The 144,179-nt window shown below is 37.0% G+C and overlaps 3 protein-coding genes and 1 pseudogene across 7 annotated transcripts; 2 read left to right on the top strand and 2 right to left on the bottom strand.

Annotated features, from left to right (window-relative positions):
• Positions 1 to 56,014: 56,014 nt before the first annotated feature.
• PUS7L (pseudouridine synthase 7 like) lies at positions 56,015 to 83,873 on the bottom strand (the record flags this gene model as incomplete). Its single annotated transcript, XM_084255714.1, has 8 exons — positions 82,955 to 83,873; positions 77,271 to 77,430; positions 74,976 to 75,168; positions 70,994 to 71,092; positions 69,132 to 69,213; positions 60,362 to 60,642; positions 57,817 to 57,870; positions 56,015 to 56,341 (listed from the first exon to the last, which is right to left on the bottom strand). The coding sequence occupies exons 1-8, from the start codon at positions 83,865 to 83,867 to the stop codon at positions 56,015 to 56,017; spliced, it is 2,109 nt and encodes a 702-aa protein (XP_084111840.1). The 5' UTR covers positions 83,868 to 83,873.
• Positions 83,874 to 92,332: 8,459 nt separating this feature from the next.
• On the top strand, positions 92,333 to 114,190 carry IRAK4 (interleukin 1 receptor associated kinase 4; the record flags this gene model as incomplete). Of its 2 annotated transcripts, XM_084254565.1 has the most annotated exons (11): positions 92,333 to 92,530; positions 94,627 to 94,772; positions 95,571 to 95,750; positions 97,249 to 97,409; positions 98,278 to 98,342; positions 104,453 to 104,567; positions 104,985 to 105,094; positions 109,257 to 109,440; positions 110,709 to 110,771; positions 113,697 to 113,855; positions 114,009 to 114,190. In XM_084254565.1, 11 exons carry the CDS (start codon positions 92,370 to 92,372, stop codon positions 114,042 to 114,044), a joined length of 1,380 nt encoding a protein of 459 aa, XP_084110691.1. In that variant the 3' UTR covers positions 114,045 to 114,190. The 2 variants fall into 2 exon arrangements, with proteins under 2 accessions (XP_084110691.1, XP_084110692.1); XM_084254566.1 differs by lacking the exons at positions 92,333 to 92,530; positions 94,627 to 94,772; positions 95,571 to 95,750 and having other exon boundaries at positions 97,282 to 97,323.
• A 1,005-nt stretch (positions 114,191 to 115,195) lies between these two features.
• On the top strand, positions 115,196 to 116,134 carry LOC311185367 (protein archease-like; annotated as a pseudogene). The gene is made up of 2 exons: positions 115,196 to 115,294; positions 115,586 to 116,134. The product of its transcript is annotated as a protein archease-like (transcript).
• An 8,242-nt stretch (positions 116,135 to 124,376) lies between these two features.
• On the bottom strand, positions 124,377 to 135,662 carry TWF1 (twinfilin actin binding protein 1; the record flags this gene model as incomplete). 3 transcript variants are annotated; one of them, XM_084254667.1, is made up of 10 exons in its annotated part: positions 124,377 to 124,547; positions 125,838 to 125,959; positions 126,110 to 126,260; positions 126,646 to 126,771; positions 127,555 to 127,575; positions 128,463 to 128,567; positions 129,760 to 129,855; positions 131,555 to 131,733; positions 133,715 to 133,792; positions 135,555 to 135,644. In XM_084254667.1, the coding sequence occupies 10 exons, from the start codon at positions 135,577 to 135,579 to the stop codon at positions 124,377 to 124,379; spliced, it is 1,074 nt and encodes a 357-aa protein (XP_084110793.1). The 3 variants fall into 3 exon arrangements, with proteins under 3 accessions (XP_084110793.1, XP_084110794.1, XP_084110792.1); XM_084254668.1 differs by lacking the exon at positions 127,555 to 127,575 and having other exon boundaries at positions 135,555 to 135,662; XM_084254666.1 differs by lacking the exons at positions 127,555 to 127,575; positions 133,715 to 133,792 and having other exon boundaries at positions 135,555 to 135,579.
• Between the last annotated feature and the right edge of the window lie 8,517 nt (positions 135,663 to 144,179).

Below are 144,179 nucleotides of genomic sequence, written 5' to 3'. Positions count from 1 at the left end.
TCCGTGTGCGCTTGAGAAAAATGTGTACTCCATTTTTTTGGGGTTTAGTGTTCTATAGATGTCTGTTAAGCCCAATTGCTCTAGGTCTTTATTTAGAGCTTTGGTTTCTTTACTTATTTTTTGTCTTGTTGATCTATCCATTGTTGATAGTGGTGTGTTGAAGTCTCCCACTACGTATGTGTTTTCTCTGATGTCTGTTTTCAGAGAGGACAACAGTTGTCTGATATATTTTGGTGCTCCTTCGTTTGGTGAGTATATGTTAATGAGTGTTATTTCTTCTTGAAGTATTGTCCCCTTGATCATAATGTAGTGACCATTGGGGTCTCTTTTTATCTTTTTGAGTTTGAAATCTGTTTTATCTGATATAAGTATAGCTGTTCCTGCTTTCTTTTTTGGTCCATTTGCTTGTAGGATTGTTTTCCATCCTTTAACTTTGAGCCTATTTTTATCTTTTGTAGCTAAATGTGTTTCCTGGAGACAGCAAAAGGTTGGGTTTTGTTTCTTAATCCAGGCTGCAACTCTGTGTCTTTTTATTGAAGAGTTTAGTCCATTTACATTTAGAGTTAATATTGATATGTTAACATCTGTATTTGCCATTGTGTTTGTCTTTCCTTTGATTTTATTTATTTGTTCTTTTAATAACTTTTTTTTTTTTTGGCCTTCTTTCATTGTTATTCGTCGCTCTGAGGTTCTGGCTTTAGGACTCCTTGTAGTATTTTTTGGAGTGGGGGTTTAGTTGCAATGAAATTCCGGAGTTTCTGTTTGTCTGGGAAGGTCCATATTCTATGAAGCCAACATTACACTAATACCAAAACCGAACAAGGACAACACAAAAAAGGAAAACTACAGGCCAATCTCCCTAATGAACACTGATGCAAAAATCCTCAATAAAATTTTAGCTATCAGAATCCAACAATGTATCCATAAGATAATTCACCACGACCAAGTTGGATTCATTCCAGGGGCACAAGGATGGTTTAACATCCGAAAATCAATCAATGTTATCCAACACATCAACAAAAAGAAATATAAAAACCATATGATAATATCAATAGATGCTGAGAAAGCTTTCGACAAAGTGCAACACCCATTCATGATAAAAGCCCTTGAAATTCTTGGGATACAAGGAACATACCTCAACATCATAAAGGCCATCTATGACAAGCCAACAGCCAGTATCATTCTCAATGGTGAAAAGCTGAAAGCAATTCCATTAAGATCTGGAACAAGACAAGGATGTCCACTCTCACCATTGCTTTTCAATATAATACTGGAAGTCCTAGCCAGGGCAATAAGACAAGAGAAAGACATCCAAGGAATCCAAATAGGAAAAGAAGAAGTCAAACTATCACTATTTGCAGACGATATGATATTATACATAGAGAACCCCAAAAACTCCACAGAAAAGCTAATTCAACTCATCAATCAGTTCAGTAAAGTGGCAGGATACAAAATCAACACGCAAAAGTCAGTAGCCTTCCTATACACAAACAATAAATCTGAAGAAGAAGAAATCAAAAAGACCATCCCTTTTGTTATTGAAACAAAAAAAATCAAATATTTGGGAATAAATCTAACAAAAGAGGTAAAGGACCTATACAAAGAAAACTATAAAACACTGTTAAAAGAAATAGAAGAAGACACAAAGAAATGGAGAGACATCCCCTGCTCATGGATTGGAAGAATAAACATTATTAAAATGGCCATCCTTCCAAAAGCAATATACAGATTCAATGCTATTCCAATCAAAATTTCAATGTCATTCTTCAAAGAAATAGAACAATTATTGATGAAATTCATATGGAATCACAAAAAACCCCGAATAGCCAAAGCTCTCCTGAAAAAAAAAGAAGGGAATGGAGGCATCAGACTCCCAGACTTCAAACTATACTACAAAGCCATAATCATCAAAACCGCATGGTATTGGAACAAGAACAGACATACAGACCAATGGAATCGAATAGAAAATCCAGAAATAAACCCACAGGTTTATGGTCAACTAATCTTTGACAAAGGAGCAAAGACTATGCATTGGAGCAAAGAAAGTTTGTTCAATAAATGGTGCTGGGAAAACTGGGTCGCTACATGCAAAAGAATGAAGCTTGACCACCACCTCACACCATACACAAAAATCAACTCAAAATGGATTAAAGAACTAGACATAAGACCTGAAACCATAAAATATATAGAAGGAAATATAGGCGAAACACTACGTGATTTGCACATCAAAGACATCTTTACAGACACATCACCCAAAGCTGTGATAGTGAAGGCAAAGATAAACAGCTGGGACTATATCAAATTAAAGAGCTTTTGCACAGCAAAAGAGACAATAACAAAAACAAAGAGAAACCCCACCAACTGGGAGAACATTTTTGCACCCAACACTAATGATAAAGGACTGATCACAAAAATCTGCAAAGAGCTGATGAGTCTCAACAACAACAAAGAAAATAATCCAGTCAAAAAATGGGCAGAAGAGCTTAAAAGAAACTTCTCTGAAGAGGAAATGCAAATGGCCAACAGGCATATGAAAAAATGTTCAACATCACTTGTCATCAGGGAAATGCAAATCAAAACTACCATGAGATACCATCTTACACCAGTGAGAATGGCACATATTAAAAAAACTAGCAACAACAAATGTTGGCGAGGGTGTGGAGAAAAAGGAACTCTTCTGCACTGTTGGTGGGAGTGCAAACTGGTCCAACCACTGTGGAAAACTGTGTGGAGATTTCTGGACCTACTAAACATAGAGCTTCCATATGACCCAGCAATTCCACTCCTAGGTATTTACCCAAAGGACACAGAAACATCAATTCCAAAGAACACCTGCACCCCTATGTTTATAGCAGCACTGTTTACAATAGCTAAGCTTTGGAAACAACCCAAATGCCCAAAAATAGATGACTGGATCAAGAAGATGTGGTACATATATACCATGGAATATTACTCAGCATTCAAAAAAGATAAACACATGCAATTTGCTGCAACATGGATGGCGCTGGAAGGGATCATGCTCAGCGAGATAAGCCAAAAAGAAAAAGAAAAATACCGGATGGTCTCACTCATAGCAGGAATCTAGAAAACTTAAATAAGGGACCAGGAAAATGAATAACTATAAGAAAGTGAAAATCAAAATCAACAAAAAACTATGAACCAGAGACACTTTTAGGGGGGCGGGGGCGGGAGGGGAGGGATTGGGGTCAGAATGGGGGGCTGCAATTGTATGGGGAATATAACAATAAAATTTATAAAAAAAAAAAATAAAAAAAAAAAAATAAAAAAAAAAAAATAAAAAATTAAAAAAAAAAAAAAAACTAGCATTAATATATATGAACATTTGACAAAGTTAAATTTCAAAAGAATAAAAATCTAAAAGAAAAAAAAAAAAAAAATAAGTGAATGAAACTATGAAACTAACACCTATGAAACTAACACCTACGAAACTATGAAAGTACCTATGAACAATGAAACACCTCTATTCACTTCCTTGGGACTCAGCATGCTGTCTACAGTAAGGCAGTCACTCATAATTAATAACTCAGGTCGAGGAGTGTTAGCTTAGCCATACAGGAGGTGCCATTTGTCATGTGTGTTACACGAGTGCTTCCTCTTGGACATGTTGAGTGTGGTGGTCTTACACTGCTTCTAATTAGAGGGCATTTAGGCAATCAGCATGCTTAATTCAGAGCAAGAAGAGGTTTATAATGAGACTATTAATTCATCTGTAAATCAGATTCTATTTAAAATACAAATGGTTAGATGTTTTACTGTGGTTTAAGAAACTGAGTGGATTCAAAGATCGATCAGATAATGACTCTGGGTAATTATGAAGGAAGTATAATTAATGTCCAACTAATTATAAAGCAAAGAACTAGCTATAAAGACTGATTCACCATGCTATTTTTTGTTTCTTATGACAATGTAATACAATCATAACCCTTTGCTGATTTTTCAGCACAAATAGTTAATTAAGAACAAAATGGAGTTAGAATTCCAGCTCTGTGGCTAAAGGTCTTATGACCTTGACCATGTTTCACATCATCTCAGTACCTAAATTCCCTCATATATAAGTTGTAAGTAATAATAGTACTTCCCTCTCAGGGATGTTAGCAGCTCAAATAGGTTAGCACTAGAAATTTTAGCACAAGTTCTGGCATGTGTAAGCGCTAAAACAAGTGTCTATTAAGTCACTATTGTGGTACTTAGAAATAACTTCAAACATCTTTTTTTTTTTAACTCTGATTTATTGTGCTAAGCATGTCTCAAACATTCAGAAGACTTTAATTAATTTATGTTGTTTGTATTCATCGGAGAATAGCATGAAGAAATAACAGAGGAAAAGAAATATTTTTTTTTATTTATATCCTTACTTTTCCTCACTGTCAGCAGAATGAAGATTTCCTCAGGATGTAGTTTCTGGCTCCAGGGAAACTGGAAAACACACAGGCATTATTTCACTTCACAGAGAGAGTGACATACAAGTTGTCAAGAGTTCATAAAACTCTTAACAAACAGATAAGGAAAACAAAGCCATGTTTAAGGTCCAGGTAGCAAGAAGCTTAAATAATAATCCAAATTCACTTTGTTTCAAATGAATTAGATGATTTAAGAGAAAAATGGAAATTTAGGAGCTCACAAAGAACAACAATTCAGGGTTTTAAGGTACCTCGTAATTACATTCTGCAGCCCAAACTGATTGACGGAATGAATCAAAATTCTAATGTACAGTGACATTTAGCTACCCTGCTTAGATAGGTGCAGATATTTTTAGAAACTTGCCTAAAGTCTCATAGGAAAAGGCATAAGAACTAAAGAGAAACTTCTATATTTGTTTCATCGTCCTCATATTAACTATTTAATAGGAAAAATAAGAGCCAAGATACACAGCAATTCTTTTTTCACCTCTGAAGTAAAGGAGCAATTGACCTTTAAATATTTGGTGTAGTTATATGCTGCATGCACATTATTCCATAATTATTTACTTTAGAAATAACACAGTGGCTACTCTAACTTCATTTTTTTTTAAACTTTTGCCCTATCAATTTGAGGCAGACTTTCTTATAAAAGGAATTTGGACCTTAATTATTAATTGGAAACAATCAGACTTAATCAAATTCTTCTTTCACTTTCAAGATTTGAAATCTAAAGTTAAATCTGTTACTTCTGTCTGTTACTTCTATCTATTTTGAAATGATCCTTTTGAAATGTGATCCAAATAAAACCTTCATTGATTTCACTGAAAAACTTTAGAAAATTCTCATGAACTTTCCAAAATAATTTCTCAGAAACTGAACAAAACAGAATTATCTACAATACATATTAAAATATACAAAGATAAGAAAAATGTGATTTCATGAGATTACATAAGCATGAAGTGAGTACTAAGATTTTAAAAGAATAGGATGAGGGCCTCCCCGGTGGCGCAGCGGTTGAGCGCTGGGTTGCGAAGCTGCCCGCGGCCTCTGCGGCGCCGGTTCGATCCCCGGCTGCTCCCAGGCCACGGAGGAGGGTCCCACATGGCGCGCAGACCTCTCCTGCCGCCCGCTGCTCCCCTCAGCAGTGTACTTCAGTCCTTCTGCCTGCTCTGCTCCCCACTCTGGCTCTGGTGAATTCTCTCACCCTCCCGCGCTTCTGACTGTACCCAGTGCATGTATAAACAAAACAAACAAATAAAATAAATAAATAAATAAAAACATGCCTCTATTAAAAAAAAAATAAAATAAAAATAAAAAAATAAAAGAATAGGATGATCAAAATTACTTGATTAATTTTAAAGGAGAGAAAAGAGAAACTAAAAATATAAAATATAAGAAAATAAATAAATAACTGAATTAAGGTAAATGTATTAATAACTATCTTAACATGAAAGAACTAAAGACCTCTACTAAAACCCAAAGATTATTAGAATGAGTTAAATAATGAGATAAGCAGATAAAAATTACACTACGCAAGCATTAACTATAGAAAACAAATATATACTCACAGTACTAATAATAGACATTTTATTTTACTATGGCAGTAAAGTGTCTATTCAAATTTGCATATAGAAATTCAGCCTCAAAGAATGTAAAATAAAATTTGATCAAAAAACTAAAAATGGCCTCCCCGGTGGCGCAGCGATTGAGCACTGGGTTGCAAACCTGCCCGCAGCCTCTGCAGCGCCGGTTCCATCCCCGGCTGCTCCCTGGCCACCGGAGGAGGGTCCCACATGGCGCGCAGACCTCTCCTGCCGCCCGCTGCTCCCCTCAGCAGTGTACTTCTGTCCTTCTGCCTGCTCTGCTCCCCGCTCTGGTTCTGGTGAATTCTCTCACCCTTTTGCGCTTCTGACTGTACCCAGTGCTTATATAAATAAATAAAAATAAAATCTTAAAAAAAAAAACTAAAAAGAGAAACAGATAAATATATAATCAGAATGGAAGATTTCTAACACACTCTTCTCAGCAATCACCAGAGCAGAGCAAGGACACAGAGTGAGGACACAGATAATTTGAATGACACAATTATCAAAACTGACCTAAGTTACATGAGTAGAATGCTGTACCCCCAACTTCGAATATACATTATTTTAAGTTTACATAAAATATTTACCAAAATGAACAATAAGCTAGGTAAGAAAGTAACTCTCAACAAATTTTAAAATATTGAAACCATACAGAAAATTTCTGTTACAGTAAGATTAAATCAGAAATCAATGTGAAATTATCATTACAAAAACCTCCAATACTTGAAACTTAGGAATATACTTCTAAATAACCCATAGGTTAAAGAAGATACATATAATGTAAAATATTTTGAGTTGAATTATTATGGAAATAATTTCCAATTTTGTGGGATGCATGTAGAGTTATGCTCAAATAAGAATTTATGTCTTTACATGTGTATTTTAAAAAAGAATGAAGACTGAAAACAGATTGTATAAGGAAGTTAGGGGAAAATAACAAATATATTCAAAGAAGTAGCATAAAGGAAATAATAAAGAGCAGAAATCAAAAAACATGAAGCAAAACTATAATAGAAATCAACAAATTCAAAAGTTTATTCTTATAAAAAATTAATAACATTTATAATCTCTGAAAAGATTGACCAAGACTGGTAAATCAAGAGCTAGAAGAGCTAGAAACCAAGAAAAAAATCCCATTTACAAATATGTCATAAGGAATTAGGAGTTTTCCAAAGACAGTAAATAACCTCTACAACGAAGACTATAAGACATTGTTAAAAGAAATAGAAGTTACCAAGAAATGAAAAGATATCCCCTGCTATGGATTTGGAAGAATGAGGATAATCAAAATGACCATCTTACCCAAAGTAATATGTAGATTTAATGCTATCCTTATCATCATTTCAATGGCATTCTTCAAAGAAATATAACCCACATTACTGAAATTCATATTGATCCAGAAAACCATATGGAATCCAAATAGCCAAAGCAATCTTGACCAAAAAAAAAAAAAAAAAGAGAGAATTTTTGCATCAGTGTTCATTAGGGAGATTGGCCTATAGTTTTCCTTTTTTGTGTTGTCCTTGTTTGGTTTTGGTATTAGTGTAATGTTGGCTTCATAGAACGTGTTTGGTATTGTCCCTTCCTTCTCAATTTTTTGGAAGAGTTTGTGAAGGATAGGCACTAATTCGTCTCTGAATGTTTGGTAGAATTCATTTGTAAATCCATCAGGTCCTGGGCTTTTGTTTTTGGGGAGGTTTTTGATTACCATTTCAATTTCGCTAATTGTAATTGGTCTGTTTAGGTGTTCTATTTCTTCTTTATCTAGCTTTGGGTGATTGTAGAGTTGTAGGAATTTGTCCATCTCCTCTAGATTGTTAAACTTGTTTCCATATAACTGTTCATAGTAGTTACTGATTATTCTTTTGATTTCTGCTGTGTCCGTTGTGATTTCTCCTCTTTCATTGATGATCCTGTTTATTTGTGCTTTCTCCCTTTTTTCCTTTGTGAGCCTGGCTAGGGGTTTGTCTATTTTATTGATTTTTTCAAAGAACCAGCTCTTGGTTTCATTGATCTTTTGGATTGTTTTTTTAGTTTCAATTTCATTTATTTCTGCTTTGGTTTTTATTATTTCTTTTCTTCTACTGGTTTTGGGGTTTTTTTGTTGTTCTTTTTCTAGATCTTTGAGCTTCGAGATTAGGTTGTTTCTTTGAGTTCTTTCTTGTTTCTTGATGTGAGCTTCTATTGATATATATTTTCCTCTTATTACTGCTTTTGCTGCATCCCATACATTTAGGAAATTGGTGTCCTCCTTGTCGTTCAATTCAAAAAATTTTTTAATTTCGTCTTTGATCGCCTCATTAGTCCAGTGGTCTTCCAGTAGTGTGGTTTTTAATCTCCATGAGGTAGGAAAGTTCCTTGCCTTCTTTTTATGGTTTATTTCTAGTTTGATGCCTTCATGGTCAGAAAAGATGGTTGATATGATTTCAATCTTGGTGTATCTGTTGATGTTTGTCTTGTGCCCCAGTATGTGATCGATCCTGGAGAATGATCCGTGTGCGCTTGAGAAAAATGTGTACTCCGTTTTTTGGGGGTTTAGTGTTCTATAGATGTCTGTTAAGCCCAATTGCTCTAGGTCCTTATTTAGAGCTTTGGTTTCTTTACTTATTTTTTGTCTTGTTGATCTATCCATTGTTGATAATGGTGTGTTGAAGTCTCCCACTACATATGTGTTTTCTCTGATGTCTGTTTTCAGAGAGGACAACAGTTGTCTGATATATTTTGGTGCTCCTTCGTTTGGTGAGTATATGTTAATGAGTGTTATTTCTTCTTGAAGTATTGTCGCCTTGATCATAATGTAGTGACCAAATCAAAACTACCATGAGATACTATCTTACCCCAGTGAGAATGGCAACAACAAATGTTTAAAAAAACTAGCAACAACAAATGTTGGCGAGGGTGTGGAGAAAAAGGAACTCTTCTGCACTGTTGGTGGGAGTGCAAACTGGTCCAACCACTGTGGAAAGCTGTGTGGAGATTTCTGGACCTACTAAACATAGAGCTTCCATATGATCCAGCAATTCCACTCCTAGGTATTTACCCAAAGGACACAGAAACATCAATTCCAAAGAACACCTGCACCCCTATGTTTATAGCAGCACTGTTTACAATAGCTAAGCTTTGGAAACAACCCAAATGCCCAAAAATAGATGACTGGATCAAGAAGATGTGGTACATATATACCATGGAATATTACTCAGCATTCAAAAAAGATAAACACATGCAATTTGCAGCAACATGGATGGCGCTGGAAGGGATCATGCTCAGCGAAATAAGCCAAAAAGAAAAAGAAAAATACCGGATGGTCTCACTCATAGCAGGAATCTAGAAAACTTAAATAAGGGACCAGGGAAATGAATAACTATAAGAAAGTGAAAATCAAAATCAACAAAAAACTATGAACCAGAGACACTTTTAGGGGGGCGGGGGCGGGAGGGGAGGGATTGGGGTCAGAATGGGGGGGCTGCAATTGTATGGGGAATATAACAATAAAATTTATTAAAAAAAGAATATTATTGAAAGATATTCTCTGAATAAAGCTAAATATTACATTTGGAATGTGAAAAAAAAAAGAGAGAGAAAGAATGGTGGTATACTCTCAGGTTTCAAACTATACTGCAAAGATATAATGATTGTAATGGTGTGGTACTGGAACAAAAACACATACACAGACCAATGGAAGAGAATTAAGTGTCTAGAAATAAACCCACACCTATATTGACAGTTAGTCTATGGCAAAGGATCCAAGAATATACACTAGAGAAGTAAAGCCTCTTCAGTAAGTGGTGCTGCAGAAACTGAACTGCAACAAGCAAAAGAATGAAATTAGACCACTATCTGACACCATACACAAAAATGAACTCAAAATGGATAAAACTTAGAAGTAAGACTACAACCACAAAACACATAGATGAAAATGTAAGTAAAACATTCCACAGCTGGGGCCTCCCTGGTGGCACAAGGAGTTAAACACCGCACTATGAAGCAATCTGCAGCCTCTGCAGCACAAGTTTTGACCCCTGGCTGGCCAGGGAGCAACCCACATGGTGCAGCAGACCTCTCCTGACTCACCCGCTGCTCCCCTCAGCAGTGTACTTCGGTCAATCTGCCTGTTCTGTTCCCCACTCTATCTCTGGTGAATCCTCTCACCCCCCCTGCATCTATGGTCTGTACCCCAGCTCTTATATGCATAAATAAATAAATATTAAAAAAAACATTCCACAGCAAGGTCTATAAAGATGTCTTTGTGATTCATCTCTAACAGCAAGAAAAACAAAAGAGAATATAAGCAATTAGGACTACATCTAACTGAAAGGCTTCTGTACAGTGAAAGAGACTGTTAATAAAATGAAGAGATATCCTACTCAATGGGAAAAAGTATTTGCATACCCTACATCTGACAAAGGGCTAATATCAAAGATCTACAAAGAACTCTTCCAACTCAACAAAACCAAAACAAATAACCCAATAAAAAAATGGACAGAGATGCTAAATAGGCACTTTTCCTAAGAAAAAAAAAATGTATGGCCAACAGGCTCATCATCAATTATCAACGAGGACATGTGAATTCAAACCACAATGAGATACCACCTCTATAGCTCTCCTGCTGGCCTGTGACTATGCAGGTTCTTCACCTTTCTCTCCTTTTCTTAATAAACCTGTTGTTTTAAAAAATTTTAAAAAAGGAAAGAGAGATACCACCTTATACCTGTGAGAATGGCCCACATAAGAAAGACTAGAAACAACGCGTGTTGATGAGGTTGTGAAAAGAGAATCCTCTTGTACTGTTAGTGGGAGTGGAGACTGGCCCAACCCTTATGAAAAACAGAATGGAGGCTTTTTAAAATAGTAAAAATAGATCTGCCATATGATCCAGTGACTTGGGGGACATGGAAGGAGACATGTGAAATAAAGACAGAGAGACTTGGAAGAGACATGGGTGAGAAGCTGACAATGCACCCATTACCTTGATTTTGTTTCTTTTGTCCCAAACTTGCCTGGCCCCTTATGCCCTTTTGTATGGTTCCCTGCCAGAAGATTTTAGGCCTCAATAGCATCGATTTCGGCCAATCCCGCTTGACTGGTCATTAACGTACTGGGGGATGAGTAACTTTGGGTGTTTCATTGAGAAACTACAACCCTTTCTTTTTTCTCTCTGCACACTAATCCTGTTAAAGTTCTTTCACACTAAGACTATGTTATGCCTTTATGTGGCAATGGCAGAACAACTTCAGGGCATGCAAATTTGGGGGTCCATCTGCCAACTAACAATGATTTTAGATACAACATAATAACTTGTGCTGTGATTTTAATAAAAACAATATTTAAAAGAGAAAAATACCTACAAATTTAACTTCTGTCTTGCTTTTTTGAAATTTTAACATTGCCTTTTTGTTTTCAAGATTACTAAGATTTTCAGAGTTTAGGAGGCAAGATTGACAAGATGTTTATTACTCTCTCTCAAGCCACCCATCTAATCATCACAGCTTCATCCTCACACACGACACAGTGCCTGGGAGAGATTCTTCCTAGAAGCAGCTCACAATTTCTTTTCCTTTAAGTGAAATAAGAACTCAATTGTAATCACCACCTAACAGCCAAAGCCTTTCCTCTGAGTCACTTTGACCTGAATTAAACTAAACATGAATAAGGGGCATCCCTCGTGGCACAGGGGTTAAAATCTTAGTGCTATCACCAGTCACTGCAGCCTGCATTCAATCCCCAGCCAGGAAGCTGACCCACATGGTGCAGCAGACCTCTCCTGTCTCGCCTGCTGCTCCTCTCAGCAGTGGATTTCAATAGATTTGCCTGTTCTGCTCCCCACTCTGTCTCTGGTGAATCCTCTCACCCCCGCACCTCTGGCGTGTACCCCAGTTCATCTACACAAAAATAAATCTCTAAACTAAACATGAATATTAGAAAACTACGACTTTGGCCCTCCCCTGGTGGTGCAGGCGGTTGAGTGCAGCGCTGTGAAGCAGTGCCGGTTCCATCCCAGATGGCCAGCAAGGATCCCACATGGTGTGGCAGACCTCTCCTGTCTCGCCCGCTGCTCCCCTCAGCAGTGTATTTGGTCAGTCTGCCTGTTTTGTTCCTGCTCTGTCTCTGGTGAATCCTCTTACCCTCCCGCACATCGGGCCTCTACCCCAGTTCTTGTATAAATAAATAAATAAATATTTAAAAAAGAAAGAAAGAAAGAAAATTATGACATTTTGAAGTAACTGGAAATTATTTAAGTTAACTTGCCTTTAGGTGGGGAGTGGGGGTTGAGAAGTAATTTTTGCCTTTGTCAAACACCTGTTTTAGAAAAGCCAGATCTATTTGTCTCACTGCAAAGCACTAGTACCTATTAAAGTCCACATGTGTCCTTAGATTGAGAAGCAAATGTTTTTGCAAATAACCATATATAAATTTATTTTACATGATTCTTACTTACATGGTAAAGTATATTTTGAATGCACCCAAATAAATCAATTCAGCTGTTTGTTTACTAAACACAATCTCATATGTACAGTGATTGACTCATATAATAACTTATAGCTTACTGATTATTAATCTAGTCCACCAAAAATTGAAGAAAACCAAAACTCCAAAAGTTGAGATGTAGGCAAATTTCCAAATTTTTCTAAAGATATTTTCTAACAAAAATTATATTCTATATTCTTTGGCCTTGTCCCTAGTTCTTATAGAATCTTCCAATGAAGTGAATATCCATCATTATTAGGGAATGGAATTTTTTTAAAGATTTATTTATTCATGCATACAAGAACCGGGGTATAGGCCAGATGTGCGGGAGGGTGAGAGGGTTCACCAGAGACAGAGTGGGGAACAGAACAGGCAGATGTACCAAAACACGCTGCTGAGGGGAGCAGTGGGCAAGATAGGAGAGGTCTGCTACACCATGTGGGTATCTCCCTGACCAGCCAGGAATCGAATCTGCACTGCATAGGCTGGGGACAGCTTCACAGAGTTGCACTCAACCCGGTGCACCACCAGGGAGGCCCAGGAATGGACATTTTTTAAGCAAGAAAAAACTCAGTGAACTAGGAAGAACTTGTATGGAAAGATTATTTTACTTGGAAAAATACAGCTTGGACTTTAAAAACAATTTCACATTCTAAAGGACATGAAGTTATTACATTGAAATAAACTCTGCAACTCCATTGAATTTCAGTTATAGGTATCATTTCTTCATGAAACATGAGTACATTCTTTTTTTGTTTTGTTTTGATGTTTTGATTTTTTTTTATTTTATACATTTTTTTACATCATTTTTTCATTCAAGAAGATGTGGTATATATACACAATGGGTTATTACTCTACAATCAAAAAGATAAACTCATGCAATTTGCAGCATGGATGGAGCTGGAAGGGATCATGCTCAGCGAAATAAGCCAGAAAGAAAAAGAAAAATACCGGATGGTCTCACTCATAGCAGGAATTTAGAAAACCTAAATGAGCACCATGAGTACATTGAAATTAAAGAATTTTAAAGAATTTTCTTTTCCTGCATGAAATGCCCATTTGCTGTTTGGGTCACTGTGATGCATGGGTCTTTAAAAGGCAAATGTGTATGTTGGCATGTAACTTGATCCTGAGGAGTTCATTGATTTCAAGTCAAATGAGTCTTCCTGGAAGGAAGCAAATTTTAAAATGTTGGTGGCTACTTTATAAGTCTGCATGCTTTTTTTTTTTTTTTAAGATTTATTTATTTCTGCATACAAGAGCTGGGTGTGGGTCAGAGGTGTGTGGTGGTGAGTGACTCACCAAAGACAGAGTGGGGAGCAGAACAGGCAGATTGACTGAAATACACTGCTGAGGGTAGCAGCGGGCAAGTCAGGAAAGGGCTGCTGTGCCATGTGGGTTAGCTTCCTGGCTGGGGATCAAATTTGTGCTGCTGTGGCTGCAGATAGCTTCATAGTGATGAGACTTAACCCCTTGCGCCACCAGGGAGGCCCTCTGCATGCTCTTATAGAAAGACAGAATAATGGATACCATCACTGTGCCTATAATATCTGCTTGAGGTAAATTTAAGCATTTACAAGAGGTGTTTGAACTGTCTCTTTCCCATTAATCATAGAACAAAGCACAAGAGTCAGCTGCTGCCTCCGCCTCCCCATCCACCTCAGTTCACCCCGTCAATCTTAATTGCAACAGATTGTTCTCTTACTGACACAAATAGAAATCCACCATAAAACCTTATCTTCCAACAATGATTTTCTGAAAATTTAGCAACCCCAGGATAAGATGAATGAGGCAGAAAAGAAAGGTGACTCAGAGCAACATTTGTAAACCTTAGTCTTGCCTTGCTTCCATCCCAGATTTCTTGTCTGTCTCTTAGGGCGGAAAAGCGTGGGTTAAGTCTATCTAGGTTTCTTTCATACCCTTTCAGCTCCCACACTTTTCTCTTTCCCCATCTTCCTGGACATAGCACCAAAACCCCCTTCAAGGCAAAGCACTGTTTCCTATTAAAATTGACTTTCTCAGTTCTCAACCGCCAACAACTCTAGTTGTTGTCTAATTGAAGTTACAACTATAACCAAGTAATTCATTCTAATGGGTATGGATAGAAAAGTCTCACACCCTCTTCCCTGCTCTAAAAATAAAGACATTTTAGCAATAATTTGGGAGAGTAAAAGATATTTTTCTGGCCAAGTATAAAGGGAAATATTTAGGAATTAGGAAAGACCTGATATCTTCCTCTCCCACTTCCTCCTCTTGGAACATAACATACTTTCTCTGCTTATTCCTAATATAGGCAAGCTGTCACAGGCAAAGCTAAGGTGCAGAGTTTGAGACAGTTTCTGCAACTCACTAGGTATATTTTCGAATCTCCATGAAGTCTTAGTCGTATCAATTGTAAATGGACAGTATAAAAATACCTTAATTCATGCAGTTGTTGTGTGGGTCAGATTGATTTAAATGTAAACCCTGAAAACATTATAAAAATGAAAGAAAATGTTTTTGTTATTAGTCGTTTTACAAATCCACCAGGGCCATTATCTGTCTCTAATTTACTAGTCATGGTGATATTTTTATGCTGATTTTAATTGGTAAGCAATCAGATTCTTTCCCATCGTATTTCAAAATTTATTATTTTAGTTCTATACAATTGATAATATTTTCCTAATGAATTACATGTGACACATTCTTTACAATAAATAACCAAGCAAAATAAGTAAAAGCAAGATTTATTATGTGATTAAGCTGTCATCATTGAAGCTGAGTTTGGCTTTTGTGAAGATTTCCAGAGTCACAGAGCAGAAATATATTGTCCATATGTCAGGCAGGCAGCAAAGAAATTAAAGCTTTGGTTATATAACAGCAACCTCTGGCATAACTGTGGGAAACATGGGAGAAGTGGAACCCATCAGCCAATTTCCAGGAATGTTATTACAACGGAGGACGTTAACATTTCTAAAAAAAATGGAAATGCAAAATCATAAGTAGAGACCAAACTTCTAAGACAGACATCATAACCATGACCTGTGGTTAATCCTGACAAGTAGCTATTGTTAAAATATGGCTGATCACAAATTGATGTGTACAGCAGCACTTACTGACAAAGTGTAATTGCTCATTTTATTTTAAAATCTCCAAGGATCCTTTTTCTCACTCACTATTATCTACTTTCTTTTTTAATATTTTATTTTATAGAATTCTTACATCATTTTTCATTTTTTCACAATGTATGCATTTTCATTTTGGTTATATTCCCCATACAATTGCACGCCCCTTATTTTGACTCTAATCCTTCCTCTCCCCATCCCCACCCCCACCACCGCAGTGCGTCTCCTGTCCATAGTTGCTTGTTGATTTTAATTTTTACTTTGTATTAATTAGTCTTTTTCCTGGTCCCTTATTTAGGTTTTCTAAATTCCTGCTATGAGTGAGACCATCCGGTATTTTTCTTTTCCTTTCTGACTTATTTCGCAGAGCATGATCCCTTCTAGCTCCATCCATGTTGCTGCAAACATTATCTACTTTCTTTGGAAATAGGAAAGCGCAATAGCTGACTAGCTCAAGGTCACACAGTGCTAAGAAACAGATGTCTTACAAACACTTTTTTTTAAAGATTTATTTATTTATTTTTTATGTAGAAGAATTGGGTGTAGGTCAGAGGTGGGGGGGGGGTGAGGGGGTGGAGAGGACTCACCAGAGACAAGAGTGGGGAGCAGAACAGGCAGAGCTACTGAAATCCACTGCTGAGGGAAGCAGCAAGCTAGACAGGAGAGGTCTGCTGCGCCATGTGAGTCACCTCCATAGCTGGGGATCAAACTCAGGCCATGGTGGTGATAGCTCTGAGACCTAACCCCTAAGCCTCCAAGGAACCCCACAAACACTTTTTGATGTTGCTGAAAGAGATAAAAACAACTTGATCTCTCTCAAACAACTCTTTTTGGAAAATGGTTCACAGTAATTTCAGCATCTATGATCCTGCTACACGTTGACTTCTGTCTTGAAAAATATCTATTACCAGAAAATACTATTTCCTTCATATATCTAAATGGATAAAATGTAATTTTGGAATAGGATCTCTTTCACCATTCCTTATTTCCACAATAAAATCACTTATCTTGAAAGGTCATGATCTCTTTTTATAAGAAAATAGCTCTTGAGGATTCATATCATCATCTGTCACATGTTCTCTTTCTGAAAACACTCTGTCAATGGGATAATACACTGACAACATTGCTCTGAATACAGAGAATCATTTCAACTATATTATAAGGAAATTAAGTATAGGATTAGATTTTTTTTTTTTATAAATTTTATTGTTATATTCCCCATACAATTGCAGCCCCCCCATTCTGACCCCAATCCCTCCCCTCCCGCCCCCGCCCCCCTAAAAGTGTCTCTGGTTCATAGTTTTTTGTTGATTTTGATTTTCACTTTCTTATAGTTATTCATTTTCCTGGTACCTTATTTAAGTTTTCTAGATTCCTACTATGAGTGAGACCATCCGGTATTTTTCTTTTTCTTTTTGGCTTATTTCGCTGAGCATGATCCCTTCCAGCGCCATCCATGTTGCTGCAAATTGCATGTGTTTATCTTTTTTGAATGCTGAGTAATATTCCATGGTATATATGTACCACATCTTCTTGATCCAGTCATCTGTTTTTGGGCATTTGGGTTGTTTCCAAAGCTTAGCTATTGTAAACAGTGCTGCTATAAACATAGGGGTGCAGGTGTTCTTTGGAATTGATGTTTCTGTGTCCTTTGGGTAAATACCTAGGAGTGGAATTGCTGGATCATATGGAAGCTCTATGTTTAGTAGGTCCAGAAATCTCCACACAGCTCTCCACAGTGGTTGGACCAGTTTGCACTCTCACCAACAGTGCAGAAGAGTTCCTTTTTCTCCACACCCTCGCCAGCATTTGTTGTTGCTAGTTTTTTTAATATGTGCCATTCTCACTGGTGTAAGATGGTATCTCATGGTAGTTTTGATTTGCATTTCCCTGATGGCAAGTGATGTTGAACATTTTTTCATATGCCTGTTGGCCATTTGCATTTCCTCTTCAGAGAAGTTTCTTTTTAGCTCTTCTGCCCATTTTTTGACTGGATTATTTTCTTTGTTGTTGTTGAGTCTCATCAGCTCTTTGCAGATTTTTGTGATCAGTCCTTTATCATTAGTGTTGGGTGCAAAAATGTTCTCCCAGTTGGTGGGGTTTCTCTTTGTTTTTGTTATTGTCTCTTTTGCTGTGCAGAAGCTCTTTAATTTGATGTAGTCCCAGCTGTTTATCTTTGCCTTCACTATCACTGCTTTGGGTGATGTGTCTGTAAAGATGTCTTTGATGTGCAGATCACGTAGTGTTTCGCCTATATTTCCTTCTATATATTTTATGGTTTCAGGTCTTATGTCTAGTTCTTTAATCCATTTTGAGTTGATTTTTGTGTATGGTGTGAGGTAGTGGTCAAGCTTCATTCTTTTGCATGTAGCGACCCAGTTTTCCCAGCACCATTTATTGAACAAACTTTCTTTGCTCCAATGCATATTCTTTGCTCCTTTGTCAAAGATTAGTTGACCATAAATCTGTGGGTTTATTTCTGGATTTTCTATTCGATTCCATTGGTCTGTATGTCTGTCCTTGTTCCAATACCATGCAGTTTTGATGATTATGGCTTTGTAGTATAGTTTGAAGTCTGGGAGTGTAATGCCTCCATTCCCTTCTTTTTTTTTCAGGAGAGCTTTGGCTATTCGGGGTTTTTTGTGATTCCATATGAATTTCATCAATAATTGTTCTATTTCTTTGAAGAATGACATTGAAATTTTGATTGGAATAGCATTGAATCTGTATATTGCTTTTGGAAGGATGGCCATTTTAATAATGTTTATTCTTCCAATCCACGAGCAGGGGATGTCTTTCCATTTCTTTGTGTCTTCTTCTATTTCTTTTAACAGTGTTTTATAGTTTTCTTTGTATAGGTCCTTTACCTCTTTTGTTAGATTTATTCCCAAATATTTGATTTTTTTTGTTTCAGTAATAAAAGGGATGGTTTTTTTGATTTCTTCTTCTTCAGATTTATTGTTTGTATATAGGAAGGCTACTGACTTTTGCGTGTTGATTTTGTATCCTGCCACTTTACTGAACTGATTGATGAGTTGAATTAGTTTTTCTGTGGAGTTTTTGGGGTTCTCTATGTATATTATCATATCATCTGCAAAGAGTGATAGTTTGACTTCTTCTTTTCCTATTTGGATTCCTTGGATGTCTTTCTCTTGTCTTATTGCTCTGGCTAGGACTTCCAGTATTATATTGAAAAGCAGTGGTGAGAGTGGACATCCTTGTCTTGTTCCAGATCTTAATGGAATTGCTTTCAGCTTTTCACCATTGAGAATGACTGGCTGTTGGCTTGTCATATATGGCCTTTATGATGTTGAGGTACGTTCCTTGTATCCCAAGAATTTCAAGGGCTTTTATCACGAATGGGTGTTGCACTTTGTCGAAAGCTTTCTCAGCATCTATTGATATTATCATATGGTTTTTATATTTCTTTTTGTTGATGTGTTGGATAACATTGATTGATTTTCGGATGTTAAACCATCCTTGTGTCCCTGGAATGAATCCTACTTGGTCGTGGTGAATTACCTTATGGATACACTGTTGGATTCTGATAGCTAAAATTTTATTGAGGATTTTTGCATCCGTGTTCATTAGGGAGATTGGCCTATAGTTTTCTTTTTTTGTGTTGTCCTTGTTCGGTTTTGGTATTAGTGTAATGTTGGCTTCATAGAACGTGTTAGGTATTATACCTTCCTTCTCAATTTTTTGGAAGAGTTTGTGAAGGATAGGCAGCAATTCGTCTCTGAATGTTTGGTAGAATTCATTTGTAAATCCATCAGGTCCTGGGCTTTTGTTTTTGGGGAGGTTTTTGATTACCATTTCAATTTTGCTAATTGTAATTGGTCTGTTTAGGTATTCTATTTCTTCTTTATCTAGCTTTGGGTGATTGTAGAGTTGTAGGAATTTGTCCATCTCCTCTAGATTGTTGAACTAGTTTCCATATAACTGTTCATAGTAGTTATTAATTATTCTTTTGATTTCTGCTGTGTCCGTTGTGATTTCTCCTCTTTCATTTATTATCCTATTTATTTGTGCTTTCTCCCTTTTTGCCCTTGTGAGCCTGGCTAGGGGTTTATCTATTTTATTGATTTTTTCAAAGAACCAGCTCTTGGTTTCATTGGTCTTTTGGATTGTTTTTTTTAGTTTTGATTTCATTTATTTCTGCTTTGGTTTTTATTATTTCTTTTCTTCTACTGGTTTTGGGTTTTTTTTTTTGTTGTTCTTTTTCTAGATCTTTGAGCTTCAAGATTAGGTTGTTTCTTTGAGTTCTTTGTTTCTTGATGGGAGCATCTATTGCTATATATTTTCCTCTTATTACTGCTTTTGCTGCATCCCATACATTTAGGAAATTGGTGTCCTCCTTGTCATTCAATTCAAAGAATTTTTTAATTTCTTCTTTTATCTCCTCATTAGTCCAGTGGACTTCCAGTAGTGTGGGTTTCAATCTCCACGAGGTAGGAGAGTACCTTGCCTTCTTTTTATGGTTTATTTCTAGTTTGATGCCTTCATGATCAGAAAAGATGGTTGGTATGATTTCAATCTTGGTGTATCTGTTGATGTTTGTCTTGTGCCCCAGTATGTGATCGATCCTGGAGAATGATCCATGTGCGCTTGAGAAAAATGTGTACTCCGTTTTTTTGGGGTTTAGTGTTCTATAGATGTCTGTTAAGCCCAATTGCTCTAGGTCCTTATTTAGAGCTTTGGTTTCTTTACTTATTTTTTGTCTTGTTGATCTATCCATTGTTGATAGTGGTGTGTTGAAGTCTCCCACTACGTATGTGTTTTCTCTGATGTCTGTTTTCAGAGAGGACAACAGTTGTCTGATATATTTTGGTGCTCCTTCGTTTGGTGAGTATATGTTAATGAGTGTTATTTCTTCTTGAAGTATTGTCCCCTTGATCATAATGTAGTGACCACTGGGGTCTCTTTTTATCTTTTTGAGTTTGAAATCTGTTTTATCTGATATAAGTATAGCTGTTCCTGCTTTCTTTTTTGGTCCATTTGCTTGTAGGATTGTTTTCCATCCTTTAACTTTGAGCCTATTTTTATCTTTTGTAGCTAAATGTGTTTCCTGGAGACAGCAAAAGGTTGGGTTTTGTTTCTTAATCCAGGCTGCAACTCTGTGTCTTTTTATTGAAGAGTTTAGTCCATTTACATTTAGAGTTAATATTGATATGTTAACATCTGTATTTGCCATTGTGTTTGTCTTTCCTTTGATTTTATTTATTTGTTCTTTTAATAACTTTTTTTTTTTTTGGCCTTCTTTCATTGTTATTCGTCCCTCTGAGGTTCTGGCTTTAGGACTCCTTGTAGTATTTTTTGGAGTGGGGGTTTAGTTGCAATGAAATTCCGGAGTTTCTGTTTGTCTGGGAAGGTCCATATTCTTTCTTCAAAGAGGAAGGAGAGCTTTGCGGGATAGAGTATTCTTGGTTGGCATCTGTTTTCTTGGAGTCTGTTGACTATGTCCCTCCACTCTCTCCTTGCCCGTAGTGTTTCTTCGGAGAAGTCTGATGTCAGCCTGATTGGCTTTCCTTTGAATGTTATCTGTTTCTTCCCTCTTGCCAGCTTCATTATTTTTTCCTTGTCCTGGATTCTTGGGAGCTTTACTATTATGTATCTTGCTGTATTTTTTCTTTCGTCGTGGAAGTTTGGTGTTCTTCTTGCTTCTTGTATATCAATTTTCAGCTCCTTCTTCACATTTGGGAAGTTCTCTTTAATTATCTCTTTGAATATTTTCTCTGTTCCTACTTCTCTCTCCTCTCCTTCTGGTATTCCTATAACTCTTATATTTCCTTTCCTCATGGAGTCAGATAGTTCCCGAAGTCTTTCTTCATTCTTTTTCCTTCGTACTTCTCTTTCCTTTTCTGTTTTGGTTCTTTTTATTTCTGTGTCTTCAAGAGCACTTATTCGTTCTTCCATTTCATCAATTCTGCTTTCATTGCTTTTCCCAGAATTCTTTAGTTCTTCCAGTAATTCTTTGATCTCCTGCATTTCTTTTACTTCCCTCTTTAGGGACTCAATTTCATTCTTCTGATCGTTGATTATTTTTCCCTTATCATTGTTTTCCTTTATGACTTCTGTCAGTTTTTTAATCACGGCAATTTTAAATTCTCTTTCTGGAAGGCTCAGAAGTTCTTCCAAGTTACTGTCATTGCAATCTGGGGGCTGGTTTTCTTTTTGTGGTGTGCTTTTTCTCTGGAGAGTTGCTAGGTTGCGTGTGGTTCTTCTCCTTCCTACTGTCTGTTTTCTAATTTGCCGTATGCGTTGGGACACTGTGTTGTTGGGACTGGCCGGCATCTTGGGTGGGCTTCTCTTCTCCCCTCTGGTTCCTCCAGGAGTCATCTGTCAGTTTCAAGCAGTCTTTATTGGAGAAAGGTCCCTGTCCTAAAATGTCGATGTGGGGACACACTCCCCTGTGCGCCTGGTCTGCCCCGGCGGTGGGTTCCTGCTCCCCCTCTGGGCTTGGACTGCAGGCCAGAGGGGGTCTGGCGTGGGCGAACTTCCCCCGCTCACCTCTGGCTCCTGAGGAAGCCTTCTGCAGGTAGTCTTTACTGAAGAAGTGTCCCTGTTCTAAAATGGTGATGTGGGACACACTCCCTGCGCGTCCGGTGTCAGGCACACTCTTCTGCGTGCCTGGTCTGCCCTGGCTGTGTGTGCTCGCTCTCCCTGTGGGCTCAGACTACTTGTTTGGAAGGGGCCTGGTGTGGGCTAACTCCCCAGCTGGCCACTAGCTCCTTCAGGAGCCTGTGCTGGCTACAAGTCGCTAGGTGGCGCCCAAGATCTCTCCTAGAGCCCTTGGGGAGCTGATTTTCCACCCCGTGGGACAGCGAGCAAAGCGGGGATGGTAGGGTACACCTCAACGGCTTTGGGGTGCTGTGTCTGCCTTGTGCCCCACCGTCGTGGGGAACCCACGCCCCTAATTTTGTGCCCAGGGTCTCAGTTCCAAAGCCCTCAGTTCCAGGACACGGGCTGTAGCCCAGTTCAGTGGCGCGGGAATGGCGCCTTTTGCACTGCTCCCGTGCCTGGGCGCCTGGTTCTTGCTTACTCAGGGAGGGACCTTCACCTCAGTGAGGACCTCCGCGCGTCTCCCCGCATGCCTAGGTTGTCTCCCAAGCCTAGGTCGCAGGCGCGGGGACCTGGGCAGCCGCGATCCTGGTCTGCACTTGCTTTTCAAGCGCGCGAAGCGTGCTGCTATCCGCGCAAGCTTACAGGCAGCCCGGGCTTGTGCGCGTCTCCCGGAGTCTTTGTTCTTCTCTAATGGCGCCCGGAGCCGTTCGCTCACCGCCGAGGCGAATCCTGCAGGGTTCGCCTCAGCTCCCATTCAAGGGGTGTGGTGGCTGCAATAGTTCCTTTCCACTCACAGTCCCGCTTGCTGCGTCGTTTGTTCTTGGTGGCCGTTTTGGTTTGTTGTTTCCCTCCTCTCTGCCGGTCGGAGAGTGCCGCCTCTATGGGCGGGGGAGGGGAGCAGGGTTCTGTGCTTCCCTCCCTTCTGGTCCTCTTTTATGGCAACTTTCTTCTTCGGGTAGTTTGCTGGAGTCACCCGTTTATCTTCCGTGTCCCAGTTCTCACTGGGACCTGCCGCTTTTCCTCCCTATTAACTTTTTTTAATGGGAGATCTTACTCGCAGCGTCTCCTCGCCGCCATGTTGCTCCGCCCCCTCCTAGGATTAGATTTAATGAAAACTGTGTGTGAATGAGTTTTTAAAGCCTTTTGATAAAAATGAGCTCCTTGTTTAAATAATGTAAATTTTCAATATATCTTTTTATAGTATTTATTTTTAATTGAGATAATATGTGGATACCTCCATCAACTATTAAAACCATAGTGCACCCACCACCAAATCACCCAGATTCTATCACTATAGTCCATTGTGCTTCCTTCCCTCTCTGTTCTTATCTTGTGGTGCTTCAGTTTTGTAGTTAGCTATCAAGGGTTAATTTTTTAAGTTTATCTTTATCTGACTCTTAGTTTAGTGACTTTATATTCCACACATTAGTAACAACATCCATTATTTATCTTTCTCCTTCTGATTTACTGCACTGAGCATAATCCCTTCTATCTGTGTCCATGTTGCTGCAAATGGCTTGAGTTAATCTTTTTTGATTGCTGAGTAATATTCTTCTCTGTGTGTGTGTGTGTCTTCTATATTCACTCATGTGTTTTGGGCACTTAAGTTCTTGCCATAACTTAGCTGTAGTAAATATCACTGCAATAAACATGACAGTACAAGTTTCTTTACAAATTATGTTTCTGAATTTTTGTTTTTGGTAGATCCTTGGCAGTGGAATTACTGGGTTGAATGACAGATCCATTTTTAATGTTTTGAGACACTACCATGGTGCTCTCCATAAGGGCTAGACCAGTTTGCATTTCCACCAACAGAGGAGGGTTCCTTTACCTCCACATCCTCGCCAGCAATTGGTCATGGTCTTTTTGATATGGGTCATTCTCACAGGTGTGAGATGGTGTCTCATTGTGGTCTTGATTTTCATTTTTCTAGTGCTAAGTTACTGTAAACATTTTTTCATATGCCTGTTTGCAGTCTGTATGTCTTCTTTGGAAAAGTGTGCTTAGTTTTGCTGCCCATTTTTTGATTGGGTTATTTCTTTCATTTTTGTAGAGTTTTATGATTTCTTTGTAAATCTTCAATATCACTTCGATGATGTGCACATATTTTCTCCCATTCAGTAAGGTGTATTTCTATTTTAGTTATGTTTTCTTTTGCTATGCAGAAGCTTTTTAGTTTAATGTAGTCCCAGCTGCTCAGGTTAACTTTAGTTTTCCTGGCTGTTGAGGATGAATCCCCCAAGGTATCACTAAAACTTACGCTGTGAAATGTTTTGTCTGTGTTTTTTTCTGTTTTGTGGTTTCAGGTTTTACATCCAAGTCTTTTACCATTCTGAATTGATTTTTGTGTATGGTGTGAGATAGTGGTCTATATTCGTTCTTTTGCATGCAGCTGTCTAGTTTTCCAAACACCATTATTGAGGAGAGATCCCTTTTCCAGTGTATGTTCTTGGCACTTTTGTCATAGATTAACTGTCCATATATGTGCAGGTTTATTTCTTGGCTCTTAATTCTAGTCCAGTGGTCTGTGTTTTTGTTTCATTACCATGATGTTTTTATTATTATAATGGCTTTGTAGTATAGTCCCAAGAATTTACCCAAGAAAGCATCTTTGATGAAGTGGCAAGTTTTCCTTTCCCACATGCCCTTTCATGATAACTATTTTCCCACTTATAAGCAAAGAAATAATTCTCATCTATCCTGAATCTTACTATGATATGTAGCATCAGGAAGTGCTTTAGCATGAATAATCATCCACTGATACATGAACTAATTAGGGTTAAGAGTCCTATTTCCATCTCATTAAGAGATATATTATCAGTAAAAGTTTAGGTTTTTATTTATCACTCATTTGTCAAAGCACATATCTAAATTTCGTTATCACTGTCCATTCACATTAATCATAATGATAACTTAGTCAGAAACTTTTTATACTTAAAACTTTATCACAGGACATTAAAAAACTAAATCCCACTAATATGCATATTTTTATGACATAAGTGTGAGAAGGTGTTTGTCTTAGCTTGGGTCCACAAATAAGGAGCTTGAAGTAAAAGCTAAAATTTTAAGGCAGTATTAAAACCCAGATCATCAGGAATGAAGAAAAAGGAGAGAGAGGCAGGGAAATAGGGTGAAAGACACAGGAGGGCCAGGTTTATTGTACCCAACACCCAGAGACACAAAATGGAGAAGGGAAGTTAGTCAATCCAGCAATCTTGACCTTATGGAAACAAAAGTGTATATGTATTGGCAGGGGTGTGAGTGCTCCCAGGGCCAAAAGGCCATGACCTGAGGCATTTTAGCCATTTACTTCAATTTTCTATTACTTAAAGACACAAACTCTCTGCTTTGTCTTTCCTAATGTGTTTACTATACCAAACACAAACCAAAAAAAAAAAAAATGTTAGGAAAGGAAATACAAATCTAGTTTTTGTTTCACCCTTGCAAAACCTGACTTTACATTTTGCTATTACAACCAAATTTCTCTCTCTATAAAAGAACAAGCAAAACAAATTCACAGCATTAGAGATGTTTGATCTAAAGATTTTAGAACAATGACTGTTACATTAATCCTAAACTCTCCATTCAACCATCCAAACATCTTGAATTATGAAGGTATTTTCAACAGGAAGACAAATAATTACATTACCTTTAGTCTGGGCATCTGATCCCTGAGTTTCCTGCCACATTTGAGCTGGAATTTCTGTTTAGATCACCAGTCAGATAGATATCTTATCATCTTTTTAATCAAGCTAACAACTCTTCAATCAACATTACAGTGAAGTCAAAAGAGACACAGGCATGTACATATTATAGTCAGCAAAAGTTCAGGTCATGACACCTTACAATAAACTGCTCTTCAGGAATAGGCTCATTGTCTCCTCAACAAAATTCAAAAGTAAGTGTTAAAAATCATCCTGAATTTCATTTCAGATACGTATTTCAGGCTTAAGGCAGTACAGTGACAGTCTATAATTTAATTCACAACATATATTAGATTATCAAGCTTCCTAAATACACCTGTTTTTTAAAGGATAACCCCCATATCTTTTAGTTGCATCGATTGTGTGTGTGTGTGTGTGCATAGAAGAACTGGGGTGGACACCAGAGGTGCGGGGGATGAGAGGATTCCCCAGAGACAGAGTTGGAAGCAGAGTAGGTGGATCTACTGAAATCCCTTGCTAAGGGGTGCAACGGGTGAGACAGGAGAGGTCTGCTGCTCCATATTTGTTTTGGGTCAGCTCCCTGGCCAGGGATTGAACTCAGGCTGTGGTGGTGATAGTGTGATAGTGCTGAGACTTAACTCTTAGCCCAACATGGAGATGCTGCATTGATTTTTTTATTCTACAATGCTGCATCTGGGACATTTTATGTTAAAAATCATATTACATGAGTCATATCTCTCTAGCAGTAGCTAGTTAGCTTACAACAACTCTTAGTGCTGCATAGCTAGACCATGGCGATAAGTGTAAGGGCCTTCCCTCTTGAAACCTGACATTTAAACTGTGAGGTAGAGGCAGTTAAACTGAGAAGTATTTAAACTGAGAAGTAGAGGCAGGAGTGGCATGCAGGTAGATAAGGTAGTGCTGGAGGGCTAAGCCTCTTTTTGGTTTAGAGAACCATTTAAGAAGTGTTGCAACACCCCCTGTCAAAAGATAGGCCAAAAATCTCTGTTTTCCTATCTCTGAAGCTTTAACTAATTCTTGTCAAGGGAGTTGTGGCCTACTTTTTATTGAAAGACTGTTTAAAAATACAGAAAAGTGTTTTGATTTTTTTTGTTTCCTAGATGAAACACTTAATATTTTACTTAAATAATTATTGCTATTCTCCAAGTAAAACAAACATTCAGATCATTTTTAGCTTTGAGAAGAAATGTAATTATCAAGGACAAAAGTTACTTTGTTGAAAAGGTAAATAATTTTCTACTATGCTTCCTTTTAAGTGAAAACCTCTCAAAAATGTCCAACTCTCAATAATAAAACTCAGGGGTGGGCCTATAAGCTCTGGGCACATCATTATTTTTTTGGATGATTGGTGAGTAGCAAGTCTATTATATCATCAGTTTATATCTCATAAGTACCCAGATTAACATAATGTTATGCTGCATGCTGTATGAAACAAGTTAAATAGAATAGGAAAAAATATTCCTATTTGGGGGCCTCCCTAGTGGCCTAGGGGTTAAGTCTCAGCAATGTCACCACTATGGCCTGAGTTTGAACCCCAGCCAGGGAGCTGACCCACATAGGGCACAGTAGACCACTTCTGTCTCACCCTTTGCTCCTCTCAGCAGTGGATCTCAGTAGATCCACCTGTTCTGCTCCCCACTCTGGGGAATCCTCTCACCTCCCATACCCCAATTCTATGCAAAAATAAATATAATCTAATTATATGTATATATATTCCTATTTATTAAATAGCAGCATGATGTAGTTCATGGAACACTGATTGGGGCAAGTTTTGTTAGTGAGAGCACCACTAAATGAAGCCTATCCTAACACCTTCCCTGGAAAAACAAAATTAATAACTGGAGTAATCACTTTTGTCTTCTGTCTAGGTATCTGATAATAATTAAATCTCTTCTTCACATCACTGAGAGATAACCTAGTCACCATAAAATAAATTTTAAGGAAATTAGTATTTTTACCTAGTAAAATAAGCTATTTTTAGAGCAAAATCCCCAGAGTAATAAACTTCTGCTTACCTGGAAAGAATGTAAGTGGTACTGAAAGAGCATTTTAATAGTAATATATTTGTAGTAACGCATATTAGAAGTGATTTGTATATGCTACTTAAATCTTTGCTATAAAGTTACCTTTTAAATAAATTTACTTAAATTTTTAAAAATCGTATTTTAAAAAATGTATTAAATGGCATGAGATATGACAAGAGTCGTGAAATTATGAAGATAACGAAGTTTGGGAAATATCAGTTTAGAAAATGAAATTAGAATGCTAGTAGTGAGAGACTGATGCCAAAATAGTTTGAATTTTCATATAAATTTGTTTTGTTTGAAGTCCTGATATCATGTTTTTTCATAGAATAATAATGTTAAAGTACTGTGAATAAAGAAACCATGAAATCTTCAACAAAGTCTATGATACTACTCATCAAATACTTTAAAAATCAAATGCTATGAAGACAGAAATGACTCCAATTACATTAATATAAAAACATAATGTACTGAGGAATAAATTTGACAAAGGACATACAAAACTTGTGTACTGAGAACTAGAAATACAACATTGAGGGAAATTAAAGACATAAAAATATAAAAAGATAGCCTTAGTTCATGACTGGGAAAACAATATTTTTAAGATGCATTGTTACCCAAATCACTCTACAGATGCAAAGCAATTCTTGGGAGAATTCCAGCGACTTTATTCAAAATGATTCTTTTTTTTTTTTCCCAAGCTAATTCTAACCTACATTTCCCATTTGAAAATAAGGTTTGAACATCTCTCTATAAAAAGATATATATTTACAATTAATGTTAGTGGCTACCTAGAATTCCACTATTGTTCTACCACAACATATTTCATCAATTCTTCTTTGGTAGAAATTTGTGTAGTTTAGATTTTCTTTAACAATTATTATTGTGATTTAACAATTCACCTCAGACATAAATCTTTGAACAGCTGCCCAGTTATTCCTTTTTAAAATCTTTCTGGAAAACAAATTGCCCATCAAAAGTTGAACGTTTGATACATGTTAGCAATGGCCATCTGTATTGTTTCCCCATATTGAAAACCAAAGGTGTCTTTGCCCCAGAGATAATGTTCTAAAAATGAACATATTGGAAATGGTATGGTGATATCATTTGGCCGTGGAAGAAAACAAGACAAATAAACTTGAAAGGAAGTTTATTATATTACAGGTTTCAGAGTGAAGATCACCTCGTGTAGCATATGGTCAAAGGAGAAAGCATTAGTGGCTACTGGAGGCAGGAAGGGGTGAAAGGAAATCCAGGCCAGAGCCTCTATTGGGACTTCCACGGAAACAGTAAGAAGTACACACAATTTATATTCTTAAATGTATTCTTTATGAGGATGGAAAATATTTAGATAAGTAAATCTAACTGATTTGTGATGAAAGTACTGGGTGCATTGGTTGTAAAGAGGAAGGAGATTTCATACTGTCTATGGTTTTAGGGAGCATCTTACTAAAAAGAGATGTTTAAACTGAGAGCCTTAAGAGTAGTGGTTTGAGGCAAAGATCAACAGCTGGGGCTACATCAAATTAAAGAGCTTCTGCACAGCAAAATAGACAATAACCAAAACAAAGAGAAACCCCACCGAATGGGAGAAAATTTTTGCACCCAACACCAATGATAAAGGACTGATCACAAAAATCTACAAAGAGCTGATGAGACTCAACAACAACAAAGAAAATAATTCAGTCAAAAAATGGGCAGAAGAGCTAAAAAGAAACTTCTCTGAAGAGGAAATACAAATGGCCACCCGGCATATGAAAAAATGTTCAACGTCACTTGCAATCAGGGACATGCAAATCAAAACTACAATGAGATACCATCTCATAGCAGTGAGAATGGCACATATTAAAAAAGCTAGCAACAACAAATGTTGGCGAGGATGTGGAGAGAAAGGAACTCTCCTGCACTGGTCCAACCACTATGGAAAGCTGTGTGGAGATTCCTCAACCTACTAAAGATAGAGCTTCCATATGATCCAGCAATTCCACTCTAGGTATTTACCCAAAGGACACAGAAACATTAATTCCAAAGAGCACCTGCACCCCTATGTTTATAGCAGGACTATTTACAATAGCGAAGCAATGGAAACAACCCAAATGCCCAAAAATAGATGACTGGATCAAGAAGATGTGGTACATATACACTGTGGAATATTACTCAGCATTCAAAAAAGATAAACACATGCAATTTGCAGCAACATGATGGAGCTGGAAGGTATCATGCTCAGCGAAATAAGCCAGAAAGAAAAAGAAAAATACCGGATGGTCTCATTCATAACAGGAATCTAAAAAACCTAAATAAGGAACCAGGAAAAAGAATAACTATAAGAAAGAAAAAATCAAAATCAACAAACAACTGTGAACCAGACACTCTTGGGGGTTGAAGGAGGGATTGGAGTCAAAATAGGGGTTGCAATTGTATGGGGAATATAAAAATAAAAAAAGAGTAGGCGTTTGGGGACCTCCCAGGTGGTGCAGCAGGTTGAGCACAGTGCTGTGAAGCTGTCCACAGCCTCTGTAGCATGGGTTTGATTGCCGGCCAGCCAGGGAGATACCCACATGGCATGGCAGACTCTCCTGCCTCGCCTGCTGCTCCACTCAGCAGTGTATTTCAGTCTGTCTGCCTGTTCTGCTCCCTACTCTTTCTTTGGTGAATCCTCTCACCCTCTCACGCCACTGGCTTGAACCCCAGTTCTTGTATAAATAAAAATAAATCTTTAAAAAAAAAGAGTAGGGCTTTTGCAGGAAAACTGAGTTTCAGGAAGAGTGATAACAGTATACTTGACACAGCAACAAAGCAGAATCTATCATCCTGGAGGAAATAAATGAATTTGAGTAAGGCTTCAGCATACCTGGGACAGATAAAGGACTGGCACCATTAACATGTGAAAATTCTTTTAATCCAATAAGAAAACGTCGAACATATCAGTAAAAGCTAAGAGTTCACCAAGACAAATACAAATATGCAATATTTTAAATGTTACATATCATTAATAATGAAGAGTATGATTTTTAAAAAATGAAACATTTTAAAATTGTTTTGCTGGTTATGCCAGCAATCTATAATTGGCAAGAGGCATTTTGGACAATAGCACATGGTGATTAAGACTTCTGTTAGATCCAAACTGCCTAAATACAAAACCTGCCTCTCGCACCACCTGCTTGATATTTGGTAAATTACTCTAAGCTCAGTTTCCGTGTCTGTAAACTAGAACTAATACCACCTCAAAAAGTTATTATGACGTGAGGATTAAACATGTTTCAAGTGATTAGGGCAGCACCAGGTACAAAGTGAGTGCCTATTAATTCACAAGTATGCCCAGTGATTTTATATGCACTATATCTGTATACTAAATCCTAATAGATATTTTGTATTATTTCCATTGGCTGACCTAGTCTAACAGCACCACAATGCTAGCTTACTTATCTAATGCATAGTAACATAATATATATTTTTGTTGGTCTAATGTTAATATATTAAACGATATGTTAAAAAAAGTTTTCTAGTTTTTTCTTTTAAAATACATTCCTATTTTTTGCATGATCATTTTTCTAAATGCACTTTAAAATTTCTTTTTTAATCTTCAAATTCCAAGGTAAAATGCTCTATAAACAAGGTTTGGAATTACATGTAACTATCAATGAACATGGAGAGAAATGATATCTGACAATATTGAGTCTTCCTGCCCATGCACATGCACTTTCCCTGTGTTTATTTCCCTGTGTTTTATCCTCCCACAGAAATTAATGCAAACACAATATAGAGTTTTGTAATTTTATACACATACACCATGCAAGAACAAGCTTTATTTGTGTGCTTGTGTGTATTTCTAGGTATGTATACATACATATACATACAAATATAATGTACTTATGAAACAAATTCTATTAGAAATTCCAAAGCAGTTATTTCAAAAATCTTAAATAATAAGTGTATTACTTCCAAAAAGACTCCACTGAACACTCCAAAAAGTATTTATTTAAAAATGTATATTTAAGGGACTCTCTAGTGACGCAAGGAGTTAAGACGCAAGCTTTGAAGCTGTCCGCAGCCTCTGCAGCACAAGTTTGATGCCCAGCCAGCCAGGGAGCAACCCACATGGCACAGCAGACCTCTCTTGACTCTTCCGCTGCTCCCCTCAGCAGTGTACTTTGGTCAATCTGCCTGTTCTGTTCCCCACTTGTCTCTGGTGAATCCTCTCACCCCCAATACCTCTGGCCTGTACCCCAGCTCTTGTATGCATAAAAAAATAAATCTTTTAAAAAATAAATAAAAATTTAAAAAATAATAAAATTGTATATTTATCCAAAGTTAATATCATTCAAAATTAAGCTGTATTTATTAACAATCTATAAAATACCAAGAAATTGTTTTTAAGTAAAAACATTGCTTACTAAATTGGCAAAACTATAGACATTCACACACACATACCACACCTATTTTTTCATCTCGTTTATGATATATGGATATAGACATGAGATTTTCATGACATTTGGATTTCTTATTTTCTACTTTTTTATTTGGTTATACTGCATAATCAATGCATATAAGATGAATAGACACTGTTTAACAGTGTTATTTACAAAAGAAACATTTGTCATGAATCATCCACCTTCCAGAAGATCTTGTGATGTCTTGTTAGAAAGAAAACAAATGAACACTTTCCAGGGCCCAGCACAGGGACTGCATGAGACTCTGCAGGAATAGTCTGATGCCTGGGAACAGAGCACAGCTTCTGATCTGTGATAAAACAAATCCTGTGCTTTCCCCAAAACAGTCTCGGAAGTCAAAAAGGGACACCAAATTAATGGCCAAAGCCCCACAAAGCCCATCTGAAACAACTCTGTGGATGAACCAGAGGCGAACTGACCATGAAATTGAAGACACTTCCAGAGCTTCTCACTCACACAGGTCACTGCCAAGACCCCAAAGTGTCACATGGCCATTTGTTTAAAGCTTGTAAAGCTATTCTGTATTTTTATCCTTAAAGAACTCTCTCCCCCACTCCATGTTAGGTACCACTAATCCTAAATCCATATTGCTCTTCTAAATATTCTTTTCATTTTTTGGAGATTTGTTTTCTACTCGATGTAAAGGGATGCATTCCCTCGGATTTGTCAGCACTTTGTTGCTCTTGGGTATCTGCATCCTGTTACCCTGGTAAACAAAAGTAAGAAAGACCAGAGGATGAGTAGCTTCAAACTCATTTAAGCTTCTAAGTAGAGGGCCTCCTTGCTGGTGCAAGGGGTTAAGCACCGCACTATGAAGTAATCCATAGCCTCTGTAGCATGAGTTCAGTCGCCAGCCATCACCAGGCGGCCAGAGGGAAACCCACATGGTGAAGCAGACATCTCCTGTCTCGCCTCTGCTCCCCTCAGCAGTGTATTTCAGTCCATCTGCTTGTTCTGCTCCCCGCTTTGTCTCTGGTGAATCCTCTCACCCGCCCTCCCCCACTCCCGCATCTCTGGCCTGTAACCCACTCTTGTATGCATAAATAAATAAATCTTTAAAAAAAAACTTCTAAGTAAAAATAGAAAAGAACAGTGAAGGTAGAAGCCTTATTTTATTGCACAGAATGCTAATGGTCAACAGATAATACTTGTGTTCTGCAAAATGCATACCGACATTACAAATCCCTGCCTGTGCTAGGGAGAGAGATCAAGAAAGCCCTCTTTGTATTATCATCTGCTCTTACTTTATTTATTTATTGTTTTTGCATACAAGAACTGAAGTGTAGGCCAGAGGTGTGGGGGGTGAGGGGATTCACCAGAGACAGAGTGGGGCCCTTGTTTTAAAACACAGCTGTTCCAAAGGCAAAGCAAGGAAGGGAGTGGGCAGCAGAGGCCTCAAAGATTTATTCTGTAAATGTTTACTTTTTCCTAATTCTCTTTGGTGCTAGAAAAACTAGTCTTAACTTCTAATAAATGATGCTCGTAAGAATTACTAGCTCATCTGATTTTTTTCTATCAATTGCCCTGTTGCTTCCTCCTTTTTTTTCCCCACATGTGGAAAGCATGTGAAAATGTAGGAGTATAAAATCACTGAAATACTGCTGTGCTAAAAACCTTCATTTTAAGTTCAGATAATTTTGAGCAATTCATGTCCTTTTATACTTGACATGGTTTGGAAAATAGACAATTAGAAGTTATAGCTAATGTCTTATTATTACTATTTGCTCATTTTATTCTATGCTTTATTCCCAGTATATTGAATTTGTAAAGTTGACAAAAATACATGATAGGTTATAATATGTAAAACTATTGTGATTTTTGTAGTAAAAAATTGCAATTATGATCTTGTACTATTATCCTACTTTTCTAGTTTGGTTTTATCTGACTGTTTTATTTGTCTATATCCCATATATAAGTAACACTGTATGGTGTCTTTCTCTTCCAGACTGATTTCACTCAGCATTATAATTTCTAGTTCTATCCTTGTTGCTGCAAGTGCAAATTGTAAGTTTATCATTTTTGATAGCCAAATAGCATTCCATTATATATATGTGTGTGTATATATATGTGTATATATATATATATACACACACACACACTTGCGTGTATATATCACAACTTCTAATCCATTTGTCATCTGTTTTGGAGCATTTAGGCTGTTTCCACATATTGACTTTTGTAAACAATGCTGAAATGAACATGGGAGTGCAAGTTTCCTTCAAATTAGTGTTTTTGTATTCTTTACACAAAAGAATGTTTTAATTGTTAAAACATTTAATTTTTAATGTTTTAATTGTTTTAATAAATTTGTAGTATAGTTTGAAAACACCTGTTCCTCCCCCTTTTCTTGGTCCATTTTTCCCTTCCTGTCTTTTATAATGTTGGTGAACAGCCAATTTGCACCATGGGCAGACCTGGCCAAACAAAACAGGAGGAATTTTGTTCCTGACCATATCTTCCCTACCAGCATTACACTACCCATTTTGGAATTTTACTTAAGACAAACAAATTGCTTTCTAACTAAACCATTGCTATTTGAGGTTTCTGTTACTAGCCTTTGCCCATTGCCATAACTAATACACCACAGTGTACTAGCTAACTTCCTTGGATATTAGTGTCAAATACTAAAATCCCCTATGTATGTCCTATGAAAATTTTTATAATCACTTTTTACAAGATTTTTTTATAATCACTATTTACAAGATTTTTAATGGTAATTAATCAATGTATCTGATATCAAACATTGCATACCTGAATTTACTTATACCACATACAGAAAAAGTGGCAAACATATTCTGTAGACTATGTAACAACTTCCTCAAATTTGTACTGGGAAGTTAAACTCTATACATGACATTCCAATCACATATGAGCTTTTAAAGTCACTTTGTTTTCAAATGACCAATAATTTAGCCCTGACATAACTTTGAGTAAGAAAATCATATATATATAGGAATAAATAAAATAGATCCAAAAATAATTCATGAAAAATAAATATTGGGCCTCCCCTGGTGGTGCAGCAGTTGAGCGCTGGGCTGCAAAGCTGCCTGCAGCCTCTGCAGCGCCGGTTCCATCCCCAGCTGCCGGCGAGGGTCCCACATGGCGTGCAGATCTCTCCTGCCGCACCTGCTGCTCCCCTCAGCAGTGTACTTCGGTCCTTCTGCCTGCTCTGCTCCCCGCTCTGGCTCTGGTGAATTCTCTCACCCTCTCGCACTTCTGACTGTACCCAGTGCTTGTATAAATAAATAAATAAATATTTTAATAAATAAATATTATGGTTAGTAGAACCATTCATTTATTCACTAAACATTTATTAAATGTATGTATTATTTTCCCAACTGACTTTTTCATACACATATAAATAAGACAAGTCTCTGCCAGGGCACTACATTTTCATATTTAAGGAGAAACAATTGCTTCATTATTGTACTGCCAATACTTATAGTTTCACCTTCATGACCCGTAATTAAAAATAAATCAGCTTCAGCATGTTCTGCTGATAGACTGAGATAAAGTGTAGTATAGTGATGCTGTCTTAACTACTCAGATTCAGCTACTGAATCTGATATCCCAATGTGCTGAGGCTGGTCTTCAGCTAGCACTGGCTCCCCATGCTCCTTCAGATGTGTCCTTGGACTGGAAAACTAAGAGTAGACAAACCCTAAACAACGTTTGTGTGCTGATTTCCTACCTGTCACAAGGACCAAGAACACTCAGAGGAAAGTGAAGGACACTCAGCTCCTCCCTGGATTTGCAACTGAACTTGAAAAATGCTGCAAAGTCATCTTGTTGAAACCTAGAAGCTCTCAGGACAAAGGAGGAAGAACCTCATCTAAATGGTCTCCAAGAGCAGGGCTCGTGCATGACCTTATAAGGAGAGGAGAAAAAGATTTTGTCAGATTAGAGAACGACCCTACAACATGGAGAACTGAAGGGAGCAGGCATTCCTCTGTCAGAAGCAGTTGTACCAGTACAGCTCATGCTAGAAGAGCTTCTCCTGAGGCCCGCCATGATGGAGCACCAGGTGGTCCACACAGGACAGCAGCTCTTCCAGTGCCTCAGTGTGAGAGCACCTTCTGGTATAAAGGCACATGGAGGGGGCATATGGGTTTGCACAACAGAGAGACTCTATTTTCCTGCCAGGAGTGTGGCAAGGTCTTCCTCGATGAACACAGGCTCACCAAGCACCTTAGGGTACACACAGGGGAGAGGCCTTTCCAGTGCCTAGAGTGGGGGCCCTGCTTCATCAGGATGTCTTCCTTGAAGCTCCACCAGAGGATGACGTGTCAGAATAAGCCATTCCCCCCTGGGTAATCAAGACCTTGACCCCCTCAGTCTGTAGGTCAGGCCACAGAGAGTGGGGGCAGCTAGCTCTATCAGCTCTGGCCCAGACAGGAGGAAGGATTTGCACAACACTGACTTCAGACACCATGGCCAGATGGCTAGCTGGCAGGGCGTGATAACTCCTTGACAAGGTTTCCAAAAATGGCAAAAAGTAGCCAAGGAGGCATCTCCCCTCTATTGTCCTGAAAAGCAAGGCCTGCGATCATGGAAGCAGCCCATCACCAGTACTGCTGTGTCTCCAAACATTGTTATTGCTACATCTGCTATTACTATTTCCGAGGTTTTGTCAGGGAGGTGGTAGAAGAAACACTGGATGTGTGTGAGAAATGGGTAGAAATGCCACCTCTACAACCCAAACATTGGAGGTTAGAGTGGAAGGAGCAAATCACCAATTCAAAGCATAAAAAAACCATCTTCTTCTAAATGAAACCTGGTACTGAAGGAAAAAGTACCAGCACCTGACTGCCATCTCAAAAGACTTCCTGCTCGGATGCTTCGGTGTCTCAGTCCTCCACGGATTTCATAAAGTTTTTAATGTCTGTCTCAGAACTGATATCCATCACACCCAGAAGGCATACAGCTTGACTCATACTTGCTTTGACTAAATATTGGGGCCTCTTTAGTGCATTTTGAGGCACTGTTTCTTGGCCAAATGGAAGGAGAAAAGTGCCTTCATCTTCTGGACAAGGGAGTTGCTTTCAGAAAGAAAACATTTCCTAGAAAGATTTGATGCTCTGAAACCTGAAGTTGCTTTGATTTAGGTTTTTCCTTACATCTGCTTTTTAGTGGATAAAACAAGCCGAAACATTTCACTTATGGTCCTGTACCACGGACACGGTGGAAATAGTGGAATCATTTGTCCCTGTAAACATTTAAGATTCTCCTATGGATTTTGGTGAGTGATCATTAAATTGTTTCAACTTACCAAAAACATGCTGATTTGTCTTGTGCCTTCCAAATGATCATGCTTAATCTATATTATTATTATTGGGAACTGAGATAAGATGTTTCATTTCAATTGTGAGAATATGGAATGTTGCGCTTTAGGTGCTAAGCCTGGTAGTCAAACTTTAGAAGGAAAAACCATGAACCGAAGAGACTGAGTTACTTTAGATTATAACGGCATTTTCAGTGCTTCTATAGAAAAAAATATAGAGATAGATAGTGTCTTAAACTCCTCTATCAACACACTGAGAGACTCATCTTTTACACATTCTGAGCCACCCATTGATGCCAAAATAAGCTTATTTGTCTTGATACAAGGTTATAGTCTTGATGTATTATATTGATAAAGGATTATGAACCAGAGTATTCATAAAAATTTCTCTCTTACCAAAATTTTGCCAGTGCCTGAATACCATTTAACTAAAACAAAATAAAGTCTAGTTTTTTATTTTGATTGATTGATTGATTGAGAGTTATTTTTTAAATCAAGCCATGTGGAGCTAAATTCTAGCGTGAACTCTAATGATATGTATGTAATTATTAGCAGATAAATCTCTACTCATTCTGCTGTAGCAAGCATAGAAAGCAATGAAATTTGAATAAGTGATACATAGGAAATAATACTATAAGAAAATCAATAGAGCAAAATTCCTAAAAGGAAGAAGAAAGAGACAAAGAAATCTGAAGTAAAGGGGTAAAATTACAAATGGGCTTTTGGACAAGCTGTAAGTACTCCAGGCAATGAAGGATGATTGAAAACTTGAATTAAAAACAGATTCAACCAACAAGAAACATATTTTGTAAGGGAGGACAGATGTAATGGCTTGAGGGGAAGAAAGGAAGTAAGTGATGGAGCAGTGGACATGAAAGAAGGACTCAACAACACAGTCACAAAAAGGTGAATAGGAGATGAGGATGGGAATTACAAAATGTGTAGAGACAGACTTTGCAAGCCAAGCAAGAACTTTCAAATTAATTTCTGTGTTCAGCCAGACATGATGAAACAGTAACTGATATAACCCTCTTCTGTTTTTAAAATTCTTGAGGTAATTAGAGATGTTTGTAAGAAAACAAATAGGAAGAACGTCTAGGAAATTGAAAATGGTACATGAGTAAACCAAAGTAGGAAAATATTTCAAGAAATATTTCAGAGTCATCAATTAATACCTTCAGAATGTAAAGTACTGTGTGTAGTTGATTGGCCTTGGGTTTAAGCCTTGCTCCACCTTTAACAAAATCAGTTACACATGCTCTTATTCTTTGAGTAAAAGGATCTTCATCTATAAAGTGAGGATTATGACATATTCAATAGACTATATCGGGATTAAACCCATTAAATTGTGCTGATGTGCCATATAAATGATGATTATTATTTTTGCAAAAGTAGGAACCAATGTTTAGAGTATTTTTAAGCAAAAGAGAAACTACTTAGAGAAGTTGAAGCCACAGGGAAGCAGGGATTCAGCCAAATAATCCAACTAAAGAGTATGTGGTTCTAAAATACTGGGAGATACTGCCTCAGTGTCTGATTTCAGGATCTTAGAATCTAGTTGAGGGGTAACTATGTGTAATGCTGAAGAGACAACAACAACAAATTATCCAGAGGAACCCAAGATCCATGTTAGATGAGTTTTAGAGAAAGGGAGGTTGACACTGGAAAATTCTTAGAAGACATCCTGGGTGAGAAATTACTTGGGTCAAAACAAGGCATAAGAATAGAAGAAAACACCAAAATAACAAGGTTAATGATATAAATCATAGTAATCTTCAGATTACTTAGTCCATTTATGTTAGAGAAAGAAACCAAAATTAAAATGATGTAAAAATTTTCAGTGATGTTTAATTTGAAACACTGTACTGTAGTCTGTTAAGTATGATATAGCATTATATATTTTTACAAAATGACATACCTTTGTGTAAAAACATCGCTTAAAGATGCTAACCATCATCTCAGCCTCCAGTGAGTCTTAGTTTCTTGCTGGTGGAGGATCTCACAAAAGTATTGTTGACTGCTGGTGGTTGCTAAAGTTTGGGGTGGTTGTGGCAATTTGTTAAAATAAGACAATAGGAAGTTTGCCTCATTGATCGACTCCCTTTCACAAAAGATTTCTCTGTGGCATGTGATGTTGTGTGATAGTATTTTATCCAGATTTATAAAATGCTATCAACCTTAGACTGTTATATTTGCCAGCATGTCTCAATCTATATGGGATCCCACGTCCCAGTAGGTGTAAAGGGAAAAGAGGGTCAATATTTGAAGGCTGGAAGGTCTGAAAGTGGCATGCATTCTTTTCCTGACATTTTATCAATAAGAAGCTAGCCACGTGGTCATCCCTAATGTACTGGCCAGTGTCCTCCAGAGATACAGAAACAGCAGGATATGCATAAATAGATAGAAAGAGATTTATTATGAGGGATTGGTTCACACAGTTATGGAGATTGATGTAACATCTGCAAGTTGGAGACCCAGAAAATCCAGTAGGGTTGCTCAGGTCCAAGTCCCAGGGAAGTCAAAAACCCTGTCAAACAAGAAGGGTTTTTTGTATCCTTTTACATCCTAGCTATTAACCAATCAACATGTTGGTTTATGAATTTCTTCATGTATGTGTGTGTTTAAATATTCAAAATGTTGACTTGTGTCCACAGCCGTAGTCACGCCACCATTGCTGCTTTTTTTTAAAAAAAGATTTATTTATATTGGGCCTCCTCAGTGGTGCAGCAGGTTGAGCGCAGCGCTGTGAAGCTGTCCCCAGCCTCTGCAGTGAGGGTTCAATTCCCGGCCAACCAGGGAGATACCCACATCATGCAGCAGACCTCTCCTGTCTCACCTGCTGCTCCCCTCAGCAGTGTGTTTCAGTAGATCTACCTGTTCTGCTCCCTGCTCTGTCTCTGGTGAATTCTCTCACCCTCCCACATCTCTGGCCTATACCCCAGTTCTTATATAAATATTTTTTTAAAAAGATTTATTTATACATGCATACAAGAGCTGGGGTGCAGGCCAGAGATGAGGGGATGAGAGTATTCACCAGAGACAGAGCGGGGAGCAGAACAGGCAGATCAACTGAAATACACTGTTGAGGGGAGCAGCGGGCGAGACAGAAGAGGTCTGCAGTGCCATGTTGGCCACCTCCCTGGCTGTTGATCGAACTAGTGCTGCAGTGCCTACGGACAGATTCATAGTGCTGTGTCTTAACCCCTTGCGCCACCAGGGAGTCCCTACCATTACTTTTAAAGCCAGAACGTGGTACCCTCTCTGGCTTGCTGAGCGTCAGTCAAAGGACAAGAGGGGTAAGTAAGGAGGTTTCTGTTCCTTTACTCAAGCAAAGCTGATGCAGGCAAATCAACCCCTAAATCAACTAGCAGCAAACTCTGCTGGCAAGAGTGAGCCCTCTAGGAGGGGTGAGGAAAGCAGGTAGTGTCAGTGTGGTATTGTGGTGCTCCCTGAAATTAGATAATATGAAAAGTTCGCATAATTTCTCTGATTTGTAAGCTTTCCTTCCAGCCTCTGGTGTGAGAAACTGCTAGGACTTCCAAACAGAGCTGGGCAAGTTAGGACCACTTGGTTGGCCTTTTTGGATACACCAATCTAAGCTAAAATAATAAGAATTTATTTAAAAGAATACACCATCTGGTATGTTTTCCTTGCCTTATGTAGAACAGTTATGCTAAAAGATAACTAGTGAGAACCGCATACGTGGAAAACATGCTTAAGAGCCCATTGTGATGAGAAAGATTTCATTTTCAAAAAAATTCTCTTCTTCTTGGTGTTGGTAGTTCTGGATATTAGCCATTTCTTCCCCCATGGGGTCAAAAGGTACCTAACTATATGATTGCAAGTGGAAAAATAGGGGCCAGAAATCAGCAATTGGCTGTTGTTCCATTTTAATTTGAGTGTGAATTTCTACTATAAATGCGGGACATAGAGCATTAATGTGGGTCGAAAGTTTGCAGTAAACAAGTTCCAGCAGTTCAAATTTATCTCCATTATAAATAAAACTTTAAATTTTTCTGGAGAATTCCAGCATTTGGATTTTTTTTAAACAAGTAAATGTCTTCTTGATGACAACAGCAAAAATCTTCAAAATGTTAAATCTTCAAATAGTTCAGAGATTTTGATTTTGTTCTCCTTAGCCTCTTTATTCTTTATTATTTGCACCTTTATGGTATTTTTCTCATTGTCATTTATGCTTGTTTGAGTTTCATTTCTCTGATGGTTTTTCTTGAAATCTGTGGTCTCAGGTTTCATTTTCTCAGTTCCTTCTTATGTTCTCTTTTTTTTCTTTTCTTCAAAGTTTTCTTTCATAGAAATGGTAGCTTTATAAAAAAAAAAAGTGTATCTCAAGTTTGAGCATCTTTATGTCCACCTTCGTGTAGCCTGTTGATAAATGTTGCTGCCCACATCCATGCATTCATCTTATTTTATTACTCTTTATTATAGGAGCTAAAATTCCTAGACCAGCTATTAACAGGACATTCTCAGTTAGCGGGAGAGACCAATATAATCTCTTGTGATTTGTCAAAGTATATCTGTTCTATTTTCTTTTTAATATTTATTGCACTGGGATGCAGGCTAGAGGTGCAGGAGTGAGAGGACTCACCAGAGACAGAGTGGGGAGCGGAACTCTGAATTGACTGAAACACACTGCTGAGGGGAGCAGCAGGTGAGACAGAAGAGGTCTGCTGCACCCTATGTGGGTCAACTCCCTGGCCCGAGCTTGAACTCAAGCCATGGAGGTGAGAGCACCAGACTGAACCCTCCGCCACCAGGGAGGTCCTGTGTTCTGTTTTCTGCAAATGTAGCAGCATGTCATTGTTTGAGTTGTTTGGTTAGGCCCCAAGCCAGGTTCAGTAGGACTTTTTTTTTTTTAAGATTTATTTATTTTATTTGTTTGTTTGTCTATTTATTTATTTATACGGGCACTGGGTACAGTCAGAAGCGCAGGAGGGTAAGGGAATTCACCAAAGCCAGAGCAGGGAACAGAACAGACAGACTGACAAAGTACACTGCTGAGGGGAGCAGCGGATGCAGCAGGAGAGGTCTGCGCACCATGTGGGACCCTCGCCATTGGCCGGGGATCGAACAGGTATTGCAGAGGCTACGGGCAGATTTGCAGCCCAGCGCTCAACTGCTGTGCCACCAGGAGAGGCCCTCAGCAGGACTTTTGCTACCTGCCTTGCAAACTCAATTTCTCATTCCTTTGCAAACAAGAGACATGACTTTTTCTCTTTGGGTTTGGCCCCTCAACTTTAGAAAAATATTTTTTGCTGATTTTGAGATTTGCTGTTTTGCAAACTTCTTGCCACTTTTTTCCTACTTTCTACCATGCAACTTGGTTTTTTACCCTTAATCTGTTCTTGGTAATTTGCTCTTACATCTACTATGAGTTTGCTCTATGTATTGTTCACAGTTTCTAAAAAACAATATTTTTTTTCCTTTTTGCTTTTGTGGTATTCAAGCAGGGGCGTGGGGGGCAGAATACCACTTGCCTACTGTAATCAATTCAGAAGTCACATGAGGGTATTTGGACAGAGATAAGACATTATTTTATCTACTCTCTCAGACGACAGTAAAGTCATTATTAGCAGTAACCAAGAACTTAAAATGTAAAGTTCTCCAATTTGTCTTATTAAAAGACACATGTGAACTATTTTCCAATAATTCCTGCTAAGAGAAATTCTATTCAGCTGCAATTACTAGGGCTATTCAACTGATTATCCAAATATTCTACTTGATTTGTCATATGGAAAGTAACTCCATGGTAAAATAAGCATTTCAACACCCCAGAAATAGGCAGAGAAAGTTGTAGGCTAACCCAAAGCTTTTCTAAGAGCATTAAGATAAAATACCAAAGAGGGCAAGATGAGGTAGGAGGGGGGATGAGTACATGGTTAGATTTCATTGTGAAATTAGAGTAGGCCTTGAAGTCCAAAACTGGCTCCCTGGGGGTTTTCTTTTGGGAACATAACTAACCATCAGTACAAAGGTCACAGAAGTATCTCATGAAGGCAACCGCTTATGGCTGCTTTTGGCTATGGAACTGATCAAGTCAGTTGTCAAATGCAAACTGAGAGCAAAGAGAAAAGAAAACACACGTCAGGAAATTACACGGGCAGTCCTATTTACAAACATTATATTTTCTAAATTTTTTTGTCTTTAATCTAGCCTTAAAATGCATAATGATTGAGGATAATAAAATTTTTCTCCGCATTCTTCCCATGTTCTCTCTGGCTTGTTTTAATGTCGTGTTCCCAAGCTTTTTCCCTCACATTTAAAAAATGATATTTGTTTCATACTAAAGCAGATTTAGGGGTATAAGTGAAAAAAGATACCTTTCTTTATGTAATTATAAGAAAAGCACTAAAGACAACATTGAATATTGAATTTGAGTAAAGTTTAAAAATAAAGTATTATAAACATTTCAATGAGAATTTAAGCTTGCTTTGTTCAGCATCATGTTTTAATAATGGGTTTAGTGTGTGAAATGGTTACATACCTTTCCTGGTCAAAACTAATGAGTAATAGAATAGGAGATAAATTTTTTGTGACAGTGGTTAGAAAATAGTAAATGTTCTACAAAATATAAATTGTGTGGGAAAAATTTAAATCTTGGGTTTACCATCATTCACCATTTACAATGGTTAAAATAACATTTGAAGAAACCAGCAAATCTTCCTATTCTTTGTGAAAAAAAAAAAAACAGAATTCTGAAAACAGAATTCAGCTTTCCGCTCCTGGTTGGACAGGCAGCACCTCTCCTTGTGCGGGACCAGCCCCCAAGACACCTCGTGACACCCCGTGAAGGTCATAGTGAACAGATTGGGCACCTGGCACTGGAGCTGCTTTCAACTCCAGCAAATGAGATATTGTTACTATCAATGACACCTTCGTGGACCTCAACTACATGGTCTATATGTCTCCGCCCAGGGCAAGTTCAATGCACAGTCACGGCTGAGGACAGGAAGCTTGGCATCAATGTCTAGTGCATCTCTATCTTCCAGGAGTGAGGTATGCCAACATCAAATGGGAAGATGATTCTCTTGTAGAGTCCACTGGTGTCTTCTACCCTGGAGTAGGCTGGGACTCACTTGGAGGGTGGAGCCAAAGTGGTGGTCATCATCTCTGCCCCTTCGCAGTTGCCCCCATGTTTGAGATGGGCTTGAGCCATGGGACTATGACAACCCCCTCAAGTTGGATAGAAATGCCTTCTGTATCACCAACTGCTTGGTCCCTTGGCCAAGGTCATCCATGACAACTTTAGCATCATGGAGGGACTGATGACCACAATTCAGGCCATCATTGCCACCCAGAAGTCCATTGACTATGGCCCCTCTGGGGAGTCGTGGTGATGGTCAAGGGGCTGCTTAGAACATCATCCCTGTCTATTGTCACTGCCTGGGCTGTGGACAATGTCCTCCCTGAGTTGAGCAAGAAGCTGTCCAGTGCCATGTCCCCACCCCCAACGTATCTGAACTGCCATGTGGAGAAAGTTGCTGAATACAATGACATCAAGAAAGTGTTGAAGTGGGCATCACGGGGTTCTCTCAAGGGCATCCTGGGCTACACTGAGGACCAGGTTGTGTCCTGCGATTTTAACAGTGATTCCTGGTCTTCCACCTTGAATGCTGGAGCTGTCACTGCCCTCAGTGACCAACTTGTCCAGCTCATCTCCTAGTATGATGATGAAGTTGGCTACAGCAACAGGGTGGTGGACCCCCATGGTCCACATGGCCTCCAAGGAGTAAGAGCCCCACACTACCAGCCCCAGAGAGAAAAGAAGAGGAAGAGGGGTGCCCTCAGTTGTGGGGCAGTCCTTCCCCACTCACCCATGCTGAGAATCCCTGGACCTGTCACAGTTCCATCCCAGACCCCTGGAGAAAGGGTGGGTGTAGGGAGCTGCCTTGTCATGTACCGTCAATAAAGCACACTATCCCCAGTCCCCCCCAAAAATGATTCTTATATTTAATCAAATTTTCTTTTATCAAGCATAACAAACTAACTATGAGATTCTAATTTGCAAGACATGCATTGCTAGAACAATCATCCAGCATTTAGTTCCAACACTAAAATACATATCAGCCTTAGAGGAAAATCTCATATGTGAAGAGATCTGGGTCTTCTTCCTTCTGGACCTATCCTCCTCCAGCTCTTTGCCAGCCACATGTGTGAGCACCTGGCATGTAAGCTCTTCCTGTAGATCTGTAGGTTCCTTATCCACAGGGTCAAGCCCTGCCATATCCAAATGTGGATGCCAAACAGACATCCTCATGGTAGAACAAATCCTTGGCTGTGCTCAGCAGACACACAGAGGAAAGCAGCTAGTGCGGATGTCATTCTTCACACCAGCCATCCATGGTGGCTTCAGGAGCCATCATCAGCCTTCTAGAAGCTTCTCATAAAAATGATGATTACACTGGAAGTTCTGACCACCTGGAAAGCTGGGGGGTGGGGCTCAACATCTTACTGCTCCCCTTATTCTAGCATGTGACTGAGAAATTCTGAAATAATATACTTCACCTCAGTCATCATGTTTTCAGCTAAACTAGACTCCTTAAGTCCTAAACACAATGGAATGTGTAGGAGCCACAAAGATGGCTACTTGGGTGATGTTTAGAGGAAGTTGGGGTGGTTTTAGAGACTGCAACAACTGGAGGCAGTTACTGATCAAGTTTCAAAACTAGGAGTAAAATTTGTCTAGATATTGTCATGTCACTAAATCCTAGTGATATAGTGACCAAGTGTTTTCATTTGGGGGCCTCAATGTCCTGCATATATAAATGCACACAATACATTAAGAAATATACTTTATTCTGTACCAGTGGTCCTCAAACATTTCATTTCAGTACTTCTTTTCATTCTTAAGAAGCACTGAGGAGCCCATACATCTTTTTTCATTATTGTTTGCATTATACCTGACAGTATATACTGAATTCAGGGCCTCTCTGGTGGCTTATGGATTAAGTCTCAGCACTGTCATCTTGATGGCCAGAGTTCAACCCCTGGCCAGGGAGCTGACCGACATGGCATAGCTGACCTCTCCTGTCTCACCCTCTGCTCCCCTCATCAGTGTGTTTCCCCCCAACACACACCTTTGGCCTGCACCCCAGTTCTTCTATGCAATAAATAATTAAACTGAATTTATAGTAAAAATATTTAGAAATGTTTATTATTAATTTATTTACATTGACAACAATAATGTTACTACATTTAAAAAATTACATATTTAGGAAAAATTAAAATTTCCAAACAACAAAATTTAGTGAGAAGAAAGTGGTAGCTTTCCATTTTTGTCTCTTTAATATCAGGATTAAGGGACAGTTGCTTCCCAGGTTCTCTTCTTCATTGAACCTATTATGGTGTCATACATGGTGCGGTATTTGGGAAACCCAGGGTAGGAGGGAAGCAACTTAGAATTAGTATGAAAAGTTTTGGCTTCACAGCCCCCCTGGGAAGGCCTGGGATAGGCCAGGAATCTCATGACCACAAATGGACAGTCAGTAGACAATTGGGGTGCAGGTCAGAGGTGTGGAGGATAAGAGGATTCACCAGAGACAGAGTGGGGAGCACAACAGGCAGATTGACAGAAATACACTGCTGAGGGGAGCAGCAGGTGAGACAGGAGAGGTCTGCTGCGCCCTATGTGGGTCAGCTCCCAGCCGGGCATCAGACTCAGGCCATAGAGGTGGTAGTGCTGAGACTTAACCCTTAAGCTATCAGGGAGGCCCTGGCATCAATTATTTGAGGGTTAGGCTAAGGGTCCTAATTACCACAGGTTTATATATAAAAAGTGGGTTATTAAATGTAGTTTCTGGAGGGGTCGCTTTGCTGCTCTTCTTTAAAAGAATTAAAAAGAATTGTATGGGGAATATAACCAGAAAGAAAATGCATATTGTGTAAAAATGAAAAATGATATAAGAATTATATAAAATAAAATAAAAATAAATTTTAAAAAAATGATTCAGCTAAAGCTGTTTTCTCTCGCTGGTATACAATTTAATTGCTAATGAGAAACACTTAGCTTATAGCAAACATGCAAAAAAATTGTTCTAAATAAAATCAGTTATTTCCCAGAGGCACTGGTTGATGAATTAAGTTCATAAAGGAACTCTTAGAATAAGTATTCAGTAAAATCAGATTAAAAAATCATTCTCAATTTAACACTTGCCTTATGACAATACAGTATAGCAGTATTACATGTTAGGAAACTGGAAGTTAAAAAACAATCTTATTTACAAATATTTTTTATGGGTTTCCTTATAGACTATTTCCCTACTACATTTAAAGAGCAAATTCAAAAATGTGTGTTTGGGTGCTGTGTGTGTGTGTGTATTATCCTAAACCCCAATATAGCAAAGAAAAAAATAAAATAGTTTTTATAATTGAATTATTTGTTTCAGCAGAGATGAAAGGATTATTTACCTATTTAGCAGTTTCCCCAATTAAAAGATGTTTTGTAATATCTGTTTTGCTTTAATTTTTTTGGTATAACAATATAAACTTTCATAAGATATATGGGACATTTCAACAATATTTTTAAAGCATAAACTCAGGTAACCAAACCCAGACAATAAGACAGTCTGAAAATGGAAATTTGCACTCCAAATTCATACTGAAATAGAGATACGAAAGTCTTTAACAAAATATAAGCAAATAATATGGATGATCTCAGAAACAGTATTGAGTGAAAGACAGACCAACGTAAACATGCATGATCCACATGAAGCTCAAAATATGCACACATATATTATTTAGAGATGAATAGATGGGTGGTAAAGCTATATCAAAATGCAGTGAGTGATGAGATAGTAGAGACATACACAAGAGTTATGAGAACACAGATTTCAGACAACATACACATTTTTTTTAATTCAGTGGGCTTTTCTTTTTTATTGAACTTTATTTTCTTACATTGTTTTCGTTTTCTTCTATCTTACAAATATTTTGTACAATATTTGATTTCTCTGCTCATGTGAAGTCTCTAAAAAATCTCCTACTACCACATTACCCAAGAACCATCACCACAGTCCCTTGTGTTCGTCCCTCCTCTATTTTGATCCACCCCCCTGCTAGATGCCTCAGATCTAGTTTGCTGCAAGTTTTGTCTCTTTAATTTTTTTTTAATCCTTTGTTTGGTTTCCCTATATTCCTCCTATAAGTGAGACCATCCAGTATTTTTTTCTTTTTCCTTCTGACTTATTTCACCAAGCATCATCCCTTTTAGTTCTATCCATGTTGCTGTGAATGACATGAGTTTATCTTTTTTGATTGCTGAGTAGTATTCCATTGTAGTATTAGTATCAGTATTAGTATTAGTATTAGTATCAGTATTAGTATCAGTATTAGTATTAGTATTCCATTGTAGAATTTCAAGAAGACCACATTTTCTCTATCCATTCATATGTTTGGGGACATTTAGGTTATTTCCATATTTAGCTATTTTAAATAATGTTGCGATAAACGGAGGCATGCAAGTATCCTTTCGAATTAATGGTTTTGTGTCCTTTGGGTAGATTCCTAGGAGTGGAATTACTGGATCAGTGGAGTCGCTGGATCCATTTTAGTAATTTAAGGAAACTCCACACAGCTTTCCATAGTGTTTGGTCCAGGTTGCATTCACACTAGCAGTGCAAGATGGTTCCTTTTTCTCCAAAACCTTGCCAACATTTCAGACAACACATTTAACCTTAGCAGAGAAGACATTCTGCCAACAGGAATCACAACTGGAGGAGATTTCTACTTTTAGGAAATAACTGATATGAGTATACAAAACATTAAAGAATGGAGTCAGGCACTTAGAAGATTATCACAATAATCAAAATGAGAGAGGATATGTGTATAAAACTCAGTTATGAAATGCTTCACTATGAAATTAAAGTCTTCTTTTCCAAAGCATAAATTCAATATTCTTTGAATTTAGAATATTGGATCCTAAATGTAAAAACTGTTTTATTATTTATATACTATAAAAACTTCATAGATATCCCTTAAAATGTTGCATGGAAAAATAAAGTCAATTTCCTTTCGAAAAATCATATGCAGTTTTTAAAAAAAAAAACATTTAATTATAACCTTAGGAAGTCATAAAGGTTATTTATAGTCTTCATATCCCATTTTCAGAAAAGATGACTAATCCTATATAACCAGGATGGGGTGGAAACAATAACCAGCTAAGATTAAAACCCTACTGAGGTGTAAAATTCAAAATCCTGAGTTAAGCTGGCAAAAAAAAAATGCCAGTAAATCTTGTCAGAAATGGACAACTTGGGATAGAAGCAAAAACAATTGCGTCCCTAACCCTCTCCTCTCCTCTGCTGGCCCCTCAGTTAAGGAGTGACCAGTTCTTTGATACCTTCCCTTTAAAACACACTGCTGATGGGCATATCAAATGATACAACCACTCTGGGGAAAGTTTGGCCGTTTCTTATAAAACTAACTGCTCTTCCTTTACAACCCCACAACTGTACTCCTGGGCACTTATCCCAGGGAAATGAGAACCTATGTTCACAGGAAAATATATATACACAAATGTTTATAGTAGCTTTATTTCTAATAGTCCACAAGTGGAAACCACCCAGATGCCCACGTAAATGGAGCCAACTGAGGCACATCTGTCCTACAGACTAGCTTGTTTTTCAGCAGTAAGAAGCCACAAGTGATTGATACACACAAAATCTTGGACATATCTCACAGGCATTATGCTGAGTGAAAAAGTCATTCAAACTGTGACATATTGCATGACTCCAATTTTGTAACTTTCTCAAAATGTAAAAATTATCAAGACAGAGAACATATTAATGGTTGTCTTGGGCTAGGACGGGGAGAGAAGGGATGTGTGCTGTAAAGGGGTAGTCTGAGGGAGGTCTTCATGGTGATGGAATGGAATTGTATCTTGATTGCTGTAGTGATTACTGTAGAAACCTTTCCATGTGATAAAGCAATGAATTACACATACATATCACAACAATGTCTCAGCATTCTGATTTTGATAATTTATATATCTATAGCTATTAGGGGAAGTGGCTGAGGTGTACATCGGCCCTCTATACTATGTTCGCAATTTTCTGTGTATCTATAATTATTTCAAAATAAAGTTTTAACATTTAAAAAATAAAAATAATCACCTTTCTCGTAACTCCATGATTAAATTTTTATTCATAATGGATTTTATTTTTCTATTAGAAATGAGTTTGGTATTTATTAAGGAAGCTGGTCATGGTCAGATGCAATTTAATATATTGCATATTTTATAATCTTTTTCAATGTCTAAATTTAAGTGATTTCATGGCTATCCTGACTTCTTTCCATGAGTATAATTTTTCTTTAATAAGACAGATTCTTTGCACACAGGCAGATTAATTAGTTCTTGTCATAAAGTTGATGAGAAAATGAATTGCTTAAGAAGATTAATTTTCTTTACTTAAAGGTATTCCTGATGACCCACACTAAAATTATACAAGATTAACTCCATTAACACCCATTTCCCATTCTTTAAACTAGTAGCTTTCTAGAAAGCAGCATTTAGACAGATTACTTCAAAGCATATTTTAAGAGATCTCAGCATGCTTAGAAATGCTAACAGAAGTATAATTTAAGGATTCAGGAATGGGTGCTGAAAGGTTAAACAACATATTATTGGCCATATAGTGAGTCGGAAGTGAAACAGAAAGAAACTGCTTTGTTTTCTCTTTACCACTTAGTCTACATCTATTTTGTGGATATCATTTCAAATCAAATTATATCTTAAAAGATATAACACTGTTAATCCCTCAAAGGCAGGGACATGATCTGATTTATTTTCGTCTTTCCCCTAACGCTTTCTAGAGTGCCTTTAACTTAGGAGCACTCAAATATTTATTGATTATTATGTCACATATTTGGCATTGCTTTGTTACCTACCAAAATTATGTATAGCAGAAGGGCTTGGGGAGGGGGGGAAACAGATTAAAACAGCACCATATGACATCAAGCTATCTCTAAATCAGAGTCTTTTGAATTTAAGTAAAATCTGTAGTACAGGCACTCAACTTTAAATATATGCACTGTGATCAGTACTATTAAAATGTACAATGCACAGATTTCTTTTTTGGTAGCCTGTTGGTATGAGCCACCACAACCATTCTGAACAGATAATCATAATCCACCAATCCCCTTACTTCATGTTCTCTAAACTTTAAAGTATCCTCCGAGATCTTTTAAAATAACAAAATTAATAAGCAAATGTTCTTGTTTTAAAATTCAAGTTTTTAGAAATAGAGAAAAAACCTAAAAAGTCCTATTTTCCTTCCTCCCCAGTATCTTCTTCCAAACTCTTTGCCAATACTTACATTAATGCAAGAAAACTTTATGGGGGTTTCATTTTCTTTTTTATCTCTTACTTGTAGTTTCCAGATAGATAATATTGGGGAACACTGACCTACAAAGTTCTTAAAGATCTTAATTTGAACAAACTGCTGAATTCCAAAATTTAGAAATAGTTATATCTTTTTATCAAAAAAAAAAATCTAAAAGTGTGCTGAGGTACAACTACTTTATGCTAAGAGCACATCAGAACTTAGAGGAAAGTTTTTACTCATTCTAAGGCAAAACTTTCATTAGAGAACACAGTAAAGTAATATGAACTATAATAGCGCTAATAGTTATTTATCAGGTGCTAGACACTATTATTGATGTTCATAGTATTTCCTAAATATAAATCCCTAGCAGTGAAATTTTCAGATATGGGATGTGATCTACCTCTGTTCTACCTCTGGATGAAAAGTTACTTATCCAGGAAGCACAATCAAGTTCAACCATGTATCATCTTGTTTGACCTTGATTAGGTCAGTTGATAAACCACTCAGATATTTTCTCATCTGCAAAAACAGAGAAAATTCTACCTACTTTGGGTGTATTTATAGATTAAAAGGAAAGAAACAGAAGTACCTCATGCAATAGACAATAAAAAAGTTTACTTGGATCAAAGTTACACAACTTTCATTTTACTACAATTCACAAAAAGCCTAGTGTTTTCATCATAATAAAAAAGATCTCGTTTTATGATACTGATCCTGAGGCATTGTTGCTCAGTTTCAAGGTTCAAGTGAACCCTGAAAGTTAAGACTAACTTGAAGGTTCTCCTTCTGACAGTTTGAAATATCCCAGAAAACAAATAGAAACAGAGATGACCTGGTGAGAATTTGGTCCAAAGTCAAGTCCTTAAATTGAATAAATAAATAAATAATAACATGTCAAGTATTCTTTGTTTTCAGAATAATTTTCCATATGAACAATGTCTGAATACATATTACAGTTATTTGAAATAGGTTTAGTGATTCTTTGCTCAATCAACCAACTTATTATTAAATAAATAAATAAATAAATCTAAAATTATAGTGCCATCTGCAGGCAAAGAAAATATCAACACTTTAATGCTCCATATTTTTAATTCCTAGTCAACATTTTAAAAAAATCTAGGATTTTATAATATACATATTAGAAATGTACATAAAGTTACAATGCCATATTGTTCAATAAAAATAAATATTTATAAAATTCATTTCCTGATTACATATATAGGTATAATTTATCATATAAGATACTTCTCAATTCCTTTTCCTACCCAACAGCATCATTTTATTTTCAAACATATTAAAATAATAAAGGTTATTTTTTTAAAGTCAATAGTACTACAGTCTGTAGTTTTATATCCTGAAATTTATTATTCAAATATACGACCAAAAAAAGAGAACTTTTTAGTATTAAAAAAATCCAAATGCCTTATCATCTTAAAATTTAAAAACAGCATTTTAATTTTTTTCTGTTCCCTGCCAAACTCCCATTTTCAGACACTTATTTAACAATGTATGTATTAAATCAACAAATTCTCACATTATCATCCCGATTTTATAGATGTTGCTGCTGATTTTACAGATGTTAAAACCAAAGCACACAAAGTTTAAATAGCATCTCCATGCTGCTATTAGTGGTGTAAACTGGGGGACTGTCCCCCAATATTGGTGCTTTTTCTTTTTTAATAAAGATTTATTTATTTATTTATACAAGCACTGGGTACAGTCAGAAGTGCGGAAGGGTGAGAGAATTCACCAGAGCCAGAGCAGGGAGCAGAACAGGCAGTGATGAAAATACACTGCCGAGGGGAGCAGCGGGCCCAGCAGGAGAGGTCTGCGCGCCATGTGGGACCCTCCCCGGTGGCCGGGGATCGAACCAGCACTACAGAGGCTGCGGGCAGCTTCGCAGCCCAGCGCTCAACTGCTGTGCCACCAGGGGAGGCCCTATCGGTGCTTTTTTAAATCACTTTGCTAAAGTGCCTCTCATTTGTAAAAGCTATGCTCAATTTATGTCTCTACTGCATTTACAATAAATATGTTCTGCTTTTCAGAGGCAACATGTTCTCATATACCTAACATTTCATCATCTTTTTTTAATAACTATATGTTTTGTCATCAAGTTAATAGATCTCATTTTACTTATCTAATACTGGCCAATAAAACAATTTACAGGGCCTCCTTAGTGGCGCAAGGGGTTGGAACACAGCACTCTGAAGCTTTCCGCAGCCACCGCAGCATGAGTTTGATCCTCGGCCAGGATGGTGACCCACATGGTGCAGCAGGCCTCTCTTGTCTTGCCTGCTGCTCCCCTCAACAGTATATTTCAGTCAATCTGCCTGTTTTGTTCCCCACTTTGTCTCTGGTGAATCATCTCACCCCCCCACCCCTCTGTCTGGCCTGTACCCCAGTTCTTATATGTATAAATAAATAAATCTTAAAAAAAAAACTATTTCCAATTTACTTTGTTATATATTTTGTTATATATTTCCATATAAATGCTGCAATAAGCAATTCTATATAAAGCAATAAATTTTGCTTTCCAAATTACTTTTTTCTTCTTTTGAATTTTATTTCCTTATGCTAATATACCCGAAATGGTTTCAATGACAAAGTGCCACATTGCTGATACATAATTCTCTAAATTGCTTGTTAAATTTTATCATTATATATGCTGCCAACAATGAAAGAATGCCCAGATCTTCCTCATCAATAAATACTATTCTCTCCAAATTTAACTGATAAAAAGTGGTTAAGGATGGCTTATGATATGGAATAAACAAATTAATATTTATATTTTCAAATGGAAAAAGGTTTTATTATTCCAGCAATATAAAAAGTAGAGATAATCCGATCATTCATTATTCATAAGACTGGAGCATCTTGATTCTTTAAAATGAGCCTGAACAAGATTGAATCACTTACCCCAAATCACTAATAAGAGTCAAAGCAATAGTCTGAGCTCAGAACTGTCTGACTCTAAAAGCTGTGTTTGGATAATAGGGAAAAAAAAAAAAAAAAGCCAAGGGGCCTCCTCGGTGGTGCAGCAGTTGAGCGCTGGGCTGCGAAGCTGCCCGCAGTCTCTGCAGTGCCGGTTTGATCGCCGGCAGCTGGCGAGGGTCACACATGGCACACAGACCTCCGCTGCCACGCCCACTGCTCCCCTTAGTAGTGTATTTCGTAGGTCTGTCTGTTCTGCTCCCTGCTCTGGCTCTGGTGGATTCTCTCACCCTCACACGCTTCTGACTGTACCCAGTGCTTGTATAAATAAATGAATAAATCTTTAAAAAAAAAAAAAGCCAAGAGCCACTGTATATTGAAATAAATAATTGTATGAAAGATTTTATTTCAATCTTCACAGAAGATTGTCTTATAAAGGGGAATACTATTCTGGGATAGCTATCATTTAAAAACAGTTATATTTTCCCAGTATTTTGTTCTGATCAATAATCTCAAAAATTGGAAGAATGACATAATAATAAGATTCTTCATTCATCTGTCTTTCTCTCCAACCAAATGCTTTCAGTATAACACCCTTCATCTCATTCTAAGGAAGGAGCTAGAAGATGGAAACATTACTTCAAAAATACTTTTCTTAAGTATTATCTTGCAGTTATTATTAGTCTAGAAAGACTGTAACTTTTTTTGTGTGTGTATTGAAGAACTGGGGTGTAGGCCAGAGGTGCAGAGGGTAAGAGAATTCACCAGAGACAGAGTGGGGAGCTGAATAGGCAGATCTACTGAAACCTACTGCTGAGGGGAGCAGCGGGCGAGACAGGAGAGGTCTGTGCCATGTGGTTCAGCGCCTGGCCGGGGATTGAACTCAGGCCATAGTGGTAATAGCACTGAAATTTAACCCCCTATACCACCCAAAGACTGTAACTTTTATAGCACAGATGTAAGGTAACTGAAACATTAGACAATATGAATTAACCAGCTCTATGTCTTCTGGAAGGCTAACATTGAATCTACTTCATCAGGATGTTGTATAATGAAAGAATAATAATCATAAACCTCATACCACATAGTAAACACTCAAGAAATCGTAGATCCCATTCCTTTAAAGAGTGACACATACACAACTATAACAAGAGTATTGGTTTTAAAAGTCATGTTTCATTATTTCCCTCAGACAAACTGTAGCATAACATGAAGCATCAAGGTCGAAAGAGATCAAAAGTGACAAAGTTGCTTCACTCATGGGGGGACCATCTATTTTGACATCAACAGCATGTTCTTCCGTTAGTTGGTAGGCGAGGTTATGGGGGTGTTTCAAAATCTGTCTATAGCATCCCGGAACATTCAGTTTCAGGGCCGGTATTTTGAACCTACATGTGTGTAATCCATCCCTGCCAAGTGTTTCCTGGTACCACTGGCCTACTTTATTCTTTGGGTACTGAATATTGTAGCCAAGCACTGGTAGAACCACCTATGCAAAGGAAGAGGGGAAAAAATAGATGAAACAGCCTTCAGAAAAATATGCAATCAAATGTTAAATTTACTTTTATGGCTGGAACTTGAGTCTATAAAAACAATCTCAGGATATAACACTACAATCAGCCTAGAGCAAATTATTAACTACTTTGATTATTTCTAATGCTGCCAGGCAAAGAAAAGAGGTAAGTAAAATAAAGAAGGACTCATATTAACCAAGAAGACCAACTCAAATGAGAGATTATTAGGCACACCACAGTTAGTGTAGAAGAGATTGAACAAAAAGTTTTAGCATATTTAACTAGCCAAGAAAAACTGTGCAGTCATACAATCCTAAAAGTATATTCTTTCTATAAAAAAGAATAGCCCCTACTGCCCAATCACAACTGATATTTTAGCCTATAATTTTACATTTTCCTGTTTAAAACATGAAAGCAAAACAGAAGCAGCAAATGTGTTTATCAACTGAATATGTTTATTGAACAAACAATGGATTTCTTCTAGGTTACTGATTACTTTGCTGATTACTTCTACATGTTTTTCTTGAATAGTACCTAAAGGTAGTTTTAGAAAAAGGAAACAAAACCTCAAATACATATTCGAGTAAATTTCAATTTATTATACTAACTGAAAGAAGTCAAACACAAAAAGACTATATGATTCCACTTACATGATATTCTTTCAAAGGCAAAACTATGGGAGAGTTGCCAGGGGCTGGGTTTTGACGATAAAGGAGCACAGGGAAATATTGGTGAGACATAAAACTGTTCTTTATTTTGATTTTTGTGATAGTCTTTAAGACTGCATATATTGGGCCTTCGGAAAAGTCATGATATATGTCCGGAGCCGCCTGGAGCATTCGCCGTGTTGCACATGTGCTTGATGAATTAGGTTTCGATCTACTGTTTCGCCTTCGGAGAAACCCCTGCATTCTCCTGTAAATCACGCGAGACTGAGAGGTACGATGGGAGGAGCGACCAGGGTATAAGAAGGGAACCACGAGAGAGAGAGAAGAGGACTGCGAGGAGACTGTGAGAAGGAGATACGGCGAGGGGTACTGCGAGAGGAGCAGAGAGAAGGCCAGGGAAGTAAGAAAGACAGGGAAAAGGAAAACATGTAAAAGTAGGAAAAGGATAAAGGAAAAATAAAGATGCAAACGCTAGCGTCAAGTTGTATCAAGCCCCTCATTTCAATCCTCAGCCCTTCTCTTTTCGTGCCTCCGAATCCCGCGGGTCTGGACAGATATATTTTTTCTATGCAAAAATGTGTCATGACTTTTCCAACAGCCCAATATTTACCAAAACTCACTGAAGTATAAACTGAAAAGAATAAATTTTATTGTATATAAATTATACCTGATATTAAAAAGTGATTTTAAAAGGCAGAGAGGAGGAGAATGGTTAACATTTTGTCTGCTGAAAGTAATGTTTACATTTAAACCCAAGTGATACTAATTTTTAAGATATTTACCTGATGTATTGCATATGTATTAGCTGATTCGTCTTCTTCAGTTACCAGATGAACCTATTTTTAAAAAGCATGATGAAAATATAGATTATTTGCAATGTTCCAAATTTCCTCAATTTTTCCTTACTGTTACATATAATTTGACTCCTAACTGACTATACATATACCCAAAAAAGATTTTTTCAAAATTTGTTTCTGAAGAAGCAGAACACATTAAATTAGATACTTCTTGGTTTGACCACTGCTAATTTAAGTTGGTACCCATGAAGAATGGTGGGTATTTTAATGTCCTGGGGTGATACTTTCACCTCAGTCACCACCAATCATTTTCTCAATTACAGAGTTGTTCTTTATTATGTTAAGTCAGAAAACTGTTTCTGACCAACAGGGATGTAAAAAAATGCTCATCATCACTTATCAAGAAAATGCAAATCAAAACCACAATGAGACACTCTCTCTCACCTGTGAGAATGACCCAAATAAAAGAAAGCAGAAAAGCAGAAACAAGTGCTGGCGAGTATGTGGAGAAAAAGGAACCCTCTTACTGCTTGTGGGAATGTGGACTGTCCAGCTCCTATGGAGAGAAGTGTGAAGGTTCCTCAAAAGACTAAAAATGGGATGCAATCAAAATACATGGGACTCTGATCTCTCTTGCATCATCACATCCAGCTTTTTGTTTTTCACAAATTCATCAACATACCTACAATACTGGAAGTAATTTCTAAAAATGCTGAACAAACATGGCCAAGCACTGAAAACCACATTATGTCTTTGGAAAACTCGCTCCGAGTTGAATCAATTAGTTAAGAAACATGGTTTTTGCCACGTGGCCATGCCCCAACTATGAATTCACCTCACTTTTTAATTGTGTATCTCATATTTTTCTATCTTGCTCACAAGAAAAATTATAAAAGAATTTACTAGGTAACTTGAAATAAAAATATACCCATTAGTCTAGAGATCTATCAAAAAAAAAAAAGGAACAATTAGTTTCCTATACATTTTTTTAAAAAGATTTATTTATTTATTTATACAAGCACTGGGTATAGTCAGAAGCGCAGGAGGGTAAGAGAATTCACCAGAGCCAGAGCGGGGAACAGAATAGGCAGACTGACGAAATACGCTGCTGAGGGGAGCAGCGGGCACGGCAGGAGAAGTCTGTGCACCATGTGGGACACTCGCTGGCTGCCAGGGATCAAACTGGCGCTGCAGAGGCTGTGGGCAGCTTCACAGTCCAGCGCTCAACTGCTGCGCCACCAGAGGAGGCCCAGTTTCCTATACATTTTAATTTTAGATGCACAACAATATATGTCCCATTTACCGTTTATATCCTATTGTTCTTTTTTATATCTTACATTTTCAATCTCAAGTGCTGCTTTTTACTTTCTATATTAAATAAGAAGTCAATGATTTGTCTTAAAATAAAGGTAATCTTTGCTGGTAATAAAAGAAAACTGTAAAATAGGAAGAAGAAAATGTTTCTGCTATAGCAACAAAAAGAAGATACGATTCTAATCACAAAATTGTCCTGGCAAGTATTAATTTGAACAAAGAAGCATCATAATACTCTGAAAGCAGCATTATAAATACTCTGAAAGACTCTCAAAGAAGCATTATAAATACCCTGAAATATTTCAGAGATTATTATTTCTTGTCTCTTTCATAAAACCTGAATCAGAACTTACACTAAATAATGGGTGCCAGGGTATTAGGTGAACATGTTCTGGAACCTGTAAAAAACCTAATGATTTTTTATTGTTTATCAATCACTGAGTGACATATCTCTTCCATGAGGTAAAGCAAAATCCATGATGCTACTAGATATCTTTTTACATAGTGTGAGTCTATGTGTAAGAGACCTATGCTCCTAGTGACCACTTATCCAAACATGCACTCACAAGCCATCCATTTAATGCACAGTAATGCAGACATGGGTTTTGCTGGCTTGCTCAGGTTCTACTCCTTTCCTAGCCAGTGCACCCTCATTTTCCAGGGATCTCTCCTCCCACTTCTCAAAAATGTTTTGAGAGGGATGGTTCCAGAAGGAAGTCTTTGGGAACAACAGCTTGGCCAATCATATCTTCCAGTCCACAATAACTGGTTTGGGGACAGGAGACCCAAGCTAGGCCCTCTATGCCACTGAGATTCTATTCATGGCTTTTGTTGAAACTGTTGGGGAAGGTGAGACATCTTTTCAGGAAGTTGTAAGAAATAAGCCTCTAGTTGCTAATAAAGGAAAAGGGCAGGCTGAACCTGGATCTAACACAGGTAAAAGCAGAGCTGAAAGACAAAGAAAATGAGCTGGGTGATTCAGGGCAGTCAATACATTGTGCTTCAGTTAATCACGCACTTTCAGTTATAAGGCTGAAAAAATTTCTCCATGTACTGATATTTGTTAAGCATTAGCTGACAGCACAGTAAAAGTGGGAAATGAGCAAATACAGGAAATAAGTTTAGTCTTAAACTGTTTCTAAAATAAGGGCTGCTGAAAATTAATATTCCTAGTGTGGTAACTACTCTTGGAAAACACTGATGAAATATTACTTACTTTACTATTTGTGAAATGTTCATCATCAATACTTTCATCCAAACAGACCAAATCACCTCTCACTACTCTTGTGCCATAGGTTGCAAGTCTATATGATACAGCTTCATTCCAAATTTTGCTGCTATATGCATGAACATAGAATATGCGCATAGAATGAGGAAAAGAGAACCAGGCCTGGATACAGCCCTCTTCTGTCATGCTAAAGCGATGCAGTGATTCCAGTAATGCTCTCTCTCGGACTTTGAATTCAGGCATCAGTGCTAGTGTGCCTTTAGCATCCTCTGAAATAGAGAGAAAAAGAAGTCAATCTATCAAGATATGATTGAATAGCTCCCTACTACAAACTTTCTCCAAATACAACTAAAAAATGGCAATTATAACTCACAATATACCTCACCAGCACATTGCCAGCTTTATTGGATTAACCCACAAAACTCTCCCTAAGGTGGGTACTCTGTTATTTATTGTTTTAAAGCAGGGAGAAGGGACAAAAGCCTTAGGTACAACTGTGGCCATTCCTAATGGAAGAACAGACTTGCAGAGGATAGAGGCTGTAGTGTACCCAGTATGGCACAGTGGACCTCCCCAGTGAGCAGAAAATAATATACTGCATCCTGACAGCCCTGAGGGAACAGCTCCATCTGCCACAGAAGTTGATCTGATTATAGTGTAAGCAACAGACAAGCACTATCCTCCCACCTTTTTCTTCTAAGGCCAGAAGGAAATCTGGGGCAAAACAAGGAGTTTCTTGGGCCTCCCCCGGTGGTGCAGCGGTTGAGCGCTGGGCTGTGAAGCCCCATCCCCGGCCGCCGCGAGGGTCCCACATGGTACAACAGACCTCTCCTGCCGCGCCTGCTGCTCCCCTCAGCAGTGTACTTCGTTCCTTCTGCCTGTTCTGCTCCGCGCTCTGGCTCTGGTGGATTCTCTCACCCTCCCGTGCTTCTGACTGTACCCAGTGTTTGTATAAATAAATAGATAAATGTTTAAAAAAAAAAAACAAGGAGTTTCTTGATAGTGGGATAGGGACCTGGGGAGTAGGGTCCAAGCATAGAGAGGAGCTTGGTCTGATCTCAGAGGGAGAAGCACTGTTACAGGCTCCCCAAACCTAGTGTGTACTCCCCACCCAAGACTGTGAACACTTATTCCAGCATTTGATCTCCCGCACCCATACTCCTCCCTCCCAAGGTCTTCATAAATAATGCAGGTTTTAAAATTAAAGCCACAGTACCACATATAGGGAGGAGGGACGGGGAGCTGGGGAATATAAAAGGCACAGCTTAGGCAACACAGCATGAAAAAAGACATTGGATCTGAACCCAGGCTTTATAACTCAGAATTGGTGGAGCTACCAGAACAAGAGTACAGAATAGCAATCATGAAGATGCTCTTTGAAGTTGAAGACTCTCAGTTAAACACAGAAGGTTGGGTTGAGGACATCAGAAAAGATATCCGACTCAAAAGAATACTTCACCAAAGCAATTGAAGCTAATAAAAAAAAAAAAAACAGAAATAATGTAAAAGCAGAAATAATGGATTCATGAGGAATACAATTAAAGAACTGAAAGCAGCCATAGAAAGCTTAGTAGTCTTAACCTTGTTGAGGAAAGAATCTCAGAAATATAAGATAAAAATGTACAAAAGTCAAGTGAAAGGGAGAGAAATAACATAAGGAAAAATGAAAAAACTCTACATGAAATATCAGACTATATTAAAAGTGAAAATATAAGGATAATGGCCATTGCTGCCAGTGAAGAGCAAAGGAGGCAAGACCCTATTCAAAATAATAGCTATGTACTTTCTAAATCGAAGGAAAGAATTAAACATGATGTTCGAGAAGCACACAGACTATACAAATTTCTAAATGTGAAATGACCTACACCTTAAGTATCACATTGCTTGAGTATCAAAGGTCAGTGATAAAGAAAAAATACTAAAGTCTGCTAAGGGGAAAAACATGTTATAGACAAAGGGACCTTGATCAGCAGAAACCCTACAAGTTAGAAGAAAATGGAATGATATATTCACCATACTCTATCCTGCAAAATTATCATTCAAATATAATGGATAAATAAAGACATTACCTGTCAAATAAAATAAATGAATAATAGTGTCCTATAAGAACTGCCCTACAAAAAATGATTAAAGAAATTGTATATGGAAAGCAAAAACAAAAAAAATAAAAGAACACTAGACCTTGTATAATGTGATAAACAGAAACATAGAATCAAAAATACAAACAAGAAAATGTGGGGCGATGACAAAATATTTAATAAGGATAAAGCCCAGGACAGAATTTATACAGTCAAATGATGATGACTTGATACTAACACAAAAAAAGACTATCCTAGATATAAGAGGATTAATACAATACCCCTTGTAACTGCAAAACAAACCTCTGAAGCAGACACTTAGAAAAAAAATTAAAGAACGTGAGAGAAATACCAGAGAAAGGCATCAAGATGAAAAGATAGAAACACATGAAAAAAAATAATAACAAAAGACAAAACAACCAAAAAAACAAAAAATGGCAGTAAATAAGCCTCATTTAACAATAATCGCTCTAACCATAGTCTGAAGTCACCAATTAAGAGACACAGAAGGACAAATTTGATTAAAAAACATGACCCATATATTTTCTGAATTCAAGAATCACACATTAGATCTAAAGGCAAATTTAAAGTGAAAGACTGGAACAAAGTATCTCAAGTCAACAACACAGAGAAAAGAGAAGGAAATGCTATTCTTTTTTCTGATAAATTAGACTTTCCCCCAAAAAAGGTAATCAGCATCAAAGATGGGCACTATATAAAGATTAAAGAAACAATTTATAAACACTATGAACTATCATCAATATTTACACACCTAACATAAGTGTGCCTAGTTATATAAATTAACTATTATATTAACAGGCATAAAACAACATATTAACAGTAGGAGATTTCAGCACACCACTTACATTAATGGATAAACATCCAAACAGAAAGTAAACAAGGAAATATATCCTTAAATGAAGTAATGAATCATATGGATTTAATCCACATTATGAAAGAATTGAAACTACCATTACTTGAAGATGACATGATAATATATAGAAAATCCAAAAAGATCTCACTAAAAAACTACTAGAAATAATAAATGAATACAGTAAAGAAGCAAGATACAAGAAAAATATACAAAAGTCACATGTGTTTTCATATGCAAATAGCAAAGGAGAGGAAAAATTGAGAAATAGTCCTATTTACAATCACACCAAAAAAGAGTAATTACCTGGGAGTAAATTTAACAGGAAGTGAAGGACTTGTACATTAAGAATTATAAGACTGTCAAAGGAAATAAAAGAAGACATGGAGAAATGGAAAGATATAACATGGTTATGGTTTAGAAGAAAAGTATTAGTAAAACAGTCTCATTACCTAAAACAATTTACAGATTCAACATAATACCTATTAAAATCCCAATGAGGTTTTCAAGAAAATAGTGTGAACAATTCTAAAATTTGTATGGAGTTAAAGAAGATCCCAAATATCCAGAACAATCCTCAGAGAAAAGAATAAAAATGAAGGAAGCATGCTCCCTGACTTCAAACTATATTATAAAACAATAGTAATCAAAACAGTATAGTATTGGAACAAAAATACAAAACAGAGCAGTGGAATAGTACAGTCAGCTCAGAAATAAATCCACACAATTATGGATGGTTAATCTTTGAAAAGGGAGCCATAACTGTACAATGGAGAGTGGAAACTCTCTAACAAATGGTATTGGGAAACTTAGACTGGAATACCCAAAGAAATGAAACTAGATCATTACTTAACTCTATATATACAAAAGTTAACTCACAGTGAATTAAAGACTTGGGTACAACACCCAAAACCATAAAATACACAAAAGAAAACATAGGTGATGCATTTCTGGACATCAATTGCAGAGATTTATTTGGAGACTCAACTACAAGTAGAGAAACAAAAGCAAGAATAAACAAATGATACTCATCAAACTAAAAAGCTCTGTACCATGAATGAATCCACTAGAAAACCAAAAAGAAAACCTATGAACTATTTAAAAAGATGAAAGAGTGCCTTATGGGGCAAAATGGATAGATCTTGAGGTGATTTTACTAAGGGAAATAAGCCAGTAGATAGAAGTGGTTTCTCTCACTCAGTGGAATAAAAACAAAGAAAATAAACTGGCAATGCACAGCAAAAATAACTCTTAGATTCTGAAAAATATACTGTTTACTATAAAGGATGGTGGTATGGAGGAGGGAACAGAGGAAAGAAGGCAACAGGACACTGGCACTCGAGCTCTAGTACAGGGTCAGTGAAATGTGCACATATGGCTGTATGATGTTATAGTCCCCAAATTACATAATTATGTAAACAAATGGCAAATTAGTAACATTTGGAACAAACAAATCAACAAATTAAAATCAGTTAATCATCCACTCTCACTTACAGATCAGTTATAAACACCTTTATTAAACTTTCTAAAAGGCAATACAGGCACACATCAAGAAAGAAGAAAGAGTTCAAATAATCTTATCTCTGGCTGAAGGAACTATAAAAAGATGAACAAACAAAACCAAAAGGCAGCAGTGGGAAGGAAATAATAAAAATTAGAACAAAAATAAATGAAATAGAAATCAAAAAGACATTTCAAACATTAAAGAAACCAAATCTACTCCTTTGAAAAATTAAAAAAATGAACCTCTAGGCTCACTAAAGGGAGAAAACACCAACAGGATCAGAAATGAAAGAGAAGTTACAAAGGACATATCAGATGTAACTTAGAGGATCCTAAGATCATTTCAACATTTGTATGTTAGTAAATGGAACAATGTAGAAGAGATGGGCACAGTCTTAGAAAAACACAACTACTTGAGACTGAATAGGGATGAAATAGAAAACATGAACAAACCAATTACAAGCAAGGAAATTGAAACTAATCAAAAGTCTCCCCAAAAACAAAAGTCCAGGAGCAGATGGATTTATCAAGTGATTTCTATCAAGCCTTCAAAGATGAGTTAATACCCATTCTCAAACTCCTCCCAAAAAACTGAGAAAGAGGGAATACTTCCAAAAACTTTTTATGAGGCCAACATTACCCTTATACCAAAACCCCAAAAATAATACAAAAAAGACAACTACAGACCAATTTCCCTAATGAACATAAATGCAAAAATAATCTACCAAATTCTAACAAACCAAATTCAACAATGTATTAAGGGCCTTCCCTGGTGGCACAGCAGTTGAGCGCTGGGCTGTGAAGCTGCCCACAGCCTCTGCATCGCTGATCGCCAGCCGCCGGGAGAGGGTCCCACATAGCGCGCAGACCTCTCCTGCCACCTGCTGCTCCCCTCAGCAGTGTACTTCGTCAGTCTGCCTGTTCTGCTCCCCGCTCTGGCTCTGGTGAATTCTCTCACCCTCCCATGCTTCTGACTGTACCCAGTGCTTGTATAAATAAATAAATAAATCTTTAAAAACAAAAAACCAATGTATTAAGAGGTTTATATACCATGATCAAGTTGATTTGAGGGACACATGGATGTTACAAGACCCCTATGGAATATCTGAGAATCAATCAACATATTTCAACACCTGAATAAAAGAAAAATATAAATCATATGATGGCATAAATCAAGAAAGGATTTGAAAAGATTAAACATAAAATTGGATATCCATTCCATGATGAAAACCCTCAAAAAACTGGGGATAAATGGCACATAGCTCAAAAAGCTTTTCCATTTCCATGTGGTACAAGACAAGGATGTCCCACTCTCACTGCTGCTATTCAAAATATATATTGGAAGTACTAGCTAGAGCAATTAGAAAAGAGAAGCATAGAAAAGGTATTCAGATTGGAAATGAAGAAGTAAAGCTATCATTATTTGCAGATGACATGATAATAATATACATAAAAACCCAGAAGACTCCACTAAAAAAGTAATTGAAACAATTAGTTCAGCAAAGTGGCAGGTGACAAAATCAATACACAAAAATCAGTTGCTGCCCTATAAGCAAACAATGAGCAAGAAGAGGAAGAAATGAAGAAAACAATCCTATGTACAATCACATCAAAAAGAATTAAAGACCCAGGAGCAAACTTAACAAAGGAGGGGAAGGTCCTATAAAATGAAAAGTATAAGACATTGTTAAAAGAAATAGAAGGCACAAAGAAATGGAAAGATATTCCCTGCTCATGGATTGAAAGAATCAACATTGTCAAAATGGCCAACTTACCCAAAGCAATATATAGATTCAATGTAATCCCTACTAAAGTTCCAGTGGCATTCTTGAAAGAAATAGGGCAAACATCACTGAAATTCATATGGAACCACAAGCTAATCCTAACAGAAGAAAAAAAGAGGAAGAATGGTGGTATCATGCTCCCAGACTTCAAACTATACCACAAAGTTATAATAGTCATAACAGTGTGATACTAAACAAAAATAGGCACAGACCAATAGAATAGAATTGAGAGCACAGAAATAAACCCACACCTGTATGGACAGTTGATCTAAGACAAAGGATCCAAGAATACAAACTGGAGCAAGGAAAGCTTCTTCAATAAATGGTGTTGGGAAAACTCGACAGCCACATGCAAGAAATGAACCTAGACGACTGTCTCACACCTTACCCAAAAATCAACACAAAATGGGAGGAAGCACAATGGATTATGGTAGTGGACCATGAGTGCTTAGTGGTGAGTGTGGTACAGTAACAACACCTAAAGGGGAAGAGCCTTTAACACTAGAACACAAGGAACATTGTAAACCAATGTACCTCAATTAAAAAAAAAAAAAAAGATGCTCACTAATTATAAATCTAGCTACACTAAAGAATCTGATAAGCATCAAATCACATGGTCCATTCACTTTGCTTAAAAAAAAAAAAGGGCACCATTAATAACTGACTTTAGGATAGTGATAAAAGTCAAGGGCTTTTAAAACAGTATAAATAAACCTCTGAGCCTAAAGACCTTTAAAAAGCTATTATGGGCCTCCCTGGTGGCACAAGGGGTTAAGACACAACCTATGGAGCTATCCAGAGCCACTGAAGTACAAGTTCGATCCCTGGTCAGGGAGCTACCCACATGGCACAGCAGACTTCTCCTGACTCACCCGCTGCTCCCCTCAGCAGTGTATTTCGGTCAATCTGCCTATTCTGTTCCCCACTCTGTCTCTGGTGAATCTTCTCAAACCCCCCCCAAACACCTCTGGCCTGAACCCCAGTTCTTGTATGCATAAATAAATAAATCTTTAAAAAAAAAAGCTGTATAGTTTGTACAGATCAAATGTTTGCATAAATGTGAGTTGGCATGATTATGTCATCACATGCAAAAAATGAAAGCAGACCACTTACACCATATACAAAATTAATTCAAAATGGATTAAAGAATTGGATTGGAAACCTGAAACTATAAGATACATAGAAGAGAACACAAGTGGTCTGCTCCACATCAGCCTCAGAGATGTGTTTGGGGACTGGTCTCCAAATAAAAGGGAAATAATATGCTGCCGTTTACACACGATGGACCTATAAGGTATTATGTTATTGTAGTAATTCAAATGGTGAAAGTCAAACACCATTATGATTTTATTCATGTGTGGTATATAGAGAAAACAAACAAACGATGTACTAAATAAAACAAAAATAAAATTTTACATTATAAGACCAATTAGTAGTTACCAGAAGGGGAAAAGGATGGCAAATCGGGACAAAGTAGATAATAATATGGCTTTTTAGTCATGAACTTGCTGTAGTATTCGTGTTTGTGTGTTGATTTTCAAAGACATACACTAGAAGCATATCATGTTATAACACAAAGTTAGCCAATAAAAATGTATCCTAGGTAGAAAGGTAGGTAGATAAATGGAACATGACAAAGTAATTACAATAAAATGTTAACAGGGGTGAATTTGGGCATAAGGTATAGAAGAGCTTTTTGTGCTATTTTTGAAACTCTCTAAGAATGAATTTGTTTCCAAATAAAAAGTTGAAAACGTTTTTTTAAATAAAATAAAATAGCTCTTTTTATTATTATTTAAATACAAGCAATTTTTATTCAGTATTATTGAACACCAAGCACTATTTTATATGTGCATTATATGTTATTTATATGTGCATTATATGTTATCTTATTTACATCTCATAACAGTCTTCTAGATATCATTATTAGCTTCAATTAACAGATGAGGAAACTAAAACAATGAAATCAAATGACTTGTATGAGACGATACACTTGGAAAGTATTAAAATTGAGTTATACCCTGCAGATTGACAAGAATCACTTTCATAACCACTTTACTTAGAGCTTTCCATTAAACACTTACATACTATCATTTTGAGCTCGAGTTTCAGAATCAGCAGCCAAGCCGAATCACGAGGCCCAAAACAATGCACAAATTATCAGATATAGCAAAAGTACTTTTATGTAGTTTATACTTCACCTCCTTTCACTGTAATGAATTATATTTCCAATGGAAGCAGTTTAGAACTTGGAATTCCTGTTCCCTCAGAGGATTAAGGCCAAGAAATACTAAGTAACTATTTCCTCATTTATCCCATCCCCCAGAGCAGAGTTAGAACAAACAAAATCCTCAGATCTGGCCAAAAATGGACTGCCTAGGCATATAGTAAGATGAATAAACGTACAATATTACAATCTATTTCTTATCACATTTATGTTGTAATAAATGCCCTCTTTTTTTACATAACATTTTTATTATGTATCTGTAGGCTATGTATAGGGTAAAGAAACATTCATATACCAGTTTGAAGAAAATATTTCTTTGCTCTATTTACAGGATCGTCCAAATCTTCTGGCGTAAGAAATAATTTTACAGCCTTCACCTTTAAAAATCAAGCAAGCAAATATATGTTAAATGTAAACGAAAGACTTGCAAATATATATAAATATATATAAACATATATAAATTCTCTGGCATCTTAAAATAGGCACTCTGAAATAATAGTTGATGTTGCAATATTATTCTTAAGTTTTTAAACATTAAAAAATGTTAAGTTTAGAAATAAACCTTCTGTGCAAAGCAACTTTCTACATGGGTTTAAAATGTACTCAAAGAATACAAAGATACTAATTTGAAAGGAACCTGCACTCCTATGTTTATTGCAGCACTATTTTCCATAGCTAAGATGTGGAAACAATATAAATGCCCCAAAACAGGTGATTGAATATAGAAGATGTGGTCTATACACACAATGGAATACTACTCAGTGTTCAAAAAGATAAACTCATGCCATTCACAGCAACATGGATGGAGCTGGAAAGGATGATGTTCAGTGAAATAAGTCAGAAGGAAAAAGAAAAAAATATCAGATGGTTTCACTTATATGTGAAATATAGAGAAACCAAACAAAAGGTCAAGAAAAAAAGACAAAACTTGCAAACTAGTCACAGACCTGGGGCAACAGAGGAAGGGAGAGAACAAGGCACTATGATGATGGTTCCGGGGTGTTATGGTGGTGGGAGAACTCTGGGGACTACACCTGAGGGAAGTAACTACTTACCATACAAAAATGAACAATAATATAAGAAAATGAATAAATAAAATACTATGGACTGGAAAAGGTACTCCCTCCTAACTCCCACAGCTCTACTTGTGTCATACTTTCCCTCTATCATCAAGCTATGAATGCAAGTGTGATGTAATGATGTAAGCCTCATTCTTGGCCAACACAGACATTAAAAACAGGGTAAGAGGGACCTCCTTAGTGGCCTATAGGTTAAGTCTCAGCACTATCACTGATAAGGCCTGAGTTCACTCCCCAGCCACGGAGCTAATCCACACAGGATGCAGCAGACCTCTCCCGTCTCGCTGGCTGCTCCCCTTATCAATGTATTTCAATCAATCTGCCTGTTCTGCTCGCCAAGTCTGTCTCTGGTGAATCCTGTCACTCCCTGTACCTCTGGCCATACCCTAGTTCTTCTATGTCAAAAAAAGGCAGGGAGGAAAGAAGCTGGCATAAGAAAATAGCAAGCCACTAATTTTATTTGTGTTCTCAAGTGTCACAATTGTTTGGTCTTAAAAATAAATGCCAAAATCTATTTTCAAAAATTCATCTTTATTTTTCTTTCAAACCTAAATAGATTAAAAAATGCTCCTTTTAGAAAAAAGAAATGGTATTTACTAGTTCCTGTATTTTCTCGCTATCTCTAGCACTGTAATTTATTTCTAAGTATATGTCTTTGAGTAGGAAATGATCTTAAAATGGATCTAATATATTGTCCCACTCAATCATCCTTTACAGTATTCATCCATTCAAACAAATATGAGTTAAAAACAAATACAATTAAACAAATATTAATAAGTTTCTGGTATGTCCGAGGCACTGTGTCCTCATGAGAAATCAGGAGGTTGCAAGCTCACAAGATAAGGAAAATTCAGATTTCCTTGGGGGTGGAATGAGAATTTAAATCAAAACATAAAGAATGTAAAGGTTGGGGAGCAAGTGCTTCAAACAAAAAGAAAAGAGAGTTTGCTGGCTGCAGGAGTCAGTCTGTAAGATGACGCCCATGATGTTCACCTCCTGCTGCTTGCTCCTGGTGTTACATGAGAGTTTTGTGGCTTGTGTGGTATCACTGAAAAAACAGATTTTTAAAACTACATACCATTTCACTCTTCAGCAAAGCCAATCCGATTTGGTCTGTATGAACTTTCCTTCCCAACCCAAATCTCTGTGGTCCATAGTAATTCACAAACCCTTTATTCTGTGAACATAAAAATTTAATTAATTACAAGTATACTGTTATAAACTGCAGACCTGTGTCACCCCAAAATTCATAGTAGAAATCCTAACCTCCAATGTGTTGGTATTTGGAGGTATGGTGTGGGGAGACAATTGGGTGATGAGGGGAAGCGCTCATGAACAGGAGTCGGTAACCTTATGAGAAAAGGGCCTGGATGTAAGTCACTTTCCACTGCATGAAAATTCAATAAGAAGGCCATGCTGGACCGTGAGTTCAGAATTCTAGCCCCCAGTACTACAAGTAATAAATTTCTGTTGTTTAAACGTCACTCAGTCTATTATTCTCTTGTTACTGCCCCAAACTAAGACAAATAACTACAATTCAGGATATGTAATCAAGTCTTTCTCTTCATATTTATTTTAATAAAATAATCCTATGATCAGCAATATACAGATGGGGAGCAAATGTTCTGAGAAATGCTACACAATTAAAGAATAGAAAGGAGATGAATAAGTGATTAAAGGTTAGAAAATAAAACCCAGGAAAAAACTTTAGCAATACATTAGTTTTTCACATTACTGAAGGTAATTTCTGGGGTGCAGAAGTCTCAGGTCTAAAATCAGGGAAGTTCTGGGAAAAGTGAGAAGGGTAGGTTACATATTGCAGGATTTAATCTTTGCCCTGAAGGTCTTTCTTACATTCAGACTCTTCTGCTATCTGGAGATGCTGGGAATAAGAAACAGATTTTATTTCCAAACCCAGCAAATCCTAGCTCCTTTATACACAGCAGTTCATTTTTCAGTTATCTGGGTTTCTGAAAGCCTCATACAATGAAATGGCATCCCTTCAGCTGGAAGAGAAAATGGTGATTTATTACTGTAACCATTAAAGTGGTTAAACATGTCCTCACAAAGAAAATACCAGGCCCAGATGATTTCTTGAAAGGTAAAAGAGTCATCTACACTCCATTTATGGGGGGAGTAAACACTTATTCAGTCAACAATCATTTTCGAGCACCAACTTCAAGACTATGAAATAAAAGATGCTACAATAAGACAATATTGGATCAGGACAATACAAAACCTCACGTCACTCAGAAAAACATCAACTGCAAGTAGAATAAGTAGTGCCTGTATAAAATCTCAGTTAAATATTTTTCATTATTTTAAATTTGGAAAAATGACATCAGATAATACCAGAATAACCAGAAGAACTTTAAGTACCCCTTCAAATTACTTAGTGATTATAGGGTAAAGAAAATGTCAGGCTTTTCTGCCCTCCCGCCATCAGGATAGATGATGGATCCTTGAGGTCCTGAATGCATGCCTGATGGCGGGCACCTGGAATAGGGTGTGGGCATAGGTAGAAGGGATTCACCTGGGCTAAGACTGGGCTTTTAAGGTCGGTGTCACGGGGACGCCAGCAGAAGCCAAGAAGCCGAGAAAGAAGTAAGAGAAGCCGAAAGAGAAGAAGCCCGAAGCAGAAGCAGAGAACGCCAGAGAGCCCAGATAGAGTGCCACGTACCTGCTGAACCCCAATAAAAACCTGCAAAACCACTGAGGACTCTGACTCCTCCTTTGCCCAGTCTGCTGGATGTTAGAGGGCCTGCACAGTGTCCATTCCTGACCCGACAGTGATATATCAAACAAAAGGTTTATAGCAATCAGAGCTATCATGTTCTAAAACAAAACCTCAAAGACTTCTTATTTGCAGGAGTTCTCAATTCCCTTTATTACGAGAATTAAACAAAAGTTGGCTAAAGCTGAGATTATTCCTAATGGGAATTTTATAATGCACAGCTATATTTCCATAAACACCAAATGAAAGATGGGCAAAAAATTCCATCAAAGCTCAAAGAAACTGCCTCCCTTTTTTAAAGAGATATCACTTTAATAATAATTTTTCATAGGAAAAAAAGAATTTCAAGGGGGCTTAGAAAGAAAGTAAAAAGCAACCATACAAAGAGTATCCTGAGAATGTGATACAGAGTAAAATTGTTAGATTTTAAAAATCTTGTTGAATGCTATTTTCCTTACTATAAGGCATAATGTTGATTAAAATTTTTGCTTGTTTGTTGGTTTCCCAGCAAGGGAGGTATAAAATTGTGGAAAAAAGGTCTTCTGGTCAATAGCTTAGATCAATGTTTTTCAATTGTTAGCTGTACAGTAGAATCATCTAGTGAGTTTGAAAAAAAATACTAATGTCTACATTGCATACCCAAATATTCTTATTTAATAAGTTTGGAAGGAGATACTGATTGCTAAAATTTTTAGAAGCACCCTAAGTTGAGATTTACTGTACAACATCAGAAGTTGGCACTACTAATGTCTCACAAGTCAAATCTAGCCCAACATCTTTTTGGTCAATAAAGTTTTACTGGAACACGGTTATCCTCTCTCGTGTATGTGTTGTTTATGGCTGCTTTGCACTGTGATGGAAGAGTAGTTATAACAGGGACCATATGTCTACAAAGCCAAAAATACTTATTTTCTGGAAATAATAAATTTACATGAAAAAATTGTGTTGCCTTGTAGTTTAGGTGATCAGACTGAGGCTATTATTGAGACAGCAAACAAAATAAAGGGTCAGATAAAACCAAGCCAAAAACAAACCCTAGAAATCTAACTGTAGGATAGAAATTACCAGAAGGGCAGGGAAAAAAGGAAGAGGGGGCCAGATGGACTGTGGGGGAGGACTGTGGGTGCCGTGGTGGTGGGTATGATGTAAGGGCATGCACCTGAAGTCTGTGACCCTGTACCTGTGAGTCATAAACTATGTTGTAAACCAATTTTAAAAAAAGTTAAGTAATTTCTTATTGTAAGACATAATAAAATATATATGATTTACCATTTGTACACATTTTAAAATCAAAATTCAATTGAAAATAGAAAAGGTTGTACATGATTTTGAAAAGGTAATGTAACTATTTACTTATCAGAGATTTTTTAAAAGATTCCTGAACAGGGTGGTGTGGTAACATATATTTGAAGAAGTGTGAAATTATAAACCACGGTGACTTAAATTTAAAAAAAAATACTGAACAAAGATTTCCCCTAAAATGAATCCCTCTGCCTAAAATATTATTCTATATGGCAAGTGTTAAAAAAAAAACTCCTACTTATACAATTTTTTTCCCCTATGAAATGCTACACGCTGTATTTTTTTTTTTTAAGATTTATTTATTTATCATACGAGAGCCAGGGTACAGGCCAGAGATGTGGGGGGTGAGAGGATTCACCAGAGACAGAGTGGGGAACAGAACAGGCAGACTGATTGAAATACACTGCTGAGGGGAGCAGCAGATGAAACAGGAGAGGTCTGCTGTGCCATGTGGGTTTCTCCCTGGCCGGCTGGGGATCAAAGTCATGCTGCAGAGGCTATGGATTGCTTCATAGTTCGGTGCTTAACTCCTTGTGTCACCAGGGAGGTCCTAAACGTCCATGTTTTTTTTTAAGATTTATTTATTTATTTATACAAGAACCGGGGTACAGTCCAGATGCATGGGAGGGTAAGAGGACCCACCAGAGACAGAGCAGGGAACAGAATAGGCAGACTGACGAAGTACACTGCTGAGGGGAGCAGCAGGCACAACAGGAGAGGTCTGCGGCACCATGTGGGACCCTCGCCCGCAGGCCAGGATCAAACAGGCTCTGCAGAGGCTGCGCACAGCTTCACAGCGCGGCACTCAACAAACTGTGCCACCAGGGGAGGCCCTAAACTTTCATGTTTTTAATATAAAAATGTACTAGAAAGAAAATATAAAATAAGCAAAATGGTCCTATTTATCATTTAAATTAATAATTATACATGCTTATAAAAAGAAAAGGCATAAGAAAAAAAGCTTGTTTTGAGAGAAACAAAGATTTTCTTGTAATAACTCTATTTTGAAATTGAGACTTCTTACCTTAACATTTTCTATTGCCTCCAAAATTCTCTCTCTCAAATTTGCAGAATCATTTCTGTGGGTTTTTAAATTTCGGATGACAATATCAAAGTGATTTCCCTTGAGCTGACCAAGTTTAAGGGAATCCTTTACAGACCGAATATTAAACACATTCATTCTTTTCTTTTCAATTTCTTTTTCAATATTTTTCAACCTATAAATGACAAATCATATAGATTCAGTTAAATTTTACATTTAAATTAACATAAGGTTTAAATGACAGTTTCCAGGTAAACACATATCAGAACAGCAAAACAAATTTGGGAGGGAATAGTCAAAAGTTAATGCTACTTCCACAACCATATACTCAAAATCCATTAAAACAGAATGATACTAACAAAGTCATTTTAAGAACTGACAAGTATTTATCTAGGTAGACTTTCTGACTTTTCTTTAATCCAAGTGATAGCACAATTCTTTTCTTCTTTTCCTTACACTTTGCTCCTTTCCTCCTCAGTCTCTTTTCTTAAATATTAACAAGGAAAACCTGATATCCCTAACACTCTGCTCTGCACACTTCTTTACTCTGAATTCTCCCTTGACATTTAAAGAACAGATTTCAAATATTTCAGCGTAACTTTTAAAATTTTTATTACACTGATATTTTCTGTAGGCTTTATAGGAACTATCTACTTTATTAAGCAAACTGTCTAGCTTACTGCCTCTCCAAACATATCTTCTGATTTTTTGCATCTGCTAAAATATTACTGTCATTTAAGAGTAATTAAAATAATGTATCCATCAATCAAATCAAAGTATTCTCACCTAGGAAATAATATTTTTTGTCTTTGGTAGTTAAACTCTAGCTTTTAATATCTGAATACCTTTTAACATCCAAAATCCTTCTTTCTTACCTATGCAACACTTCTTAACCATGAAGACAAAATCCTACACATTTTTTTTTTCCCCCTCATATAAGAGTCTAGAAGCACTCAGAAGCATCCACCCAGAGAGCAGATATTTACACATCTAATGACTAAGGATATTTACACAAGGACCAAGGATTAATACATCAGAAGTACATCAAATTAGGCTGAACTTCGGCCCAATGATTCAACTTTCTGAACTATATTTTCCAAAAGGAAAATATCCACAAGGCACAGATTTGAGTACATTAATATTAATCACAGCATTATTTCCACTGGAAAATTGGAATGAATTTCTATGTCCAAAACTAGGGGAATATTAAATGAATTAGTCTACATCATGGACATTATTTAGAAACATTTTCATGATATGATTTTTCATAAAACAATATATTTATTCTGTTTTCCAAGGTAAAACATAAATTGGATACACAGCATGACTTTCAAAATTACAAAAAAAAATAGTCTGTATGATATGTGTATTAAAGTATAGTCTTCAGAAAGTCTGAAAGGAAATAGCAAAATATTATTATGGTTATTTCTGACTAGTGAAATTATTAGTGACTTTTACTATCTTTTTTATACTATTTACTATTTTCTAAATCTAAAATTAATATGGGGCCTCCCCTGGTGGCGCAGGAGCTTGAGCGCTGCAATGTGAAGCTGTCCATAGCCTCTGCAGCGCTGGTTCAATCCTGGCCAGCGAGGGTCCCACATGGTGCAGCAGATCTCTCCTGTCGCACCCGCTGTCCCCTCAGCAGTGTATTTCAGTCAGTCTGCCTGTTCTGTTCCCTGCTCGGTCTCTGGTGAACCCTTTCACCCTCCCACGCATCTGGCCTGTACCCCGGTTCTTATATAAGTAAATAAATAAATCTTAAAAAAAATAAATAAATAAAAATTAATATGTATCTTACAATATGCAATATTTTAATTTGATTAAGATGGAGGATAAATTTGAATACTTTAATTCTAACATGGATTTATTATAAACACAGTGACATGTTTAAACAAGGAAACATGATGAAAATATTAAAATGTCATAGAAATTAGAAAAGTAAGTTATTTGTAAGCATTGACCTCCATATGAATGTATATTTTGAATACAGTAAACAGTGTTTAGAAACAAATTGGACCTTTTAAAATCTGCCACTTCTCTAAGCTTATATCCTAAAGCTACCTATATTTTCAATGTAAATTTAAAACATATTCTGTTAAGAAGATAATTACATTATTGATGCAGAATGTGCTACCCAATCAGCTGTTAATCAATTAATTATAAGTAGTGCTCTTAATAGACTTTTAGTATCATTTTGAGCTTTTAATCTTATATTTCTTAGTTGATTGATTAATGATGCAGTAAGTTCTCTCTTAGAAAGTAATGTCTTGTTACCTCTCTGGAGTTACTTTTCTAACAACCATTGCTTGATAGGTGATGGCTTTCTTGTCTTTAAGGCCTGCATAACTAAAATCTGAAGGAATCACACCAAGTTTGATAGCTAAAATACCAACTGCTTCAAACATTTCCAGATTTTCTTTCCGTAATGTAAAGGCTGAAACAAAAAAAATGCTAGATTACAAAAAAAGTAGTCACCATTCATCAATTACATTCTTAGCAGAGTAGCAGTTTAACATAATAAACCAAATCATTAATTAACAACTAATTAATTAATAAGGAGTATTTTTGAATATATGTTCTTTCATTTTATTTGTGATACTTGTATTCATTATTCACAATCCAACAGCAGCTGGGGTTCTCCCTCAAGTTTGTTCTAGAGTTCTAAGGCTGAATGCATCAAAAAAAAATATTTCTTTTATTGACCATCATATCTTCGGTCTAACACAAAGTATTCAATTTTTTTTAACATAATGAACAAATAAATGAATTCCATAAGAAGCTGATTACTTAATTCTTCATGTCTCCAGAAATTCTCATTATCTGCATCATTACATTTAACCTACGTACTGTAGGTTACGTATTATATCTCTTTATGTTTTTCCTCTCTATAGACTAAGAGTTATAAAAAGACAGTAATAAAATACTGTTTGCTTCATGGATCTAACAGACATCTATAGACTATTCCACCCAAAAGTACTGCATACGTTTTTCTCAAGTGCATATGGAACATTTTCAAGAAGAGACCATATGGTGGGACCTAAGTCTACTGTCAATTAAAGTACAAATTATAAATATAGGTTACAATTATAAACTATACCCAGTAATCTCTCTCACCCTAATGTCATAAAGTTAGAATTCAACTGTGAGACAAAACAGGAAAAACAATGAACGCATGGAGACTAAATAGCATGCATCAGCAAAAGCAGTCTTAAGGAGGAAGATAACTGCAATACAAGCTCATATTAGAAGCAAAAAAAATCCCAAATAGACAATCTAATCTGACACCCAAAATAACTTGAAAAGAGGAATAAAAAAGACCCAAAGTTAATAAAAAGAAGATAATAAAAATAAAAGTATAAATAAATGAAATAGAGATAAAAAGGAAAATTAGAGATACAAAAAACTAAGACATGGTTCTTTGAAAAGATAAACGAGACAAACCTTTTTTGCTACACAAAGTTTTCTAGTTTGATGTGGTCCCATTTATTTAAATTTGCTTTTGCATCCCTTGTTACTTTGTCACTGGAATTGACTCTCCAAATACATTTCTGCAGTCTATGTCCAGGAGTGTATTACCCATGTTCTAAGTATTTTATGGTTTCAGGTGTTATATCCAAATCTTTCATTAATTTTTATGTGGTGATAAGTAAAAATCTTTTTTTTTTTTTAAATGTGGCTGTCTAGTTTTCATAGTACCATTTGTTGAAGGAGCTTTCCATTTCTCCATTTTATGGTTGTGGTTGCTTTATGGAAAATGAATTCTCCATGTAGGTGATTGTTTATTCCTGGGTTCTCAATTCTATTCAATTGGTGTGTCTGTCTTTATTCCAATACTATACTATTTTGATTATCACTTTGCAGTATAATTGATATCTCCAAGGATCTTTATTTTCCCTCAAGATTGTTCTCACTATTGGGGGTATTTTGTGGTTCCATACAAATTTTAGAATTGTATGGATCTAGTTTTTATAGGGATTGCACTGAATCTGTAAATTGCCTTAAGTACCGTGGTCATTTTGACAATGTTTGTTCTTCCAACCCATGAAGACCAGAGAGATTTCTACTTCTTTGAGTCTTCTATTTCTTTAGTAATGTCTACTAGCTTTCGGTGTTAAGGTCTTACCCCTCTTTTTGTTAAGTTTACTCCAAGGTATTTTATCCTTTTTGATGTGATTGTAAATAGGATCATTTCATTATATTTCCCCACTAATTCATTGTTTGCATATAGAAATGCAACAAAATATTATATATTGACTTTATATCCTTCAACTTTACTCATTATTTCTATCAGATTTTTAGTGGAATCTTTAGGGTTTTCTATATATTATTATCATGTAGTTTGCAAGTAGCTATAGTTTCACTAATTCTTTCTCAGTTTGGATTCCTTTTATATCTTTTTTTGCCTAATTGCTCTTGGTAGGTTCCAATAGCATGTTGAAGAAGATTGGCATTCTTGTTTTTTACTGATTGTAGAGGTAAAGCTCTGGGTTTGTGATAAATAGGCTTTATTTTGTTGAGCAATATTTCTTTTATTTCCATTTTATTCCCCAGCCTCTCGGTGATTCTCTGGATTTCTTTCCCCCCTTTTTTTTTTCAAGTGCCTTTATTAATGTTTTTGTTTTATGATACCATGTCAGTTGTATCAGTTTTTTTCTGTATCCAGAATAGACATTTTTTGTGCTTGTATCATAATAGAATGATGATGGTTTTCAATCTTTTAGAATTGTGTGTATGTCATTCCAAAAGTTAAGGTTAACAAATATCCCACAAGAATATAAAAAGATGTTCATCATTTGTTATTTTTAGAGAAATGCAAATCAAAATGAAATGCAATCTCATACCTATAATAATGGCTATTATCCAAAAGACAAGAAACAAGTGCTGGAAAAAATATAGAGAAAGGAACCCTCATACACTGTTGGTGGAAATGTAAACTGGTATGGCCATTATGGAAAACAGTATGGAGATTCCTCAAAATAGTAAAAATAGAAATTCCATATGATCCATTTATCACACTTCTGGGTATTTACTAAAAAAATACAAAAGCACTAATTTAAAGAGACATATGCACCCCATGTTCACAGCTATTATTACAATAGCCAAAAATTGGAAACAAAGTGACCAGACAGATTATGGGATAAAAAATGTAGTGATACACACAATGGAATATTACTCAATTATAAAAAAGTGAAACCCTGCCATTTTAAACAACATGAATAGGACCTAAAGGGTTTACCTCCAGGTTCATCCATTCTTAGTAAAATAAGTCAGACAGAGGAAAAAAATCAAATGATTTCACTCATTTATGATAGAGAAACCAAACAAATGAACTACATAAAACAAAAATAAACTTTAAATTATAAGACCAAATTAGTGGTTATCAGGAGGGGAGGGGGAGAAGGTAAATTGCGTAATGGGGGTCAATTGTACAGTGGTGAATAGAATTGGATTCTCAGTGGTGAATACAATTGGATTTTTGTGGTGAACATAATGTAGTATATTTGCATGTGGATTTCTAATAACGTACACCTGATAGTTAGAAAATGTTATAGAACAATGTTACTTTAATAAAATGTATTTAGGGCCTCCCCTGGTGGCACAGCGGTTGAGCACTGGGCTGCGAAGCTGTCCACAGCCTCTGCAGCACCGGTTCGATCCCCAGCTGCTGGCGAGGTTCCCACATGGTGCGCAGACCTCTCCTACTGTGCCTGCTGCTCCCCTCAAGTAGTGTGTTTCATCAGTCTGCCTGCTCTGTTCCCCGCTCTGGCTCTGGTGAAACCTCCCACGCTCCCGCGCTTCTGACTGTACCCAGTGCTTGTATAAATAAATAAATACATCTTTAAAAAAAAAAAATTACTACTACAGGTTTTAAACCTTTGTTACAGCAGCAACCAGTTTTTGGTGCCAAAATTTCTATGAAGTTATCTAAAGCTGCACAATAAATCACCCCAAATCTTAGTGACATAAACCAACAATAACCACCTACTATCAATTATGAACTAAACTCTGTACCTCCCTCCAACCCCCAATCCATTGTCAAAGCACTAAACCCAGCATGGCTATATTTAAAGATGGAGCTTCTAAGGAAGTAATTAAGTTAAAGGAAATCATGAGGCAGGACCCCACTTCATTAGGATTAGTGTCATAAGTAACAACAGATGGCCTATCTAGTGGCCTAGGGGTTAAGGCTCAACACTATCACCAAAATGGCCTGAGTTTGACCCCCCACCAGGTAGCTGACCCACATGGTGCAGCAGACCTCTCCTTAATTACCTGCTGCTCCCCTCAGCAGTGGATTTCAGTCAATCTGCCTGTTCTGCTCCCCACTTTGTGTCTGGGGAATGCTCTCACCACCCCCCCAACCTCTGGCCTACACCCCAGGTCTTCTATGCCAAATAAATAAATAAATAAGAAGTTTAGCCAAAATAAAAATCTGAGAAATCGGGATTTGGAGGAATCATACCATCAATGCCTTCCTTTCACATAGCCTTCCAACTATACAGTTTTTAAAAAATTAATTCAAACTAACAAAAAAATTCTACATTTTTTGGCTCATTAACTCAAATTAATACTGTTAGAATTTTAAGCAGTATAAAATTTAGAACTGTTTAAATCATTTATCAGCAATTCCTACTGCCCCTCACATGCAAAGAGAGTTTTGCTTTCCTTTCCCAGTAGGTTTATCTGTTAACATTTATACCATGCTCATTTTCCAAATCCTATACTAGCAGTTTTCCCATGGAAAAGGCAAGTCACACAACCAGACAGAAATTTCCAGAAGAAAAAAATGCTAATATTTGAGTAGTCATTGAGCACTGAACATTTCCATTATTTCCTTTAATCCTTAGAATTATCATTGGGAATTATTATTTATGGCTACCCCAACTTGTAAGTATAACCAAAAGTTATAATTGTTAAGATTATTGCCCATGGTATTAGTCTTTTCATTTTTACATTTCAGAAACTAAGTGTTAAAGATATTATAAAGTTCATAAATCTTTTATGAACTTTTTATGAACTGAAGTTACCATGTAAAATCAAACCCAGACAGCTCCAAGGTCCAAGCTCTTTCTATTCACACCACAGAGTACAATGCTGTTTCTGTGCCATACACATCTGTGCAAATTTGGGTTGCTGCCTTTCTCTTAAATGTTTTACTGTGTAAATTTATAAAATATGACGATCTGAAATATTTCCCAATTCTCGTGCAGGGTATAGGCCAAATAAAACTGATCAATCTAACTTGTACAGTGATATTATAGAATACTATTTTATCAGTTCCATCTCTCTTCTTAGGAATCAAATACATTTCCAAGAACAATGATTCTCAAACTGTGGTGCCAGGAATCTATGAAAGTACTGTGCAAACCTTTTCAATTAGAAACTCTGAACAGGGCTCAGAAATTCGTTTTAACAAGAATTTCTGTTGATTATAATGAATGCTAAAGTTTGAGAATCTCTCTCTAAGACAAAGGAAGGAGCTCCTTGTGAATTTTCAGGTTCACTACCAGAGGTAGGAAAGCTTGTTTCAGATTTTGATGAATTTGCTTCACTTTCTCAAGTATAGCAAATATAGTCTACTTATCTCCAAGTACCTCAATTAAGATAACTTGCAATATATGAAATCAAATTGACTTCCAACAAAGTTTACTAAACACAAAATAGCTACTTCAACTTTATATATTTGTGACCATGTTAGCTGTTACTATCTCTGTTAGAATATTTGTGACCATGTTAGCTGTTACTATCTCTGTTAGCGACCCTTTTATCAATAAGGCAAATCTGTATAGTTAGTATAATTTAAAAGGCTTTATCTATCATCAAAAAACAGACACATATGTATTCTTTCTAATATCCTTCTGGATGAATAAGTCTACTTAATTCAAATTATTCAGTTATCACATACTTGAAATTTACCTAAGTTTATCCAAGAAAATGGTAATGATTAATTAAATTACCTGTATATATAACTTTCCTTTCCTGGCATTCAAGAAGAGACCTTTTCCTTTGCTTATGTGCTTTTTCCCGAAATCTCACAGTTATCACTACATTTGGATTACAACCTTCATGATTCAGTTCAGAAAAAGATTTGGTTTCCACAAGGTTTCCAAACTTTTTGTTGACAAAATGATGGACAGCTTTTCTGTGGTCTTTGTTTGTATCAGGTTTGAAGGTAAATTTGGAATTTTCTTTCTTTGCATCCAAATATTTAAAAAAGTCAAATGCTTCTTCTTCAGATACCAAGTGACAGAGTTCTTTATATTCAAGATTTGGTTTTACAAGAATTTCACTGTTTTTTCCTACAGTTATTAAAAAAGGAAATTTCTGCCTAATAGCACTATGCAAAAGAGCCCTCTGGTTTTTATCAAGGATTCTGCCTAATGAGAATTCAGGAGATGGCCTAAGTAGCTCAGTTTTTGACTCCCATTTCTTTTTTACATCACAAGCAAACTGACTCAGTAATTCATTCATTTTTTCATCTAACAAAGAGCCTAATACATTAACATTTTCTTCTTCCCCTTTGGTAGTTACATCATTGATAGTATCTTCCTTTTCAGAACCAGAATGATGATTCTGGTCAACAGCAGAATGCTCAGTCAGAGAATTGACTTCTTGGTTGTTTTTTTCTTCAACCGATAAATTTTGAAGATCAAGCTTTGCTTTTTTGACAAAATTATTTGGCTCAGATGATGATTCACTAAACTTACAAATAGGTTCATCAGTGGCTTTATAAACTAGCTCTCCTTGTTCATCAATCTCAGTCACAACAAAGTCACTTGCTGAGTTTTTTATAGTGCCATGAAATCCAACATGATCAGTAAGGAAACACAAAGAACTAAACCTGGTTCTAAAATCTGTATCCTCTTCCATTCTTAAATAACAATACCTATAAAAGACACAAAGGGGAGTTAGTTACCAGAAAGAGAAGTTGTGGCTAACAAAAATATAAAGGGCTTTATCTAATTCTCTTTCTCCCTTTCAATTCTGAGTCCCCGTAAAAACATTAATTAAATGTATTCAATTTGATTCGCCTATACTAAGGTGAATCAACAAAATTTTTCTGGCATAACTGGTGGCTTACAACTTGACTCTTCACCCACTCCGAGCTTCCATCTATAATCCAGGACTAAAATGTATCAGCTTCAAGTTCACTTTAAAAATACTATTTGTAGGGCCTCACTGGTGGTGCAAGGGGTTAAGCACCACACTTTGAAGCATCCGCAGCCTCTGCAGCACAAATTCTATCTCCGGCCTGCCAGGGAGCAACCCATATGGCACAGCAGACCTCTCCTGACTCGCCTGCTAATCCCCTCAGCAGTGTACTTCAGTCAGTCTACCTGTTCTGTTTCCTACTCTGTCTCTGGAGAATCCTCTCACCACCCACATCTCTGGCCTGTACCCCAGCTCTTGTATGCATAAATAAATCTTTAAAAAAATAAATATACCATTTGAGGCCCACAGAGAAGAGACTAGAAGAAAGGGCTGTTTACAATGACGGCCTAATATCCCCTAATCCCTAAACTTCGAAACTAAAATCTTTGTTGCTGGATTTTAATATATTAGGGGTTAGGGATAAGAGAAGGGAACTAGAGAAGACAGGAAGAAATAGTCAAAATTGATATATAAATGAATTCATTTTTTTAAGATTTATTTATTTTTGCATAGAATAACTAGCGTGTAGGACAGAAGTGCGGGAGTGAGAGGATTCACCACAGACAGAGTGGAGAGCAGAACTGGTGAATCTACTGAAATACACTGCTGATGGGAAGCAGCAGGTGAGACAGAAGAGGTCTGCTGCACCCGCTGTGGGTCAGCTCCCTGACCTGGGATCGAACTCAGGCCATAGAGGTAATAGCATGGTAGCACTGAGACTTAACCCCTAGTCCACCAAGAAGGTTCCATAAATGAATTTCTAAGTACAAACTTGCAATGAGATTGTGATTTAGGTAAGATTAAATTAGTCCTGAACCTTACACCTTCTTGAAAGTCAGACATAAACTATTACAGATACAAAGCTTCAGGTTGACCCAGAGGAACATTCCAATCAAATCACTGGCATCAGAGAGAAACCTTTACAGAGCCTTCCTAGAACTTTCAGAGCACTAAACAAGAAAGCTTCACTCACTCTTCACACAACCCATGGCTACCATACCCAATGGAACTACAAGAAAAATAAATTGCCCAGGGACAACATACTACTCAGTTCTTTGTGTTAACTACGTCTCTAGGTAATTTATTATCATCTGTACTTTCATCCCATTTCTATAATGTGAAGGAATTTAATAAGGAAAAAAGGAGTTGCTTTTGCCTATGATAATCAGTAAAGATATGATACAAGAAGTGGCCGCTAAATCCTCAAAGTGGTCCAAGAGCCAGAAATGAGGCAGACACACAGCACAAAAAATGACAACGGAAACATGCAGTGTGCAGGGGAAAAATGAACAACCCATCTCAGAACAGCAGGGGGAAAGGTTTCCTGTTGTAGTTCTGGAAAATAAAGCTGGATTAGTGCTAAAGTACTAGCACTAAGAAAGACACTGAATGCCTGATCAAGAACTTAGAATCCATTAAGTGGATTCTAATGATCACTGAAGTGTTTTGAATAGAAAAATGCCAGAATCCAAAAAGATATTTTAGTAAGATGACTAATAGCACTGAGCAGGATGCATCTAAAGAAGAGTTAGCAGTTGGGAAGAATGTGATCAAGAGCCAGGCTGTCAGATGGGCCTTGGAAAGAATAACTATCTCCTCTTTTTACAGCAAAAGGAAGAGGTTATGAAGACATGCTACGTGCAAAGGGTAGAGCAAACCTGGGAGAATATAACTAGTGGGGAATTGCAACTGAGCATCTTAGTTAAGAGTGGAAGGAAGGGGTCTCTGGTGGCACAAGGGATAGCAATTCGTAGCCTCTGAAGCACAGAGAGAAACCCACATGGCGAGGCAGAACTTTCCTGCAGTGCCCGCTGCTCCCCTCAGCAGTGTATTTCAGTCAGTCTGCCTGTTCTGCTCCCCAAGCTGTCTCTGGTGACTCCTCACACCCCCTGCATCTCTGGCCTGTACCCCAGCTCTTGTATGCATAAATAAATCAATCTTAAAAAAAAAGAAAGAAAGAAAGAAAGAGTGGAAGGAACTGAGCTGGAGAGTAGCCAAGGATAGCTTCTCGGCCTTTTGGCTAAGATCAAGTGGAGAGTAGCCAAGGAGCACATGTGGAGTTACTGTACTAACGCAGAATTCCTGAGCAACACATCTGTTAATAAGGCTGAGGGGCTAAAACTGGGCGCGATACTTGTCTGACCAGATTCTGGGGAGATCACAGAAATGGGGGGAGAGCCTTTTCCTTCTAGCTTCTCCTGCACTAATTGCCTACGTCCCGCCAAACCTCCTACTACTCTCTACATCTGCCACCAAACCTCACACCTGAAGTCTCCACGGGTTGACGTCAGGAGCGTCCAAAGGTGCCCCGGACAGCAGCTTCAATTCTCCCTCTCCCTTCCCAGCCCATCCTGTTTCGGGGCGCGATTGAAGCCCACGTTCCCCCCTCCTGGAGGCAAAGAGTGGGAGTCCCAATGCCGATCTTTCACAGTCCCATTCACAAAAACCAGATCGCACAAGAAGGTAGACAGACCAGGGCCGCGATCTACCTCACATCCAGGTGCAAGCTCTTCCTCCCACCACAGTGTGCGCATGCCCGGAAGTCTTACATTTAATTAGCCGCCGACAGAAGCACGTTTAAAGGCGCAGGCTCGCCCTTAAAGAGCCTTGCAAGACTAGGAGCCTCTCGCTCAAGGGAGGAGTAACGGGGAAGGAGGAGTCGGGGCGTGGGCGTGGCCTGAGGGCCAGTGCCCGGCCCCGCCAGCGCCGGGCGCCCGCGCAGGTAAGACCTTCCCGCCGAGCGCGCGGCATCCGCCCGGGACTGGCTGTTGAGGGGTCCCGGGCTGTTGAGGGGCGGTTTAGGAGGAAAGTCGCCTTAGCTTCAAAGTGAGAAGTGTGGGAGGAAGTGGGCTGCATGGCGGGCGCTGGCTACGGGGCAGACTGGGTGGGGCCCGGAGATCAAAAAACTAAGTGACCTGAGACGGGGTCCGAGGAGCTACCTGAGGGGTGCGGGGGTGTGGGGTCTGAGGCGGCACCTGGCGGGGATCCGAGGAGCTCCCTGAGTGGGGGGACTGAGGTGGGTCCTGGGGATGCATCTGAGGAGCTACCTGAGGGAGGGGGCTGGGCAGCGACCTGAGGTGGGGCGGGGCTGAGGAGCCACCTGAGGCGGGACCTGAGGCGGGAGAGGTGTCCCCAGCCTTGCTCTAGCGCTGCAGCCCCTGCCTCAGCTTTCTGCGCTCCAGAGCCTGTTTAGGAAATGCCGACTCTCCCTGAGAAGCAGGAAGTGCGGCTCCTCACGCTGTGAGCCGGCGCCAGATTGAGCCCCGGGCTTCCAGGAAATTAGGACGCGGAGTTGGGGTGTAGGGACCCGATAGGCGCAGCAGCCGAGGGGAGAGTGCCTGGCGGCCTTGGGGCAAGAGAGGAAGCAAAGGGGCAAAAGGCCGGCCCTGGGGGAGCGAGAACGCATTTTGACCACGTCGAACGGGAACCCATAGCTCGAGTTAACGCCTCAGAAAGTTTCTGTCCCAGCAGGCCTAAGAGCGCAGGAGATGAAACCTGCTGTGCCCTTCCTAGGGGAACCCTTGAGGAGTTTTGCAAAAAGTTCCCCTTTCATCTTCCTGTTGTCATGCTGAACATCCGTTAGAACTTGCCTTCCCTTTTGTGTGATCTTCCAGGTCAAACTCACTTCCACGGTCCTCCATCTCTGCATCAGGAAACTTGTTCAGGCGGGAAACCGTGGCGTCCCCTCGCACCTTCTACAATTTACAAACCAGCACAAGATTCTTTTTGCTCCACCTCAGAAGAGTGGTTGCCTGGGACTCTGCATCTCAGCTGACACCCTGGCCCAAGCTGCCAGCACCTCCCACTACATTCTGGGTGCGCCCCCACTTAATCATCTCTTCCTGCTTCGCTGCCCTGTCTCCAATATCTGTTATCTTAGAATCAATCAAATTTCCTCTTAAGACATGAGAGTAGAGCATGGCTCTCCTCATCTCAACACCGGAGCTGTCTTCTCATCACTCAGAGGACAAACAACACAAGGGTGTCAGGCCCTCAGAGACCTGGCCCTGACCAATCTCTTGTCCATACTGTGCCTTTCTTGCCCCTCCTCTCCAGTCTCTCTCCTTGCTATTTTGCCCTCCAATTTTTCTCACAGATATCCCAGTGTTTGGCTTCCTCATTCCTTCAGAATGTGAATCAAATGATACCTTTTATAGAGGCCTACTTTATTAAAAATGGAAACACCTCTATTTTTACCCTCCTGCTCTGGCTGGCACTCTATAATTTACTATAGAATTTGCTTATTATCTGCCTTCCTCAATTAAAGTATAAACTACAGGAGTTCAGTTACTTTTTTCCTATTTTCTTAATATTTTATCTTCAGCAATATTACATGACAAAGTAGACACTGGGTAAATGTTTGTTGAGTTAGTGGTTTTTTTCCCCAAAAAATATTTCCAAAGCCTTTTAAATTCTCATTGAGTTAAATCAATGCTTGAAAGTGATATGTTATGAATATATAGAATAGCACTATAAAATTTAGTATGCCCAGATGTTATTCATAATGATGTGTTAAATTGTTCAAAAATAAAAATTAATGACTATCCAGCATATTTTTTCTTAAGAAAGCAGGGGAGTAATGGCTTTTAAAAAGAGTATAAGTCTATTGAACAAAATACTTGATAAAACAATAGCCATCATCTGAAAAGTTTAACTATATCTTAGACTTCTTATTTTAAGTCTCTCAGTATCCCCTAACCATAATTCTGAGAGGTGAACTCAAATGCAATTGAATACATTTCTTTTTTAAACGATGATTTGAAACTAACCCTAAAATAAAATAGTAATAACTAAATAGTAATAACTACTTTTTTACTATTAAAAGTAAAATAGTAATAACTACTTTTTTGTCACCTATTATGTCTCAAGACTAGACCCTTTGCATTTGTTAACTTTACATGTTCAAGCAACTATTAGGTGCTACTATCTCTGTTTTTCATACGAAGAAACCAAGGTCCAGAGAAATTGAGGTATTGGCTCTAGTCACTGTAGGTTTGTGGACCAGTTCTGATCAGAACCCAGGACCACAAAACCTTCTCTCCACCCTTCTACACTCTCTTCCTCTGGCCAGAGTGCTAATGAAGCACAGTTTTATAAATTTTATTAATTCACTTGCAAAGAATTCCTATTTTGCATCAAAGTGATGTGTAAAAAATTCATTCAGAGTGCAACAAATTTTCACATGGCAACGTTTATTAATATAATTCCAGACTACACATTGCAGCTAACTTTTAGGAAACTATCTCATGTAAAGTATAGCTTAGTATCAACTACTTTGTGAAAACACTGTTAAAATACCCATATATTTATGTCTTGTGAAACTGAATTTTTTTCATATATGTCAGCCAACCAATACATTGTAATACATTGAATGCAGAAGCAGATAATATATGTTTCTACTAAGTTAAACATTAAAGATATATGCAAAACTGTAAAATGATGTCACTCTTCTTTTTTGGCAAATACGTTTTTTATAAACATGCTTGCTAACTGTTCATTTATTATTTTTAAAGAAATTAGTTAAGTAATTTTTTAATTTATCAGTGTCAATATGTAATATGTTAAATATTAGTAGTTATAACCATAAGTAAAATTTCTTTGGAGTCTAAAACTAAGAGGGTCTTGAGACCAAGTTTAAGAACTGCTGCCGACTCTCATTCACTCTTACTCTTCCTCCACTGCACAGCCAAACTTCTTAGAAAATTCATTCATTCACTTCTCCACTAAATCTGTTCTTAAGCCATCCATTCAGTGCCCTTCTGGTTTCCATAGCTAACACACACATCCAAATTATTTCCTCTCTCTGATATTTTTATGCCAAATCTCTGGTGTGCTACTCCTGATTTTCTTCTTGTCTTCATGACATATTGTTACTTTTTAAAGATTCTTCTTTCTCTTCACTCCTTTGAATTTTATATATTCCTAATAAGCAACCTCAGACTTACTTGTTGCTTCAAACAATGATTCACATATGAATACATGAGAATACTCATATAATGTGCATTTTCTACCTCACCCTATCTCAGACTACGTGCCTGGCTATTTAGTGCCAACCCCTCCAGATAGTGCCAGAGGTAGTGATTTCACATGACCAAAACGGTCATGTTTCCTCCACCAAGCCAAAAAACCCAGGAACCATCTTTGTTTCCCTCATGCTCCCTTCTAAGGCTGATCTTTCTTCAAAATGTTTTGTTTGGCTTCCTAAATCTTTGTATCTTTTTCTTTTCCATTCCCTACCCTATGATTCCTTCAGGCCCTCAGTTCTGCTGACCTAGATTATTTTAAATTTCAAACTGGTTTTCTTGCCTTAATGCACTTTGTTTCCATTTATTACCCAAAGAAAAACCACTAAACCAAATACAGCTCTGCATAACAGAATTTTCGTTAGAATCCTGAAATAGTTTTCCTGTAACTTTTAATAAAGTATCAGCCCTTTATCTTAACATATAAGTATGTAGATAATTTGACACTATCTAACCTCTTCTCATTACTTAATGATGTACTTCCTATGGCATTGCCATAGCAAACTCTGATTGAGCCTAAGGCTTACTCTCCCATCCTGCTCTCACCTATTCTCTACCTCACCCTCCAAGATGAAATTTTAGGCCTTCTCACTTACCCTTCCAACCTCCCACTCCACTCAAACCTGTCTTCAGACTGCCTCTGCTTGACACTCTGGGCACCTAAAACTTTCTTTATATACCTGTTAATAGCCTTTTTTCACTTCTCATAATTGTTGTAAATCTGATAAACTTGAAAAAAAAGATTTTCTCTTTTCAGTAGTCCTCATCACTTAGTACAGAGCCTGACATATATGCTTATAGGGTGTATAAAAGAATGAAATGTAACAATTGCTTTTACTAGAGAGAGAATGGCATAAGCAGTGTGTTGAGTTACAGAAGAAGGGACATATGGTGTTCTGTGATTTGCCTTAGGTCATACCATAACTCTTAGATACCAACTTTGTGGGATAGAAATGATAGATCTGTCTTAGTCACTGTAAGAATTAAGTGATATATAGAAACAGCACGGCCCTGGGCAAGAAAGTCATTTGTTCCTATCACTTAAATGCCAGTATCTTTAATGTGCTAGTCTCTACTTTTATATTAGTGGATACAATGCACATAGTTCTGAATTCTTGGATCCTATAGTCTAATGAGGGATGACACAGTTAAAAAACTAGGCACCTAAATATATGATTGTAAGTACATTGTGTAGTGATGAACTAGATTGACAGTAGATAGAAGGGCTAGATGTGAAGACCAAAGAGAAGAAGAGAACATCAATATAGAGGTCTAGGTTATAGGGAGAATTTTTTGCTTCTTACTCTTATAGCTGCTGAATTTTGTACCACATGAATGTATGTATCCAAAAATGAATAGTATTTTAAAAATAAAAATATAGAGAAGAGCAGGAGAATTCTTGACAGAAGAGTCTTTGTCTTGATTAGTTAAAAGGAAAGGTGTCCACCTGCTGAGGATGAGGGAATTGGAGATAATATAAAAACAAATCGAAGTAAAGGTATGAAATGGTCACTAAGGATGATGAATGAAGGCAAGTAAGGGATTAACAGCAGTGTTGAAGATGATGGGAAATGGGTTCCCATAAATTATATTCACACCAGTTTGCTCAGTTACCTGCTTCTCTACAGATGCATTCAGCAGTGCAGGTGTACAGGCAAAATAGTGAGATTTATTTCTGGCTGCATTTTTGCCAGGTGAAGTAGCAGAAGAAGAAGGGGATTGAGGAAATAAGAGTTCTGTTAGAGATTAAGTTAGTAAACCATGGGTTTGGCTTGGTAAGGAATGACTAGTGATTAGGCAGGTTTGCTGGACTCAGTGTGGAGGGGTTAGGAAGAGCACACTGTGGAAAGTAAGTGAATGAGTGATATCTTTTCATTGTTTCAGGACATTTTGGCTTTTTTGTGTAAATTTTCCTGGGAATATATCAGTGTCAGAAAAAAAAATCTAATTTTTATTGATATTAAGATATGGCTAAAGAAAAAACAAGCCAAGAAGACCATTAGACAAATAAATCATAATTTTAATTTCTTGTTCAGATATCAACTATTAGTTGACTTTGGAGTGTTCCTTTATTAATGTGTAATTTGTTGCCAGCATTTCATTAACGTAACAAAGTGTGATGTGTAATTTTACAGGTTTCATTGCTAAAACTACTATAAAATTTTAATGAGAATTTTCCATATTTTAGGAATAGAAGATGAACAAGCCTATAACACCTTCAACATATGTGCGCTCCCTCAATGTTGGACTAATTAGGAAGCTGTCAGATTTTATTGATCCTCAGGAAGGATGGAAGAAGTTAGCAGTAGCTATTAAAAAACCATCTGGTGATGAGAGATACAATCAGTTTCACATAAGGTAATGTGAAATAATATTTAAATTTTACATCATAATTTCAAATGATTAGTAGACGTAATTACTATCTAGTGTTGCGGTTCAGAAAGTAAACCTCTCCCTGTACAGATTATTATATTAAATAACCTCTTTTTTTCTTTCTCTAAACAATATTTTATTCATTCTCCAATCTATCAGTAGTTAGGCTAATATTGTGATCTTGCAAGTAAGTTTTTGGGTTAGCCTCAAGATTCCCACTTTTATTCTAGCTCTGCTTAGCAAGCCAAGTATAGGTCTACCTGCCTTACACTTCTCATTTCCACACTGAAATAATATAAGAATGTTACAAGCATCTCTAGTAAAATTAGAAGCCTTAACCTCTAGGTGTATGTTTTGGAAATTCTCCACAATGACATTTCAAAGTTGCTTATAATCATGTACATCCATGGACAGAATTATTAATTTTCAGCCATGATTTTTCAATACTATCTTCAGATAATTTGCATCTTTCTCTGTAAACCTATATACACCTATATAAAAATGTATCTTTGGAAGAAAGAGGAAAAGAAACTTTGTTGTGATTTTTGTCATTAACTTGGAAAACTTCAAGTCACAGCTCCCATGTTATTTCTTTGAGGAAGCGTTTCCTCATTAAGGGTGAACATCTTAATTACTCTGAGGAAGCTTAAGTTAAACCTTAAAAGTCAGTTTTTAAAGATGGCTTGTATATTACTGTTAAAAACTTTTGGGGAACACTTGAGCCAATGTGGGTGGGGAGAAAAAATAAATAAATATTGAAAAAAATGAAAGGGCTCCCCTGGTGGCCCAGCAGTTGAGCACTGATTACTCAAAAGTTATCAATTTACAGCCACCAATGAGTAGTTGATTCATTTAGGGCCATCTCTGGGTGCTGAAATCACAAAGTGAAAGTTTGCTTATGGACAAGATAAGCACAAGATTTCAAAGCATTATCCACAGATGACTTTTGAATGACAAAGGAGAAAGTTAATTTTATTAAAAAATCTCAACTGTGCCTTCCTAACCAAGTAATCAAGCTTTGTGTCAGCAATAATAGAACAAACTTGTCATATGTCTCCAGATGTGACACAGTGGAAAGGACACATCGCTGCCTCTGTAGTGTTCTTATCAAAAATTTATAACCTGAATTCAATCAGGAGGAAGTAGACAAATTTATACCATGGACATTCTGAAAGGCTCTGGCCTATATTCTACAGTGTGCAGTCAGAGTGAGGAAGGGAAAGAGCGCAAATATGGTAAAATATTATGCGCTGGTGATTTGGTAAGTCTATGTAAAGAGTAAATTGTCAGAAAATGAAAGACAATTACCTATAATTTCTTTGAGGAAACACTTCCTCAAAGAAATAACATCGGATCTGTGACTTGAAGTTTTCCAAGTTAATGACAAGAATAGCCAAAGCAAACAAACTGTCAAAGCACAGCAGAAATAACTTAGACTCTACGAAAAATGTGATGGTTTCCAGGGGTGGGGAAGGAAAAGGAAGTGAGAGGCAGGGGTAAAGAGGTCCATTTAATAGTGGTTGAACAGCACTAGAACTTTATGATCAATGTGATGAGGCAGAAAAGAACATACAGTTAAGATTTAAGGAATATTTCAACAAGTTTATGTGTATTCTGTTTCTTTCATCAGGATGGTTTATTTAAAATCATGTAGCAGAGTTAATAAGTCACCAGGGAAGTAATAAAGTTAGTAGGTTGAGAACACACCCTATGTCAACTAAGATCTGAACTTGTATATCAGTGTAGAGCCAGCTTATTACCTCTGAGGCTTTGGGTTCATTACTTCTCCACGCCTGGTTTTCTTATTAGTAAGTAGTGTGATAACCATATCTTAGAGAATCTTGAGAAATGAGTCATTTACTCAATAACCCACTAAGTACTCAGTAAGTACTCAGTACATATTTACTTATACAATCATCATTTGCATCATCTTTTTTCCTTCTCTGCAATTCTTTCCATTTCTCTTTCTGTCCTTTAATATTATGAGAGATGCTGTGGGTAAAACACAGTTGGGGGGAATATTCCTGATTTCATGTTAACTATTTACGTACTAATTTGGTTTCTTTGTTACTTGCATTAAGGAGATTTGAAGCATTGCTTCAAACTGGAAAAAGTCCCACTTGTGAATTACTGTTTGATTGGGGCACCACAAACTGCACAGTTGGTGAGCTCGTGGATCTTTTGGTTCAAAATGAGTTTTTTGCCCCTGCAAGTCTTTTGCTACCAGGTAAACCATGGGTGACTGAGGAATTACAATTAGGATGGAAACACAAGTAGCAAAATTGGGAACATTTCTCCTTTCTCTTACTTTTTTCTCATAGTAGACAAACCCTACATGTGAGACCTTTTATGTTCTTTCGACTCTCTCCAACTCTTTAACAAGCACCCCAGAAGTGGAGACCATAGTCTTGCTGCTGAGGAGATGGAGGCTTTATGATTGAATCTGATCCACCATTGAATCAAGTAGCTTTGTGCTGACTGTGTTATATATGTATATATTTAGATATCTAGTTTAGGCTGTAAGAATCAATTATTCTTTTGAGTTCTTCCCTTTTTTCACCTTCAGCCTCCACCCTGATCTATGATCATGATTTCCTAACATTGTATTGAGTGGGTTAGTGTCTGGTTACCTTCCTCATAACTTCCTCATTATTTTTTTCCCTTTGATGCCATTTACACCACTGGGTCTCATCCTTTAGTGTGCATAAGAAGTGCCTGTGATTCTTGTCAAACATGCAGCTTCCTGGACCCTATTCCAAGCCACATTATCAGAATTCTGGGATTGAGTTCAAAGTCTATGTGTTTACGGCTCATGGACCACTTTTTGAAAACACTGCCTCACTCGCTCCTCCCAAATTTATCCAGTGATAAATTCTTACTGGGTAGCTGCTTGTGTGTTCTGTGAAAATAAGGGGCTAAAATTTTGAAACTGGAATGATGTTAAATCAACTGGCTCCTAGTTTAACTGTTTCACAAACATCTTTTTCTTATGGAAGAACAACTTGTGTTTTATCTCATTTGGCAGATGCTGTTCCCAAAGTTGTTGATATACTACCTTCTAAAGAAACTGTAACCATTCAGCAGAAACAGATGCCTCTCTTTGGCAAAGACAGGACATCTGTGATACCTTTGCAGAATCCAGAACAAAAATACATGCCACCTGACTCAAGTCCAGAAAAAACAAGCTTAGATATTAGTGATACACGTAAGTAATATTTACAGTTTCTTCCACTTGTGAGCTTGTCGTTAAGACCATTACTGCTTATTAAATCTCTCCTGTGAGAGGGGCCCTTGGTGTTCAGGTTATGAGGTTGAAGCTTATGAAAAAGCTCCTGGAGGGCCTCCCTGGTGACCTAGGGGTTGAGTCTCAGAGCTATCACCTCTACGGCCTGAGTTTGGGTCTGAGTTTGATCCCTGGCCAGGGAGCTGACCCACATAGGGTGCAGCAGACCTCTCATCTCACCTGCTGCACCCCTCAGCAGTGGATTTCAGTGGATCTACCTGTTCTGCTCCCCACTCTGTCTCTGGTCAATCCTCTCACCCCTTACACCTCTGGCCTACACCCCAGTTCTTCTACCAAAATAAAAAAAGGAAAATAAAAGACCCAGGAGAGCTTTCTTGCTGCTTCCACCACATGAAAACACAGGAAAAGTCAGCTGTTTGCAGCCTGACAAAGAACTCTCACCAGAACCCAACCATGTTGGAACCCTGATCTCAGACTTCTCAGCTCCTAGAACTGTGAGCAATAAATCTGTTGCTTATAAGATAAAAAATGAAAGTTTAAAAAAAAATAAATCTCTACCATTGCTTGTGCACACTGGAAGTAGCTCTTTTCTATTTTTGCTTCTTCCTGATTTATTAAGCACCAGCTTCATTGTATTCACCACTGTGTTATCAGTGAATAGAAGCAATAGGACATACAAACACCCACAGAAATTGTGAAAAATATAATTAAATATTTACATAACTTGAAAAGGCAATTTACTTTTTTACTTTATTTATAGATTTTTGCATCATTGTTCATTTTTGTATGAGTTTGATTTCTCCTCTCTGGTGTAATCCCAATAAAATTACCACCACAAAGACACCTGTGAACCATCACCATAGTCTCTTGTGCTCATTCCTCCCCTGTTTTGGTCCCTCATCTGCTATGTACCTAAGATCTATAGTTTGCCTGCTAGTTTTGTCTTTTTTGTTGTTGTTGTTTGGTTCCCCTATATTCCTCCTATGAGTGAGACCATCCAATATTTTTCTCTTTCCTTCTGTCTTATCTCACTGAGCATAATCCCTTCTAGCTCCATCCATGTTGTTACAAATGACATGAGTTTATCTTTTTTGATCACTGAGTAGTATTCCATTGTGTATATAGACCACATCTTCTTGATTTAGTCATCTGTTTTGGGGCATTTAGGTTGGTTCCATATCTTAGCTATTGTAAACAGTACTGCAATAAACGTAGGAGGAAAAGGCAGTTTTTTTAAAAAAAGGTGATTACAGTTTTGAGTGGAGACTCATCAAACAGAAATCTCGAGATAAAGCTTAAAATTTGTATTTTCAAATGCTTTTATCCTCTCCCATCATGCCTAATCCAAAGTTGTGAATATTTATGTATTTCTGAAATATTTAAATTGAGAAAATAATGACATTATAAAAAACAATTTCTTTTTCACTGAAACACTTTCTTCGTTATTTTACTGATATAGGTTTCTACAGCTTTTCATTCTATGAATTGAAGAATGTCACAAACAACTTTGATGAACGACCCATTTCTATGGGTGGTAATAAAATGGGAGAGGGAGGATTTGGAGTTGTGTATAAAGGTTATGTGAACAACAGAACTGTAGCGGTGAAAAAGCTGGCAACGGTAAGTTATATTTTCAGGAATAAAAATAATTAAGGAAGTTTTACTTCCTAATGTGATATAGAATAAATGTTAATCCTTAGGACATATGTTATTTTAGTGGGTCTTTTCTCTAAATAAACATCATTCTAAGCTGGAAGTTCTTAACATTTAAAAATCTGTGGAAAGCTATTTATTCCCCCCAACACAAGTATGCTTATGCATACATACATACAATTATATATATAATTTAGGGAGATTCATAAACTAGAGAAACCCTGCTCTACACAGTGCATCCTGCATAATCAAGACTTAAATAGTAAGTAAAAATAACATTCTTTTTATTACTTTTCTCATTTAAAAATAAGATTTAGAAATTATACATTAAGAAAAAAGATGGAAAAATTTCTTACCTGTTTTCTTTGTTCCCATTTCTACTAGGTGTTCAGAGTTTATTCACTGGTTATATTCTAACAATATCAATAAAATGTATATTTATATAATAAACACTCTTTGTCATGTAGGATGAAATATTTGCAGGTTTTGTTTTTCTTCTTGCCTATGAATTTATTCATGTTTTCCATCACAGATTTTTTTCCAAGTTTTTCTACAGTTAAGTCGCATATCATTTAATTTTGTTGCCATAATAATTCAATGTTTATATAATTTATAAGATGCTTTCCTTCAACTAAACAACCCTGGGACCTTGAGCAAAAATCACTAATATTTTCCACTTTTCATTATTCTAGAAAGTGTCGAGAATAATACAGTACTATTTTAGAGAAGCAGAATCAGCCAGCACATCTCTTGTACTTCCTTCTAACTTCAAGCACAATGACCTTAGGTTATTGTTTTGTATTATATTATATTATATATTATTTTGCTTTTCCAGATGGTTGACATTAGTACTGAAGAACTGAAAGAACAGTTTGATCAGGAAATAAAAGTAATGGCAAAGTAAGTCAATGTGACAGTATGGTACAGCCAAAAAGAACACTGGTTTCTTGTGTGCCATGAACCACGGATACTCATATTCAAATTCATAAAATTAAAATAGAGAGTTTAGATTTAAGGAATTAAAGAACTTTTAATCTACAATTCTGTGACTACCTAAATTCATATGCCTATAGTCTTAAATAGTAGTGATATTTTATGTTAATTTTTTCCCCATCACCATCCCTTGTCCCTTACCCTCCCTCCCCCTTTAACCTTAGCACCCTCATAGTGTTTTTTGGTGTCCACTAGTTTTTGAACATGTTGATGTTGTCAAATTGTCTTCCATTTGAATGTCCAGTATTGTTTTTTATCATCCTGACTTAATTTGCTTTGAATAATTCTCTCAAATTGGCTTCATTTTGTTGAAAATGGCTGCATTTTATCCTTTTTATGACAATGTAATACTCCACGTTGTGTATATACTACATCTTCTTGATCCACTTGTGTTTGGTTTTTGTTTTTGTTTCTTGTTCTTTGCATAGAACTATGGTGTAGGCCAGAGGTGTGGGGGGTAGGATGAGTCACCAGAGACAGAGTGGGGAGAACAGGTGGATTGCCTGAAATACACTGCTGAGGGGAGCAGCGGACAAGACAGGAGAGGTCTGCTGCTCCCTATGTGGGTCAGCTTCCTGGCCAATGATGGAACTCAGGCCATAGTAGAAGTAGCATTGAGACTTAACCCTAGGCTGCCAGGGAGGCCTGATCCATTTGTTCATTGAAGGAGATTTACGCTGCTTCCATGTCTTAGCTATTGCAAATAATCTGCTGTGAATATTGTGGAACATTGTGGATTTTTGTTGATGGTTGCTGTGTGTGGTTCCATGCACAAGAATGGAATTGCTGAGTCATCATTTTTTAAAGATAAATTTAGTTTGCTTTCCAAAATGGTTTTATCAGTTTACATTTCCACCAACAGAGCAATAGGGTTGCTTTTTCTCTTTTGAAGATGTGCCGTTCTCATGGGTGTGAGATGTTCTCTCACTAGTTTAATATGCATCTCTTATATAAGTTACAATTAGCATTTTTTTTTTAATGTCGTTTGGCCTTCTGGATATCCTCTTTGGTGAATTGTCTGTTCATATCTATTGCCCATTTGCTAATTGGGTTTTTTTTAATTGTTGAAATGTATTAATTTCTTATAATCTTAGATATTAATCACCTATTATTTGTTGTATAAATGTATAAACCTGTTGTATAAGTATTATCTCCCATTCAGTAGGGTATCTATTTAATCTTTTTGCTGTGCAGAAGCTTTTTAACTTGAAGTAATCCCAATTGTTTTTCTTTTTAGTTTCCTTGCCACAGGGATCAAATTATTCAAAATATCTTTATCATTGATACCTTGGAACCTATGGCAAATGTTTTCTTCTATGTATTTTATTGTTATAGGACTGATCTAAATCTTTACTCCACTGGAATTTAGTTCTGTGAATGGCATTAACCAGTAATTTAACTTCATTCTACCAGTAATCCAACTTCATTCTCTATGTGTGGTCTTCAGTTTTACTAGCACTATTTATTAAAGAGACTGTACTTTCCCTTTTTATAGTCATTGCTGCTTTATCATAGATTAGGTGCTGGTATGCATGTGAGTTTCTTCTAGGGCTTTTGATTTATTCCATTGATCTAGCCTCTTAATAGGGAAGTTTATGCTCTGACCCAATTCAGTCTCTATCTGCTCTCCATTAATGAGCCTCAGATTCACGCTAGGACTCTCACTCTGTGCCCCCGCAATTCACCCACTATCATGATTTCTACTCATGTACCCTCTTATCCAGTGCAGTGCCAGGTCTTATGCAAGGGCTTTGCACTTCAGCTGCTTTTTCTCCTTGATAGTTGCATTGCTCCATTATTGTTCTAGTTCACATAAGTTTTCCTGCCCCTTTCAGTAGGGCTGGAGTGCTCATTGTATGTGGTGGTAGTCAGTTTTCCCTCAGGGGTTTACATTGATTTTGTTGTGTTTGGAGGAGGCAAGCCCAGTGTTTTGTCTTCACTCTGCCAACATTTTGCCCATGTCCTTGGCGTTGTTTTAAATCACAGCAAAGTCACATGGAATTTCAACTATAATTCATTATCGTGCTTTCTGCTACCAGAACCCATGGCAGGTAAATTGTAGTGGTACTTTAAAAAAAAATTATTTATAGAATAATATTCAGTAGATCCTTAGATATAAACCAATGTTATATGCATAAATTCTTAGAAGGTAATGACACAGTATGCTAGAAAATTATTGGATATCATCAAGAAGGGCAGAAGAAACAAATTAGGAAATTTATTCTAATAGTTATAGTGATTCATATTTGAGGTATCTAATATGCCATATTGAACAAAAATGCCACACAAAGCAATGCATTTTTCATGCATTTTCATTCAACCTTTACAACAACTGTTACAGTTCACCTCCAATTTTTCAAACTGAGATTTAGAAATTTTTAATAACTTGCCAAAGGCCACACAGCCAATAAATATTAGAACTGGGTTTCAGCTGAAGATCTGTCTGAGTCCAGAGCTTGAGCTCTTGATCTGAACACCAATAGAATTTATGAATTTACCTTATTTACACCCACTGCTATAAATCATAAATTCTAGTTGCTTTACCTCAAGAAAGAAATAAGAGACTGGAATTCATTCATTCAAAGTAAAAACTACTCATACTGACTGACAAAACAATTAAAACTCTTTCAGGATTTGCTCTCCTCTCCCTTACCCCCATTCTTCAACCTAAAAGTTATGGGTTCAAAGTGGATAATCAGGAAAATATTATTTAAATAGTAAAAATCTCAAATATATCGGTCAGAGAGAACAATTTATAATATTTCTATATACTTCATGATGTTTGAAGTTTTTTTCATCTCACTACAAGTAACTTTAGGACATTTTACAGTCTACAACATTCTATCAAGTGAGAATTATATTTTATTTAACCACTACTCCACTAGACTTGTTACTAATTTTCAGTATTACAAAATAAAGATCTTTTAAATTTCTCAGAACCTCCCTGGTGGCACAAGGGGTTAAGATGCAGCACTATGAAGCTATCTGCAGCCACTGCAGCACAAATTCCATCCCCAGCCAGGGAGGTGAACCACATGACTCAGAGACCTCTCCTGACTCGCCCATTGCTCCCCTCAGCAGTGTATTTCAATCAGTCTTCCTGTTCTGCTCCCCAGTCTGTCTCTGGTGAATCCTCTTACCCTGTACACCTCTGGCCTATACCCCAGTTCTTGTGTGCATAAATAAATAAATCTTAAAAAAAAAAACTCTCTGTACATAAATCTTGAAATGCATCTCTGCTTGTTCATCAGCGAGAGTCCAAGAATTACTGGTTCAAAATGTATGAACATTTAAAAAACAAACCAAGTATAAGAACAAATAGCTTTATAGAAAAGTTGTGGTAATTTATATTCCTACCAGCAATTTATTACAATTCCAAACTTCATGGCCCCCTCCCCACCATTGAATATTACCACTTTGTTTTAATAAATGTCAGTCCCTGGACCTTACTAACAGAATGACTTTAACCAAGTTTGCTAACTCTGTAGTCATTAGTTTTCTAATCTGTAAAATCACATAGTAGTTGTATCCTATTCTATATAAAATACCACCATTAAGTTATTGTATGGTTTAAATAAAACCAGGACAACTAATTTCCCACAATACCTTGTATAAAGTGTAAACTCAGCAAATGTTTTTTTAAAAAGCATTCTTTTTCTCTCTAAATTTATTTATTTATTTTCTTACATCCTTGTTCATTTTTGTACAGCAATTGGTTTCTCCCCTCTGGTTTGTTCCCTTAGTTATCCCACCACCACAGCACCCGTGATCCATCACCACAGTCCCTTGTAACCTTCCCTCCCCTGGTTTTGACCCTCTCCCCCTCCCTTGCTATATGCCTCAGGTCCATGGTCAGCTTGCAAGTTTCATGTTTTTCTTGATCTGTTGTTGATTTCTCTGCATTCTGCATATAAGTGAAACCATGTGATATTTAGCTTTTTCCTTTTGACATATTTCACTAGCATAATCCCTTCCAACTCCATCGATGTTGCTGTAAATGGAAAGATTTTTGTCTTACTGGATAGCTGAGTAGTATTCCATTGTGTATGTATACTAAACTTTTTGATCCATACATCTATTTGGGGCATTTGGGTTACTTCCATAGCTTCACTATTGTAAATAGTGCTTCAGTAAACATAGAAGTGCCGGTTTCCTTTTTTTTGTTTTTTGTTTTTTGTTTTTTTAAGATTTATTTATTTATACAAGCACTGGGTACAGTCAAAAGCGCGAGAGGGTGAGAGAATTCACCAGAGCCAGAGCGGGGAGCAGAGCAGGCAGAAGGACCGAAGTACACTGCTGAGGGGAGCAGCGGGCGGCAAGAGAGGTCTGCGTGCCATGTGGGACCCTCCTCCGGTGGCCGGGGAGCAGCCAGGATCGAACCGGCGCTGCAGTGGCTGTGCGCAGCTTCACAGCCCGGCGCTCAACCGCTGTGCCACCAGGGAGGCCCCGGTTTCCTTTTGAATTCATATTTTCATGTTTTTTGGCGGAATTCCTAGGAGTAGAATCACTGGATCATATGGTAGATCCACTTTTAGAGTTTTAAGGAACCTCCACACAGCTTTCCATTAGTGGCTGGATTAGATTGCATTCCCATCAGCAATGTAAAAGGGTTCCTTTTACTCCACATCCTTTCCAGCGTTTGTTTCCAAGTTTGTTTTTTAAAATGCGCCATTCTCACAGGTGACAGGTGTGATGTACTATCTCACTGTGGTTTTGATTTGCAATTCCCTAATAATTAGTGATGTTGAATATTTTTTCATGTCTGTTGGCCATTTGCATTTCTTCTTTGCAGAAGTATGTTATCAGTTCACTGCCCATTTTCAATTAGATTGTTGGCTTTGTTTTTATTGAGTTGTGTAGTCTTTGCAGAAATATGCTATCAGTCCCTTATCAGTTGTACAGAGGGCAAATATTTCCTTCCATTCAGTAGGCTGTCTTTGTTTTGATTACTGTCTCTTTTGCTGTAAAGAAGCTTTTAAAAGCATTTTTAAATTGTGCCAATTTGGTAGAAAATGGATCTCTTATCATTTTAATTTGCACTTCTTAAAATATAAGACTATAGAAAGTCCTAGTTAAAATAATGAAATGCCAGAATTATAGATCATTTTGAATGAACAAAATGAGTAAGCACTTGCATGGAATACCTATCACATACTAGGTATATTTCTAGGCACATATTCACTTAATTCTCATAGCAACCATCTTACATAATAGTTTTATTGTCCACATGCAGCAAGTAATTTCCTGAGGCTTGTTGAGGTTGTTCACTTGCCATAGGTCACATATCCAGGGGGTGGCAGATCTGGACTGTAAGCTTAGGACTTTCAACTCAGCCCAATTTTCTATTTACTGTACCTCAGATGCCTGCAATTTTTTTATACTTCACTTTTTAATTGTGCTACTCTTGAGTATATAAGAAAACTCAGATTAGGTTATAAGTAATCAGATATGATTAAAGATCAGAAATGTGTAGATTTTATGTTATTGAAGATCAGGTATCTATAAATCAGTGCTCTGCATATATTAGAAAATTCTTATAAGTGTTATCATAAAAGTTTCAACATATTTCTTGATATTTATGCTATCAGTGAAAATTATGCTAAACAAAAGCAACTATCAGCTTAAACTATCTTAAACTATATATATAAGATATTAAACTATAATATATAATATAAAATATAAAATATAAGATATTAAACTATCTTAAACTATATATATAGCTTAAACTATCATAGTTTTCAATGATCTGAACTGTTAAGCTCTTACTATTACATAGAAAGAGATTTTGCTTCTAATATTGATCAATATTGACTGAAAGGAGGAATATTTGCAGAAAATTACATAGCTAATAGTCAACATGAATAAGCAAACCATAATCTACATTCATTATAAATGATATGTTATATGTCATTTTCTTGTCTGTTTTTCTGCTAAAGCTCTAAATTGAATGACTTCCAACCTCCAGCTGAATATATGTATGTATCATAATAATTCTGAGTGGAAATTATTTGTCACAGGTGTCAACATGAAAACTTAGTAGAACTACTGGGTTTCTCAAGTGATGGAGATGACCTTTGCTTGGTATATGTTTACATGCCTAATGGTTCATTACTGGACAGACTGTCATGCTTGGTAAGGTGTTTGTTTATCACTTTGCTTGACTTTCTGTGTTGGAATACTAAAGTTCGCTGTATAACAGAATCATTTAAACTCCATTAGTCTTAGTATTTTTCTCTGCTCTGTGAAAATTGTACCTTTGATATGTAAATTGAGGTTTCTACTTTATTAGGTGATAATCTAGAATGTAAAAATATCAGCTAAGGGTACACTTTGCAGACCCTCTTGTGTATTTTTGTCACCAAAAAAGCAATGCTAACCCCCATTTGATCTTATTTAGAGATCTTTTTTAACAACTTTAAAGTAGTCATAAAATTCTTTGTTGTATATTATTATTTTCAGTAGTTTCTGGGAAAAATATTCTATTAGATATTTTGTATAGATTGTTTTTATCCTCCATCTTTTTACAAAATTGGTTCATTTCTTCTTAAGGATGATACTCCACCACTTCCTTGGCACGTAAGATGTAATATAGCTCAGGGTGCAGCAAATGGCATCAGTTTTTTACATGAAAACCATCACATTCATAGAGATATTAAAAGGTAAGTACTAGTTTTAAAGTTTCAGAAGACCCTAATTAAATAATAATTTGTTCTCATTCTTTTTAGCCACTATTGACATGCATGTCTTAACCTAGAACTTTCTGTGAAAGCTCATCTCACTAAGGACATCCACGGTTTCCTTTATTCAAAACCCAGTGGCCTGTATTTAGTGCTCTTCCATGTTATTGTGTTATTCTTTACAACTGTTGCCTGGTTGAAATTATTTTTATTTTATTTCTGGATTATAACTTCTGAATCACCTTCACCGTATATGGGTACTTTTCAGTTCTGTTTCTTCTTATTTATCTGTTTAATTAACAAATTTTAATTAAGTGCTGGCTATATGCTAGGTCGATAATATCATTAGCGAAAGTAGCATTTATAGAGTTTGACATCAGTCAAATAATCACAAAATAGTAATAGAATTTTAGTGTGCATCATTAGTATAAAAAGAGTTCCCTGGCACTCCCTGGTGGCAAAAGGGGTTAAGCTCAGCACTATGATGCTATCTGCAACTACTGCAGCAGGAGTTTGATCCCTGGCCAGGAAGGTGACCCACATGGCGCAGCAGACCTCTCCTGTCTCGTCCGCTGCTCCCCTCAGCAGTGTATTTCAGCTGACCACCTGTTCTGCTCCTTATCTGTCTCTGGTGAATCCTCTCACCCTCCGCACCTCTGGCCTGTACATCAGTTCTTGTATGCATAAATAAATAAATCTTAAAAAAAAAAAAAAGAGTTCCTGAGGAAGTCATATTTAAACGGAGATTCACACAACTAGCAAGAAATAAGAAGGCAGAATTTGAGAAGTGTTATGAAATTGGAGGAAAAAACACTTTGAGCAGAAGGCACCACATTTACTAGACTGGTAGTGATAAGGAACATCGTAGCATGATGCATTCCAGGAAGCGAAATAAATGCAGTGTGACTAAAATGTAGAAATAGAAAGAACTGTTGATGCAAAATAAAATTATAGAGGTAGGTAAGGAGCTGAAACTAAGACCTAGTAGACTAAGGTGAAGATTTTAGTTTCATCATAACTATAGTCTGATGTCATTGAAAATTATAAGTAGAACATGACATCATATTTAAGTTTTAGAATACCTTTGACTAAAGTATAAAGGACTATTTGTAAGAAGGGGTAGCTGGAGGGTATCATAGAAGTCTATCATGTTAGAATTTTGTAAGGATAGTTAGGAGGCTATCATAGAACATGGTAGTAGTTCATAGAAGAGAAGTGAGCAGATTTAGAAATTAAAGTGGTAGGATTTGATGATATCTTTACTGCAGAGGCATGAGGGAGAGTGGTATCAGGAATGACTCCTGGATTTATGGCTTCTAGAATTCATTTTGGATTGATTATGGCATGATTCACTTATATTAAAGGCACCACAAAAGAACCTGGCTGGGGTCAGGAGATTGGAGGGTGTGGACAATGTGACTTCTCCTTTTGTACACATTGTGTTTGAGATTATTTTAAGATATAGGAGTGGGAACAGATAGAATGACATACAGATTTGGAGCAGGAAAAATAAGCTAAAGATATAAATTTGTGTATTACTTGCATTCAGGTAATCATTGAAGCACGGTCATATGATTGTAATCGCTTAAGGAGAGATACAGACTCTGAAAAGATTCCAAATCAAGTCCTAAGGAATTTTATAATTTTTAATTTTATTGCCTTAAATATTCTATTGAAGTGCCATTACTTTACATCATCATTAGTGTTTTGGAAGTACAGGATCTCCCCCTTCAGGTGTAGCTACCATACCACACCCAGCGCCATAGCACCTCTGGTCCTTTACCCTTGTCCACTGTGCTTTCTCTCCACTTTGTTCTCTCTGGAACTTTAAGACTTATTCCTTATGTAAAAGAGAATTAATACCAAAAGGCATCTAAGAAAGTAGGCAGAGGTAAGATAAAAAAAAACAGAAGAATATAGTATCCCTGAAAAAAAAGGAAACAAAGTATCCATTTGATAAGTGCCATAAAGGTCATTAGAGACCGAGTTCCCTGTAGTAAGTAAGTGGGTCAGAAGTCAGGTGGTAGTTGAGCAGAGAAAGGGAACTGAGTATAGACAAGTCTTTTTAAGACATTTAGATAGTGAACATAATAACTGGAGATAGTTGTTATTCAGGAAACTTTTCTTTTTTCTTTTTTCTTTTTTTTTTTTAAGATGGACTCTTTTTTTTAAAGATTTATTTATTTATTTATACAAGCACTGGGTTCAGTCAGAAGCGTGGGAGGGTGAGAGAATTCACCAGAGCCAGAGCAGGGAGCAGAACAGGCAGAAGGACCGAAGTACACTGCTGAGGGGAGCAGCGGGCGGCAGGAGAGGTCTGCGCGCCATGTGGGACCCTCACCAGGCAGCCGGGGATCAAACTGGCGCTGCAGAGGCTGCGGGCAGCTTCGCAGCCCAGTGCGCAACCGCTGCGCCACCAGGGAGGCCCCAGGAAACTTTTCTTAAAGCTTTTTTATTTTTTTTTTATTTTTTATTTTTGGGTGGAAGAACTGGAGTGTAGACCGGAGGTGCAGAGGGTGAGAGGATTCCCCAGAGACAAAGTGGGGAGCAGAACAGGCACTGGGGAACAGCAGAAGAGCCACTGCTGAGGGGAGCAGCGGTGCCCTATGTAGTTCGGCAACCTGGCCTGGGATGGAACTCATTCTGTAGTGGTGATGGGGCTGAGATTTAACCCCTAAGCAACCAGGGAAGCCCCAGAAAACTTTTTTTTTTAGATTGTAGAGACTAAAGCATACTTGTATGCCTGTGGGAAGAGAAATATGGTGCTACAAGAGAGTAGTTTTTAAAGTGATTTACATGTGAGTGACTGTATCATTAGCTCCCAGTCCTCTATTTTCAGTACCTCCATACTAAAACACCTCACCTGAATGTCCCAAGCAACTCTAAAATCAAAATGTCAGAAATCAAATTTCTATCAATACCTCTCCCAACCCGAAGTCTTCCTCCTGTATTTCTTTGCTGATCAAAAGAAGTCACTATTGTCCTGTCTGCAAGCTACAGTCTTTCTCATGTCCCAAATCATACTAATTACTATTGAGTGTGCCTCAAAATTTGCACCTCATATTTTCCTCAGTTATTTACACCTCCACTGTCTCTTACTTGCTTTTTTACAAACCATCCCCCTCAACCTTCAACCATTCTGTGCTAGTTCTCATCTATTCATTGCCAGGTTGTGGTCCTAAAAGTCAAGTCTGATAACACCTGCTCCATACTATGAACACTTTAGCTGGTATCCTATTTCTCACAGGATAAAGTTCAAATTCATTCCATATTCCATTGACACCAGTTTCTTGAAATTGAGTATATGTTTTCTTTTTTTGTTTTCATCACTTTGTCCATGTTATCTGTAATTCCTTTCTTTCCTCAATTAATCATTAACTTCTTATAAACATTCAAGACTAAATACACTTTTCACTTTCTCTTTGGAATTTTCACAGTTCTTTCAGGCACATGTTTTTTCTTTCAACATTTTGTGCCTAATATCACCATTAAGGGGAGCATATTGATTTTTTTAAATTATTCATAAGACTAAATTATTCATAAGGCCTTGTCACAGACAAGATTCAAAGGTTTCCTCAATGCCCAGTACCAAGCTTAAATACTATAGCACATAGTAGTCCTCAATGATAAAATTTTTGTTGAATGGGAATATGAGGATATGAATGAATGCACATAAGAAGTGCATTAAGATTGGTTTACCACATTCTTTCTTCTTTGAAAGAGTTGAGATAGTACAGAAAAAAGAATAAAGAAATGAGTAATTAGGATACATTGGTTGGAAAATTGTTTTTAATGAACTAACTGAAAGGTGCAGAAAATAATTAGGAAGCTTTGAGGGAAGTTACCCTATAATAAATTATTTGTGAAATAATAAAAGTATCTCCCACTAATATGGACAGTTTCATTTCACTTTTATTCCCCTAAAATTTTTCTGTAAGAACAAAAAAGGAGGCAGTTATTTCTCTTTGGTACTAATCTAAATTCCAGATTCATTTATATAAATTTCAGGTTTTTATGGTGCATATTATGAAGTGGGATACTCTGTAAATGCATATGTACTTGTACTTATGTATCTACCTTAGACACAGTTTGAATTACTTGGAAAAAAGAACATTTCTTTCCTCTGAATTTTATATTTCTCCAGTGCAAATATCTTACTAGATGCAGACTTTACAGCTAAAATATCTGACTTTGGACTTGCACGGGCTTCTGAAAAGTTTGCCCAAACAGTCATGACTAGCAGAATTGTGGGAACAACGGCTTATATGGCTCCTGAAGCTTTGCGAGGAGAAATCACACCCAAATCTGACATCTACAGCTTTGGTGTGGTAAGTCTCATGTATTAATAACAATAGTCATTCTAACTAGGACTGAAATTGAATTAGATGTATTTTGAATATTTCTTTCTTGCTTGACTCTGATATATAAAGACATGAATTGTTCTCTTTCAACTGTAGTTAAATGAGAAAGTTATAAAATCTCTCAATTTATAAACCTTTTTCTTAGTTTTTCAAAATTACTGCAAAAATCCATTTTACTACATTATTCTCATGAATTAATATGATGCTTAAGTCATACATAAAATATACACTTCAGTGTCATATTTTTTTCATCTACCGCTCTATTCCTAGTAATTCTTAAGATGGAATGAGAGGCATGTGGAGAGGCATGGTTGCAGAAATTGAGTTCTTCCTTGTTTTAGTTTTTCATGTTTCATACATGGGAATTGAACTTCATAGAACTGTGAAATGAAGGCAAAAGGTTGTAGTAAGGTCTAAAGTTTAGAAAATAATATTCTGCTAAGAACAAGATAAAACTGTTCTTGTGAAGAGCCCCCTGCAAGACAGGAAAAGGACTGGGAGTTTCGTGTTGAGTAGAGCTGACTGTTCAGTAATTTGCAATAGAAGAAAACTATTTGTGCGAGTGAATGGATCCAAGAGACTGTGAAGGAAGAAGGGTGGTGAGGAGTGACCACAGCTCATGTGCTTTCCACTGTAGTGCCTGAAAGTGTAGTGCCACACATACACAGTGTGTGGAAATGACTAATCAGGTTTCACAGTCAAGAGCCATGCAGGTCTCCCGCCTTATACAAAATTAGAACATTCCTGCGAGCCCCCCTAGTGACCTAGGGGTTGAGTTTCAGCATTGTCACCGATACAGCCTGAGTCTGATCCTGGAACTGGCCCACATGCCACAGCAGACCTCTTCTGTCTTGCCCTCTGTACCCCTTAGCCGTATATTTCATTCGGTCCGCCTGTTGTGCTCCCCACTCTTGTCTCTGGTGAATCCTCTCAATCCCTGTACTTAAGGCCTACACCACAGTTCTTCTATGCAAAAATAAATTTAAAAAAGTATTATAACATTCCTATTTGGTATTATTTGGTAAGTTTTTGGGGAAATAACCTACCTGGGAATGCTTGAAAGTTTTTCCATATAAATTAATGGTAATAAACATTCCCAGACCCAGGAAATAACCTGCCAAATCATAACAAACAGGAACATTCTGCTCTTGCCCACCAGGAGCACTTGTCTTCCTATGTGTTGTCTTTAGTGTTATGTCAATGGATTTTTTTTTTTTTTTTTTTGGTCCTCATAGGTTTTACTAGAAATAATAACTGGACTTCCACCTGTAGATGAAAACCGTGAACCTCAGTTATTGGTAATTGAAAGTTCATTTTTTCATTCCCTTTCTCTTTGCTTTTATAATCTAAGTTTATATGAATAAATTTGGAATCTAGAAAAGCCATTTTCTATTCATTGGCAATTATATGTAGCAAACAAAAAGAACATCAAATATTTCTAATCTAAGTCTGCTGCAATTTTTTGTGAAGCTTAAGAAAGTCGTATATATCCTATGTTCTAGTTTGTGGGAAAAATCAGAAAGAACTCTATGATTTCTGTTTTCTTCTCCACTATGTTTTTATTTGCTACTTTCAGGGTGATTACTAACAGGTTTTTCATTCCAGAAACAAACAACATGGCTTTCCATCAAATTTATATTAGAGTAGAATTGCTAGGAAAATTATCGATCCATTCTTTTATAGAGTATTTTATTTATGAAATTATGTAAAGCTTTACTCAATTTGTAAAGTTAAACATTCACTGACAAGTACATAAATAGACTAACTGAACACTGAAACAATAGGGAAATCATGCCATATCCTTTTTTCATAGATAGTAAAATGTAAGAACTTAGTCTTTTTTATTAATTAGAGATTTACAGAAATATCTACTATCATTTATAGATTTTCTTAAAATCAAGTAATTACACCAAATTTACATTAATATGTATATTCTAATGGGGCAAAAGAGCGTGGCAAATTCAGACAATACCCATGCACCAAATTATTTCCCTAGAATGGAGATTAGAAAATCACAAGGGCCTGCCTCATGCTTTTTTTTTTTCCTTTTCTTTTTTTTTTTAATAGAGGCATGTTCTATTTATTTATTTATTTATCTATCTATCTATTTATTTATTTATTTGCTTATACATGCACTGGGTACAGTCAGAAGCGCGGGAGGGTGAGAGAATTCACCAGAGGCAGAGCGGGGAGCAGAGCAGGCAGAAGGACCGAAGTACACTGCTGAGGGGAGCAGCGGGCGGCAGGAGAGGTCTGCGCACCATGTGGGACCCTCCTCCGGTGGCTGGGGAGCAGCTGGGGATCGAACCAGCACCGCAGAGGCTTCGGGCAGCTTCGTAACCCAGCGCTCAACCGCTGCGCCACTGGGGAGGCCCATGCCTCATGCTTTTTTTTGAGAAGAGCAAAAAATATAATATTATGAGTGTCTCTTATAAAAAATGTACATTTTAAAATTTTCTGTGGTATACTGAAATGTAATAATGAAATATTACATGCTATATAATATTTCATATTAATATAATATTTTACATTAATATTTCACATTAATATAATATTTCACATTGATATATAATATTTCACATTAATATATTACATGCTATTAATATTTCACATAATATATATACTTACAGAACATAATATTATTATTTAAGGTTATTATTAAATTTTGGACTTTTTACACTCATACATAAAAAATCAAGTTTTGTCCTCATCAAAGGAATAAAATTTTCTGTCTCAGTGGTTGTTAGAGGTCAGGGAAGAAGATGCAGTTTTTGAGTCATTAGTATACAGGCATAGATAAAACTTTGGGGTGGATTGGATTATACAGAGAAAGCACGAGTTAAAAATACAGGAGGAGAGCAAAAAAGCATGGAGGCTAAAGATGAAATCCAGTGTTTTACTAACTTGCAACTTAACATTTTTTAAGAAAGTCTTACTTGTCTAATTTTCTGTCCTCTTGCCTGAGATTCTTTTTCCCTTCAGAAGATTATGAAAGCCACAAAACTATAACTCAACTAAGGATGAAATACAGAAAAACACAAAATCCATCTTAGTCACAAGTACTGTGCATCATCATGTAACAGTGAAAATCATAAAACTTATTAAGGGAAGATTCTATTCTTGCACTTAATTTTTAAGATTCAAATGTGTTGTGACTATAAATTAATAAGATTTTAATATAAGTGCAGCTTTTAAAAGTGATTTTTTTAAATACCTTTGCATCACTAGATTCTGCCATTGCACTTTCTAAATTCATCCTTGAAAACTGGAGTGCTTCCAACCAACCTCACATAGTCTTTTCCATCTGTATTAGTTTCCTAGGACTGCTGTAAAAAATTTCCCATAACCTGGGACTTAAAACAACTGAAATTTATTCTCTGCTATTTCTGGGAGCCAGAAGTCTGAAATCAAGGTGTTACAGGGTCACATTACCTCTGGGTATGGCTGTCAGGGATAATGTCCCTTGTCTTCCAGCTTCCGGTGGCTGCACCATTCCTTGATTTGTGATCACATGAGGCCAGTCTCCACTCCTTGGCCATACTGTCTTTTCCTCTAGTCTGTTTTCTTCTCTTTCTGTCTCATACCCACACTTGTCCTTGGGTTTAGAGCCCACCTGGGTAATCCAGGATGCTCTCATCTGAAAATAATTTCCATCATTACATTTGCAAAGAAATTCTTCTCCAAATAAGATTATATCCACAGGTTCTGGAAATTAGGACATGGATGTATCATGTGGGGGTCCACCCACTCTAACAACCTGCTTCTGTACCTCTCTCCTTATTCACTACTTTTTCGTCCTGGCCCTCTCCAGTGTGTTGCCCTCCATCTTTTTCTTTCAACAATTTGAGTGCCCCTAAAGAATTTTGCCTGTGCAGGAAGGCAGAATCTGGGTCCAGAAGTTGCAATTGCATTATCAGAAGCACATCAAGAAACAGACCTGTGCTGGCAGCATAGGGGAGACTACTCATTGGGGCAGGACAGCTACAAGCTCAGTCACACAAATACAAAAATTAAAAGGCAAATGGCTGATGGTATCTAGAAGGTCAGTATGCATGTATGTTTGTGTGTGTTTATAAGTAACAGACTTTCTTGGCTGTCTTCAATTCTTAATAATATTATCAAAGTAGGTAACAGTACATGTTATCATAAAGTAGGTTAAACCATTAAAATTTATACTCTTTCCCTTCCATTTGAAATTCAAAGTGTTAACATTCATTTTAAAGCTGGATATTAAAGAAGAAATTGAAGATGAAGAAAAAACTATTGATGATTATGTTGATAAGAAGATGAATGACATTGATTCCATGTCCATTGAAAATATGTACGCTGTTGCTACTCAGTGTCTGCATGAAAAAAAAAATAAGAGACCAGATATTAAGAAGGTATTAATTTTTACAATTATTTAGAAAGTAAGGATGTGGGGTTCATCATTTTTTCCCCTAAGTGCACATTGCAAACCCATTATTTAATGTAGTTCTTTTGTTTTTTATTTTGTTTTCTCTCTCTCTCTCCATTTTTTTTTTTTTAAATAAAAGGTTCAACAGCAACTGCAAGAAATGACAGCATCTTAACACTTGGCCTTTAAAGTTCTTGGCTTCCCATATACAGCTCTCCAAGACACTTTTTCATTAAATTTTTTGTAAACTTTCTTCTTGTCTTTACCAAGGAATCATGTACAGCAGCAATTGTTAAAGCTTACGTGGCACCGCCAGCATATAGAGCAAACAAAAGCAGAGCTACTGTGTTGCTGCTTAGCCCTACCTTCCCACTGCCACTCCAGATCTTAGAGCTGTCTTTAAGACATCTCCTTGGAACCGCACTGAACAGTTTGTGAACTACAGGATTAGCAAAAAAAAGTGCTGAACCACAGATTCAAAGGACCCACAACTGAGACCCGACTTGACTACTAATGGCTGTAAAACTTTAGATAATTTCCAGCGTCTTTGAATCGTGGTTTTTTACTCTTGTGACTTTGACTAATATCTGCTGTGCCTCTCTGACAGATAGTCATGAAAATAAAATGATGTAAAATATATACCAGCATTTTGTAACTTGTAAAGGTGATATAAAATGTAAAGTTCATATAGATGATTATAAAATCCTATTGCCATCATGTCTGTGGTGTCATCTTCACAGTGTGCTATATTTTAAACAATCATTCACCATAAGCCCAATATGCCCTGATGGTCTGTTGTTTTAGATGCTATTCTGTGGCAAAGTTGAAGGAATTTTGCAGATGCAATTAAGGTTCCAAATCAGCTGATTTAAAGTATCCGCAGGGCGTGGTAGATAGGCCTGCCCTAGTAAGGTGAACTCTCACAAGAAATAGAGTCTGTTGGCCTTGAGAAAGTAAATTATTGTGTTGAAAAGAGTCACATTGGCTGAGACATAGGGTGGCCTTAGAGATGAGAGCTACCTTCCAGTTATCAGCCAGGAAAACACAACCATACTGTATATGGGTTTCTGTTGAGATGAATTGACTAAATCATTTTATTTTTCTTTTCAACTAGCAAATGTTTCTGCTTACTTAGTTTATAAAGGTAATTTGAAAGGAGTGCTATCTTTCCCCCAAGAAAGCATTTAGGAATGTCTAAATAATTATAGAGGATAATCATCTTCTGCTATAGTCAGTATCATCAACTCACATAATTACCTTTTTTTTTGATATGGTAAGGATATTTAAGATCTACTCCCCTAGCAAGTTCAAACATTATAGAAAGCAATGCTATCAAATAGGTCATCATGTTATGTATTACATTACGTGTACTTGTCTAATACCTGTGTTTGTACCTTTAAACAGTTTCGTCCCATACTCTATAAGGTATGTATTATTCAATTACAGAATGGACACACACAAGTATGACTTTTAAGTCATTCAAATTCTAAAGTAATAAGTAGGGAAGCAAAAGCAATGAATTTTCAAAATGAATGCAAAATTGTATACCTCAAAGAAATGGGGGGGGGGGGCGGAAATCACCTTATGAAATACTCTCACCTAAAGCAACAACTATTAAATGAGTTCAACAAATATTCCTTGGTTTTTTTCTATGGTCCAAGTGCCTGCCTATGTGCCAGGCATTTATAAAAGCAATGGGCATATAAAAATGAACAGTATATAGATTATAATTTGACTAAAGAGCAGAGGGCGATCAAGATCAAGTATCTGCAAGTCATTTGGAAGTACAAGTATTTAGATCATATGGTGCATATCCAGGCACATGCATGGATGAAACCATTGAGTAGTATGTGATGGTCACAGATATGGGACTATGGCGCTCCTCGAAACAGTGAAAGTAGAAACCCAAGGAGATGACTCAGAATCTCTTCTGTTTCACTTTCTGCATGAATGGCTTTATAAGTTTAGTGCTGATGAATTCTCATACCCCAGAAAGTGAAAGTACTTAATATTAATCAAAGAAACTTCAAGTGATGGTCACTTGGGTGGGAAGAAGAATTCTCACTGTCTAAGCACCCTCAGCGTGCTGAAGTCAAGGCAATATTCAGCAATGCAGATCTACCATGAAGAAAAGTCAGAGGTTTTTGTGATAATTGACATTTAAGATACCAGGAAAAAAGATTCCTATGAAGAACTGCTTTTTCTCTTCCTTCTGAGAAGATACTAGAATATACATCCTACATTATCTGTTGGTATGTGGGAATTTGCAGCGCACAAATTATTAAACTTTGACTTTCAGAAAAGGAAAACCAGGATACAACCTTGACATACCTTACCCAAAAATTCAAACTTCAAAGAATTCTTCAAGTGGCAAATATGGTCCTTCATTTATTCATTCCCTGTTACAGCAGCAGACACCTCACACCTGTCCAATGTGATGCAAACCCTTTAGCCTGGTCCCAAAAGGGACCACTGATGTAAGCAGCAGCCTGGAGCACCAAAGTCTCCAATCTCTTCCCAAATCCAGTTTGAAAAAAGAATAATTTGAGAATACTTACACTCAAGATTTTACCTTTCTTTCAAATTGGTTCAGACATTTTTTCCAAATGTGCATTAAGGGAAGTTGTGCTTTAGATTGTGTGAAACAGAGATCACCATCCTGTATTCTAGTTGGTTTTCTTAGAAATAGTTCTAGCTGAATTTTTGTAAGACTTCTCTAGAAAGAACACTGAATTTCTCCTGCTCTCATTTTTAAACACTGATGTATTGACAGTTTCTCAATATAAAAGAAGACCCTAAACTCCCACCTCTGGCTGACCAGGGACCTCTCTTCAAGCAAGAAGTTAAGACTAAGACAGAATCCAGACTGCCTAGTTGAGTGTGGAAAGTATCTTGACATGCATAGGCTGTCCCTGGCAAAGACTGGGACATTTACTGCCTAAAGACATTTTTAAAACTCCTGTCTACTTAGTAGCTGATGACTAAGTTGAGTAGAGGCTTCAGTGTCCTCTAAATCTAAATAATATAGATTTTACAGAATTCGTTCATTAAGCTCATGAAATAAATAACAACTAAGATAATTAGCAACAACAACAAATCTATTGAGAGGGTAATGTCTGATTTCCAGAGTCACCAGGTTATTTTATTTAAAGTGCAAAATATTCAACAAAAATATACTAGGACATATATGCAAGAAGATACTAAAACAACAAAGTATGATCCATATCCAGTGGGAATAAAAGAGTCAATAGAAACTATACTAAGAAACAGACTGGCCTAAGAGATATTTATAGAGCCTCCCATCCCAAAATAAATGAATACACATTCTTCTCAACGGCACATCAGACATTCTCAAGGATCAATCATGCTGGGACACAAAGCACATCTCAAAAATATATGAAAATAAGGCCTCCCTTGTAGCGCAAGTTGTTAAGACACAGCCTATGAAGCTGTCTGCAGCCACTGCAGCACGAGTTTGATCCTTGGCCAGGGAGCTACCCACATGGTGCAGCAGACCTCTCCTGACTCACCTGCTGCTCCCCTCAGCAGTGTACTTCAGTCTATCTACCTGTTCTGCTCCATGCTCTGTCTCTGGTGAATCCTCTCACCCCCCACACCTCTAACCTGTACCCCAGTTCTTGTATGCATAAATAAATCTAAATATATATATGAAAATAAAAATTATGTCAAACAGCTTTTTTGACCACAATGGTAAAAAGCTGGAAAGCAACCACAAAAAAGAAATCTAGAAAATAGCTAAATGTGTGGAGACTAAGCAAAATGCATTCAAATAACTCTTGGGTTGATGAAGAAATCAAAGGAGAAATAAAAAATCTGGAGACTAATGAAAATGAAAAGACAAGCTACCAGTTCCTATGGGATGCAGCAAAAATGATAGAGGAAAATACAGAGCATTACAGGAACATATAACTGAACAAGAAATATCTCAAGTAAACTAACTGTACACCTGAAGGAACTAGAAAAGTAAAAACGAGTGAAACCAAAAATCAATAGAAAGAAATTATTAAAATTGGAGTGGAAATAAACAAATAGAAATCAGATAGATGATACAAAAGATGAACAAAACCAAGAACTTTTCTCACAATAACAGTGAAACAGCCACCCCAGGAAAGAGAGAAACCCCAAATAAAAAAGAATTGGAGGGCCTCCCCGGTGGTGCAGCGGTTGAGCGCTGGGTTGCGAAGCTGCCCGCGGCCTCTGCAGCGCCTGTTCGATCCCCGGCCACCGGGTGAGGGTCCCACATGGCGTGTAGACCTCTCCTGCCGCCCGCTGCTCCCCTCAGCAGTGTGTTTCGTCAGTCTGTCTGTTCTGCTCCCCGCTCTGGCTCTGGTGAATTCTCTCACCCTCCCGTGCTTCTGACTGTACCCAGTGCATGTATAAACAAACAAACAAACAAACAAAGAAAAACATGCCTCTATAAAAAAAAAAAGAATTGGAAATGAAAGAGGTGAAATCACAACAAAACAGCTTAAGTAAAAAGGATCATAAGACACCTACTAGGAATGTCTACATGCAAAGAAGTTACACAACCTAGAAGAAATGGACAAATTTTTGGAATCATAAGAACGTTTCAAGGGCCTCCCCTGGTGGCACAGGTGGTTGAGCATCGCACTGTGAAGCTGTCTGCAGCCTCTGCAGAGCCAGTTCAATCCCAGCCAGTGGGAGAGGGTCCCACATGGCGCCACAGACCTCTCCTGTCGAACCCGCTGCTCCCCTCAGCAGTGTATTTGGTCAGTCTGCCTGTTCTGTTCCCCACTCTGTCTCTGGTGAATCCTCTCACCCTCCTGCGCATCTGGACTTTACCCTGGTTCTTGTATAAATAAATAAATAAATAAATAAATAAATAAATAAATAAATAAATAAATAAAAGAACCTTCCAAGACTGAATCAGGATGAGGTAGACCACTTGAACAGACTACCCATAAGCAAAGAAATTGAAAGATTAATCAAAAGTTTTCCTAGGAACAAAAACCTAGGACCAGATGGTTTCACTCTACCAAACCATCAGAGGATTTAATACCTGTCATTCTCAAGCTCTTCAAAAAAATTTTTTGAAGAAGAGGGAAAGTTCCCAAACACATTTTATTAAAAGGGAGGAGCAGGGCAGGAAACTACAAGGTAATGTTTCCAATGAACTCTATGCAAAAATCCTCAATTACATCTGGGCCAAATGAATCCAGCAATATATTAAAAGAATCATCCATCATGATAAGTGGGATTCAGTCAGGGATGCAAGATTGGCTCAACATATATACATAAATCAATGTCATTCACCACATTAAAAAATCACATGATTATTTCAACAGATGCTGAAAAGCATTTGACAAGATTCAACACCCATTTATGATTTAAAAAAACTCTCAATAAAATGACAATTAAAGGAACATCTCAACATAGTAAGTCATATATGAGAAATCCACAGCCAACATCATGCTCAATTTTGAAAAACTGAAAACGTTTCTCGTAAGGACAGAAACAAGGTAAGACTGTCTTTGTCCTAGCCAAAGTAATTTGGAAAGAAACAGCCATAAAAGGAATCCAAATTGGGACAAAAGAATTGATGTTATCACTATTTGAAGATGACTTGATAATATACACAGAAAATCCAAAGGCTCTACAAAAAAAACTACTAGAAATAATAAATGAATACAGTAAAGGAGCAGGATATACAACAATACACAGAAGGCTGTTTGGTGTCTATATTCACACAAAGAATTAGAAGAAAGATAAGAAAACTCTCATTTATAATTTCACCAAAAATGATGCAATACCTGGGAGTAAACTTAACAATGGAGACGAAGCATCTGAAATCTACGAGACACAGTAAAAAGGAATTAAGTAAACACAAAGAAATGGAGAGGGGAATTTTGCAAATATGACCTACCTATGTATCCACCCTTCATTATGCTTGGAATGCCCCTATTTGATTGCCTAGCAGACTCCTATCATTTCTTTAAGAGCCATTCCACAAAGTATTTTCTGATTCTCTAGATAGAAATAGGTACATTTGTGTTCCCGTAGTACTACAATAAATAATAATGATGTTAATGTATAAGCTTGTAATTTTAAGTCACATGTTACACTTTTTGTTAAACATTTATGAGCACTAGTCAAAGTGTTCTCCCTTTATTTAATCCTCATAATCCTATGATTAGTTGGTAACATTATTTATCTACATTTTACAAATGAGGAAACTGAAGGGAAGTATCTTCCAAAGATCACGCATCTAATAAAACAGAATTGGGACTTTGAACTCAGACATCTGGCATCAGTTTGAATGTTTACCACTATACTCACTTGCGCCATCAAATTAATTCTCTCTCTCTTTTTTGCATAGAAGAACTGAGGTGCGGGCTAGAGGTGTGTGTAGGGAGGTGAGAGGATTCCCCAGAAACAGAGTGGGGAGCAGAACAGGTGGTTTGACTGAGATCCATTGTTAAGGGGAGCAGCGGGCAAGACAAGAGAGGTCTGCTGTGTACTATGTGAGTCAGCTCCCTGGCTGGGGATCAAGCTCAGGCCTTTGAGGTGATGATAGGGCTAAGATTTAACCCCTATGCCATCAGGGAGGACCAATCGTTTTAAACAACTGTTTTAAACCACTACATTTTGGGGTAGTTGGTGATGTTACCAGTGTCACAACACGTAACTCATTTATAGTATATAATCTATAAGTGACAGCATTGCATACACATATATATGCACACTTAGAAATATAACCCATGTTGTCTTATCCATACAGCTTGGTAATAGAAGACCTAGAAATAAAATTTAACCCCCATTCATGGTTTGTTTCTTTCCATTAAGCATCCAGAGTTCAGTAAGAAATTACAACATGGCTGAATCCTAGCAAGTGCCGATGGTGATGGAGCAGCACAGGCAGTTGAGTAGACTGGTCTTCATCTCTCACAGTGGATAGTCCACTGAATGAGGATCGCCACCAAAATTATTTCTATTCAGGACTGGATCTGCTGTGTCTTATGTCATGGAAACCATTTTTCACAGGGTGAAGGGCTCTATCAGTGCCTGTGAGGTTTGCTTTGGCCAGAAACATAGGCCTCTGTATTCACCTACATCTGCTAAGAGTGCTCCTTTCCACTCTGACCTAGCCACTGTTCTAGCTCTGAGCTTGTATTTTAGTAGAGGAGACAAATGTTATGCGCATAAATAATTCCTCAGTGTTATGAGGAAAAGTAAAACAGGATTCATGAGAGACCCAGAAGTACAATCAGATTGGGTTCAGGGGATGAGCTGGACCTTCCTTGTGAGGAAGCAGGACATGTAGATAATGGATTAGTGACCCAGTGTCAGGGACAGAACAGTGTTCCTCAGGCAGTGAATGCACTTGACCCCTCCCTTACAGCTGGCAGGTTAGGACAGATTAGGAACTGGAGGGGACTGGTGAAGGCAGGTGAAAGGCCTGGGTCAAGTCACGCAAAACTAGTGACTAAATGGAGGGCCAGATTTTTTTTTATGTTACCATTAAGTACCAGTACTAGCAACACGTGTGAAGTTTGTTGAACAAATGGCGTTGGTGGGGTGGGGTTTGGGATTAGTATTCAAGGCAAATTATACCTGCCATGGCACATAATATGTAGTATGTTAGTTATTTGTGGAACTAAAGGATTCTGGGCCCACATACTGTATCAAAATCCCTGAATATGAAGCCCATGTATCTTTAAAAGAAAACAAACCTCCCATTCTTGTAGTTGGCTGTAGAGCAAAGAGGACCTGTGGAAGGATACAGAACAAATCACAAGTACCCGAAACACATTATTACATTTCTCAGTAGAAATTCCTTGAGAACTTAACTTTTTTAAATACTATCTTTTATTTTATATATTTTTTTACATCATTTTTCATTTTTGCACTATGTATGCATTTTCATCTTGGTTATGTTCCCCATACAATTCCCACCCCACCCCCCCTATTTTGACCCTACTCCCTCCTCCCCTCCCTCGTACTGTGTCTTTGGTTTATAGTTGCTTGTTGATTTGGTTTTTACTTTATTATTATAATTAGCCTTTTTCCTGGCCCCTTATTTAGGTTTTTTAAATTCATGCTGAGTGAGACTATCCGGTATTTTTCTTTTTCTTTTTGGCTTATTTAAATACTATTTTTAGTATCAGCTCTTCTAAGAATTTCCCCATCATTTGGGAAACTGCTGTCAAAGACAATGTTTGTAACAAATCTCTAATAAAAAGGGCCAGTTCGATACTGAATGGCACACAGGAGAGCATTCCATATTTGTGGGATGAGTGAGTAGCAAGTCTCTTAAGACTTTCATATCAAGTTGGTTGCCCTACATTAAATTGGGGTGTTTCTCTCATGGTAGAACTATAAAACTCATGGTATTTTCATTCTTCTTACAGCAGTGGAAAACTTCTCATCTAAATTAAGGTTTCCCAGATTTTAAGTTACAGTTAAAATTCTTTTAGATTTGGCCAGGCAAATTAATAAATGGATGAATGGATTTCTAATTTACCATCAATTACTGCATTATGAAGAATTATCCAAAGATTTTTTAAAAAGATTATACTAGAAAAAGAAAATACATTTAGTACACAATTTAAAGAGAAAAGATTTTTATTGCAATATAAAATGCACTTATAAAATGTCCACAGAAGGCATGTACTTCTTCACCGCTATATAAATTTATTGGGAATATTGTATTCACCTCCTGTTGTTATGATGATGCCATCTAAAACATACTGTAAACGATGAGTTATACTCTATATAACAAATGCATCACTGATTTTCAGCAATCATTGGTTTAATAATAATTAAGACTATATAATCACATCTATATTCTGGAATGTCCATTGACTTTCATGTAGTGTAGTAGAATTTAGAGTATAATTGCACATGAATGGTACATAAAAACATTCACTACTAAATTATTTTATACCTTCAAGATGGGTTAACAGTCTTCCTGGCTGAATAACAGCTTCCACTCTGTTCTACAGCACAGTTCTGGGACTTGCAATGCAGTGATTTGTGTGTGTGCACCCATGGGACAACGTAAAGTCTACCTTTAGTAAACAAGTGCAACATTACTGTTGATTGTTTTGCATGTTTCAATATTATAGTCTAATTATTTGTAAACAAAACTCCACACAAATACTTATAATTGTAGGGGGAAAAAATCCATTATTCTGATATGCTTTGCTTGACATACAATGGATTTCTAAAAGGTGCATATACTTCCTTAGATAATAAAGTATAAAAATGAGTGTTTCATACTTTATACTATGAAATGTCCATTTCTATGATCTGTTTTATGCAGCATAAAGTTTAGGTGAAGAAATTCTGAATCATGGATCTCCACAGTTCATTTAGAAAATTCCTTAAAGTTATGGCTCCTGCAGCAGGTTAAAATATGAAGTGTTCTATTTCCCTCTATTTCAAGTATCAACCAAAAATGAGGCTCAAAATCTCTGTAGATTGTAACTGAAAATGCAAAGCTTTAGAAAACAGATGTTTTAAGATACAGTATAAACTGAAACAAGCTTCTGAAGTGTTCATTTGTGTTAGGGTGGTAAGTACCAAAGACTGTTAAAAACAACTATTAAATCTGAATATATGCTCAAAAGTGATATGGAACACAATTTGCCTTTATATATATGGGTTGGGAAAGAAGTAGCATGTTGAAAACCTGTCAACACTGTTGACTTTAGTGGTGTTGCTGGGTATTAATTCAACATTCAACCCATACATAAATATTTGGCCTTATAATACTTATAATGAAATGACTTACTTTTAAAATGGAAATTTTTAAAGCACTAAAACAGAATTTACCAACGCTGTTTCAACATTCTTTCAATGTCATCAGAAATCCTGCATTATAGAAAATATCTGGTATCCTTGAAGGTTTCAAAGTGAGCTAATCTTCTGAAATTTTAATGCCATTTAAAAAACCAAAAAGTCAAATAGAAAAGACTGCTGCATTAAAGCACTGTTCCTAAAAGCTGCAGACATGATCCCTCTATCTGAGAGTTAGCACTATTCTCAGAGTAAGCAACTTTCCACCTTTTTGTAGGCACACTAAGCTTCCAGCTTAGAAAATAATATAACCTGGCCCTTAACATAATCATTATGTGTATGAGTATTTTAGTCATTGTCTTTTCCTTAATGAAAAAATCTGATGTTTCACCAAAGAGTGTCTCTTATTTTGAGACATTAGACTTTCTGTAATTGGCCCAACTGTACAAAATTTCAGAATTATGTGAAAGTGTGAAATTATCACTCTATGAAAACAGTGTGACAAAACTAAACATTACTATGTCAAACCTTTTTCGCTTTAACTCAAAAATAGAAATCATGAGTTTCCTTATAACATTAATTTTAAAAACACACAGAAGTGAAAAGTGCTAATTTTCAAAAAGTACGTTTTCCCCTACTATATATCAATATGGAATGATTTCAGTTATCCTGTACTAAAAGCTGGAGTTTTATAAAACTAGTATTGTAATACTTAATAACAGTGATTTTAATCAGTAGTGGCTTCAGTTTCAGCTGGACCCCTGATTAGTCTTCTAATTCCTCTTTTTCCTGCAGGACCTTTTGGTTTTGCAAAACTTTGCTTATGTGCATGCTGCTTGGGGTGTACTTCTTCATAAAGGAAGTCTGCAGTCAGCTCATCCCCGTTGTCTATCTCTATCTGCAAGAGATGAAATTAGTATGTACAGTGCAGTATGACAACACACAACATTCAAAACCTAATAAAAGCAACAATCCAATTGTCAGGTATGAATACTCACAAACAGATACATAATATCCATTCCAGCAAGAGTGAATCAGGACCACACACAGATAGTTTTCATTTTTTTTTTTTGGTGGAGAGAGGAGGGATGAAAGGGATGCTAAAGAAGTTGCCTGAATATACAATTCTTTCTATTTGTTTCCATTTGGTCCTTTCTTTTCCAACTTAATGTCCAAAAGTGGAATCCACTACTGTTATTTTCAAGTTGTTTTATTTTGCTATGTTCATATATATTCATAGCCCCTTCATCTGGGTCACTTGAACTTATTCTAGAACAGGGCTTGGCAAACTATGGCTTGAAGGCCAAATCCAGTCCCAAGTTAAGACCATGATTTACATTTTTAAAGAGCTGTATAAAAGAAATGATAAAACAAAGAATGTGTGACAAAGACCATATGCGGCCTGGCAAAGCCTAAAATATTTACTCTCTGGGTCCTCTTATTGAAAAAGTTAATCAGCCCCTGCTATTAAAGGTGATTCCTAAGAACCACCTTCTTAAAAAAGTGTTTCCCCTAAAGGGAATAAAACACTGGTAGTTTGTAAGGACCTGTGTTTTAAGAGTCAACAGGTTTAAGAATAAATCTCTTTCCCTATACCTCATCTGTATTTAGCAAAATAAATTCAGAAAACTGGTAGCTTTGTAGTTCCCAAAATCTATGACCATTCCCTCCTTTGCCAACAGCTGGAAAGCTCATCAATCATCCATGATTCACAGCTGTAAGTGGAGACGACCGTTCCTTATTAAGAGTCTTGAGGTAATCACAAGTAGGTAGGTCTGGCAGGAGTGACCAACAAAACGCTCTGCAGTATGGAAACAGTACCTAAGCTCTGCACTGCCCAGTACAGTGGCCAAAAGCCACTGACTAATGTACACTTGACATGTGGCTGGTGTGATTAAAAAAATGGAATTTTATATTTACTTGTTTAATTTATATTTAAACAGTCACATGTAGTTTGTGGTTATCACCATATTAGAGAGAACATTTCTATAAAGTGGGTCACAACAGGTAATCTTCAAGCACCTGAGAGGAAAAGATCCTAAGGCTTTATGATGAGAATAAAAAATTTCATCACAACACATCATAAACTATGTGGAAAAGACATTAAAATTATAACAAAAACTGAAAAGTAAAAAGTAAAAAGCTAGATATTAGATAAATAAGACAAACTAAATAAGTAGGTAATTACCTTTCTAATCACATCCATTTGGAGCTGTCTTTCTACAATTTCCAGCAGAGGGCTTTTGCAGCTAGAATAGAGCATCCGTTCTCTTATACTGCAGGTGTAGCCAGGCATTGAATAGATAAAAACTGTAAGATAATAATGAATACATGGCACATCAATTAAAGCAACTACTAAACCTCATAAACTACAACTAAATCATGCAGGCAAGAAATAAGACTATATTAATAAGCAAAGTGAAAATATGTTAAATACAAATATACAATGTATCATATTACCTATGGATTCCAAATAGTCTCCTTCATGGGAATGTTTATACACAAAGAAATGGTAACGTGCTGAATCCTTGGGAATCCTCTTTGGCAAATCTTTTAGTTCAGTATTTGTTGTGTTGGCCAAAATTATAATTTCATTTTTTATATCTATTTCCTGTTAATAAGAAGTAAAATAAATGCATTAAAACACATACATAAAAATTAAAAATTTGATAGTGAAAAACCAGGATGACAAGGATAAACATACCAGCTTGAACAAAGAACATATATTGCTTTTGGAAAATCAAAAAACAAATGAATAGGAGAATTGTAAGGTGTATGTATGAGGGGAGAAATCAATTATTGTACAAATTAAACAATGATGTGAGAAAATTGAAAAATAAGTAAATAAATAAAATAAAGAAATAAAAATTAGGAAATGAGTAACCAGGAACTAAATTTTTTAATCTATCAAAAAAAAAAAAAAAAAAAAACTTCTATAAGCCAAAAGCCACTAAAGTGCAGCAATTTCACAAAATGTTACCAATTATGTCTCTTACCAATTGCACATAATTGAGCTGTCTGTTATTCAATTTTTCCAAAGCTTGAAAAGCTTCTCGAGAAATAGGAAACGCTACTCCTTGTAGTGTTTGATGCTTAGTGTCCACACTCACGTCTGTCTGCACCTAAGTGTGACAGATTGAATTAACCAATGAAGTTACTGAATTCGTGTCATATGGCAAAAAAGACCCAACTTCTGTCAAGTATCATTCCATCCTTGCCCATTTTAATATAATTCACACTTTTAAACCATTATGAACTTAAAAAGCAAAAACTTTTTCACATTTGTTCATGTCCTGTTAGCACTTTTTACATGCAGATTGTATGATACGTCTTTATGGAAATGTTGGAAGTGAACATAAGAGTGTGTAACGTTAGTGGTGCTCTAGGGGTCCTGTTGGCTTCTAAGTTTGGTTTGGCACAACTACAATGAGTTACTCAAGTTCTTTGAAATGTCTTCTGATTACACCTTTAATTACAAATTTTTAATTGACAAAGTTTATGAACAGGGTAATATACAAACGATATGTATATAACTTTGTTCTGTTAGACACAGAATGTAACACACACACCATGCACTGAACTGAAAGGAGCACAAACAATTTACAAAGACATGACACAGCTGAACAAGTTCTACTACTGCAGGAGTTCTAAACTGAGAGCTTTCTTTACTAAGAACACGGGTATGCGCGTATTACAAGAAGAGAAGAGTATTTCAAGAAAGCTTTCAATGCACATGTTTAAGACTCTTATACTTGGTAAATGATAGCTAGTATAGGGTCTCATTGGCAGTGCTGCAACAGAAAATCAAATAGAAATTTTACTTAAAAAAAAAAAATGAATGGAGATTCTACAGCAAAAATGATATTGGATAATGAAAACATCATAGAACATATGCAGATGCATACCCCAATACGATCCTCTGGGTTCTGATTGCAAGGAATAAAACAAACTATCAAACTTGTTAAAAAAAAAAAATCACATAAAACCCCCTACTCAAACAACCTGAATTAAAATAATAGAAAGGTAGACCCTTGCTATCAGGTTAATATTAAATAATATTCAATCACTTTGCAGACTGATTTCTATTAGTTCCTCAGATTAGTGATTATTGGTTTCTGCTCTTGTCCTTTTCCATAAAATCCCAGTAGAATTACAGTGGTTATTATTATGATTTGTAAATGGAACAGCTGCAGGAATCACATTAAAAATAACAAATTATAATATGTATGAAATTTATTGACTCTAAAATGCTAAACAAGTACTCATATAGCAATCCCCATATATATACATACATACATACATATACATATATATATATGCACATACCCAGCTAAGTAGTGTAAGCACAGAAGTTAACACACAGAGCTTTTAGGAATCTTAAATGTTGTATAGCATTTATATTTTATTCTTTTTAGTAATCACTATTCTCTGAAATCACAACAAAACAAACCTGCTTCAGGCAACCTCATTAGACACAATATTCTTTGCACTAAATGGTAACACACTTTTCCCATTTGTTTATTTAAAGTACAAAATTTAAAAAGTTATACTTCCAAAAGGAAGATTTATAACTCTTTCACGTATATCTTTATAAAGGCAGGAGACAGCCATTTATAAAACTGACATAAAGTTTAATATTTATCTTTACCTTTTTTCCCTGAAAACACTTAAAGCAAATAACCTGTCTCTGAAGTAAACAGAATAAATGTAAGCCACCTAACCAACATATACCCTAGTACGTCCACACCTAGTAATTTAAAAAAATATTTTCAAACACATAAAATCTTACAAGAGTTTCAAAATTGTTATTTACCTCATTAATTTTAATCTGTCGTAATTCCTCCTCAGCTGCAGTCAATGGGGCAGGGGAAGACTGTGACAGCAAATATTTTTTATATCCATGTAATGAAACATCTTCCTGTAAGCGCAGACATAGACTGTTATCAGTTATTCAATGGAAGTAAAACCCCAGTAACATTACTTTAGGAATAACAAAATTATCAATTCAACAGAAAATATTTTAATTCTTACTTTTTTTAAAATTCTCAAACTTTAATAAGGGTTTCGGAAAATCTGAAGGGGAATCTCCACTCTTCATTTCCGGAAGTTCTATAATTATTACATCTTTTATATGAGTATGGTGGTAGTGGTACCATACCACATACAATGAGTCTGATAGTATTTCAAGTCTACAGGGACAATTACAATTAACCTTACTGGAGAAAAGCACGCCCTATAATTATCCAACAATCAACATATTCTTATATGAATTCTAAATTATAATGACTTATATAATTTCTCCAGAATGAGTCACAAAAAATATTATAGTTTTTTAAATAAAAAACATTCCAAAGAAGCTACTTTTCATTAAAATTTTGTGGTTTGGAAGACAAAATTAAGAAACTAGATGATCTCACAAATAATAGTGAAAAAGCAAAATGCTCCCATCTAATTTTTTTATCTACTAGATTACCTTCTGCATCAGAAAAGCTCTAAACAATAAAATCTGTTCAATAAAAAATTAAGTTCTCTTAATTTTTATGTATGTGTATCTATCATAAAACTGTTATTTTACAAAGTACATTCTTAATCATAATTTAACTGATTTCTAAATTTATCAATTATCAACCAATTTACCTACTTCATTGTGTTGATTTAAAGAAAATAGTAACTACTTCTATGACATGGTATGAAAATGCAAAATACCTAAAAATTACTCTTTTGAACAGTCTCTCCTGTGTCTGAGTCTAAAATGAAAAGATGAACTAGCTTGATACATTAAATGACCTCTGAGTTACACTCTAGTTATTAAAGATTGAGCTAACCAAGAGACTCCAACATATTCTAAAAGGTAAGTATGTTTCAATGATACTGATTCCTAATGTCAAATAAGTAGGAAAAAACGAATGGATTCAAAGTTACATATTCAGGTAATGGTTAATTTAACAATTATGTATATCATGATTATGTATATCATATGAAATACAATATTTTCTCTCTTATTCTTATGTTTAGATTGTTATCAACTGCCCATTATCTAGGAATTCTTTAACCATTTTAGTTGCAACATATTTCTGTAAAAATAAAAGCTAAAAATAAAAATTTTGTACCTTTATTGTGCCAAACACTTCATCTTTAATGTGGCCACCTCCAAACTCTTTTTTCAAAGTTGCTCTTGTTGCTGCATACAACATTTTTTGACGAACCTATTATTAAGTTGAAAATGTTTCCTTAGAAGTTTATAAGTTGAAAATTATCATTGCAAAAGAATGTACTTTTTGAATCTATTAATATCTTCAAGCATATTAAAAATAAAATCAACTATGAGAAAACTACAGTCCATTGGCTATAATGTGCTCAAGTACGTGATTACAAAAACCAGCGTAAACACGACCATCTAAAATATTGATGGCAATTAAGGGAGATTTCAATTTAAAAGTCAAATCTTTCAAAAAGTGGGGGAAAAAAATCTAAATTAAAAATGATGTCTCGGGGGCCTCCCTGGTAGCACAAGGGTTTTAAGCACAGCACTGTGAAGCTATCTGAAGCCTCTGCAGCACGAGTTCAATCCCCGCCAGCCAGGGAGCTACCCACATGGTGCAGCAAACCTCTCCTGTCTCTCTCGCTGCCCTCCTCAGCAGTGTACTTCAGAAAGTCTGCCTGTTCTGTTCCCCATTCTGTCTCTGGTGAATGCTCTCAGCCCCCACACCTTTGGCCTGTACGCCAGTTACTGTATGCATAAATAAATAAATCTTAAAAAAAGTAAACAGATGTCTCTCTTCACAGTATAAAATGACTTCCAGAATTTAAAAAAACTACTTAAAACACTGCTTTAAAATATGAAGAAAACAATCACTGAAATGAAGTAACCTTGATACCGACATTTTACTCAAAGCAAATCTAGATCAGACATTACTAATTAAGTTGTTTAAGGATCAAATATTCATGGCACATCTATGGCAAATTACATTCTATGAGACACAAAGATGAAAAGAACTACTATTAAAGAGTCTACAGTAAGCTACTAAAGATAAGAGCCAACCAACAGAAACACTGTCATAATCTGCATGGTGAAATCTAGTGTTCTTTTCATCATGTTACTTGGAATTAAAGGGAAGAAGATAACTTCTGAGAAAGCTCTCTAGATAACTTTAAAAAAATTACTTTCTACAAGAAACAAGAGTATCTTTAAAATATTGTGAAATGGGGCCTTCCTGGTGGCACAGGAGTTAAAGTCTCAGCACTATCAACCTACTAACAGTCTGCTGACCCACATGGTGCAGCAGATCTTTCCGTCTTGCCCACTGCTCCCCTTAGCAATGTATTTCTGTAGATACGCCTGTTCTGCTCCCCACTCTGTCTCTGGTAAGTCCTCTTACCCCCCTGCTCCTCTGGCTTACATCCTAGTTCTTATATATATAAATAAAATAAACCTCTAAAAATAAAATAAAATACTGTGAAGTATATTTGTCTTTTGTTCTATTAAATTTGTCTTTGTTCTATCAGAGTACTAACTTTACTAAAATAATATTTGTTTATTGTGTGCATCTACCACTTAAATGGTAGCTATTAATAATACATTAATATTTAATAAAACACTCAATTAGTTCTCTGAAATATGTCATCACTACTCTCATAGCAAAATAATTTTATTTCTCAGAAGTCATTTGTAACTGCCACAGATTTTTAAATTTAAGATCAGTAATAATTCTATTGATTTCATGAAAGGCAAGACTTTTGAATCAAAGCACATTATTCTTGGTTACACATAATCCGAGGATATCCGTGATCATCCCTCTCTATGGGAAATGACTGTTGGCTCCTTCCCTTTCTCTTGATCTAAGAATATTTCAGGGAAAAAAATTCTAGCATTCAGTGTAAAGAAATTACCAAAAACTTACTTACATGAGAATGATCTGGAGACCATGCAATAAATATCCATTCATATCCCTGGGCATTCTGAGAATCCAATCTGAATAATATATAGCATGGTTGTTTGTCCTCCAACAAGGGTAAAATAAAGGAATCATAATCCTTATCCCAAGTATCTGAAGGCTGACTACAAGATCCAATCACAAGTTTCTCTACGAAGAACAATTTTTAAAAAGATACATAAATTGTTGGAAACACCAGATGGTCAACTGATGAGACTGATGAACGGAAAAGTAGTTATTTCCTAATTGCTATTTTTCACATAAAGTTGAAAAGAAAAAGGTCGTAACATAAAAAGTATAATATAATGAAATATAAAAAACATTAAGAATTTAAGACTAACACAGTTAAAATATTATGTATATGTACACACACACATATATATGTACAAAAGCAAAAGAAACATGTAAAAATGATAGCTAAGTTGAAAAATGGCTTACTGATTATATTCTATTTTCCAAAAAAATTACAGCATAAATTATCAACAAAATATTTTTAAGTAAGTGTACTATCTCTCAAAGATATAATTTCTAAAATTAACATTGAATTGTATAGTAAGATATTAAACCAATGATTGAGCTCCTATTTGTCCATAATGGGTGCTCAGTGCAAATTTAAGAACTAGCCCGGAAGCATAAATGATATAGTCATTCCGAGGCTATATTTGGCAGACTCAAGACAGACTGTGAATGTACTCTACATAGAGAACCTCTTGTACTTATATGTAAAAAGGTGTTCAATGCAGTAAAACGTAATTACAATGAGAACTGAAAGTAGCCTAAAGTAAGAGATTGGACATACAATATGTGACATAGTCATTTAAAATTGTTTGTTTTTTTAAAAATTAATGAACTCTGTATCAAAACTAATCACAAAAATGTTTACAGGAAAAGAGAAAAATGTAAAATAAGATGTCCTTTTATGTATGTTCAAAAACTCAAAACAGCACTGTATTTTTTTTAGGGATACACATAGAAAACAGACTGTACAAATATAAGAACTCCTAATATATTTGCCTCAGGGGAAGGCAACAAATTGTTGACAGAGGAGGCTCATATCACAAAAACAGCTTGCAGGAAATATGATAAAACATTAGCAGTTGTTAATTTAAGGGGAGGTAGAAGTATTTGCTGTATTATTTATCTTCTGCAATTTCCTTATTTAAGAGCTTTTCTCAAAACAAAAACAACATAAAATCAGAAAATGATGTAGAAAACAGTACAATTTTCCTTTTGTGGAGATGCCAGCTGGATAAACTTTAACTTTACCATTTTAGATAATCAGAGTCACTTAAAAGTGATGGCCTTTAAAGTTTTAGCTCAATATTTCTAAACTATGCTGCTTCAGAGTTTATTTATTCCTGCTGAGTGTGGTAATATGGATAGAACAATTACATCTTTCCAAATGACTGGTAATTTTAACGTATAAGTAGAAAATGAAAAGCAAATTAGATTGACTTTCAGTTTATGAATATTTTTTCCAAAGCAAAATATTTCAAGGTATTTAAGTAATTAGGCTAATGAGCTATTTCAACATTCACTTGTGACTAAGTCATTAAAATGTTGGTTGTTCAAATGCAAATCTATCCTAACTAAATGATACTCCCATCAAACAATTACCCTGCTTATAGAATTATTTTGAAAATATCAACTTATAGTTTATTATTCTCAGAACTTTCCCAAAACAGTAAGGACATTCCTCTCTGCAGTAAAAATGGGAATCAAGTGGAAAAAATGGGGAGAGTTTGAAATCTTTTGTTTCTATTTCAAAACTAACTTTATTGAATAACAATTTTTAAGTAACTTTTTTTTTGAATATTCACCAGTTTACTGATTTTCATTCCAGAGATAAAAAGCACTTAAATTAGACATGAATTTTGTTGCAGAAACTGAGACACAAAAAGAGGAAGATATCATATCAAAACATAACTTTCTGTTTTCCTGCTAGTCAGTCACAGAATTCAGAAGCAAAGCAGAGGCTTAGAGACAAGCCCAAAATATACAGGAGCCAAGTACCCTAAAGACAAGCTTTAAACTTGCTTTATATTAGTTCAAAACACTGACAAAGAATGACAAGTTTAAAATATGGCCCGATAAGCCAAGGACAAGTCATATTTTAAAATATTTAACTAACCATTTTCAATAGAGATCTTCAAAAGTCTGTATTTTCCATTTCTTGCTTTGGCAAAGACATCTTTAACATCTTCACTTGCTGTGGAAAAAATAAATCTATTTTTATACTTCTGTATTAATACTTTCTACTGCTACTTAAATGAGGAAAAAACACCAATACCAAAAATATAATACAAATTATGTAATAAAGAAAAATTACAATACAAGAAAAAAACGTGTAGGAAGCATTTTCTTACTATCAGTAATTTAAATGATAAAACTTACTGGTGTAACAGTAGACTCAATATATAGTCAAAAAATATAAATATTTATACATCAATATTAATATATATTGAAAGTACATATATCAAATGGAAAAATGGGAGCATTTGAAATCTTTTGTTTCTGTTCCAAAACTTTACTGAATAACAATTTGTAAACTTTTTTTTTGGATATTCACCTGTTTACTAATTTCCATTCCTGAGATGAAAAGTACTTAAATTAGAAATGGATTTTGGTGCAGAAAAATATCCATATATATCAATATTAATGCCATTCTTTTTCGCTTATTTCCATTGTCAATGTAACTAAAGTGACTACAGTACTGAATCCAATAGTGCGTGTTCGAAAAATGTTGAAAAACTGCTTTTATTTTCTTCTAGTCCAATTTTCAACCTTGTGATAGACATCTTCATCAACTCATTTCCTGTATTTTCCCACTAAAAAACAGTAAACATCAGATAACTTATGCATTATCTGATTAAAATGCATCAAATCTTATGCTTCTGGTTATATTTTTCTAATTTGTATTTCTCAAAAAACTAAAGTAGGATTAGTGTGCAAATATCTATTTAATAACCTCATGTTTGTGTTCCTCTTAAAGTTTCAATTTTGTTCTCGAGTTGCATACTGCAGCAAGAACCTCTGTATTGAAGGGGCGCTCGCTGGAAGCTTCAGGCATGAAAAGTTAATAAACACGTATTTAAATATCAAAGTCCATGGGGACATATAAACAATGCTTTGAGATTTGAGACCACTTTGCTCGTGTTTGTGGGTGCAGGGGGGAGGTGTGCGACCCTTAGGAAAAAACGCCCAAGGGTCGATCTGTATAAACGTTCTGTTGTCTACCAACAGGAAGCGCTTAGGTTTATACTAAGTTTATAACTTGTGAAATGATCTCGAGTAACCGCGGGATATAGTTTTCCTTCCGAGGTGAGCCCTTCCAGACTGCTCATTTTCAGTCCAGGAAATAACCAAGGTGGGAATTAGCGCGCTCCCCGCCCGCCCGGGACGACCCGGGGCACAGACTAGACTTTTCAGTTTTCTGGGGGTCACTCAGGAGAAAGACCCAAACGCACCCCTGACTCGGGGGTTCTCAGAACACAACCCACGTTCCCATTTTGGGAGAAAATGCGGCAGAATCTGAGAAGCTTCTTCGCTGAGAAAGACTCCAGCCGCTTTCTTTTCCACAATACAAGCCCCGTCCCCGTCTCCCCGGACCAGCCCGTCTCCTGACAGCGCACGGAAGCGCAGCCGCCCCCGGCGTTTCGTTCTCCCCTACGGGACAAAAACGGGGAAACCGGCTGACCGCAGGGGCGGCGCAGGGCACGCCCCCTCCCACGGTCGCGGGGGCACCGATTTCTTTCGCTCCGGCGAACTGCGGGTTCGTCTGCAACGTGGCGGCGGCCGGGCCAGGGCTGCGGGCGCCACAGGCCGGGAGCACCCGGGACGACCCCGCGCGGAGCGGCCCCACGGCCCGCGAGCCCGACTCCCCGCCGCCCGGCCCGGCCCGCCCGTAGCCCGCCGGGCCGCGCGGCGCCTCCCGGGAGCCCCTGCCCCACGGGCCGCCCGGCCACCGTTACCTTGGATGCCGGTCTGGTGGGACATGGCGGCTGCCGCGGGCTCCCGGCTCCGGCGCTGAGTGCGGCGAGCGGCCCAGCCGGCGGCTCCAGGAAGTGGCGGCGCCCCCGCCCGCTCTTACGTCATCCACCTGCGACGGCGGCTGCCCCGCCCCCGAGGTCCACGGCGTCCTCGTGCGCCCCCGACCCCGCCGCGGCTGCCCTGCGCTGCCGGGCCTCGGCGCCTCTGCCCGGGTCCCTGCTGGGGTCCTGACGCCCGCGGCGCCAGCTCCACCCTCGGGAACCCCGCGGAACATAGGAATGTCAGGAAGGCCGGAAGGGGGCCTTGCCCTGCGGCGTCTGCCCCCGGCCACTTTGCCTACTCCGTCGCTCTCTAGCGCAGCGAAGGATGCTCCAAACCCGGAAATGACCATTTTACTGAACAGACGTTCTCAGCTTTAAAAGAGAGGTGCCCGGTATCCTTCTTGGATTACTCTTCCTGTCATCTCTACCGTCCAGTGTAAAGGGACACCTCCGCCCCATTTATTTTCCAGCGAGATTTAATATAGAGGCGGTCGCTTATGCAATGTGCCCACCCTTGTAAATGTAGTTAATCGCAGATTTTTCTTTGTTCAGTTGAGCACATTCAAAAACCTTGTTTTCTGTTCATTCTGAAGAGACAACCCCGAGAGTGAGAACATGAAACCGACTTGAGGATTCCTCTGTGGTCCATTCTACCATTGCAAACCCTAATACTGCTCTGCTTTACATTGGTCGTTTGTTCTTTAACCAATTATTCAAGAGTCACGTGTGTCGATTTGTAAGGTAATAGCAGATTGTGTTAAAAATTCTTTACCATTTTCTGCTTTTTTAAAAAGCGTTTTTCTCTTTCTGAATTTTAGTTTAATTTTTGTACCACTTTAGTGCCATCCTAGATTATAGTTTCCTAGGTAGAAAACTGGTTTTTTGTTTGTTTGTTTCTAGGGCCTTGAACTGAGAAAGACACAAAATTACAATCTCTTTATCAACTTTATTCAGGCCAATCATGTAAATGCCAGCTAGCAAAATTACTTTTCAAATACGGTATATTTTTAATTCGTTATTAACTAGCAAGCCTCCCATTGTTTTTCTTTACAAGGATCCCAGCAAACAAGGTTCCTGTGTCCTCTTCCTTGTTATCTAAACTCATGTCTGAAACAGGTCCTGATATTCCAGAATAAGCAAAATTTAAACTGACTGTTAGGGCTTGTTTGGATTTAGGAAATGTAGGGAGGTGTTTCATTCTAACCAAATTCTTTCTGACTCAACAGTTCACCCTGATTTACTAGTTTTGATTGCATTGTTGAGCACAGAGAAAATGGCCCAGTTCATCTTGTAGTTTTTTTCCACTCATTCAGGACCTGGTGAATAGGGAAATTTCATTAAGGAAATTGGCATTGCTTAAAAGCACTGATGAGAAAAAAATGTAACTACCCCATTCATACTTAGAGAAGACCACTGTATTTTCAGCCCCGAGGAGGTGGAAATTTCAGTTAAATTGGGTGGGACCCAGGAGAAAGTGCTTTTTGTCTGTCAGTTCAGTAGTTTGACTTAGAAGCTGGAAGGGTTTGGGGGACATTGATTTTGAACAGCTACATTGCTCAAAACAGAATGTGAAAAGGGAAATATATTTGTTCAGCTATAAAGAACATAGTGAGAATGACCTTTTTTTTATTATCCATCAGCATTTCTACAGGTAAACACTTTATTCTCTTTTAGTATATTCCATGTATATGCAAAAAATGGATACTTGATGCTGTCATACAATGTTTTATTAAAAAGCTTAATATTGGTAGTACAGTTAAATCTCACTAATTTATTATGTATAATGCTTATTTCAGATTGGGTTATTAAAGTTTGGGATTATATAACTGGAAAAATGGTTTATTAAGTATATTGATTAATACATATAGTTTACCTATTTCAGAGAACAGATTATAGTAGAAATACTGCTCCTTTGGTTCATCTTGATAACAACCCCTAAAAAATTCCTGTTTGATCTGAGTCCGACTCATACCCTTTAGCATCACTGTCTTCTATACTTGACTTTGTCAACATGTTAAAAAACAAATTCATTTTGTCTTCAGCAAACTAGCCCTACTTTATGCTTCAGCATTTGTTTGATTTCATTACTTTAAAAGCAAGTCTTTCTAATCTGCCACACAGCTGTCTTCAGATCTGGCAGGACCTACTTCTTTTAACCATATCACTGGTATCAGATGTAAAAGTAATGTAGATAATAATTAAAAGGCTCAAATTTGGAACTGTATGATTCAACTCTTCCAAATTCCATTTGTATTTAGTAAATCACTCTTGCCAGTTACTTCAAAAAGTTCATTGATGAATTAAACAGGCAATTAATGTTTAATAAAATTATTTCATTTACCTAGTTAGTATTTTTCTAATCTTCTACATTCAATTCATTTTACATCTGAAAGTGAAAGCCTTGAGAGTCTCTTTGCATCTTGTTGCCCTCATCATCTTACCTTTTTTTTTTTTTTTAAGATTTATTTATTTATACAAGCACTGGGTACAGTCAGAAGCACGGGAGAGTCAGAGAATCCATCAGAGCCAGAGTGGGGAGCAGAACAGGCAGACTAATGAAGTACTGCTGAGGGGAGCAGTGGGTGCAGCAGGACAGGTCTATGCGCCATGTGGGACCCTCGCCTGCGGCCTGGGATCCAAACGGTGCTGCAGAGGCTGCGGGCAGCTTCGCAGCCCAGTGCTCAACCACTGCGCCACCAGGGAGGCCCTCGTCTTACCTTTTTTTTTTAAGATTTATTTATGCATACAAGAACTGGGGTACAGGCCAGAGGTGTGGGGGTGAGAGGATTCACCAGAGACAGAGTGGGGAACAGAACAGGCAGATTCACTGAAATACACTGCTGAGGGGAGCAGCAGGGTGAGACAGGAGAGATCTGATGCGCCATGTAGGTTGCTCCCTGGCGGGGGGATCATACTCACGCTGCAGAGGCTGTGGATTGCTTCATAGGTTGTGTCTTAACCCCTTGAGCCACCAGGGAGGCCCTCATCTTCTTACCTTCTATTATTTTCTGTATTGGTCCTACTCAGTTGTCACCCTGGATTGCTTTTCAGGCTGGGAAGTTCCATGCATTCTGACCTGCATTTCCCCCCAAATATATACCAAACATGATCTAAACACTCAGCTTGGCACCCATAACCCTCGCCAGTCTTTCCTAATATGCTCCAATCCAATGGACAGTTATTTCCCCCCAACTGCGCTATATTTTCTTTATCGTCCTGTTTATCCTCCCCACTTCCCTACTATACTTCCCTACTATACTTCCTTCTGTCTTTTTTCATGTTTAACCCATCCTTTGGAGACATATCCACTTCCATGAAGTCCTTCCTCAATCTCAGTTATATAATGTCTTGTGTTTTCAAATGCCTTTAGCATTTTGTGTATCTGTGCTAGCCACCTTTCTTGCTCTTTACTGTAATCACAGATGTATATGAGTTTATTCCAGTTCTCCTATTAGATAGTCTAGTCCTTGATATCAGGAAGTTTATCAGTTCCTTGTTGGATCTCACATGTATTTAGAACTCATTAATTCATTTCTTCTTTCATTCAGTACTTTAGGTGTTCTTAAATTGAAGGTAAAATCCTGATGATGATGTTCTGTAAACTTTTCTAGAATTTAAAAGTCTTGATTTTTGTTTGAAAATCATATGAAATGGGTCTTACTAAATTACTTATCTTCAGTAGAATTATAAAATAAGGGTGCTGAATAATTTTCCATAGTTATCCAATAGAATATTTCTTTGGTAGTAAAAACAATTATACAGTTACTACAAAACAACTGTTTGGAAACAGTTCAATTATTTTATGAAACTAAAATTAATTTTTTAAGGTTTATTTTATTTATGCATACAAGAACTGGGGTGCAGGCCAGTGGTGCGGGGGAGGGACGGTGAGAGGACTCCCCAGAGACAGAGTGGGGAGCAGAACATGCTATCTACAAAATCCACTGCTGAGGGGAGCAGCGGGTGAGACAGGAGAGGTCTTCTGTAGCCAGTTCACTGGCTGGGGATTGAACTAAGGCCACAGTGGCTGGGAATAGCTTGATAGCATTACTTTAACCCCTGTGCCACCAGGGAGGCCCAAATTAAACTAAATTTCCTTTGAAATATCTACATTGAAAGATTTTTCTTTAAAAAATCTTATTTTTTTATAATTATGTTTTTAAAGTGATTGCTCAGGTATAAAAATTGCATCTTCTTCATCCTTACCTCTTTCTAAAAAAATTCATGGTGTCACTTTATTGTTGGCCCTATCAATTTACATATTCTTCCTGTTAATGACACATATAAATCCTCTGCTCTTCACACAAATATGACCTCACTTTTCCTCTCTGTTGTGTTTGTGGTTATTAAACATTTGTCAGGGCTGTGGTAGCCACAGTAACTTACATTTGCATAACAGTGTAGTTTTCAAAGAAGAGATAGAGACTCTGAGCACCAACATAATCCCACTTGACAGACTGATGGAAATGTTATCAGGTTTTATTTTTTAACTGCCCTATGAATAAAAAACAGTTACCATAGAGGGACATTGGTTTAGGTTTGGACTTAAGATTCCTGCTTTTTATAACTTGGTGGGGCTGGTGCTTAGATCATAACTTAGAAGTCAAAAACCCAAATGCACATGGAGATCAGTGCGATACTATGAGTGAAGCTGACTCACATGGCCAGATGGAGTTTGGGCCCCGTCTAAGGGGAGCTGCCTCTACTCCAGATGACTGGGCACTGAGGCCCAGGGTTGCCAATCTTCTGATTTTCAAACAAACTCAGAAATCGGGGTTTTAGGGCCTCCCCGGTGGCGCAGCGGTTGAGCGCTGGGTTGCGAAACTGCCTGCAGCCTCTGCAGTGCCGGTTCGATCCCCGGCTGCTGCCCGGCCCCGGAGGAGGGTCCCACTAGGCGCGCAGACCTCTCCTGCTGCCCGCTGCTCCCCTCAGCAGTGTACTTCGGTCCTTCTGCCTGCTCCGCTCCCCGCTCTGGCTCTGGTGAATTCTCTCACCCTCACGCGCTTCTGACTGTACCCAGTGCTTGTATAAATAAATAAAAATAAATCTTTAAAAAAAAATAAGAAATTGGGGTTTTATATAAAATCTCCATTTATATACAATAGAGGAGAATATAATGTGCACAGCATTAGTGTGAGCAGTATACATGCTTGTGTATAATATATCTTGTATGAAACTATGAAGAGTCATTCATCCAACTTGTCTCTCTGAATTGGAAACTTTTCATAGTAGGGAATGACTTTTTCTTCACCCGGGATATAATTATCGTATGATTATAATTAATTACATTTAGCTGTACTACTTAATGCTTCTTAAAGAAGAAACTCTTGTTATAGGACAAGAAAGCCAGGACAGAAAGCCATGCTGAAGCTACATGACCATGAACAAAACTTTTAACCTCTCAGATCCTCAGTGTTTTCATATGCCAATACTGATACCTTGTGATTGTTATGGAAACCAAGTATGATGCAGCTTACTAAGCTTCCAACATATTTGATGCTCAATTTATGTGAGACTTTGTATTTGCTAGTTAGAATTAAGTCCAACACAATATAATACATATGAAACTTAGGGCATATTTCAAACTGAGTATCATCAAAACAAGGCAATTGAAAAGTTAGATTGACTTTCCAAACATCAAAAGCAACAATCCAAAGTTGGTTTCTTATTCAGGCTCATAAAAGCACAGTATCACTGTTAATTGTCGTATCTTGCGTCTACATTTCCTTACATGTATAAGGCATTGAATAAGAAAAGTAACACTTGGTCGTAAAAATGAGGATTATGCAAGCATTAAGCAATATACCTTGACTAAAATGAACTTTTTTCATATGCATGTACTTATAACCTCCAACAATCCACAATAAACACCTGCCAAGATTGCTAAAACTTTAACACAATAGAATATATAACAGAAGATTCTTTCATTCCTGTCAGCTCTGTGGTATTTGAGTGGGTCACTGAGAAAACAGGACAAAGAGCTTGGGTTAAATATCATTCAAGCAAATAATTACTCTTTATTTTCTCTGAGTGAGATCTTGACTGAAATAATCTTAATACGTGACATGCACTTTCTAATGAAGGAACCAGGGAATACTTTTAGTTCAAAGGAGTTGTTGGTAATGATAAGATGCATTTTGCAATCAAAGTGCAGGAAAGCACAAAGCAACCAGCTTTTTAATGTATTATTTATAGTGGATTTTCACCCTGGTTTGGAAAAGTGCCTTTGCAACAACATCTCAAAACTCTTTCATTATCTCTAATGTCTTCACATAGGCAGGAGGTTGAAAAGGCTAATGGGAAGATTTGCAAGCCGCTTAGAAAATATAGTTCACTCTTTTTCTCATCCCGTTTCTTTATTTTTCCTAGTGATGCTAATTATCACCTCAAAAGCTCCTCTAGCATTTAATTAACATGTGCAGAAGAGCCTCTCTAATATTAAGTCCACAGTGAGGGACAACCTCTGTCCTTTTATTTCTTTATTTATCTAACTATTTAGTTTTTGGTAATTATATGAGACAATAGTCCAACCTCATTACCCTTCAGGTGATCAGTGCTGGGACCAATTTTAACATTTTTAAAAATTGTTTATTGTTACTGAATTATCATTGTTTCATATCCTTGCCAGTGTTTTGGCAGTATATCTCCCTCGGGTGTAGTCACTAATATTCCACAGCTGAAGCACCCATCGTCCCCCACCAAAGTGCATCTGCTCTTCCCACTCCCACTTTTGGGTCCCACTCCTCATTCATTCTTACCTCTCTCCCTCTGCATCCCCTTCTAAAAGTTGCAGATCTATAGTCAGCTTGGTTTTTAAGTTTGTCTTTGTCTGACCTTTTAATTGTTCTATATTCCACCTGTAAGGACACTAACTAGAATTTATCTTTCTTTTTCTGGCTTAATTCATTTAGCATCATCTCTTCCAGCTCCATTCATGTTGTGGCAAATGGCATGGTTTATCTTTTTGATGGCTGAGTAGTAGTCCATTATGTATACATAACACAACTTCTTGATCTACTCAACTGTTTGGGGGCACTTAGGTTGTTTCCATATGTTCAGTATCTTGGTTGTCATAAATAGTGCTGCTATAAACATAGGAGTGCAGGTTTTCTTTTGAATTAGTGTTTTTGTATGGGGGGGGTAGATTCCTAGGAGTGGAATTGCTGGGTTGTCTGGCACATCCCTTTTTAATCTTTCGAGAAACCTCCATGCTACTTTCCATAGAGGTTAGACCAGTCTCCATTCCCACCAGCAATATAAGAGGCTTCCCTTTTCTCCGCATCCTTCCCAGCACTTGTTTCTGTTCTTTTTGGTGTGAGGTAGTATCTCCTTATGGTTTTCATCTGCATTTCCCTGATGATAAGTGATAATAAACATTTCCTCATGTGCCTGTTGTCCCCTGGTATGTTGAAATTATTTTATGGTCACAGCAGAGGCAACTATAGCATTTCTATATCATACAAACTTATGGCTGAAATATGCAAACTGGTTGGAAGGTAATTCAAGGGGAATTGTGAAGCTAAACTATGTAAGTAGGGGCAAAGTTTTCTTATAATTTTGCTAAATAAGAAAACCCAATCAGCCTAGACCTGAAAATGTCCCTTTGTGCAAAAGCAGATACCTATGTATTTTTTTAAAGATTTGTGTATTTATGCATACAAGAGATGGGGTACAGGCCAGAGATGCGGGGGGTGAGAGGATTCATCAGAGACAAAGTGGCAAACAGAACAGGCAGATCGACCGAAGTACACTGCTGAGGGGAGCAGCGGGCAAGTCAGGAGAGGTCTGCTGCACCATGTGGGTTTCTCCCTGGCCGGCTGGGGATAGAACTTGTGCTGCAGAGGCTGTGGATTGCCTCATAGTGCGGCACTCAACCCCTTGCGCCACCAGGGAGGCCCCTACCTACCTATTCTTGATCAGATCGAGATCTGTAATCTTTTTGTAACTTTAAAGATCTGATACCGTAAGTCTTTGAAAAACATAAAAATGCCTTTTTTTAAGTATATTTTAAAAACATAGTGAGAATTTACTTTCCAAGTTTGTTTTTCTCCTTTCCCTTTGTCCTTCCTTGCCTTGTGTTCTTCCTTTTTTCCACAGCCATTGTAAGTGCCCTGATGTTTTCATGTAACTATTCTTGCTCATTAAAGCAAAGTGGAACAGGGGGGAGAGAGCCCCAGTGGACTCCAGGTACATTTTTATGGTTATGGCACATCTTAGATGGTTATAATGGCGATGGAATGAAGTGTTCAAAAGAATACAAGCCATTCCATTCCAGGTCAGGAATTGAGATGATGGATAATGTTCTTAAAGACAGACAGCTCAAAGTGAGGTAAATTGTGCTTTAAAAAATTTCAAGTCTGAGTGTGCATATGGGAAGCAGTATTTCCCTGTGGGAAAAACTCTGGCTCCTAATTTCACTTCTGTGAGAGCCTTGATATATGAGGTTGAACATGCGATGGTGACAGAGGAAGAGAGGATGACAGCACCAGGGTCATGGAGCGACATGAAGAGCCCAGCATTGTTTGTGTTGAGTCGGCAACACTGATAAACAGGGGTAGTAGAGCA

Source organism: Talpa europaea, assembly GCF_964194135.1.
Source record: "Talpa europaea genome assembly, chromosome: 15".
NCBI lineage: Eukaryota > Metazoa > Chordata > Mammalia > Eulipotyphla > Talpidae > Talpa > Talpa europaea.
Note: the sequence above shows the minus strand (reverse complement) of the source record. Positions and strands in the feature narration are given on the sequence as shown.